At 41.1% G+C, this 121,896-nt stretch overlaps 1 protein-coding gene across 2 annotated transcripts; it reads right to left on the reverse strand.

The window, feature by feature from the left end:
* Positions 1 to 66,162: 66,162 nt before the first annotated feature.
* Positions 66,163 to 121,328, reverse strand: LOC140200222 (transmembrane protein 182-like). 2 transcript variants are annotated; one of them, XM_072263221.1, is made up of 7 exons: positions 120,964 to 121,324; positions 98,670 to 98,765; positions 97,954 to 98,091; positions 87,763 to 87,859; positions 78,402 to 78,497; positions 77,091 to 77,228; positions 66,163 to 68,765 (listed from the first exon to the last, which is right to left on the reverse strand). In XM_072263221.1, exons 1-7 carry the CDS (start codon positions 121,120 to 121,122, stop codon positions 68,533 to 68,535), a joined length of 957 nt encoding a protein of 318 aa, XP_072119322.1. In that variant the 5' UTR covers positions 121,123 to 121,324; the 3' UTR covers positions 66,163 to 68,532. The 2 variants fall into 2 exon arrangements, with proteins under 2 accessions (XP_072119322.1, XP_072119323.1); XM_072263222.1 differs by lacking the exon at positions 98,670 to 98,765 and having other exon boundaries at positions 120,964 to 121,328.
* Between the last annotated feature and the right edge of the window lie 568 nt (positions 121,329 to 121,896).

The raw sequence follows: 121,896 nt of genomic DNA on the forward strand, positions 1-121,896 counted from the left end.
AATTAACTTTGTGATGGTGAATTGGATGGTAGGTTATGGAAACTGCACACAGAGACCCTGGTGATGTGAAAGTTTCAGTGTCCCAGGTGGAGTGGGCATTTCTCAGTTAAAAATTTCAATTCAAATGAAAAATACTTCTCAAACATCACTGCACTCTTGATCAGAGAGTGCTTGTGAGTATTTTGACAAATCACTTGGGAAAACTTTCCTTTTCGATCCCTTTTTGGATGATGATTGGCATCTTACTCTGAGGCTGAAAAACCTGTACAATATGAATAAATCTGAAATTAGCAAAGGAGTTGGTGGCAGTTTTATATTAGATTGGACTTTATGAACATTTTAATGGAACATTTTATACTCCTAAAACAAGTTTAATCTTCTGACTCCATTAATTAACTCCACTAGAAGTCTTAAGCACTTGCCATTATTTTTTTTAAAATTAGACTCATCTTTGTTCAATACTGCCTGGAACTTACTTTTTCTTAATATTGTTATTTTTTCTATTCAATTGACAATTGGTCAGAATCTGTTGCTTGATTTAAAAGTAAGTTGTATCACTTTCATTGTGAAGTGCACTCAGTGGCCACTTTATTCGGTACCTCCAGTACCTAATAATGTGACCGGTGAGCATATGTCCATGGTCTTCGGCTGCTGTAGTCCAACCACTTCAAGGTTCAACGTGTTGTGCTTTCAGAGATGCCTTTCTACACACCATTGTTGTAACGTGCGGCTATTTGAGCTGCTATCATCCTCCTGTCAGCTTGAAGCAGTCTGGCCATTCTTCTCTGACCTCTCTCTCTGGCAAGGCATTTTCACTCATAGAACTGCTACTCCCTAGATTTTTTTTGTTTTGTGTACCATTCTCTGCAAACTCTGTAGACTGCTATGTGTGAAAATCCCAAGATATCAGCAGTTTCTGAAATACTCAAACCACCCCATCTGGCACCAATAATCATTCCAAATCAAAGGCACTTAGATCACATTTCTTCCCTACTCTGATGTTTGATCTGAGCAACAATTGAACCTTTTGACCATCTCTGAATGCTTTTATTCATTGAGTTGTTGCCACATGATTGGCTGTTTTGATTTTGCACAAATGAGCAGATGTAGAGGTGTGCCTAATAACGTGGCCACTGAGAGTGTATAACATTGTCAATATTTCAAAAAGCTATATTCAAAAACAAGGTTTAAAGTACGTTTTCACATGTTTGTAAATCATTGTTACAATGCAATTTAGTTGATCCCAATGGGACTAATTTTCTCATTGTAAATGGACATTGCACTTATTATCTGTTAGTGGCATTTACATAGTTGCATTAGAGTTAATCTAGGACACTTCAAAATGTACAATGTAAGCAGAGACGTATTATGAGTAAATTCATTATAAGAAAAGCTGTCCACATGAAGAGGCATTATATTTACATAATTGGACACAGCCTCATCTGCTTTTCATTGTGGGCTCACATATTTTTCCAAGAGTTTCAAGTTTTTTAATCAATTATCTGTGCAAAATAACTTGGATTTGCTTAGGAATGTGTTGCTTCATCTAAATGTGAGTTACATCAATTTGCTTGTAGGTTGTAGTATTACTAATATTTACAAATGCAGCTAATTATATTTAAAAAAAGATCTAAAATATTTTATAGTTATATCTTTGTTTACTGCAGTTCAATGGGCTAATTCTAGCATTCCAAAGGGACTAACTTCCTCATTATAGATGGCTGATATGTTTATTACCGTCTAATAGTGTTTATATCACTACATACATTAGAGTTAATCTAGAAATCTTTTAAGTATAAAAAAGTAAGTAGAGATTTTTAGGAATAAATTCATTATGGGCAAATTTGTATATATGAAGACAGAAATGTTTTTTCTTAACTTATTTGGTAAAGGCATTAAATATAAAGCTGAAGATTCTTGGATCAGTTCTGAATTTTGGTTGGGTAAGATAGGTATCTCAGTTAGAGTGACAGCATGGCAGTTATCATTGCCTTTAATCTGGTTAAGATTTTAGGGCTAATTCTCTGATCCCACACTCCCAACATGACCCTCACTTGAAAGGAGAGCTAATTGGGGTTACAATGTTTTAGCCCCATCTCTGACCTCCTGGGAGCACAGGCTGTTAGAATTAACCTTTGTAGCCTCTTGCATGCCAGCATTTGATTCTAAAACCTTGTAATTAATCGACATTTAACTTCAAAGAAATTCTAATCCCAAATTAAAATGTATTTGAATGTTCGTCCACCATTCAAACATAAATAGTCCCATCCAGTCCCTTCAGGGTAGTTGGGACTCCATTTCAAGAGCTTTCCTTATACTGCCATTTGCAGTAACCATTCAAACAAAGAATAATTTAGGAACATAATTGGCATGTGGTATATGAAATGTCCAGTCACCAAGAAGCACAAGACGTGTGAAGCAGTGTAACTGAAAGTGAAATACTATAGTTGTAGTTAGCTGATTGGACAACAACCTCACCAAGTTTTCATTCAGTTCTCTGCCCACATTCTTTACCACAGCCTCAAATTTCTTAATCAATTGTTACAGTCCTATTCATCATAATTTTGTTTTAGTGTAGTAAATTCAGCAGGTTTGTTTTCTAAAATGTATTTTTGGAACACTAGCGAGGCACTTTAGATGATAGTAATAATAGGTACAAAACATTGCAATTTGTAAATGAAAATTATATTTTGCAATTACGTGCTTCAGAAAAATACACAATAATAAACAGTGTACACAGGGAGAGCAGAATAAACTCAAACATAATGACTAAAGCTGCAAAAGCCTGAAAGAACCATTGCACAAATTATCTATGTTGAATGGCTCAAACCTTCACAAAAGAAAAATATTTCATTTGAAATCTGAAATATAATGGAAAAGAGTGGAAATGTTAAGGCTGAAAATCCTCGATGAAGAGACCAACAGTTAATATGCCAAATTGTGACAGATGTGACTCACACTTCTAGTTCATTGTCTTTGTGCACTGCCAACATCATACTAACCTTCTGTGGCCACACAGCCCCTTACAACCTCACTACCACAAAATAGAAGAGCAGCAAAAACTTCAATCTATACTCTGAGCGAGAAAATTAGATTTAAAAGGTTACGAAGAACTCATTGTTTTCAATCAAAATTCATTGGTTTAGGAAAATCCATTGCCATCAAATGACAAAATACAATAGGAGTCTGGAAGTTTTTTGACAGAGAAGGATTTTCATTGCTGATTAACACAAGGCAAGGAAGTGACCCAGTGATTCTTCATGGGCACAGAAAATTAAATGAAAGTTATTTTCTTCAAAAGAAGTTGATATCTGAAATTATATCATACTGCCTACATACACAAAGGTCAAATATTGTACAGCTATAGAGTAAATTATGGAGCTTAACATAATCAATTCAACTAGAGACTCGTGATATTGATTTAATGAATGGATACTTATCATACTCTGATGTTAATTAGTTTACTAAGTTAAACATTAACCTATTTATTTTAAATGGCTGAAACATTGTCATTAAAATAAAGAGAGCGATTTGAGAAAGGCATATTAAATGTTTGCCCACTAATGTCACCAGTAGCTAATTTCTAGCAATTTTCCCCCCTGTTACTTTATTGGGGTCAGGTTTCCTCTGCAATTTTAGTGCAACTGTGACAACTTTGGCAAGACAGATGAAGGTGGGCATCAGGACAATGCCTTATTGATTGGCAAACCCATCTATTTCTCTGCCTGCAAAAATTTCTATCCCCTTTGGGAATGGTTGGACAATGGAAGTCTACCCCACAACTACGATCAGTCTCTCCGGGGGAACACATCCACCAGAAGAACTGGATTGCACATAGTTCCATACCTGAAAAGGTGAACTAAAACAGAGCTGCTTAGGATCCTGACAATAATGGTATGCAACAAAAAACTCATTTCCACAGCAACCCAAGGCACTGTATGCCATTGGACAGTACTTGCACACATTGCTGTATAAAACCTATTGCTCCATCCATTTCTGCCATTGTATACCTAGAGGAAGATATCATTTGGGCTCGAGATGGGTAAGAAATAGAGATAGATCATAAAGTTTGTAGTAATATTGATATATTGGGGAAGTGAGAAAATGGTGATGGCGGGGGTAGAGGTGCAAGATAGAAGGGATTAGAGTGGAGGCCAAGCAAAATAGTGATCTGGGGTTTTGAGGTTATCAACAATTAGCTTTGGATAGGGAACAAGCACTTAAAGAAGAATTTACCTGAAAGTCTTTGAAAGGCTCCAACTTCCCTAAAGCAGAACAGATAAAGCTGAATCAGCTTTAAAATTGATAGAGCCCTTAAAACTATAGCTAAAACCTATTTACTTGAGTGAGGTCAGAGACATTTCAAGGCCACTTAGATCCATTACAATCTGTGTGCATTGTAAGCTGTTTGATATCACTATACATGCTAGTGCCTCTGCATGTCATATCTGGGAAGGACTTCCATCCAGTAATTCAGGAGGGAATTGGATTTTAATGAAGTTCAATCTGGTATCTCCAAAAACATTCAATTTTTCAACAAATAATTCAGTCCAGGCTTCATCAGAATAAAATTATTGCTTTGTACCAGGCTTCACTGCAAGTTTCCTGAGGCACTGTGACTGATGCAGGTGTCTTCACAACATATGGAAATGCCCTGACCTAAAATGGGACAGGGTCAGAGTGCAACTCACGGGTAAGCAGATGTTGGTCTGAAACAAAAATTCTAATCAACCCATCAAAGAGTTCATTTGTGCAAAATGCCTATGTTGTTAGGCTTAATATGCAATTGTTTGGTTTAGCAATTGTTTGCATGTTATTTAGATAAGAAATGTGTGATGACGACTTTGGCTGTGTTTTTGCTGTTCATAAATGATATTGTTAGGAAAATCTTTTTGACAAAATGTTTTTAAGAGAAGTAGGATACAATTACACAAAAACATTTGTGTAAATTATTAGTTTATAAAAATAACAACAACTCTGTTCATTATATATCAGCAAAGTCAATGAAATATTCCTTCAATGATACTTCAGCTAATTCCTGGTACCAAAACCTTTTCTTTAATCCTTATTAATCTCAGTTTCTATTGTAGCAACAATATCAACAACTACTATTCTTGGTCATTTTTAGCTGTAGGAAAACCACCTCAGTAAGACACAGTGGTAAAATGCTTGGCTCTTAGTTATTGGTATTGATTTTTTTTAATATTATATGTCTTGTATGCTGTTCGTATAGATCAAATTATTACTCAGTGCATTGAGCTAGAATAAAGTAAAATAATAACAATGCAGAATAAAGTGCAAAAGCTACTAAAAACGTGCAATACTCGTAAATGATAAAGTGCAAGATCATAATGAAGTAGATTGTGAGGCCAAGAGTCCATCTTATCATACAGAAGGTTCATTCAAGAGTCTGATAACAGTGAGATAGAAGCTTTGCTTGAGCCTGGTAGTACGTGCCTTTCAAACTTTTGTATCTTCTGCCCAATGTCTAGTATAGACTGTGGGTTCAAATCTTAATCCAAAGAATTAAGCACAACATCTAGGTTAAATCTGCTATATAGTTCTAAGGGTGTGCTATGTTGCTGAAAGTGGCATTCTTTGGATGATATATTAAACCAAGGTCTCAGCTGGGTATAGAATAATTGTTTTTTTAATTACCCTAGACAAATATCCCAAGTTGTAGCAGCCAATCATCATTATAATCACTGATTGTGGGATTTGGTTGCACATAATTGGCTCTTGAATGCTTTATATTTTTCATAATGTGGGTTCAGTCAGCAACTCCACCTCAATAGTACTTCACTGTTTTGAAAGCAGTTTGAGATAATGAGGTTGTGAGAGAACTGTGTTAATGTAAGTCTTTCTTTTACAGACAGGTACTGATTAGTACATGCACATCTGAGCCCAGGAACCCAGGTGAAAGTAGCTTCATCTGACCAGTGATATACACTGAGTGCCACTTTATTAGGTACAGAAGTGGAACCCATGCGGCTTTCTGCTGCTGTAGCCCAACTACATCAAGATTCAACATGTTGTGTACCCAGAGATGCTCTTCTATACACCGCTGTTGGAACATGTGATTATTTGAGTTACTGACACCTTCCTGTCAGCTTGAACCAGTCTGGCCATTCTTCTCTGACCTCTCTGATTAACAAGGCAATTTTGCCTACCGAACTGTGACTCACTGGATGTTTTTCTGTTTTTTGCACCATTATCTGTAAACTCTAGAAACTGTCATGCGTGAAAATCCCAGGAGATCAGCAGTTTCTGAGATATTCAAATGACCACGTCTGGCATCAGCAATCATTCAGAATCAGAATCAGAGAAAACAATAATAATAATAATAAATAAAATATAATAAATAAACAAGTAAATCAATTATGTATATTGAGTAGATTTTTTTAAAATGTGCAAAAACAGAAATACTGTATATTTTAAAAAGTGAGGTAGTGTCCAAAGCTTCAATGTCCATTTAGGAATCAGATGGCAGAGGGGAAGAAGCTGTTCCTGAATCACTGAGTGTGTGCCTTCAGGCTTCTGTATCTCCTACTTGATGGCAACAGTGAGAAAAGGGCATGCCCTGGGTGCTGGAGGTCCCTAATAATGGACACTGCCTTTCTGAGACACCGCTCCCTAAAGATGTTCTGGGTACTTTGTAGGCTAGTGCCCAAGATGGAGCTGACTAGATGTACAACCTTCTGCAGCTTCTTTCGGTCCTGTGCAGTACCCCCTCCATACCAGACAGTGATGCAGCCTGTCAGAATGCTCTCCACAGTACAACTATAGAAGTTTTTGAGTATATTTGTTGACATGCAAAGTCAAAGTCACTTATACAACATTTTTCCCCATTCTGATGTTCTGTCTGAACAGCAACTGAACCTCTTGACCATGTCTACATGCTTTTATGCATTGAGTTGCTGCCAACAGATTGACTGATTAGATACTTGCATTAACAAACAGGTGTGCAGGTGTACCTAATGAAATGGCCACTGAGTGTATGTTTTTTTTTCATTAAAATGGAGTATGTAATCATGTTATTACATTTTTTTTCCTTTTTTTGTAATTGGGAGAGGGTTTCGTGCCTGCATTCCTAATATTCTTGTGGTTGTGGGCCCTGAACAGAATAATACCATTTCATCTATTGATTGATTTGGATATGGCTCTATTGGAACTATGCCAGTCTTGTTAGTTTTGCTATTTGAATTACTAAGTATTAATTAATTTAATTGGAAGATAAATGGACATCTTATTTCAAATATATCCCTGTTACCAAGGAGCTAAAGAAATTCTAAAACTGATCAAAATCAAAAGACAGAAATGTGCTTAGAACTACTGGCGATCTTAAGGGTTAATAATTCAGAGGACTTAACAAAGCAGCAGCTAACATAAACAGAACCTGAACGGATAATATCTGACATTAAAGAAAAATAAAGATAGTTTTGAGAGATGTTATTGTACTAACATTGTCAAGAATTACTGAGTTTCTAACAAGAAGGGAAGAATGAGTGGCATTTCATTTTTTTTAGTGTTACCTTTCTGTCTTCAGCCACTTCCACATGTTTCTTGTTCACAGATAATTTGTAGAACATATTTTATCATTCAGTTCAAGACAGAGTTGAAAGCCTTTTGCCTAAGGCTCAGAACACTTTCAGAAATTATACACCATTCTCCCCGTGCGTTCGTCTGCTTCACTGTGCAATTAGGTGACTGTCTTTCAGAACACATTAAGGTTGGCATCACCACTATATTTAGGTAGCTAGGTGAGCTGGTAGAAAAAAAAGTGCTTGTGTATTGGCTAATGAAGAGCTGCAGACTAAGTACAATGTCAATTACATTGATTTGACAGGAGCTGCACTCGCACTGACATGAATAGCCTATTCATTCCACCAGAAGACAAGGTTAAGCATTGCAAACAAAAGAACTAAACAGCTCTGGATAAGCCATAGGAAAGTAAGGGGAGAGAGAAAAAGCAGTTAAACAACACTTGGAACTTCCTACAGAAGTACGTCCACTTTAGTTCAGATTATCTCTTGGGCTGCAGTCAGATAATTTTACTGGTAACTATCTAATTGTAAGGAAAATTGATCTGAAACAAATGAAGTACAATTCATCATTTCTGGATGAAAGGAATGAGATAAATGGACCAACTTCGCCACCTACTGTAAACTGAAGGAATTAACATAGCTTGAAAATTCCCAAAGAATCATCACTGGAAAATGGTAAACTTAGATATTGCATCACACAAGGACTTTCCAGACATGTTGTCCATTTAATTGTCCAATTAGAGTTGATTCTATTGAGTTTGTAATTTTGTTCTGTTTGCACAATGCTAATTTTACAAAGCAGGTGCTATAATGACATGCTACTTGCTGCAAAAGATTAAAAAGCAAAAATATAAATTAATGCTATCAAACAAGATTTACAGTAGGTTTTGTCAGATAAACTTATGCAGCATGCAGTAAGAATTTATTTATACCACTGGGTAGATATAATTTGGAGAGAGATAGGGAAAATCAATCTGACTCCTTTTGCTCAGTTTGCAGAAATTATTTGCAGCTTTTGTGAACTTGGCATTTGACTATTGTAAACAACAAAGAAAATTAATATCAGCTCCTGAATGAATCTACGATCAAATGTTAAAAGGAAAATCATTACGGAGTTGCACGCTTGCTTGTCTGGTTTCTTTCACTTTTATTTCTAACTCCTTTGAACATTAGACATCTGTGTAACAGAATCATGTTAGTCAGTGATGAATGTGCTTGAGGCACTACTGCGTTTAATGAAAATTACAACCTTAAGCGCTGTACATAAACATGATCTTAAAGCCTTACAAATGTCTATTAAAATGAGCCTGATTGTCATGACCAAAATACTTAGGACAGAAGCAAAAACAAAAAATGCCAGCAATACTGCCAGTACAGCCTATGGAGTACTGATAAGTAAGAGATTTAATTTTAATAAGAACATAATTTTTCTTGCAAAATCAGATTAAAGTTGGAACTGAAGTGAAGTCTGATCCATAAAAACACAGAACAATAGATACCACAATAGGAAGTAGGAATTAAATTGTTTCTGTCAACAAAATTGTTCAAATTGTTGAATGTGTCATCTCATTCGTCACACTGGTAAACACAATGAATTTGGTCTCAGCTTTACTGGAGTAAAATATCACTGGATGTTCACGCTCCTGCTCATTATCCCACAGATTCTGCTGGAAAATGCCTGCGCGCGACCATCAAAAGATGATATCATTGAGTTCTGCTATTGCCTCTTACCCCCTCACGCATACAGGGTCAAATAAATTCTTGATAATGACTGTTAAAGAATGGACAGGGATGAGGTTCAGAAACAGATCTGGCACTTACAGCGGTGATAAAGAAATATTTCAAACCAAACTCACATCTGGTCTATCATAAACAACTTAATTTTGCCCTGTAGAATCACACAGTTTTATCCCTACCTTATTTCTTATTATGAAGATAATCATCACAAATTCATAACTTATCTTTAAATTCCTTATTGGCCACCTAGTTTCAATCCTATCTAAATTAGAACTCATCTAAAGCTTCAGCAGCCATGTCACAAGAAAGTTTAGCAACCTTGCTCCACTTTCTTTTTCCCCTGTACATTAAGCTCAACATGCTTTTCATAAATTTACATTTTACCCAACAGATTCCCTCTATCCCACCACCATAGTACCCATATTATATCTTCTGCTTTGCCAAGACAGCTGTGTTTATGCCTTTCTTTTACCGTTGATGACATTGCGTGCTGAAATCTCACTTCAACCATTTCCACTTTTCTTCTCATTTTCAAAAGTCTATTGCTTTAGCTAACTTCCTAACTTGCCTTTCTCTTCCTTGCTTTGATTCTGGGGAGGCACCTTGGGACATATTACTACCACATTGATGCTCTCCAAGGGCTGTTATTGTTGTTAAAGAGAAAACAGTTGAAAGAAGGCAAAGTAATTGGTGCAATTTGTAGCGTAATGTGATCAATACATCTGAGACAGGAGGCAGAGTTTTTGGAAAGGTCAGAATTTGAACTTCAGATTTGAATTATGCAGTGCATAAAGTAATCTGTGCATAAAGCTCCTTGAGAAGTCTTGACATAGGAGACATTGTCTCAAAGTATATGTTATTACGCTTGTAAAAAAATGCTAAGAAGTGTCAAATAATTATTGCCCGGTCTTTAAAGACATAAATATGTCATGAAGAGTTAGTATTATTGTTAAAAGTATCTGGATATCTCCATTATCTACAAATAAAAATTGTCAGATTAATAGCTAAAACTTTCATTTGATTGCAAACTGTCATATAATATGGTTATTATTTTAGAACTCTCACACAAAAAACTTTAAAGATATCCCGTCAAAAGAAAGGGGTTTTCAAGATATTGATCCCTTCCTATGAGTCACTCAAAATATTATGAGCTCATTTACAATAGCTTTAATAATTACTTCTTCACCCTCAACTTTGTCTAAAATTCAACATCTTCAATATTAATATATGAAGCATTCTGTGGTTCAGCTCCCTCCATCCCCTCTGTCAATATGTCTTCAAGTACAGTTGATTCAGCCAACTTTCCTTTCTGGGGAACAGAGTTAAAAGCATTAAGAAATTAAACGCATTAAGTAATTCCAGCATTCAGAGAAATGCAAAAGAAAACTAAGGGTAATGTATTGAAATTTTAGAGCTCATTTCTCTTCACATGTAAAAAGCGTCTTACTTCCAGTAAGAAATCCCTTGTAAAATATGGACCTCACTGAGGAAGTAATAGTGATGTAAACCAAATCTTATTTTTTTAGGTAGAATTAAGTAACTTGAACAAGAGAAGATAGCATATTTGTACATTTGCTTTCTGGCACACCTCCAACAGGTCCCGTAACACTGCAACATTTTAATTTGAACCCCTAACAGTGCTAATTAACTTGCACATAGAGACGGGAATTTGCTTTTGCTGATTTTCTAGTTTAGATCTGTTAATCTTTAAATTTCATTTTTATCAAACATAGTGGAAATTACTGAAATCCATTCCTTCAGTAATTTGGAAATAAGTCCAGTGAATTTGTTCGGCACTGACATCAAATGCTTTAAGAAGGACACACAAAAATTCATGGAGAAATGATAGTATAGTTGGAGTAGAGCAGGGCTGAAATAGAATTTTTAATTTTGCACTAATTGGATGTGATTATTTATATGCAGTAGGCATTCTGTATGTATTTGTCTGGACATTGAGTGATGTAAGAGATTCCACACATAAGCAGCTTCAAGGGTGGCTTTTGCTGTTTGTGACAAGAAGATTTATTGTTACGATTAATTTATTGTCATATGCATCAGGGTGCAATGAAATTCTTTGCTTGCGAGAAGCTTGCGGTGTAAATGTTATACACTGTAATGCTAAATACAAAATAAATATAGCGATGAACCGAAAAGGGATACAAAAATAGTAGTGCTGTGTGAGGCAGTACAAAAATGCAGTGAATGCTACACTGACACTACCGGACTAACCGAGAGAAGTAGAATTAGGAGTCTGGCAACGTGGCAACACTACCAGGAAGGGGATGTAAAGGAGGCGATAGGTTCAGAAATCTGAGAGCAGTGGAGAATAAGTTTTTTTATGAATCTGGTCATCCAGGCTGTTGAAGAGAGACAAAGAGGAGGAGGAAGAAAGGAAGGAATGCGTGTGCTGCCTTTGCAAATGCTTGCTCAAAATTCTTAAACAAATTGTAACAAAACATGTTTGCCTTTACTGCCTTCTTAGGGCTTTCCCTGTCTTTGAAAGATCTAAATGAGTGCAAAGTTTGCCATTTCATTACAGCTTTGCCTGCCCCCACATGCTAAGTGAAAGAGGAAATTTGAATTTATATATATGCCACACTTAAATCATTCTTTGGCAGTGTAAAGTGTGTCAAATATTAAATTAATTTGAATCAAATTCATTAAGTCTATTTCAAAAGAAAGATGCAGGAGGTGGTGTTAAGGTAGCTGCAGTCTGTGGCATTCAGAAGATCTGAAAGTGGGGGAGGGAAACTTTTAATAGCCTCAAGATGTCTGTGCAGTGAAGGCAGGCTGGCAGAGCACTACATCAAATAAATGTGCTAAGAATGCAGGTTCTAACAATTTAATTTCATCTTCTTGACCGAGGCTGCATGATGAACTCTCAAACAGCAGTTCTTTGCATGCTTCACATGTAAAATGCATGTTTATAGATTTGTTTGCAGGCTGGGAAGGAATTGGTTCTCGTCTCACTTTACACTCTTCGGATTGTCAGGAGATCTGCATGTGTAGGTGGCTGAGTGGTATAGCGGTTAGTGCGGCTGTCCAAGGCTCTCGGGACCTGGCATCAGTCCCGGCCACACATGCCAGTGGTGTGGAGTTTACATCTTCTTGCTATGATTAAATAGGTATATCCCTGGGCACTCCATTTTCAAGATCCAGGATTAAGGATTGTGTATCGTTTAGTACATGAATGTAGAGGAGAGCAAGTTGATTGTTATTCCGGATGCAATGTAACATAATAAAGCACAATAAGCATAACCAACACAATAAAACACAAAAAGACAATAAACGTAAATATAAATGAAATCCTATGAAGCACAATGTACAAGTAACTGTTATGTACATAGACTGTGATGTATCACCATAAAGTGATGCTTGGTGATGTACACGTAGCGGTGATAGATTGGTGAGATGGATGATGGGTGGAGGTGTTTATCAGCTTGATGGCTTGGGAGAAGTAATTGTCCTTGAGTCTTGTGGTCCTGGTGTGGATGTTGTACAATCCCAAACAAATCCATAAGCAGGGTTGGATCCTTGATGATATTGCTGGCCTTTTTCTGGCACCTTTCTGTATATACGTCCTTGAAGGCAAGTAGGTTGGTGCTGGTGATGCGCTGCACAGTTTTGACTACCAGTTGTAGAGCTCTCCTGTCCAGCACAGTGCAGTTTCCATACCACACGGTGATGCAGCATCTTCACTGTAGAAGGACATGAGTATTGGTGTGCATAGTCCTGCTCTCTTCAGCCTCCTTAGAAAGTAGAGGGGTTGTTGATCTTCCTCGACTGTGGAGGATGTGCTCTGGGGCCATGGGAGGTTTGTGCAAGATGTGCCCTCCCAGGGGTTTAAGGCTACTCGCCGTTTCCACTGCTACACCACCGATGTGAAGAGGAGTGTGAATTTCTCCCACATCACAAACACATGCTGGCTTGTAGGTTTTCCCTCTGAAACCCATTCTCCTGCCTTCTCCCCTTAACCTAAACAAGAACCTGTCAGACTCCACTTGAAATGGAACCAATGACTTGGTCACAATGACAAAGGAGAATAAAAACACAGAAATGCTCTCTGTACTAAACACATCATGTAGCATCTATGGAGAGGGAAATAGAGCTGGTATTTCAGGTAAATGACCCCAGAAGCATTAACTCTGTTTCTCTCTCTACAGATGGACTATCCACAATATTATCAGATATTATTTCAGGTGCCAGCAGATGCATTTGTTTTTCAGGCATGACAGATGTGTGGCATTCAAAAGTAAAATACAGCGGATGCCAGATGTCTGATATAAGTCAGAAAGTGTTGGAAAGGCACAGCATATTGAGCAGTTTGCATGATGATAAATGAAATTACATTTGACTTGCTGAATGTTTCCAGATTTTCTTGTTTTATTTCAAATACTAAACTTTATTGCAAGAGAAACTTTACAGGATATTATATTGTATGTTATTTTGTTGTTTCTATTAGCATCTTTAAACATGGGAAAATGGCCATGTTCAATCGATAAATACAGCACTTCACTGCACTTGGCATCCCTCATCCTGCCTGCAATAAGTATTGGGATGGGTGATCCACTCTATGGGAGTTCAAGTGCACACACACACACACACACACACACACACACACACACACACACATAGACACAAACACACACAAATGCAAATACACAGATACATATACACACAAACACAAACGCACACATACAAACACGCAGACAATATACACACACACACACACACACACACACAATGCACATACACACACACACACACACACACACACACACACACACACACACAAAACACAGAAAATGCAACAAAGTAGGTGTCAGGCTGACAAAAATAAATGGACTGCACAAAGAAAAGAGAAACATAAAAAGTCAAGTTGCAGTTTCAAAAAGAGCACTAATCTGCATGCTGTTGAGGAAAAATCTGTTAATGACGAAAGTGACACAGGACTGAGTGGCCTTGGGATTTACAATGTGAAAACTAACAATGGACAAGCAATATGGCTTACACCCGAAGTGAATGGCAAATTAGTTAAAATAGAATTGGACACTGGCTCAGTAGATTCAGTTATTCCACAAAATGAGTTTGAATGACGTTTCACAGATACTGATTAGGTGTGTATGCGGTAAACATAGGAGGGCTAGGACTGGCTGAGAGACAATCCTAATTTGAGATCTAGCTGCAATTTGTATGCCGCATCCCCTGTGAACAAACTAAGATAGATAATGGATAATGCCACAGCAATGTTCGAGGATGGCATTGGAAAACTCAAATATATCAAGGACAAAATAGTGTTAAATGAAAATGCCACACTCGAGTTTTACAAAGCCCATCCGGTTCCTTATACCATCTGTGATAAAGTAGTCAGTGAGCTAAGTCGCATGGAGGCTGAAGGAATTCTTTCCAAGTTTGAATGGAGCCCAAGGGCAATGCCAGTGGTCTGTGTAGCCAAGGAGAATGGGTCTGTCAGGATCTGTGGTGATTTTAAGGTCACCATCAGCTCAGTTCTGAAAGTAGGTCAATACTCTCTGTCCAGGATAGAGGATATTTTTGCAAACCTTTCTGTAGGAAAATACTTCTGCAAAGTGGACTCAGCTAAGGCCTACCTTCAGATCAAAATGGAAGAAGAGTCCAAAATGATTCTCACCATAAACACTCTCAAAAAGGCTTTATCATTGTAATAGGCTTGTTTTTGGAGTAGCATCTGCATCTGAAAGCCATGGACCAAGTGCTGCAAGGCTGCCAGGTACTCAGCATTACCTGGATGATGTCATTGTTACCAGTGAGGATGACGAGAAACATCTCCAAAAGTTATAAGATTATGGGCCCAGAGCCCATGGCGCAACAGATGTGAATTCTTTAAACCAAGCATCATTTACTAAATTCACACCATAGATGCACCAGAATTACTAAAGTGTGCTGAGAAAATTCAAGCAGTGGTGGATGCCCCGAGTTCAAAGGACATTTCACGGTTGCAGTCCTTTTAGGATTTATCAATTACTATAACAGGTTCCTGCCAAACCTGAGCACTGTGCTCCACCATTTGAGCTCATTATTACAGATCAGGAAGAAATGGCAATGGACAATGCAGCGTGAGGTGTCTTTCAAAAAGGTAAAGGAAATGATGACATCAGATACTGTACTGACACATATTGATCCATATCGTCCAGTGAAGCTTTCTTGTGATGCCTTGTTTTACGGTATAGGTGTAGTTATGTCACGTTATGAGTGATGGAAGTGAATGTCCTATAGCCTTTGCATCACATTCCCTTACCGCTGCAGAGAAAAGAGTACACACACAGATTGACAGAGAGCTCTGGAGTCTGGTTTGGGGTGTAAAATGTTTCAACCAGTACTTGTATGGGAAAAAGCATACCTTCATTACTGATCATCAACCATTTTCAATCTGCAGACAGGTGTCCCATTAACAGCAGCAGCATAAATGCAGAGATGGGCTCTGTTTCTTGGAGGACACAATTACAAGATCAAATTCAAGAGGACAGCTCATCATGGAAATGCTGACGGATTGCCCCGTTTGCCCTTGGAAAAGAAAATTTCTGAAACATTTGCAAAAGAGGACACTCCTCTTGATGTATTCTCCTTAATACAAATTGAAAGTCTTCCTATTATGGCAGAGATTATACAAATAGAAACCAGGAAAGACGTCATTCTGCCTCAGGTCTACATGGAACCCAAAATGGCTGGAATGTGCAGCAGAAATTCCAGTTCTCCCATTTTTTCCAGTACCGGGATGAACTTGCCCTATGTAGGGATTGAAGAATTGTTGCATCATCCAAGCTGAGAGATAAAATTTCAGAGCAGCTATCTGCCGGTCATCTAGGCATGGTCAAGATGAAAGCATTGGCTCAAAGCTTTGTCTGGTAGCCTGGCATAGATCAGCAGATCAAACAGCTTGCCATGCACTGTTCAGGATGCCAATACGTTCAGAAGATGCCAAAAGCAGTACCTTTCCATTCCTGGGAATTCCCTGCGTTGCCCTGGCAGGAGATAAGTATGGATTTTGCCAGAACATTTATGGGCGCAAATTTTCTCCATAGTAGTGGATGCAGCTACAAAGTGGCCAGAATTGTTCTCAATAGCCTTCCCAAGGCTTTGCACGCTGCTGATGTGTTGAGAAGCCTCTTCTCAAGGACTAGTGTTCCAGAACACTTTGTCAGTAACAATGGACAGCAGTTTGTTGCAGAACAGTTTCAGTCATAGAAATATAGAAAATCTACAGCACAATACAGGCCCTTCGGCCCAAAATGCTGTGCAGAACATGTACTCACTTTAGAAATTACCTAGGGTTGCCCATAGCCCTCTATTTTTCTAAGCTCCATGTACCTATCCAGAAGCCTCTTAAAAGACCCTATCGTATCCACCTCTACCACCGCCGCTGGCAGCCCATTCCATGCACTCACCACTCTCTGCGTAAAAAAACTTACCCCTAATATTCCCTCTGTACCCACTTCCAAGCACCTTAAAGCTGTGCCCTCTCGTGTTAGCCATTTCAGGCCTGGGAAAAAAGCCTCTGACTATCCATCCAATCAATGTCTCAAAATGATTCCTGAAAATGAATGGAATAAGACATATTACATCTGCACTGTACCACAGAGCTACAAATGTCTTGGCGAAAAGGTTTGTCTAGAGTTTAAACAATGCACTGCAGGCAATGTCAACAGGACATGCTACACTGGCACTGAATCAGAAGGTCACCACATTCCTCCTTGCATATCGCAATGCAGCACAGTCCACAACCAACAACTCAGCAGCTATGCTGTTCCTGAGTCGACACTTGCACATACATTTGGACCACCTCAAGCCCAATCTCAGAAGGAGTATGCAGGATAAACAGTTCAGGCAAATTGAAGGACTCTCAAACAAGAAGGTTTGATATTTCACTCCTGGATAAGCAGTCCCGGTGAGGGATGACAGGTGAGGGACGAGAATTGGAAGTGCAAATCTGCAGAGAGATGGCAGGCAACTGCAGGAAACATAAAGTTGTGGTGGTAGGGCATTTTAATTTTCCGTATATTGACTGGGTCTCCCATACTGTTAGGGGTCTAGATGGTTTAGAGTTTGTAAAATGTGTTTAGGAAAGTTTTCTAAATCAATATATAGAGGGACCAACTAGAGGGGATGCAATATTGGATCTCCTGTTAGGAAACGAGTTAGGACAAGTGACAGAAGTCTATGTAGGGGAGCACTTTGGTTCCAGTGATCATAACACCATTAGTTTCAACTTGATCATGGACAAGGATAGATCTGGTCCTAGGGTTGAGGTTCTTAACTGGAAGAAGGCCAAATTTGAAGAAATGAGAAAGGATCTAAAAAGCATGGATTGGGACAGGTTGTTCTCTGGCATGGATGTGATCGGTAGGTGGGAAGCCTTCAAAGCAGAAATTTTGAGAGTGCAGAATTTGTATGTTCCTGTCAGGATTAAAGGCAAAGTGAATAGGAATAAGGAACCTTGGTTCTCAAGGGATATTGCAACTCTGATAAAGAAGAAGAGGGAGTTGTATGACGTGTATAGGAAGCAGGGAGTAAATAAGGTGCTTGAGGAGTATAAGAAGTGCAAGAAAATACTTAAGAAAGAAATCAGGAGGGCTAAAAGAAGACATGAGGTTGCCTTGGCAGTCAAAGTGAAGGATAATCCAAAGAGCTTTTACAGGTATATTAAGAGCAAAAGGATTGTAAGGGATAAAATTGGTCCTCTTGAAGATCAGAGTGGTCGGCTATGTGCGGAACCAAAGGAAATGGGGGAGATCTTAAATAGGTTTTTTGCGTCTGTGTTTACTAAGGAAACTGGCATGAAGTCTATGGAATTAAGAGAAACAAGTAGTGAGATCATGGAAACTGTACAGATCAAAAAGGAGGAGGTCCTTGCTGTCTTCAGGAAAATTAAAATGGATAAATCCCCGGGACCTGACAGGGTGTTCCCTCGGACCTTGAAGGAGATTAGTGTTGAAATTGCAGGGGCCCTGGCTGAAATATTTAAAATGTCGCTGTCTACAGGTGAGGTGCCGGAGGATTGGAGAGTGGCTCATGTTTTTCCATTGTTTAAAAAAGGATCAAAAAGTAATCCGGGAAATTATAGGCCAGTAAGTTTAATGTCGGTAGTAGGTAAGTTATTGGAGGGAGTACTAAGAGACAGAATCTACAAGCATTTGGATAGACTGGGACTTATTAGGGAGAGTCAACATGGCTTTGTGCGTGGTAGGTCATGTTTAACCAATCTATTGGAGTTTTTCGAGGCGGTTACCAGGAAAGTGGATGAAGGGAAGGCAGTGGATATTGTCTACAAAGACTTCAGTAAGGCCTTTGACAAGGTCCCGCATGGGAGGTTAGTTAAGAAAATTCAGTCGCTAGGTATACATGGAGAGGTGGTAAATTGGATTAGGCATTGGCTCGATGGAAGAAGCTAGAGAGTGGTGGTAGAGAATTGCTTCTCTGAGTGGAGGCCTGTGACTAGTGGTGTGCCACAGGGATCAGTGCTGGGTCCATTGTTATTTGTCATCTATATCAATGATCTGGATGATAATGTGGTAAATTGGATCAGCAAGTTTGCTGATGATACAAAGATTGGAGGTGTAGTAGACAGTGAGGAAGGTTTTCAGAGCCTGCAGAGGGACTTGGACCAGCTGAAAAAATGGGCTAAAAAATGGCAGATGGAGTTTAATACTGACAAGTGTGAGGTATTGCACGTTGGAAGGACAAACCAAAGTAGAACATACAGGGTTAATGGTAAGGCACTGAGGAGTGCAGTGGAACAGAGGGATCTGGGAATACAGATACAAAATTCCCTAAAAGTGGCGTCACAGGTAGATAGGGTCGTAAAGAGAGCTTTTGATACATTGGCCTTTATTAATCAAAGTATTGAGTATAAGAGCTGGAATGTTATGATGAGATTGTATAAGGCATTGGTGAGGCCAAATCTGGAGTATTGTGTTCAGTTTTGGTCACCAAATTACAGGAAGGATATAAATAAGGTTGAAAGAGTGCAGAGAAGTTTTACAAGGATGTTGCCAGGACTTGAGAAACTCAGTTACAGAGAAAGGTTGAATAAGTTGGGACTTTATTCCCTGGAGCGTAGAAGAATGAGGGGAGATTTGATAGAGGTATATAAAATTATGATGGGTATAGATAGAGTGAATGCAAGCAGGCTTTTTCCACTGAGGCAAGGGGAGAAAAAAAACAGAGGACATGGGTTTAGGGTGAGGGGGGAAAAATTAAAGGGAACATTAGGGGGGGCTTCTTCACACAGAGAGTGGTGGGAGTATGGGATGGGCTGCCAGACGAGGTGGTAAATGCGGATTCTTTTTTAACATTTAAGAATAAATTGGACAGATACATGGATGGGAGGTGTATGGAGGGATATGGTCCGTGTGCAGGTCAGTGGGACTAGGCAGAAAATGGTTCGGCACAGCCAAGAAGGGCCAAAAGGCCTGTTTCTGTGCTGTAGTTTCTATGGTTTCTATGATCAAGAGTAGATGTTTGAAAAGATTAAGGACAGAACTGGACTACTGTCCTGCACGGTGCAGATTGTGTCTGATATCATCTGGAGATGGCACATCAATCAGCTGAGGAGAACAGAATCAATTGTTCGAGAAGAAAGGCGTCCATGCTGTCAGAACCACGTCCTACAGTCCCAGAGTCAACTCCTACAACCACTACAGAGGAGGCTCCAGAACCTGAGATTGTTTCACAGCCACAAGCCTCACCTGCCAAGCAGAGTGACCCCCACCCCCTACCACACACACCAGCCAGGAAAGATGATATCCCACAACAGTAAGAAATCCTCCACAGTGATTAAATCTTTAGGCCTTAATGAGACAACTTAAAATTTACTATGCTGTAGATGTCTGTATAGTAGTTGTATAGTATACTGTGTATGTAAGTTGAGATGCATTCTATATAGAGTTGGAGTTTGTAGCTAAGCAGGAAGGAATGTTGTGTATTTAATATATCAGTAATATTTGAGTAATCTTGTAGATATATTGTTTTATTAAGCATTCTTTGTTATTTATATAATTCATCATGGGTTATATGTAAAAGTACATGAATGGCGTACAATATGTCCTTACGTCACCATGTCATAAGGTCACGCCTCACTAAAGTAAAAAGAAAATGAAGTAGACACACATTTTCTCGGCTCCCATCTTTTTCTTTCAATTGGTCTTGGAGTTACAAAACATAGCAGCTCCCATTCATACCTGGCTACTGGAGATGGAAAGTGAAACCCTAATGCAAATAAAATCTTTTCTTACCACCTACTGTGTCATCAAAGGCCAGCAATGTTTAAGAAATGCCAGTAGGACACATGATACAGCCTGAAATTTGGCCGCATTTTATTTCAACTATTTCAAACAAATTTGCTTGAAATTGTGCATAATAAGTTTAGAAGATATGAGGGGATCTAATCGATGATAGTTTATTCATCCAGTACATGAAGAAGTACATAGACAAAGCTCTGACAAATGAGATCCTGCATTTATGAAGATTGCTACATGACAGGTAAACCAAGTTGGAATATCTTCTCCCTCCTATTTCTAATCTTGTTTTGTCAGAGGCTGCACATTGGCTATTCTGTTTCATTGGTTGGCAATTTTTAAGTCATAATGCAGATTGCGATAAGCTGAGAACTCTTATTAAGTATAGAAGCCTCTGAAATACTACTTAACAAACCGTACTTATGTTTGATAATAGACCTGATTATGTTTACCATTGCTGTTTATGGTGTTTCCAATCAGCACTGAATAACAGAGCCTACGGCATTAATGATCCTAATATTGTACAGAGATTGTGGCACGCAGGTAATCCTTTGTAAAAGAAAATCTGCAGAAGCTGGAAATCAGAACAATGCACACGGAATGTTGGAGGAACTCAGCAGGCCAGGCAGCATCTATCCCTGCAGGTTTCAGTCCGAAGCATCAGCTGTATTTTTTTCCATAGATGCTGCCTGGCCTGCTGATTTCCTCCAGCATCTTGTGTGTGTTGCTCAGTAATCCCTTGTATAAGGTCTTGAGTTCAGCTCTGCAGCAAAATTTGAACACGGAAGTGCACACTGACTTTTGTGCACAGCTGAGTGAATATTACCATGGTTTGGAGAGCAGCTTGCTGATACACCATGGTACTGCTACTAATGGACAATTATGCATTCATGTTTGAGCAATGTTTGCAACTTAATCAACATCACAAAATGATTATTAGCCATAAGCATATTGTTATTGCAGTGTTTGCTGTGTTCAGATTTTTTTCCTCCATTATAATTGATCACAAACACCTTTGGATTTTCTAAATGGGATAGAAACAGCTTTATATAAATGCACTTATATCTTTCTTTCTATGATCTACTTTTGATCGAAACTGATGGAGTGCATTGATTCATAAGGACCAAGAAACAAAAGGACTGTAAGAAAACTTCCAGTGACTCCTTGGGCTCAAGGGAGTCTTACCATACAAAATCTTCTAATGCACTCTACATGGAATGCGAAGGCAAAGCTAATGAAGCTGATGAACTATTCAATCACTCACACGAAATGTTTACAAAATGCTGATTGATTGATATTGCTGATGTTCCTATCACAACTTGGAAACAAATATGAAGCATGGAAGATCAGGTCTGTGGTACTGTGGCAGTGCAGCTCCTTCAACGTGTTGAGCTTAACTTGGCAAAGAAAGTGCTGTGAACACTCAACAAGTCAGCCAGCATCTGTGGAAAGAGAAACAGAGTTAAGGCTGATTTACACTTATGCGTACCAGCTTACGCCATAGCCTACGCAAGTGGGCTACGGTGTTGTGAGTATTTATCCTTGTGCGTTGGTGTGTCTGTGTCGCTCTGCAATTTGTGCACATCACTCATGCGCAGACACCTGCCTGTGCAAGGCTTCCTGGTCATGGTAGTCTTTCTCGGGGTAAACAAGGTAAAGTGAACGTCTTTTTTCGTAAAAGCGAAATGTGTCCTCCATAATTTTGGAGGTCTGTAAAGCTTTATGGAAAGTATTGCAGCCAGAGTTCATTCCCTGCCCTTCAGTCACCCAATGGGAAGCTATTGCAGCGTAGGAGGAAATGTAATGCTACCATGCAGACCAATCGCAGTCATTGTGGTCTGCGTTGTGCGACGCGTAGTTACATTTTGGGAGGTGGACGCGTCAGCCTATGACGTAGGGATCCACGTCAACTCTGCATAGGGTTCATGGCTATGCAGTACCTACGGCATCGATTTGACGCAGAAATATAAATCAGCCTTTAATGCTTCAGGGCAGGACCTTTCATCAGAGTTGGAAATTAGAGAAAAACGTTAGTTTTTAGTAACAGACGGTAGCAGGGGTGAGAACAAATGAGTTGACATAGCAAAAGAAGCAGCAGTTAGGACACAGATTATGCCTTTTTTGTCATGTAATGTGTTGCTAATAGCAAATGTTCTGTATATGCTCAGCAGGCCAACTGCACAAGTAATTAAGAAAAATTAAGGCAACAATCAGGACAACAGAAAGACAGGCTGTGATACAGACAGAAAGAAAGAGTGAGGTTCGAGAATTCAATATTGAGTCTTGAATCCAGCAAAATGCCCAGACAGAAGATGAGGTGCTTTTCCTCAGATATGTGTTGTGCCTGATGTAAAGTGCAGGTAGGCATTAAACTACCAGAAAGTCTTGATGAAGGGTCTCGGCCGGAAACATCGACTGTATATTCCTTTCCATAGATGCTGCCTGACCTGCTGAGTTCCTCTAGCATTTTGTGTGTTCCTCTGGATTTCCAGCATCTGCAGAATCTCTTTAATCATCTATCTTAAATAAACTTACCAGAAGACTATTTGAAACAAGTCTGGAAAATATTCCACAAGTATTTTCTGTGTAGGAATGCTTGTGTGTGTCTGTGTCTGTGATTGCCTGTGTGTGTATGCGTGCGTAGCTGTGTGGGTGTATGTACAGTATGTGTGTGTGTGTATATATACATCTGTATGTATGTGTGCATATGCATTTGTGCGTGTGTGTGTGTGCGTGTGCAAATACGCGCGAAACAAAAGGACAAATACAGGATGCAGTCTGTCATTCATATTCTCTCTCCAGTGCAGCAGATCCTGAGGGAGCTGAGTTCTCTGACAGCTTAAGGTTCACAGACCCCTCCACCAGAATAGTGTTCACAAATATAGGTGGGTAAGAATAACCTGCCTTTAATCAATCCAGTTGCTGTTTTATTAAATATTTCATTTTGACAACATGAAATCTTTAGATGGGGGTATTGGCTGCTCTGAAGCACTTAATGTGTTATAGGAAATTAACTCAAAGAACATAAGGGAACACCATTTCATCTGTAGAGTCTGCTGCTTCCAAAGACTTGCTGTAATTTATTCTGCCCTCTACCTAACTCATTTGACCTCAGGAGGAAACATTCTACAAAATTCCTCTTGGCCCCAGAGGTCAATTTTCTGAAACTCTATGACATCCAGCCTGCATTATTCATCCATGAGTGACTGACTTCCTCAGCACATTTTCATAGCTCACATACCATGTTCCGAGAAGCATTCAATCATTGCTCATTGCAGTTATCCTTATCTCCCTTTAGGCACTGGGCTTCTTTTATTATTTTCATCTTGATGACAGACTTTTAACTTTGATGCATGATATGACTGACTGAACCTGCAGAATAGCTTTCAATTTATATGCATTTCTACAAGTTACTTAAACCATAAGTAGATTATTATCAAGTATTGCCCATTTTCAGCTCTATATAGTAGATGTAGTTACTGAGATATTGACAACAAATCAAATGAGGGAAGTTCACTTCTCAGTAAAGCAAGTGTATTCAAATCTAAAAGAAGATGCTTTAAATTAGGGTACTATATTTTCCTGAGTTAAATAGTAGAGCTAATAAGACGATGTTTCAATCCCTATGATAAGTCGGCACTCTCGATGTTGGCAGTGGGCTTGGAGTGGTGACAAGGGTAGGTGGGAGGGTAGGTACCTCATCGGGGTCATCAGGTGGGCACCCTCCTTCTTTGACGTTTCATTGATAAGCTCATGACGTCTCCAGAGGGCTCAACGGTGCTATCTGGCGTCCCAGATACACCCCCCTCAGTTCCATACCCTCCTGTCTTCATCTTGCAGCCTAATTGTTGTCTTTCCTTTTAATCCAAATCCAATTGCTGCTTTCTTCTGCTGCATTTGACAAGGACTTGATTGCTTGTTGGAGTGAATAACACCTCACCCCCATCTTCTTCAATAGACTGGTCGAGGATGTAGCCATGAATCCCCTGCATCCCACTTCTACAGGGAAAATCTTGGTCTTCCAGCCGTTCTGGGCAGCTTCAGTTGCCAGTTCAGAGTACTTGGTCTTTTTCCTCTCATAAGCTTCTTCAATACCAACTTCCCGAGGTACTGTCAATTCCTCAGCATATGCCAGCTTGGCTGTTGTGGACCACAGGACCATGTCTGGCCGGAGTGCTGTAGCGGCAATGTCTGGGGGAAACACAAGCTTTTTTTCCAAATCCACATCCATTTTCCAATCCCAAGCAACCTGCAGAATGCTTACATCTTTTGATGTTATATGGTGCTCTGGAGGTTGGCCTGCTGGTACAACTTGTGTGACGTGAACATTTCTTGCTGATATTTGTGGGAGAACATTTGTGGTGATTCACTTCTGTTCCAAGATTGTTGCCACCTGTCTGAGAACTTGGTCATGCCGCCAAGTATACCGCCCCTGGCTGAGGCTCATGGTACATCCTGTTAAAATGTGCCTTGGTGATCCAGGTGCTTGACAAAGAGAGCAAGCGGGATCTTCTTCCCACCACTGGTTCAGGTTCTGGGTTGTAGTTAGGAGGTCATAAATGGCTCTAATGACAAAACTTAACCGAGATCCCTCCATCTCCCAGATGTCACGCCAGCTGACTTTACTCTTTTCCAGGCTCTCCCAATTAGTCTATTGGCCCTGCTTGGTCATTGAGACGGCCCTGGCATGTCGCTCTGCCTCCTCCTGTCTTCTCACCTCCTCCACCATGAGCCATCTCTTCTGCACTGATGTTGCCTTGTGCCACTGAGGAGCTTTTGGGACGAGCTGAGACCGGCTCTCCCAAGTTGGACTTGGCCAACCACACCCCTGAAGTGAAGAGCAGACTTAGCACTCTGAATGGCTTCAGATGGGGCTCACTTCCTCCCCGTTACCACACAGGGGGTGGGAGCACTGTTCAAGTAACAGTATATTCAGATTCAGTGAGGGTCATGACCAACCTTGCTTTGGTGCATTTGAATTCTTCCACAAGACTTGCAATTGGTAATTCCAATTTGCCGTTCCTGTACAGTCCAACAGGACTTAAGCATCGTGGAAGTCCAAGCCACTGTTCCACATGTGTGCTGTTCACTCTTTTGAGCTTTTCCACTTTGTTAATGGGGATTTCATACACTGTTAAAGGCCACATGAGTCTTGGGAGTATGCCGAACTGGAAGCACCACAGCTTGAGTTTTCCTAGCCGCAAGGTCTTGTTAATGCAAGCTATGTACATGATGGTATCCTTTTCTAGTTGTTTAAACTGCTCAGTATCCTTGAGCTTAGCATCATACCATCAGCCCAGGATCTTCACTGGCATTTCTGACACAGTTGGGACAGGTGTACCGTCAATATGAAATCTTTGATCCGTAAACTGTCTAAAATTGTCTCTAATTGTCTATTGGCTAAATAAATTGCTGGATCATCAATTCAAGATTGAATTAGTGAAATTTCATATTTGTTAACAAATTAGAAAGGAGAACTTCCAGTTACACCAACAGTATCAACCTTCCAGTACTTTTGTGCCATGGAGTCAGGCACCAAATTGATCTTCACTGTGGAACACCCAGTGAGTTATCAAGCATCAATGACAAATTGGCACTGGGGACAAGGAGTGATAAAGAGCCAAATGGAATAGGGCAAGTACTTTATTTGTAGTATGGCCGTCATTTGAAGTACCGTCTCTAATAGATCATCTTTCACAGGCTGGTTCACATATTGTATAAAGACTTACCTGTTCAGGCAAGTGAACTGAAGTGGTCTGTATTGGTCTGTATTATGAGGGGAATCAGCATCTCAATGTGCACTGTCATTCAGAAACACTGCAGTCTACCATTGCACAGATTTGACACTGGTGGCATTTGCAGTGGCCTCCCTTGTGTACCTGCACTATCCATTGGATTTCCTTTCCATCACGCCTAGGGGATTGATTCTTGGTAATTGTTTTGGAGCTACAAACCCAGGGCTTGGGATGGTTGTTTACCTCCTACACCATCAGTATTGCAGGGCTGAATTGCCTTATCGTGAACTGTTTGATATGCTAATTAGTGGTTGCTGCTCTAACAAATGTATTGTATGCAATCCTGATTTCTGCTAAACTTTGTAAGAAGAAGAAGATATCAGCCATGGTTTATTTAAAATACGGTCCACAGAACAATGCACAAAAGTAAACTGACATAACATAAGCCAAATAAGTATGTAACAGGACTGAGGCTTCTTGAAAATTAATTGCTTAATATTGTCCATACAACTCATGCAGTGATATCACTTCTCTCATTTTGCACAACCCACAGTATTCTGGTATTCTGTCCATACAGTGTCTGTAAGACTCTTCCCTTATTTTCAGATGTTTTTGTTAGCATGGCTTTGGTTTGGAGCCCGTTTATTGTCCTAGCTGTGTACTGAGCCACAAAACAGAATAGTGCTTTTATTTTCAAGACCCACTTGAGACATAAGTTTAGGGAGCAACATTGTTCAGCCGCATGGTGGCTCACAATCCATCTAAGTGGATCAATCATCCAAATCCCTTCCCTATGACCTACGTCCAAACACCATTAAATTCATCCAGAAAATCAAACATAGATCTTCACAATTCAATCTGCTTCTCAGTTTTTAAACTTCAGTTTATCCTCTTCTCTCTGTGGAGCATTGACACTCCTGATGTAAGTGATATTTGCTGGCTATGCAATTGATAGTGTGATATGATAATGTCTCTTTTGCTGCCACTCATTGGAGATTAAACCTTTCAGTGTGGTCCGTGTGTGCTAAGTAACCTGTTTTACATAGTGGTAGCTATAAAACTTGCATCCAGTTCAAATCTCAAAGTAAATATATATTTGCTAGGAAATCATATGCCAGGTTTCATTTAAGCAATACTCTTTAAAGATTACCAAGTGACCCAGAGTCCAGCCTGGGTACTTTTTCACATTCGATAAGCACAGTAGCAGCACTTACCTTACAGATAGCTTTTCCTCTATATTTAATCATTGTTACTGAAAAGGCAGTACCTAATCTGATGTACTTCAACAGGGCAGTTTAGTCTGACTGAGTCCTCGGGCTTCATTAACTCCACATATTTCTAATAGCTGTAAGGTAGTCCCACATATAGCTCTTCACAATTTACAACACGCTCCATATTAAAGCGCAGTACAATCACCAGATCCAGTTAGTTTGATGCAGTTGGTGCAAATGAAAACAGTAAAGGATAATTAGGTATGTTACAAATCCAGCAGCTATTTTTACCCTCCTCTTGATGAGGAGCTTTGTGGAAGAGAAAGTTTATTCATTCTCAATAACTGCAATCTCAGTAATCATGAAATCCAATTAGCTTTCAGTGTACTCAGCTATCTAAACTATCTCCTTACTGCTCTACGTCTGTCCTTTTAGACGATCTCTAATTAGCCTTCATCTTAAGAGGCTAGTCAAAGGAGAGAAGGGGGGAGGGGAGGCTTAAGTGATTGTACCACCCCACTCAGCTTTCAGCAAAATAATCATAAGCAATTTCAATCAGATTAATTTTGTCACAGATATCACTGAAATTACCTTCTTCTTCTCTCTCCTAGGATTAGGACCAATCTTCGTTCCCAGAATACTGGCAGCAGAAGAATGCTAATATAATTACAAACTATTTAAACTAGAGCAGCCTAACAAAAATATTTTCAGTAGGTTTCCAGATGCACTAGGTACTGTTTAACAAATGTCAGACATAATTGGGTTTGTATAGCTATATTCAGGAGCAACTGAATACAATGGAGGAGTACAACCAGGTACAGCAGTGATGTATAAAAGCATCAAGTCTGTGATAGAGGACCATAATGACAGCACTTTGACTCCTTCAACATTGTGTTTGTTTAGGAAGGTCCCAGAAATTGTATTTCACAGACCACATTCACTATCAACACACAATTATCTGGCTTAATCATGTGGAACGGTGGAAAATTCACCTGGGGCTTAGGAACTAATGACATTCTCGTATGAGCTGCTTTAGTGAAATAGCCCAGTACCTGAAGCAGGAACAGCAAGATTGTTGAAGAAATTTGGTTTTCTTATTTTTATCTCATTTCACAGTATAGAAACTAGACTCAAATCAACAAGCACTGTTGATTTTACAGTGGAATAGTTATATTATTTTCACGTGCCGGTGTCAAACAGAATGCCTGTCAAAAATTTGTTCTTACAGAGTATCGTCTTTTCCTTTTTCATGAATAAAGCATCTGTCAATAAATGTGTGAAGAAAAATCACAATGCTTCTAGTATTTTTAAATGTATGGCAAAGTAGGTGAAAATATCATTGAAACAATGAAGTAGGGTGAGATTAGAGTTTTTTTAAAAATTGAGATGGCTTGAAAAATGAATTCATCAAAAGCCATTGATTTTGAATGCGAATGTGAAAGCATATTTTTTCTGATAAATAATCTAAAATCTCAAGATATCTTACACACACCTTACTGAAATATTTCTCAAGCCTCAGTGAATTTTTTTAGTTTATATCTAAAATCAGCACTACTTGTTGAACCAAACAATGTTCAATTGTATAAAACTGAATCATCTGTCTGAAATAGCCAAGTTATTATCCATGCAATGAAAGTCCACAGACAATTACACTTTTTAATTGTTTTCATTCCCACGCTTCTATTGAGAACAGATGTGGTCCGAATATTTGTACAAAGTATGGAACAATTTCAAGATTTGCTCACAATAAGTGCAAATTTTATTAATAGAATGTAAACCCCTCCAACAATTAATGTCAGGAATTAATAGTAGGAATCTTCTTAGCTTCTTGCTTGGATGCATATTGCCCTTCCAAATAATTTGTTAAGGAAGTGCAGCTTGTATCTGAGCTATAATACTAGAACAGGACCAGATTCAACTTTCCAACAGCCAGTTACAATCTCTCAGGGAGGCCACACTTGCGTATATGGCTTTCTGGGCAAAGGAGAAGAAAAATATTTGACTTGAAATTATTATTCTGTCACAATGGCGGGACATTGGGAGCAAGGGTGGACCCAAATGCAAAACACATCTCGTGAGGTTACTTAGGTTTAGTTTATTGTATGATACCAGGAGAGCAAGACAGAAGCAGGAATAGCAAACAGGATAAGGACTCAGGACTATGACTAGGCTGGGACCAAGGGTCTGGACTTGGACTTGGAATTGGCTCCCAGCACTAGCGGAGACATGAAGAGGCTAGGGTATGGACTCCGAGCCAGAGACTGGGCACCTGGGTCTTGCCTCGGGCTTGGACCCCTGAACCAGGCATGGACATGGCATGGACATGACATGGGCTAGGGAGAGGAGGAACATGGAAAACAGAGCCTCGGTCTCGGGAGAGCAGGTACATGGAACCATGGACACATACACAGAACAGAGACCCGGGACCCCTCCTTGGGTACAGGGCATATGGCCGGGACTCATGACCTTCCACGGGGCAATGGCAAGACGGCCTGACTTACCCCACGGAGGCAAGGACAAGACAAGACAAGACACGACTTCCCGCGGGGCAACGGCAAGATGGCCTGACTTACCCCATGGGGGCGAGGACAAGACAAGACAAGACCAACACGAATGGACACCAGACAGTACCTATCTAGCTCCGGTGATGGAACTAGACCGAAGTGCAGGCGGGGGCTGCAGACGAGGGCTAGAGGCGAGAGGGGCAGAGAAGGGATTCAGACAAGGGGGTAGGACAGGAATCAGACTGCCAGGGCCAGGACTTGACTAGAACTGGGAAGCTGCCAGGGACAGGACTTGACTAGAACTGGGAAGCTGCCAGGGACAGGACGTGGACGTGGTACTTGGATGCCGCCGGAGCCAGGACGTGGTGCTTGGAACCTCCGGGTAGTGCCGAGCTCTCGACTCGGCCCGGGAACAGTAGACAGTGGCTCTTGATTCTCTCCAGTGGGTTAACTGACGGACCCACCTTGATGAGGAAACTTTTCAGGCTCGCTTTGGCGAGGTAACTGGACAGGGTTGCTCCGGTGAGGAAAGGTGAATTACTGGCACTCGCTTTGGACAGAGACAAGGCTTGCTCCGGCTAAATGATATTGGCACGCCGTGACTTTGCAGACGCTCCCGCGCTGAACAGCTGAAAGCCGAAGACTATAAGCTGCCAGTTCAGCCGAGTGTTAATTGCGGGAAAACAGGGAATCAACGGTCCGGATCGTAACATAAACAAGCTAAATTTAAAGGGACCCCGATCCGGTCCATGACATATTCAGGGATTCGTGCTGCAAAATGAAAGGTGACACCACAAAAGTTGAATGACCCTTTGACACACACACTCTGTAGGTTCGCAGATAAAGAATGACTTCTTGGTGAGACACCTCCAGCACCTGTAAAAGCATCTAACCGTAGGACCTGATAACTTCAGGAAGAAAGAAAATGAGTAAAATAGAAGAAAAATATAACAATTTCAAGTTGAACTGGGAGTTTGCTGTAGTTCACCCACTTTCTAGTCCAGAAAGCATACCTGGCCACATACTGAAGGCCTGTGCTCATCATCTGGCTGAAGTGCTTAAGGACAAATTCAACCTCTTGCTTTAACAGTCTGAGATTCCCTGCTGCTTCAACCATACTGATCCCCAAGAAGAACGTGGCAACCAGCTTCATTGAGTATCATCCGGTCACATTTACATCCACTGTAATGAAGTGTTTTGAGCATGTGAGTGGCTGGAAGGTGAAATAGGCTAGAATGTTACAGCAAATGAAAATTTAAAAAAACAACTGCAGACACTGGAAACCTAACAGAGATACTTATGATATGCTTCATAGAACCATGATGCATATCAACTGATGCCTGAGGAGTGACCTGGATCCACTCCAATTTGCCTACTGTCACGACAGGCCAACAGGAAATACCATCTCATTAGCTCTTCAGTCAGCTCTGGAGTACCTGGATAACATAGGTGTACATGTCTTCATTGATTAGAGTTCAGCATATCATCCCCTCAAAACTCAACTCTTCCTGGGCCTCGATACATCCCGGTGCAACAGGATCCCCAATTTCCTCACTTGCATAATCCTGACTTGGGACCAGAATGCAAGTGCCATCACAAAGAAGACTTGACATCACCTCTACTTTCTTAGAAGTTTGCATAGATTCAGCATGTCACCAAAAACTTTGACAAACATCTATAGATGCGTAGTATCCTAACTGCTTGCATGACAGCCTGGTATGGAAACACCAGTGTCCAGGAACGGAAACATTGACACAAAGTGCAGATACGGCCCTGTCCAACAAGGGCAAAGCCCTCCCCACCATTGAGCATGCATACACAGAGCACTGTCACAAGAATGCAGCATTCGTCATCAAGGGCCACCACCATCCAGGCTATGCTCTCTCCTCCCTACTACCATCAGACAGGAGGAACAAAGTATTTAGGTCCCAACCTACCAGGATCAGGGACAGTAATTAACTCACAATGATCGGGCTCCCGAATAGGCATGGGTAACTTCACCCACCATAACTCTAACCCGATTCTACAATCTACAGACTCACTTTCAAGGACTCTTCACAACTGATGTTCTCAGTATGATTTTGTATTTGCACAATTTTCTTCTTTTGCACATTGCTTATTAGTCTTTGTGCATGTATTGAATTTTGTAAGTTTTATTGTATTTCATTTTCCTTTATTTTTCAAGGAAATGTATCTCAGTGTAGAATATGGTAACATATACGGTATATACTTTGATAATAAATTTTACTTTGAACTTTGAAAAACCTTGGTGTTCTTCTTACTTGATCACACTGTCAGTCAATAATACTCAATTAGTTAACTTTTGATACACAGCACATCAATGAAGGGAGTATTTTTATGGCAAGATAAAAGCATCTGAAGACCTTGGTATTCCAGAAGACAACACAAACCTCTGAGCAGGCTATCTATCTTTCTGTCAATATGTTGCTGTCACATTAAATAAAATGGAGATGTATTCATCAGCTCTTAGTGGAGCATGGTGATGTGAAATGTTTAATAATAAGGTTTAAAAGTCAAATTAAAAGTGGATTGCACTTGACAAGCCTACCAAAGAAGGCCTAATGCAATCATTTTATATACTCCTCAAAATACTTAAAATTATTATTAGTATACCACTGAGTACATACCTCTGACGTTTTGTTAATTCCCATTGATTGCAGGTGCAGTACTGATATAGTGATCACAATCCTTATATTCCAGTATAAATGTTACAGAGGCATTGTTTTGCAATGAAGTTCACTAATTTTTTGGAATACCGATGTCACCAGGAAGGTCTAGGTACATGGCTCATGCATAATTGCCTTTGAGAAGGGTGGAGAGAGATACCTTCTTGAACTACTCCAGCTCTTCTCCCGCAGGGATTTAAAGTCAATGATATTGAGGGAGTGATTACATATTTCCATGAATGCTGCATGACTTGAAGGGATCCCATAGAGTGTGTTCCCATGCTCCTGATAGAGGTCTCAGGTTTGGGAGATGCTGTGGAATAAGTATCCATGGTCCACAGTGGTGGGACAAATGAGTGAATGAATAGATGGCATAAAATATTGTATATCACAGTTTCACTTGTTGGAAAGGAAAATCAATCCTCTTTGCATCTTTAAAGTTGTGCTGTTTGGGTTGTTGGGAGCTTCATAACCTTGGCTACTATTGAATATGCAAAGGAGATTAAAGCGGCAGAACTAGGCCAAATATATGAGGGTGGGGAAAAGTGAAGACTGACTGGCCTGTTTAGGGCTTCAGAAGCGGTGGAAATGACTGGCGAGAGGTTAACACTTTGTAGTGGGTGTGACATTAATAGGTGATGGCATCTGAAGTGTCCAAAAGTTCAGATGGGAGGCAAATGGGCATATAAAGTGGAGTCTTAGCCAATATGGAATGATTGATCATGATTTTCCTTAAGATTTTTCTAAGAAGTAAAGCCTGGATGATTTGGGCTAAAAATATTGTACAGGAATTACACAAGTTATGCATCTGCAGCAGAAATTGTGTGAAGCATGAAGAAATTTCAAGAGTGGCAAGATTTCAAACAGAATTGGTCACAATCATGTCCAGTTTGGAAATATTTGAATTTTAGCTGGATAGCCCTGAAAGGCACTGTATTATGTGTATGAATTTCCAGACCATATACATCCTTTTATACATCAAGGTAAGCTAAAAATTGCATGATGCTGCAAATTCTTACAGATACCATTCAGGCTTCTAAATGTCAAACAAATTCTTTTGTTATTAGTTGCCAATACTAGGGCCAGATTTGCAACCTTCCCGCTCATCTTGTCTCACCTATCACCTGCCAATTTGTACTCCTTCCCCTCCCTCCACTTTCTTACTCTGACTTCTGCCGCCCTCCTTTCCAGTCTTTGAAGAAGAGTATCAGCCGAAAACATTGAATATTTCTTCTTCTTGATATATCTTGCCTAACTTCAAAGTAGTTATATTATTAAGCATATGTGCAACTGTCTACAACCCCAAAACTCATTTTGTTCTGGGCATACACAGTAAATCCAAGAAATACAATAGAATCAAAGAAGGGCCACACCCAACAGGACGGACACACAACCAACGTGTAAAAGACAACAAACTATGCAAATCCAAAAGGGGAAAAATAATAATAATAATAAAAAGCAATAAATATCGAGAATATGAGATGGAGAGTGCTTGCAAGTGAGTCCATATGTTGTGGAGTGAGTGAAGTTGAGAAAGGTTATACCTTTTGGTTCAATAGTCTAATGGTTGAGGGGTAAAACTGTTCCTGAACTGGTGGTGTGGGTCCTGAGGATCTTGTACCTTCTTTCTGATGACAGCAGTGAGAAGGGAGCAGGGCCTGGGTGGTGGGGGTCCTTGACAATATATGCTGCTTTCCTGCAACAGCACTGTGTAGATGTGCTCAGTGGTGGGGACGGCTTTACCTATGATGCACCGGACCATTTCTACTACTTTTTATAGGATTTTATGTTCAAGGGCATTAATGTTTCCATACCAGTCCATGATGCAACCTCTCCATATACTTTCCACCACACATCTATAGAAGTTTGCCAACGTTTGAGATAACATGCCAAATCTTTGCAAAAATCAGATGCTGCTGTGCTCTCTTTGTAATTGCACTTCTGTGCTGGACCCAGGACAGATATTAAAATGATTATACTGAGGAATTTAAAGTTGCTGACTCTCTCCATCTCTGATCCCCAATGAGAACTGGCTCGAGGGCCTCCAGTTTCCTTCTCCTGAAGTCAATCATCTGCTCTTTGGTCTTGAGGACATTGAGTGTTATGGCACCATTCAGCCAGATTTTCAATCTCCCTCCTATATGCTGATTCGTCTCCACCTTTGACTCACCCAATGATGGTAATATCAGCAGCAAATTTAAATGTGGCATTGGAGCTATGCTTAGACACACAGTCATAAGTGTGAAGTGAGTAGAGCAGAAGGCTAAGTACACTGCCTTGTGGTGCAGCTGTGCCAATGATATTGTGGAGGAGATGTTGTCAATCTGAATTGACTGGAGTCTGCAAGTGAGGAAATCGGCAATCCAATTGCACAGGAAGGTATTGCGGTCAAGGTCTTGAAGTTTATTGATTAGTTTTGAGGGGAATGATGGTATTGAAAGCCAAGCGGTAATCGATAAGGAGCATCCTGATGTATCCATCTTTGCTGTCCAGATGTTCCAGGCTTGAGTGAAGAGCCAATGAAATGGAATCTACTGTGGATTTGTGCTAGTACGCAAACTGGAGTGGATCCAAGTCGCTTCTTAGGCAGGAGTTGATGTTTCATCACCAACTTCTCAAAGCACTTCACCACAGTGGGTATAAGTGCTACTGGATGATAGTCATTGAGGCAGGTTACCAAGTTCTTCCTTAGTATCATTATAATTGAAGCTTGTTTGAAGCAGATGGGTTGCTGAGTTCCTCTGGCAGCTTGTGTACATTGCTCAATATTTCTAACGTCTGCAAAATCTCTTGCGTTTATGAACTCCTTAAAGCTGGGCTGTTTGAATTTTGCCTTTTATATTAGCAGATGACAGCCAAATAGTTTTCTCCTAAACACGGCATTTAAGTTTTCCCCTGTGATGTACCTGCTTGAGGAGAGCCTTGTGCAAATGTAAGCAGCTACTGTTATTGCAACCTTTGTGAGAAAAAAAAAATAGGCATTTTAGTGCCTCAGAGTATTTTCAAGGAGTCAACTAGATTTCACAAGTGCTGGTCACTAGAGATCTCAAAGAGAAATTTGCATGAAACTGAATTTACATTCAGTTGTGCATTCAGCTGTAATCCATTTATTTAGTTGATGAAGTACTACTTGCCTATCTATATTAGCCTTCATGAGATTTATACAAATTCTTCTCACAGAGAATGGTCAGCCTCTGAAATTCACTACTGCAGATGGCTGTGAAAGCAGGATCACAGGGATTTTATAAGCGGAAATAGACACATTTTGAAAGATCAGAGAATTGAGGGCTCTGGGGAACCGGTAGAAAAGGAGATGAGGCCATGACTGGCTGGATAGGCTGAAGGTCTGATTAGCCTACTGTTGCTCTATTATATTCCTAATGGATCACCATCCTTACATTTCCAAAGGCTGACCTCACTGAGTGTCAGCAACTTCCAGTATTGCAGCAAAAACAACTTCAAATGGCTTGAGAACAAAAAACAATGAAACCACTCTCTTCATTTGAAATGCTAGCACTTTTATACAGGGAATAGAATTATCCCATATAATACATACATTACAAAATTACTTACATACATACATTACAAAATGACATTACAAAATACTGCATAACTTTGCACATATGTTTTTTATGTCAACAGAACTACTTATTGTACTAGTGTCTTATAATAACTTCCTCCCAAGACTTATCATTTTATTCCTAATCCTTCCTATGCTGTGAGCTATTTTATTCTATCGGATTTATCCTGTTGTAATTTGACAGTTTTACTGAGATCTAATATATCATAATATGCTAGCTATAAGGTTGAGCAGAAGGTGACAGTGTTTATTTAAAAATACACAATGGATGAATGACGATGAGAGCTAAAAATGACAGGTTTGTTCCACGGCATATTTTGAAATCACAACATAAAAATTACAAGATTATTTTCCATTCTACTGCATGTCTCTCTGCTGCTCAGTGAGGGGCAGTGGCAAATCCCAATTCTTTCATTTATATTCCACAAGATGTAACTGGTTAAGTACTTCAAGTCATCCACATTTAATGCTGAACTCTGATGTGTTGAGATCATTTTTGCTATATAATTCATTTATATTTAGTAATAGCCTCATGCAAAGGAGAAAGACTTCACAAAACACAAAAGTTGAACTAGAGTGCTCAGGATAATGAGATTGATGAGAATGATCCCAGGAATGAAATGGTTAACATATGAAGAGCATTTGATGGCTTTGGGCCTGTACTCACTGGCATTTAGAAGCATGTAGCACCTCTACTTTCTCAGGAAACTGCGGAGATTCGGCATGTCATCTGAAACCTTGACAAACTTCTATAGATGTGTGGTGGAGAATGTGCTGACTGGCTGCATTGCGGCCTGGTATGGGAACACCAATGCCTTTGAGCAGAAAATCCTACAAAAGGTATTGGATTTGGCTTCATTGATAAAGCCCTCCCAACCGCTGAGCATACCTACATGAAATGCTGCCATAGAAAAGCAGCATCCACAACCAAATATCCTCACCATCCCTGCCATGCTCATTTCTCACTGCTGCCATCAGGTAGAAGGTACAAGTGCCTCAGGACTGGCACCACCAGGTTCAAGAACAGTTACTACCCCTCAACCATCAGGCTCTTGAACAAAAGGGGATAACTACACTCATTCTACTTCTGATGTTCCCACAACCATTGGTCTCACTTTAAGCACTCTTTATCTTGTCATTTCATACTCGTTATTTACTGCTATTTATTTATATTTGCATTTGCACAGTTTGTTGTTCATTGATCCTGTTCACAGTTACTGCCCTATAGATTTGCTAAGTATGCCTGCAAGAAAAAGAATCTCAGGGTTGTATGTCATGACATGTATGCACTCTGATAATAAATTTTGCCTTTACTTACTTTACCTTAAAATCCTGAAATGTGGCTATAGGCATCTGATCACTGATATGTAGCCATTGAATCATGCGATGTATAGAATCAGATTACATTGGTTTCAATATACTGAATACCAGATTTAATAGCTCAGAGGAAGATAGTGTTCAGGAATCAGGGAGACTGCAGAAGGTCTTGGACGGATGAGTGGAATGAAGTGGCAGCTGGAATACAATGCAGGGAAGTCAGTGGTCATGTACATTGGTAGAATGAATACATGTGTGCATTATTGTCTCTACAGGCAGCAAATTCAGATATCAGATGTGCAAAAAGACTTGAAAGTCATAATGCAGGGTTCCCTAAAGGTTTACTTGCAAGGTGAGTCGGTGATAAGTTCAGCAAATGCAATTTGTTTGAAGAGGGCTAGTATATAAAAGCAGAGGTGCATTGCTGAGATTTTATAAGGCTTAGTTAGTCTATATTTGGAGTATTGTGAGCAGTTTTGGGCCGCATATCTATGAAAGGATGTAATGGCATTGGAGAGGATCCTGAGGAGGTTTACAAGAAAGATCCCAGGCATTGTGTTTGATAGCTCTGGGCTTGTACTCATTGGAGTTTAGAAGAATGCAGAGGGACTGATGAAATATTGGAAGGCACAGATAGAGTAGACAAGGATAGGATGCTTCCAATAATCGGAGAGTCTAGGTCCAGAGCGCATGGACTCATAGTAGAAGGATGTCCCTTTAGAACAGAGATGAAGAGGATTTTTTTTTTTATCCAGAGGTGGTGAATCTGTGGAATTCATTGTCACAGACAGCTATGAAGGCCAAGTCATTGGGTATATTTAAAGCAGAGCTTGATAGGTTCTTGATTAGTAAAGGTGTCAAAGATTATGGGGAGAAAGCAGAAGAATGGGGCTGAGAGGGATAATAAATCAGCCATGATGAAATGTGAAGTAGACTCAATAAGTCAAATGGCTCAATTCTGATTTATATCTTATGGTCTTATGAAAATTACATTGAGTAACGTCTACTTCAAAATGCTTAACATGTTTTTGTCAATTTTTTATCCCCAGTGTCTTAATATAAAGCAACAACAATTGAAACAAAGTCAATGGCTCTTTAACAATTATGATATTTATGATATTTATAAGGTAGTGCAGGGTTAGCATTGTGTATAACTCTAGAGGAATAATTTGTATTTGCATCACTTTAAAGCTAAAGCAGGACAATAATGAAATAATTGCTCATGTTGATTTAGTTTTTGACAATTAACCTTTAACCTTAATTTCCAGGACAAAGTATTAATTAAACCGGAAAAATCTGAACTTTGCAGCAATAAGTTTCAAGGACACGTAAGAGGTTCAGAGCTATTGGTCGTCTATGTGTAGAGCCTCAGGAGATGGGGGATATCTTAAACAGCTCTCATTTCATCAGTATTTACTCAGGAAACTGGCAGAGTGTTATCTGGAAGGAAGGGAAACAAGCAGTAGTGTCATGGAACATAAAGAGATTAAAGAGGAGGAGGTGCTTGCTGCCCTACAGTGAATAAAGGTAGATAAATCCCCTGGGCCTGACAGGATATTTCCTCGGACATTGAGAGAGACTAGTGCAGAAACTTCAGGGGCCCTGGCAGAAATATTTAAAATGTCCTTAGCCACCGGTGCGGTGCTGGAGGACTGGAGGGTGGCTCATGTTTTTCCGTTGTTTAAAAAAGGCTCTTTTTTGAAAAGGCTCTGTGGATGTTGTCTACATGGACTTTAGTAAGGCCTTTGACAAGGTCCCACGTGGGAGGTTAGTTCAGAAGGTTCAGACACTAGGTATCCATGGAAAAGTTGTAAATTGGATTCGAAATTGGCTGTGTGGGAGAAGACAGAGAATGGTAGTGGATAATTACTTCTCAGACTGGAGGCCTGTGACTAGTAATGTGCCTCAGGGATCTGTGCTGGGACCATTGTTGTTTGTTGTCTATATCAATGATCTAGATGTTAATGTGGAAAATTGGATCAGCAAGTTTGCTGATGACACTAAGACTGGAGGCATTGTGGACAGCGAGGAAGGCTTTCAAAGCTTGCGGAGGGATCTGGACCAGATGGAAAATGAGCCAGAAAATGGCAGATGGAATTTAATGCAGACAAGTGTGAGGTGTTGTATTTTGGAAGGACAAATCAAGGTAGGACATACACAGTAAATGGTAGGACACTGAGGAGTGCAGAGGAACAAAGGGATCTGGGAGTTCAGATACATAATTCCCTGGAAGTGGCGTCACAGGTGGACAGGGTGGTAAAGAAGGCTTTTGGCATCCTGGCATTCATAAATCAAAGTATTGAGTATGGGAGTTGGAATGTTGTGGAGAGGTTGTATAAGACATTGGTGAGGCCAAATTTGGAGTATTGTGTGCAGTTCTGGTCACCTAACTATAGGAAGGATATCAGTAAGATTGAAAGTGTGCAGAGAAGATTTACTAGGATGTTGCTGGATCTTCAGGAGTTGAGTTACAGGGAAAGATTGAACAGGGTAGGACTTTATTCCTTGGAGCATAGAAGAATGAGGGGAGGTTTAATAGAGGTTTACAAAATAATGAGGGGTATAGACAGAGTAAATAGGAGTAGGCACTTTCCACTTAGATTAGGAGAGATAAATACGAGAGGACATGGCTTTAGGGTGAAAGGGAAAAGATTTAGGGGGAACTTCTTCACTCAGAGAGTGGTGGGAGTGTGGAACGAGCTGCCATCTGACGTGGTAAATGCGGGCTCACTCTTAAGTTTAAGAACAAATTGGATAGATGCATGGATGGGAGAGGTCTGGAGAGTTATGGACTGGGTGCAGGTCAATGGGACTAGCAGAATAAAGTTTCGGCACAGACTAGAAGGGTCGAATGGCCTGTTTTCTGTGTTGTAGTGCCCTATGGTTCTACGGTTCTATTCAGGATAAAAGAGCCCACTTGATGGTAGCACACTGAGCAGCATACACATTGTGATCCTCCACCAGCAATCATTGTAGCTATGTTATGTACCCCTAGAGAACTGATTGTAATTACTCATCATGGCTACTCTGATTTTACTTTCTAACCTGTGACCACTACACAGTGGAGGGTTAAGCACATGGAAAACACTACCAGCAGTGTCAAACAGTATTCTTCATCAGAAGTACAATACATCACTACTCCTTCATCATCACTGGATCTGAACCCTAGACTCCCTGCCCAACAGCAGTGTGGAGGTCTCTTCACAAGGAGGACAGCAGAAGTTCAAGAGGGCAGCTTACTGCCACCTTCTAAATGCTATCCTTAACAATAACACATTCACCTCCACCATTAGTCAAATAAAACAGAGACAGCAAAGACTGGTTATGTATTTAAACACTTGACAGATAAGAATTCGTAGAGATTTACAAGGGTCCTGGAAAAGAAAACAAAACAACAGAATGTTGGTGACATAAATAAACTGAACATTCAATGTATAGGTTTGCTGTATTGTTTTTGTTTGAATATTTGCCTTGGTTAACAGAGGGAGATGAATGAAAGCTGTAGATCAGAAAGAGTTATGACTGCAGGTATTGAAAGCACCTTTGGTAAATCTCAGATGGTTATGAGGTTCAGTGTGCTGAAACACACTCTAATGAAAGGTCTGTAAGCAGATATGATAACTTTACTTCCCTTTTCGCAGATGCTGCCTGAATTTTTGTTTTTCAAGCACTTTGTGACTTTATATTTTTGTATTAATGTTTTCACAGGTCTTTATCTTCACACTATATTTCACTCACTATAACTGAGTGAAGTTCTTGGAGCTTTGGTCAAGATGCATACAGGGATATTGGAGTTATGCTTCACAAAGTTACCCACAGTAATTTGATCAGGAGGTTATATAGCAGACAGGGTTTGTGGACCATAAAGCCATAAATTGAAGAGAAGTGGAAAACCCCCAGCATGTCATTAGAGAAGCAAAGTCTCCGCAAACATACAAGCTCAGACAACTGAGCCATAGATGGAGTTTAAACATGTCCATTCTTCTTGCAGTATTTAACCATCTGTAAATCTGTAATATTCACTGAGTAATCACAAACAGAAGGTTTACCGTATACAGTGGCATGCAAAAGTTGGGCACCCCGGTCAAAATTTCTGTTACTGTGAATAGTTAAGTCAGTAGAAGCTGAACTGATCTCCAAAAGTCTTAAAGTTAAAGATGAAACATTCTTTTCAACATTTTAAGCAAGATTAGTGTATTATTTTTGTTGCGTACAATTTTAGAGTGAAAAGAAAGGAACACCATGCAAAAGTTTGGGCACCCCAAGAGACTTGAGCTCTCAGATAACTTTTACCAAGGTCTTAAACCTTAATTAGCTTGTTAGGGCTATGGCTTGTGCACGGTCATCATTAGGAAAGGCCAGGTGATGCTAATTTCAAAGCTTTATAAATACCCTGACTCCTCAAACCTTGTCCCAGTGTTAGATATTATGTTAGTGTCTAATATCTTGGCTGGCATTAGTAACCGGGGAGTTTGGACTGCTTCAACAGTAGGCAGTGATCACTACCCAGTTTTGTGTTCAGTGGGTGAAAGAGTTGAAGTAAGACCAGGTGGTGGAACCCCAAAGTGGGTGTTTGAAAAAGCTGATTGGGGTAAGTTCCAGAAGTTGAGTGAAGAAGGGTTGACAAAGATTGATATTTCTGGAAATGTAGATGAATTAAACAGTCAAGTGACTTCAGCAATTATCATGGCAGCAGAAGGATCTATACCTAGGAGTAAACATAGGATGAATAGAAAACTGGTACCATGGTGGACAGAGGAATGTTGTCAGGCTGTAAAAAAAAGAAATAGAGCATTCAGGCTAGTTAAAAGAACCCATAATATGCAGCATTTGGTTTAATATAAGAAAGCACGGGCAGTGGTGAGAAGAATTATATGTCAAGCTAAAAGGGCAAGTTAGAGGAGTTTTTGTGACAAGGTAGGAAGAACAACACCTGTGGGAGAGATATGGGGAATGATTAAGAGGATGGGAGGAGATAGAAGGGAATGGGAATATCCAGTAATGATATCTGAGGAGGAAACTGCAGTCTCCAGTAGGGATAAGACTGAGGTCATAGCCAAGTCATTTGTACTGATACACAGTTCAGAAAATTTGTCTGAAGAAGGGAAAGAATAATGAGCCAACACCCAGGTGTGTTAAGCAGGAGGGAAGGAATAGATGATATAATTGATGATCCATTTATATTAGCAGAAATGGTGAGAGCAATAAACAGACTGAGACCAACCTCCCCAGGGAAAGATCTGATATGCTCTGTGATGCTAAAAAATCTAGGAGAAGGAGTGCTCTTGAAGTTGCTGCATTTTTATAACAGAGTGTGGGAGGAGGGAAGATTACCAAGTGCATGGAAAGAAGCAGTAGTAATTCCAATAAGGAAGCCTGGCAAGGATCTGTCAAAACCCACTAGCTACAGACCAATTGCATTAACATCAAGTATATGTAAGATAATGGAAAGGATGATAACAGAAAGGTTATCATATGAGCTTGAGAAAAGGGGAATGCTGGCAAGTTATCAGAGTGGTTTTAGAAAGAGAAGGAATTCCATGGACTCAGTGATTATGTTACAGACTGAAATAAGGAAGGCCCAGGAAAATAGAGAGTCAGTAGTGGCAGTGTTCTTTGACATTGAAAAAGCCTATGATATGATGTGGAAGGAAGGATTATTAATTAAACTGCACAAGATGGGGGTTGGTGGGAGAGTTTTTAATTGGATTAAAGATTTTTTGTTTGGTAGAAAAATTCAAGTTTGGATTGGATCAGAATTATCAAAAGAGTACATAGTGGAAAATGGCACACCTCAAGGTAGTGTGATTAACCTGTTCATCATTATGATCAATGATGTCTTCACAAAGGTACCAGTGGATATAGGTAGGTCACTGTTTGCAGATGATGGGGCTTTGTGGAAAAGAGGCAGGAACATGGACCATATAATCAGGAAACTACAAGAAGCAATTGATGAAGTGGTAGAGTGGGGTTATGATTGGGGATGTAGATTTTCAGTATATAAAACTCAAACTGTATTTTTTACCAGGAAAAGGGTTGAGGTAGGGAAGAAATTAAGAATGTATGGGGTTGAATTAGAAAGGGTTGCATCATTTAAATTTCTGGGAATTATATTTGATTCACGATTAACATGGGCAGACCATATCAGGAAAGTTGAGGAGAAATGTAAAAAAAGTAATAAATGTGATGAGATGTTTGACTGGTAGGGAATGGGGAGCAAGTTGTTCAGCTTTGAAGAGAATGTATGTGGCTTTAGTGAGATCTGTATTGGATTATGGAAATATAGTATATGGATCAGCAGCTAGGTCTCTTATAAGGAAACTGGATGTGATTCAGGCTCAGGCCTTGAGAGTGCAGTGGGGCTTTTAAAACGTCACCAGTGTCAGCCCTACAGGTAGAAATGGGAATAATGCCTTTGGAACTAAGAAGGATGCAACTGATGGCAAACTACTGGGCTAACTTGCAGGGGCACAATGATTCTCACCCTACTAAAGGAATGTTGCAGGAGTGCTGGGAAAATGGGAGGTTTCAGAGGGATACCTTTAGTCGGGTAGGGAATGATATTGCGAAAGAATGTGAAGTATTTGATCTGAGGATAAGTCCTTCAGTAGTTTATCCGGTTGTAGCTCCATGGAAGCTTGTATGGCTGGGCATAGACTGGCATTTGTTAGAGGTAAAAAGGAAAGAAAGATATAAAACAGGTTTGGTAAATGTGTTTAACTGTCATGTGATGGAAAAGTATAGTGATTATACTCACATTTATACGGATGGTGCGAAGGAACCTGCAACAGGAGTGACAGGGTTTGGGGTGGTAATACCAGCAAAAGAAATTGGAATCAGCAGAAGAACATCTAATAAGTTAGGGGTGTTTACAGTGGAGATGCTGGCAGTGTTGGTTGAGTTGCAATGGGTGCAGAAAGCCAGACAAGTCAAAGCATTGATATGTTCAGATTCATCCTCAGTTCTAGCAAGTTTAAGGTCTTTTCACACAAAGTCGGCAAGATGTACTTTATGAAGTCCTTCAGTTAGTTACAAGAATTGCAAATCAGGGAAGTCAGGTAAAATTTCTATGGGTTCCAGCACATGTAGGGGTGAAGGGGAATAAGAGGGTGGATGAGTTGGCAAAGAGGGCGTTAAAGAAAGAAAATGTGGAAATGCACATTAGTATCAGTAAAGCAGAGGTTAAGTGTGTAATCTGGGGAAAAAGTCAACTGAATGTGGCAAGAAAGATGGGACAGGGAGGGGAAAGGGAGGCATTTATATCAAATACAAAAGAGTGTTGCAGTTACTAGGGTAGGTAATGGAAACAGAAGAGAGGAAATTGTGTGGACTAGGTTAAGGCTGGGGCATTGTGCATTAAACAAAACATTGAAAACACCAGACAGGATTGTGTGAGGAATGTCAGGAAGAGGAGTCAGTAGAACATGTAGTTCTGAGTTGCAGGAAGTATGGGATACAGAGAGAGATGATGAGAAATAAATTAAGGGAGTTGGGGATGCAGGAATTCACATTAAAAAGGTTGTTGGGCATGGGTGAGAGAGTACAAGTCCGGGTATTTTTAGCGTTTTTAAGGGGTTCAGGGGTTTTTTTATAGAATATGACGAATAAACAGGAATAGGATACTAGGGTGGTCAAAGATGGGAGGGTGAAGTGTAGGTTTGAATGTAGAATGTCTAGTGCACATTCTGGAGCAGAGGGTGGTGGTAATGCACCATTAAGCTGGATGCCAACCGCTGTAAAATAAGATACAGATAGACCTTGTCCCAGCAATTAGCAGCCATGGTCTCTTTGAAGCAGTTGCCTAGCACTCTGAAAATTAAAATAAATGATGCTCACAAAGCAGGAGAAAGCTATAAGAAGATAGATAGCAAAGTGTTTTCAGGTAGCTGTTTCCTCAGTTCGTAATGTAATTAAGAAATGGCAGTTAACAAGAATGGTGAAGGTCAAGTTGAGATCTGGAAGACCAAGTAAGCTTTGAGAAAACTGCTCGTAGGATTGCTAGAACAGCAAATCAAAACTCCCATTTGACTGCAAAGGACCTTCAGGAAGATTTAGCAGACTCTGGAGTGGTGGTGCACTGTTCCACTGTGCAGCGTGTCGCACAGTAGAACAAATATGACATTCATAGAAGAGTCATCAGAAGAAAACCTTTTCCTGCATCCTCACCACAAAATTCAGCATCAGAAGTTTGCAGAGAAGCATCTAAACAAGCCTGATGCATTTTGGAAACAAGTCCTGTTGACTGATGAAGTTAAAATAGAACTTTTTGGCTGCAATGAGCAAAGGTAAGTTTGGAGGAAAAAAAGGGTGCAGAATTTCATGAAAAGGACCTCTCCAACTGTTAAACATAGGGGTGGATTGATCATGCTTTGGGCTTGTGTTGCAGCCAGTGGTACGGGGAACATTTCACTGGTAGAGGGAAGAATGAATTCAATTAAATACTAGCAAATTCTGGAAGCAAACATCACACTGTCTGTTTATTTTTAAAAAAAAGCTGAAGATGAAAAGAGGATGGCTTCTACAACAGTATAATAATCCTAAACACTCCTCAAAATCCACAATGGATTACTTCAAGAGGGGCAAGCTGAAGGTTTTGCCATGGCCCTCACAGTCCCCAAACTTAAACATCATTGAAAATCTGTAGATAGACCTCAAAAGAGCAGTGCATGCAACACAGGCCAAGAATCTCACAGAACTAGAAGCCTTTTGCAAGGAAGAATGGGTGAAAATCCCCCAAGCAAGAATTGAAAGACTGTTAGCTGGCTACAGAAAGCGTTTACAAGCTGTGATACTTGCCAAAGGGGGTGTTACTAAGTGCTGACCATGCAGGGTGCCCAAACTTTTGCTTTGGGCCCTTTTCCTTTTTTCTCATTTTGAAACTGTAAATGATGGAAATGAAAAAGTAATGTTGCTTAAAATATTGAAGAAATGTGTCATCTTTAACTTTATGCCTTTTGGAAATCAGGTCATCTTTTACTTGCTTAGCTATTCACAGTAACAGAAATTTTGACCTGGGGCGCCCAAACTTCTGCATGCCACTGTATATCTAAGTGCAGTACTTCAAACCATTGGAAAAGTTGATGGATGGAAACTACTAAGTTTTAAGAAAAAAGGAAGACTAATTCAGCAAGCAAAGCTGTAACCATACTGGAACCCACCTGTGTGTATGAAAGAGTTGTCCTTTGATACATGGCATTTTATGTCCAAGTGTGATTAGTTTGTTCAACAATTGAGAAGAAGGCAGAGGAGTTTTGAAATTTGATCTTTCACATCTAAATTTTAAGCATGTTCTGAATATGTAAGTCGTCAAATAGAGAACACAGATACCCAGCAAAAAAGAGGGTCAAAACCAGAAACATATCTTTGTTTAAAGCAGGATGTGAAAGGCAAGTACAACACATAGTGTTAGGTAAAAGAGAAAGATGTAGTTAGTTGTTTCTGGATAGCAAAATTACACCTTTAAAATAAGTCTTTTCTGCCACATGGATTTAGCAAGAGTGAGCCAGTTGCCTGAAGCTAAGACTTATCAGATCATCAGCAGGTTGACCTCTGAGATGATGGTGAGCACTTAACATCGGGGGCTTGAGAGAATGGGAGGGTTGTAACAATATCAGCTGGCACATTAAGATTTAGCTTGTCCTCTCAAACATTAGTCAAGAATCTTTACTGCAAAATGTGGAATTTTGGTCTTGTATTACTTATTTATTCCCTAATCAGGACTTCTATGTAAAATAGCAATAATTGAAATACTGACTCATTATAAATTTAGCCAGGCAAGTGTAACCCTCGGTTCGCCTAGAGGCTTAATCTAGAGGATGATAGCCCCCACCCCGGCCAAACTTAAGAAAGCTTGTTTGGGTGGATGCTGCGCGATGTGTCCCCTGTTACAAATCAGTACCACAAAATAACAAACAATACAGAATATACAATTAAATGACTGAGCTTTATAATTCTTAATGTCTCTATATGGTTAGTAGAGAAACAAAAAGGAAAAGGGCCCGTTCTCATGAAACAGTCTAATGTGCAAACATTGAAGCTCACGGTTTCGTCCCTTTGTTCCCGTTGACCTCCGAGCATAGTTGACCCTCAGACCCTTGCTCCTCAGTCCACTCTGTCCGGTGGTCTACTGACTCTCTCCATTCACGTCCTCTCTTTATTGATTCCCAAAAAAAGACTGTAAAATCCCTGCTCCCAGACACACAAGAAAGAACAACATCCTGCTCATTGGCTAACATACCCCATTATCTCTAGTCATAACCCAAACATTGTTGCTAGAGAGAAACCATTACCTTAGCAGTGGAACATTACTCACAGGCCATTATATTAGCAGTGAAACCTTACAGTGTGTTACATAAATACCAGTCTTATAGCACACTATGTCACTGTAGTGGAACTTTGACCTTTTAATTTAGATCCCTCACCTGCCACTAAGCCAAAACATACATGTTGCAAAGGTTGTGTGTAGTTTTGGACTCTGCATTATAGAAAGAACATTAAAATTATGGATTCCTTTACAATATAATTGATCTAGGAATGCAAAGCTGGAGATATTTTGAACATTTCCATTAGAACAAGGAAGGTTAAGAGAAAATTTAATAAATTATAAATTATGTTTCAAAGCAAAGACAATACAATGCGAGTTTGTACATTGAATGATAAAGGTGGTTTTCAATTTGGTGGAATCATTAAGAAAGTAAGTGAGAAATGGCAGGACATTGGATGCGTTGACAGTGTATCTTGGAAGTAGTGACCTCTGCAATCTTTAAAGGGAAGGTGGATGAATATTCAAAGCTGAGGTTGGAATAAGGATATAGACAAGATGAGAAAAAAGCAAGGCAATGGCATTAGATTTGGATTATACCGCTAAATTGTTGGCATCAGCATGCTGGGCTGAATAACATCCTTACCATAGTGCCACTGGAGGCACTGTTTATTTCTGTTTCACTAGTCACACAGATTGTGGTCACATTTTTTTCATTAGAATTTTCAGTTAGGGGCCTGCCACTCTCTGCTGCTTTCTGCAAGATTGGACACATTTGTGATCCCCTACTGTCCTTTCTATCAGAACCCTGCGAACCCAATCTGCCATGATAATGATGGACTGATTGCACAGTCCCTTCTCTCTCACTGCACCTTGCCACAGTCTAATGTAGAGTAAGGACACAAAGGAGTAGTTGTAAAATATGTCATTAACACTGTCCTGTAGGAAATGAAAAGCTGCCAATGAGATAATTTTATCTGTTTTATTTGCCTGATGGACTTTGTCATTCACTGCTGGCCCATTGTTTAAAGAATGAACCTCATATGAAGTAGAAAGCTAATAAGACTTTCTCATCTTACAGGAAGAATTTACTGGCTAGCTTCAAGGATACTGGAAATATATTCTCTCCAGCTATTAATGCAAACTCAGCTGGGTTTTATATCTACAAAGTGCAACTTATTCTACATTTTTGGTGGTAATTACATAAGAAATCATGTATACTGAGAATTGCCAACTGATAATTACTCTTGTGTTGTTTTTGTCCTGATGAAAATAAAGTGCCATTTTTTTTAAAGTATGTTTTGCCTTTTCAGGAAATAATCGACACACTGTTTGATGAGTGAGCAAGAGATTTTTGAAAGTCAGATCTTTGTTGTATTAATGCTTCTTTCATCTATTTGCTTATGAAGATAAATATTCAAACACAGGAGATTATGGCTTCAAATTCCAGCAGCAATTTATGTAAGGCATACCGATAAGAGAAAACATTTTTTTAAACTGGTGTTCAGATATCTTGCAGACCTCAGGTACTGCATGACTCATATGTTGGTGCATTTTTACCTTGTTTTAGCTGTGCTGAAGGTTGTAATGAGAAATTACTCCATATAAAAGCAAAAAAAAAATCTAAGGAGGTGGAGATTATTAACAATGTCTGTACTTTGTAGATTAAGTATTTTAATACACTTCCTATAACTCAGGAGTTTCCTTCTTATTAGTTCTAACTCTCATCTACCACCTATATATTTTTTCGTTGTGCAACTCAGGCAATAACAAATACAAATATTTAGAGATGTAAATAAATGCATTGCTTTTTCTTTTAATTTCAGCTATCAGTATATAAGTAATTTTGACTGGCTTGACTGATTTTGGATCTAGCGTCGGAGATGCAGAAGGCTAAGCTGAATGTTCAAACCGTAAGCAAATTTAGTTATCCACAAGAAAATAAACATTTATAAGTTATAATTTGGGCATGGCTGGGTACAATATTTCTGCAATGTGTGAATTTCTCCAGACATTAAAAATATCACCGACGCATAACGCTGAAACTCCTGGAGATTCACGTTCCCAGAATCATGATGGTGGAGATCAGCCCCTGCTTGCCAGCATAAAGGTTTTGTGACAGATCTGTCCATCAGAGTTATCTGTTTCATCCACAGCTCCAAGGGACACTAGCAGGACCAGCATTTCATTACAAGCAGAATGCAACATCATTGCAATTATGATAATAGGAGGCTTGCTAATAATTTGCCTTCTCTTTGGGTCCTTTCCTCCCAGTATAGCAGGCAGGTCCAGTTGGGAATTAAATTTACGGCACCTTGTACAGGTGACATGATTTGAGCTTTCTGAGAAAATGAAAGAAGATGGACATGGCCCACATTGACTCCTGAATTTCCACCAAGAAATGATAAAACATAAAATGAGGATGTAATAAATTTGCATCTTTCCTGGACCCACTGTAGACATATACAAGGAAATTACTCAAACCTACAAATTGAGTTTTAATATTGTTTTAATGGTGGTGTTTTCCATCCAAAGCCCTCATTAACAACAAGCAAAGAAACATAAAAATGCTGAAGTACAGGATGTGTAAGGGAAAATAATGTTTTGCTGATATTGAAGACCAGTAAATGTCCTAGAGTTAGGTAAATGAATCATAGTATAAAACTGTTATACAACATGGAGTACTGTCCCATACTGATGACTTATAATGCCCTCAATACTTTAAGTAATCCTTCACCCCAGAATATCATCTAGAATGTTATGGGCACTGCAAAATATTGTATGGTTGAGAAATGGATACTTGGGTTTAAAGTTTGACAGATTTTTGCTAACCACGCTTGCAGCTGGCATTCTGGGAAAAATTCATTTTCAAGTAAGTATCATTCAAAGTTCAAATTTTTAAATAAAATATATTATCAGAGTATATACAGGTCACCAGGTACAACCCTAAGATTATTTTCCTGTGGGCATACAATACTTCAATGACTAATCAATGGACACAAAAGATCATCCGTGTTATGGAGAGAGAGAGAGATTAAAAATGCACAGTTTGGACTGCCCAGTCCCTTTTTTTTTGTTTTATTATAGTGTATTGTTGATTTTTCATTTAAAACCCAATGTTTTTTCCTTTCTCTTCATAAACTGGTAAGAGGAGAATTGTTATTTTCATTTTTTTAATTACTATATATTTTATACTAGTTTAACAATATCTATGATTTTGAAGTTTGTCTTAATCTTGGTTTATATTGTTACTGATATATTTGAACTAATTCTCCTTTTGACTTTTGACTCTATTTATGCTTTTTTAATCAATAAAAAGATTAATAAAATAAAACTGCACAGTTGATAATTATTCAACAAAGTGAAGCTTCTTTTCAAATGCAGCAAGCAAACCTTTCAAATGATTGAGATGAAAGGAAATATACCCCAAAATGAATTAAGACTAAAGACAAACATTTCTCCACAACAAACGTGCTGCTAGTTTTGACATACCTGTCTGGCAATGATTATAGAGGAAATGTTTCTCAAGCTTTAGGACAACAGATAGATGGTGCAGAGTTTTAAGACCATTAGATATAGGAGCAGAATTAGGTCATTCAGCCTATTGAGTTTGTTCCCATCATGACTGACTATTATCCCACTCAACCCTGTTCTACTGTCTTCTCCTCATAAGCATTGATACGCTTACTAATCCAGAGCCTATCAACTTCTGCTTTATATACCCAATGACTTGGCCTCCACAGCCAACTGTAGCAATGAATTCTACAGATTCACCACCCTCAGGCTAAAGAAATTCCTCCTCATTTTTGTTCTAAAGGGACGACTTTGTACTCTGAGGCTGTGCCCTCTGATTGTAGACTCACCCACAACAAGAAATATCCTTTCCAAAGCCATTCTATCTTGGTCTTTCAGTATTCAATGAGTTTTAATGAGATTCCCCCTCCTTCTTCTAAACTCCACTGAGTATAGGCCTAGATCCATCAAACACTCCTCATATATACAGACACAGAAACAGAATCACTAATATCTGAAGCATTGCATTTCAAAGATGACTTCAATGCCAAGTGTGACCTGACCAGTCCTTAGAAGTCACAGCATTATACCCTTGCTCTTATATTCTAGTCTTCTTGAAATGAATGTTAACATTGTATTTACTTTCCTTACCACCAACTCAACCTGCATTAACCTTTGGGGAATCCTACACAAGGATTTATAAGCCCCTTTGAACCACCAAATTTTGAATTTGCTCCCTATTGGAAAATAGTCTATGCCTTTATTCCTTCTACCAAAGGGCGTGATCATTCGTGCCCCTACACTGTATTCCATTTATCATTTTTTTGTTGAAGTCCACGTCTACAACATTCATTGCCTTGCTTTCATCAATTTTCCTTGTAACTTCCTCAAAAGACTCTATAAGATTGGTTAGACACCACCTTCCATGCAGAAAGCCATACTAATCATCTCTAATCAGTCCATATCTATCCAAATACTCATATTTCCAGTCCCTTAGAATATCTTCCAATAAATCTCCCATTACTAATGTCAGGAACATTGGTCTATAATTTCATGGTTTATTTTTAAAGCTGTTCTTAAACAAAAGAAGTATATTAGCTATTCTCCAATCCTCCGGTACCTTTCCAGTCACTGTCACCTGTATCAGTGTTACAGCAGACTAAAGGGAATTACAGAGGCATGAGAGAGGAGTTGTCCAGAGTTGATTGGAAAAGGACACTGGCAGGGATGATGGCAGAGCAGCAATGGCTGGAATTTCTGGAAACAATTTGGAAGGCACAAGGTATATGCATCTCAAAGAGGAAGAAGTATTCTAAAGGAAAGATGACACAACCATGGCTAACAAGAGAAGTCAAAGCCAATATAAAAGCCAAAGAAAGGGCATGGAATAGAGCACAAATTAGTGGAAAGTTAGAGGGCTGGAAAGCTTTTAAAAACCATCAGGCAGCAGCTAAAAAAAAATTATTAAGAAGATAAAGCTGGAATACAAAAGTAAGCTAGCTAATTGTATTAAAGATGATACCAAAAGTTTCTTCAGATATAAAAATGTAAAAGAGAGGTGAAAATGGATGTTAGACTGCTGGAAAACAATGCTGGAGAGATAGAAATGGGGGACAACAAAATAGCAGGTAAACTGAATAATTATTTTGCATCAGTCTTCACTACGGAAGACACTAGCAGTATGGTGGAAGTTCCAGGTGTCAGGGCATGAAGTGTGTGAAGTTACCATAACTAGAGAGAAGGTTCTTGGAAAACTGAAAGTTCTGAAGGTAGATAAGTCACCTGCACCAGATGGTCTACATGCCAGCATTCAGAAAGAGGTGGCAGCAGAGAGTGTGGAGACATTAGTAATAATCTTTCAAGAATCACTAGATTCTGGAATGGTTCCAGAAGACTGGATGGAAAATTGCAAATGTCATTCCACTCTTCAAGAAGGGAAACAGGCAGAAGAAAGGAAACTATAGGCCAATTAGTCTGACCTCAGTAGTTGAAAGATGTTGGAGTCGATTATTAACAATGAGGTCTCAAGATACTTGGAGGCACATGATAAAACACGCTGTAGTCAGGAAGGTTTCCTCAAGGAAAATCTTGCCTGTCAAATCTGTTGGAATTCTTTGGAGAAGAAGTAACAAGCAGGGTAGACAAAGGAGAATCAGTTGATCTTGTGCACTTGGATTTGCAGAAGGCCTTTGACGAAATGCCACACGTGAGACTTACATAACAAGTTACGAGCCCATGGTATTACAGGAAAGATTCTAGCATGGATAATGCAGTGGCTGATTGACAGGAGGCAAAGAGTGGGAATAAAGGGAGTCTTTTCTGACTGACTGCCAGTGACTAGTGGTGTTCCGCAGGGGTCTGTGTTTGCGCCAATTCTTTTTACATTATATGTCAATGATTTGGATGACAGAATTGATGGCTTTGTTGCAAAGTTTACAAACAGTCTGAAGATGGCTGGAGGGGCAGGTAGCTTTGAGGAAGTAGAAAGGCTACATAAGACTTAGACAGATTAGGAGAATGGGCAAAGAAATGGCAAATGGAATACAGTGTCGGGAAGTGAATGGTCATCCACCTTGGTAGAGAAATTAAAGGGTTTCCTATTTTCCAAATGGAGAGAAAATACAAACAACTGAGATGCAAAGGGACTTGGAAGTCTTTGTGCAGGATGCTCTAAATGCTAATTTGTAGTTGAATCTCTGGTGAGGAATTCAAAAGCAATGTCAGCATTGATTTCAATAGGACTAGAATATAAAATCAAGGACATAATGTTGAAAATTTTTAAAACACTGGTGAAGCCTCACTTGGGGTATTGTCAGCAGGTTTGGGCCCCTTATATTATAAAGGATGTGCTGAAACTGGAGAGAGTCAAAGGAGATTCATGAAAATGTGTCCAGGATTGAATGGTTGTCACAGGAAGAGCACTTGATGGTTCTAGGCCTTTATTCACTAGAATTCAGAAGTATGAGGGGCGACATTGAATCCTATCGAATGATTAAAGGTCTTGATAGAGTGGATGTGGAGGGGATGGTGGGAGAGTTTAAGACCCATGGACACAGCCTCAGAATAGAGGGGTGTCCTTTTAGAACAGAGCTGAGGAGGAATTTCTTTCGCCAGTCAGTGGAGAATCTGTGGAATTCTTTGCTACAGGCAGCTGTAGAGGCCAAGTCTTTATATATATCTAAGACAGAGATTGATAGATTCTTGATCAGGAGATGAAGGACTATGGGGAGAAGGCAGGAAATTGGAGCTGAGAGGAAAATTGGATCAGCCATGATGAAATGGTGGAGCAGACTCATTGTGCCAAATGGCCTAATTCTGCTCCTATATCTTATCGTCTTATGGTTGCTAATAATGATTTAAATATCTCTTCTACAGCTTCTGCACTTGACTCCTCCAGGGTCTAAAGGAACTCCCTGTCAGGCCCTGGGGATATATCCACCTGATTTGTCTCACGAGAGCAAAAACCTCCTCCTCGGCTCACTGTGGGATCAGGACCGAGGGGTGAGCCACAGACACCCAAGGAACCAATATCCACAATGTCCAATACCCAGGGATATGGGCCAGCAGAGATCACTCAGGAACTAATATTCACAATGTCTGATACCCAGGGACATGGGCCAGCAGAGATCACTCAGGAACCAGTATTCACAATGTCCAGTACCCAGGGATATGGGCCAGCAGAGATCACTCAGGAACCAGTATTCATAATGTCTGATACCCAGGGATATGGGCCAGCAGAGACCACTCAGGAACCAGAATTCACAATGTCCAATACCCAGGGATATGGGCCAGCAGAAATCACTCAGCTACCCAGTTGGCTGAGACACAGTGGAGACCAGCAGTAGAGTTTATTTCCAACGTTATTTCTGAATGAAGTCATATCGATTTGTAGATGGGTCCAATCTATTATGCAAAGCTGTGTTCTAGGAACTTCCAGGTCCTTCTTAATTGCATGAATTTTGTTGATCCGAGCCTTCCTTCACATCCAGTCTTGTGGCTGTGGCAAGATATCAAAGAAACACAAGGGGTATTTTGAAAATTACTCAGTGTTTGACTAAATTATCATTTTTAGCATTAATACAGATCCAAATATGGTTTACACAACTAGTTACAACTTTTTCTGTTCCAGAGTATTCTGTAAAATTGATGGAGGGAATAAACAGTTGATGTTTCAGGCCAAGGTACATTATCAGGACGGGAAAGAAAGGAGGAAGAAGCCAAAATAAGAAGGTGGGGGGAGGGGAAGAAGTACAAGCTGTCAGGCATTAGGGCAAACCATTCGAAGGGCAAGATGGGTGGGCAATAGGGCAAACCGTATGAAGGGCAAGGTGGGTGGGCAATAGGGCAAACCGTATGAAGGGGAAGGTGGGTGGTAAGCGAGGGGAGATGAAGTAAGAAGGTAGGAAGTGATAGGTGAGGAAGTAAAGGGCAGAAGAAGAAGGAATCTAATCGGAGAGGATGGTAGACCATGCAATAATGGGAAGGAGGAGGGGAACCAGAGGAAGGTGATAGACGAGTGAGGAGAATGGAAGGAGTGAGGGGTTATCCAGAATGGGGATTGACAAAAGGAGGGGGGGGAGGCAGGGAGAATGGAGTAATTATTTGAAGTTAGAGAAATCAATGTTCATGCCATCAAGTTGGAGGCCACCCAGATGGATTATAAGGTGTTGCTCCTCCAGTCTGAGATTGGCCTCATTGGACAAGGAAGGAACATAGTGAGTGGTCCTATTGACAGCCATTGTGGCGGTGGGGAGTGGGGGGTGGGGGAGCGGAGAAGACGAGTTTGGAGGAAAAGATGTGCTTAGTAGTGGAGTCCCATTGGAGATGGGCAGAAGTTGTGGCGAATCATGCCCTGGCTGTGGAGGCTCGTTGAGGCTAGGTAAGAAGATAACCCTTATCCCTGTTATGGTGGCAAGAAGATGGGGTGAGGTCTGCTGTGCAAGAAATACAGGAGATACAGGTGATGGCAGCATTGATAATCGTGGAAGGGGAAACCTGCGTTTTTCAAAAAGAAGACATCTCAGATGTCCTAGAATAGAAAACCGCATCCTGAGAATAGACAGAGGAACTGAGTGAAGGGAATTGCATTTTTACAAGTGACAGCTTTGGCTGAGGTAGTGTCAAGGTAGCTATGAGAGTCAGCGGGTTGTAAAGGATGTCAGTAGATAGTCTCCCTCCAAAGATGAAGACAGAGGCATCGAGAAAGGAGAGAAAAATATCAGAGATAAACCAAGTAAATTTGAGGTCAGGGTGGAAGTTGGAGGCAAAGATGATACATGAGTGTAGAAAGCAACATCAATGTAGCATAGAAAGAGTTGGGGAGCATTATTGATGTAAACTTTGTCTGCCGCATATTTCAACTCATTCCCATTCCCATACAAACATGTCTGTCCTTGGCCTCCTCTACTATCACTCTGTCTGCAGTTCATCCCTCTCCTCCTCCAACCCGCCCACCTTACCCCTCACTTAGTCTCAGCTATCACCTTCAGATTGTACTTTCCTCTCCCACCCCCACCTTGTTATTCTGACTTCTGCCTTTTTCCTTTCCAGTCCTGATGAAGGGTCTCAGCTGGAAATAGTGACAGTTTATTCCCTTCTCTAGATGCTGCCTGACTTACTGAGCTCCTCCAGCACTTTGCGTGTGTTGCTCAAGATGTCCAGCATCTGGAGAATTTTGTGTGTTTATTCTACAAAATGTACTTTTGCACTTCCTTAAAGAAAGAAAATCTTGGAAATGCAGCAAGTCAGACAGCATCTGTGGAAAGAAAATGGAGCTAATGTTTCAGGTTGAAGATCTTTGGTTAGAACTGGGAAAGAGAGAAAATAAACTTGCTTCAAATTACAGAGAAGGAAGGAGAAATATAAAAAGGACAGGGAAAATCTCTGTTGGGTGAGGTCAGGGTTGATGTGAGAGGAGCCATATACGCAATATTCCATCTCCATTTGATGCTAGTTTAATTGCTTTATTCATTGCAGTTATTATGTTTCCCTTCTGTACAGTGCAGGAACAGGCCCTCACCCCACGATGTTGTGCTGATCTAATTATTCTAGTTAAACTAATCCCTTCTGCCTGCACATGACTCATACTCCTCCATCTTCTCCACATTCATGTACCTATCTACAAACGACGTTAAGAGCCTTTATCGTGTCTCCACTACGACCCCGACAGTGTATTCCATGCATCCATAACTCTCTGCGTAAAAAAAAATTGCCCCACACATCTCCTTGGAACTTCCCCACTCACTTTAAATGCATGCCCTCTAATATTAGACTTTTCAACCCTGGCAGTTCTGCTGGGAGTTTTCAGTGAATCGTTCATCCCAGATAACCCTGTCGCTGATTTCTGCATCCGTGCATTGTAGTGGGGAGGTTGAAGGTGAGCTGAATATCAGCTGTTGCCAAATCTCAGCTCCATTCCAATGCTGGATTCATCACTGAGGTCAGAGGCAGAGCACAGATATCCTAATCTGGGGGGTTGGATGCAAACTACATTTGGCCTTCTACCTATTGACTCAGAGAGAATGAGGGAATTGAGCCCAATACCCACTAATCAAGCTATTCCAGTTGTGTGTGTAAATTCATCCCTTAGACTGACAGGATGGCTTCAGTCAACATTTCTGTTCTCTCTTTGCTTAAGTAACATTTTATAGTTATAAAGTCATAGAGCATGGAAACTTGTTCTCTAATCTAACTAGTCCATGCTGACCAAGAATCTCATCTACAACTAGTCCAATTTGTCTATGTTTGGCCCAAATCCCTCTCACTCTCTTTTATCCATGTGCCTGTAGTCAGCCGTACTAGCCTGGCTTGGCACATCTAATTATGCTTTTGTTTGTTTGAATGGTGTTGTTGACTTCAATAATCAAGTCCTTGGTTTTAATATTTAATATTAATATCTTAAATATTTTCTAATGATTAAAGGTATTTTAAAGTATGTTTATTGTTAATTTATTTAAATATTTTTTTAATGATTTTAAGTGCTTATTATCACTAGAGACTTTCAAAATCAGTAATAAGCTGAGAAAAGGCCACTCATAGTTTGGAGATACCAAATCTCAAGATCTGCAGCTTGAGGAGTAGTTACCACATTGGTACCAAGTAGTTCCAAGTCACAGCCCCAGTAATGAAGCATGGAGCATGAGTGATCAGCAAGGTTTTATGAATAAAGTGGAATCCAACCCAACATATTCCAGAGTCATGACGAGATCCCCTCCCATTGCTGTGAAAGATATGCAACAGCTCCCTCTAGTGGGCATGCTTGGAATATATTGAGAAATGACTTTGCTATTTAACTTTATTTGAAATAGTACTGTATGTAACAAAAGGCCTGCAATATAAAATGCTTTAATGCACCATAGCTGCAGCATACATAAACACTGAACCAGCATCATGTCAATGTCACCTTGATGTTCTCATACTGATATGTATTTTTGAACAGTTAACATGTGAATGTTTTCCTCCTCTGCCCTAAGATTTGAAGATTCTGAGTTTTATACAATGATTTAATGTACTGCAAATATACAGTATTTTATTGGTGTGAGTATGTAATGAATGAATTATTTCTGCTAGTGAAAGGGGGTAGACTTAAAAATACTTTTGCTCCATCTTATGCTAGAATAGATATTGATAGGAGAAAATGGTTTCTCCAGATTTTGTTTAATGTGTTTCATAACTGTGCGTAAATTATTAGCAGCAAAACCTATCGACTCAGACAGAATGAGGAAGTTGAATACAATCCCCACTAATCTATCTATTCCAATTGTATGTGTTAATTCAGCAGAGAGAGAGAGAGATCTCTTCCTTATCATTTCTGAATATAGATTGTTCGCAAGGAAATATCTCCAATGAATGTCGCATTTGGTTTCTGCAAGATGATCATTTTCTATCAGAGCATATTAAGCCACTGAACTATTTGCTTAGAAGTTAAAGTGTGAACTGATAACCAGATAAATCTCTTAAATTATGAGATGGAAAGAGTAGAATAACAGCAAATTGAATAATGGCAGAAAGGACTGTAAGCGGAAGGCTGTTTACAGTTCCCCCTTATGTGGTAAGGAAAGGCCAGTATCCCGATCTGCTTCTTCAGCACTATTACTTTACTTGCATTCACTGCTCACAACATGGACAATTCGGGTCAAGACCCTACATCTGGTCTGAAACATAAAGGATATCCTCATATTTTAGTCCAGATAAAGGGTCTCAACTCAAAACATCAGCTGTCCATTTCCCTCCACAGATGCTGCCTAACCCATGGAGTTCCTCCTGTATCTTGTTTCTTTGCTCTACTTCTCAGCTTCTGCAGCCTTTTGTTTCCATTCTGCAATTTACTTTATCTAAATTGATAAGTGACATTTTCTAACCTGAAGATAAACTAGCAGTGTTTTGAGAAACTTTTTATTTCACCTCCGGATCAATCTGCATCCAGTGTCAAACTGCGCCCAAAATTAATGTTTAGTAAATCTCCCATGTCAAGTTATGCTTGAATATAATTACATTAAACAACTAAAACTGAAGTATTTTAGACTTCATGGCTATCACTGCAAGCAGCAAATGCAGTCTTTGTACTTATTACAATCTGAGCAAAACTGATCCTTATAATCATTCTTCATTAAAATTAAACTTCTCAGCAAATAGAAATATGTGATTGTTGGTATGTTTCATGAAAATGCGTAGTCACAGAGGGATGGCAGCTGAGCTCTGATAAAATACATATGAATTGTTAACACTCCATCACTCTCACTTAATTGCAGATCACACAGTTCTTTTGTTAAACATTTTCCAAAGAGAAAAATATTGCATTACTTTTCTCTGCTCCTGGAACTCCTCATCGACATTTATTTTTAGATCACAAAGTTTTATGACTGAAAGGTTAATTGACAGTGGGCTGCATTGTTCAATACTGAGTGACCTACATTAGTCTTTCATTTTAACTTGCTATGTAACAATTATTGCTGACAGGCCTAATGCAGTACAAATTAAGTGAGTTATGAAGATATTGCTAGTGTGCAATGGTGAGTGAAGAAGAGAGCAAATTATGACTGGGTCTCTTCTGGGTCAGTCACCATTTCATTGTGAAAGACATAAGTGGCTATGTCTACTGGCACTTGGCAACTGTGCATTTCATGGATTGTAATTTTACATTACACCAACATTTGCGGACATGAGGACATCCTGTTATCACTTGTTGCTGTCAGACCAACCATGTTAAGATTGCCATTAGCTGTCTGATTATCCAAAGTGGTTGAAGCTGGAAATAAGGCTGTTCCTAAACTGAACGACAGATGGCAGTGTTCACTAATATTTTGAGCACAGAAAGACAACATTTGATTGTCAACAATTGCAGTGAAACTCATTAAAATTTTTCATTGAATTGACTTTATTAGGGACTGTGAGTTCTCCGAAGGCAACCCTCACCTCCTCCAGAAGAGCCATAAGGTTTGGCTAACTTTAAAAGTGCTGATAAACTAAACGGAAGCAAAAATAGACGGTGATATGCCTATTTCGAGAAATACGTGTTATAATGTGTTTTTTATTTTCTCAATTTTTTAAAAAAATCATTTATTCATTCCTTTTTCCCCACCTAAATGAGAATATATACATGGGAGGGATACACAGGGAAATCATTTCTGTGTAATGGACATTTTTTTTTTACTTACTTTTATAGGTACTGCAACGGGGTCCCTCAACCCACAGGTAGGAGGGACTATCCCCCACGACTAGACTTTTCTTCTAGCCCAACCCAGGGTCATCTAGACACCCCAGCCTTGGAACCACACCTTCCTTACCTTTCTTTTTATTATTCACTTTTCTTGGTTCTTATTTGTTCAGGGAGTAGATCGATTAAGTTATATTCTGCAAATTTCATTGAGATACTAACTTAGAGAGTGAGACCATATATTTTGGGTATATACCTCAAGAATGGTTGAAAGGAGGGAAATATAAATATTTAATGAATGTACTGCTGGTGACTGGTAAAAAGACCCTTACCAGGAAATGATTATCACAGGAGAGCCCAACTTTAAATGTATGGATGGAAATTACAATGGACATTTACAAAATGGAGAAGATAATATCTGTTAATCATAAGTTGGAACAATTTTATTCATACTGGAAAAAAATAGTTTAACTACGTAACATCTTATAGGCCTGATTTTATTCTCACAAACAATGAATATGTTGTTTAAAAAAAATCACTCCCTACTCTGCATATAGTTTTCCTCCTTCAATTGTTCTTTCTTTCCTCTTCTTTCTATAAGAGTATACTTCAGATAAATATTATGTGGAGAATTGTGACAAATATGATTATATGATATATATGTACAGTATCTGAAATACATCTTATGGAAAAGTTTATTTGATGATGAAATTCAATAAAAAATAAATTACAAAAAATGAATTGACATTATTACTTACGTCCTTCACATACATGAGGAATAAAAATCTTTGTTACATCTCGGTCTAATGTGCAATGTGCAATTTATAGTAATTTGTAATAAATAGTATGCACAACAGGACAGTTAGTATCTCATAGGAATACAATTATATCAGCATGAATTAATCAGTCTGATGGTCTGGTGGAAGAAGCTGTCCCAGAGCCTGTTGGCTTTAATGCTGTGGTACCGTTTCCCGCATGGTAGTAGCTGGAACGGTTTGTGGTTGGGATGACTTAAACCCCCCATGATCCTTCGGGTCCTTTTTACACTCCTGTCTCTGTACATGTCTTGAATAGTGGCAAGAGTTTACTTTCACTGCAAATTTAATTTTTCAACTATAGTAACTTTCTTGGGGTCATCAATTAGTTGCCACTGGGACGGGAAAGGAAAAAAGATAAACAAAAGACCCTATCTTTTACTGCTTCAAATAAAATAGATACTCAGATAAAAAATAATTGATTTCTATGATAATCTCTACTTCTTCCTTAAAGCCTCATCAGGAATTCTAGAATTCCTTCCTCCAATCCAAATGACTCAGTTTCACACCATTAGTTTTGGTTCCGCTAAATTGCTTGAGCTTACAGATATCTGTCTGCCATTCCCCCAGAACTTACATTAATAATGCCTCCCTTTGTTCCTTTCACCAAAATATATAACTTTGAACTTCTTAACAGTAAAATTCACATCTTAACTCATCTACTCTGCTAGGGCAGGGCTTACATACTAAATCATGTACATTGCTAACACAGCACATCCCTTTCCAATGAATTTAACACATTCTATGTGCATTTGAACAGAAGGGTATGTCAACACTCACCCTCACAGTCTCCAGTGCACCTCAATTTACCCTCACTGTCATAGACATGGGTCTTCTGGAGGGTGAACCCACAGAAAGGATCAGGCCTGGATGGTGCCCCCTGCCAGGTTCTCAGATCCTGAGCAGATCAACTGACAAGGGAACTTGCAAACATTTTAACCTCTCCCTGTTTCAGGCTATGGTTCTCTCTTGCTTTAAGAAGACCACTATCATCCCGGTACTCATGAAAAACAAAGTAACATATCTTAACAACTATCATCCATTGGCTCTGACATCTACCATCATGAAGTGCTTCAAGAGGCTGGTCATGGTATGCATCAACTCCAGCTTTCCAGACAATTTCGACCCGCTGCAATTTTCCTACCACCAAACCAGATCCACAACAGATGCCATCTCCTTGGCCGTACCCTCATCTCTGAAGCATCTGGACAGTAAAGGCGCTTACATCAAACTACTGTTTATTGATGACACTTCTGCTTTTAATATTAGTATTGCAAGCAAACTCATCACCAAACTCTGGATGTGGGGAGTCAATGCCTCCCTCTGCAACTGGATCCTTGACTTCCTGACTAAACAGTAAGTATAGGCAGCAACACCTCCACCATGATTATTCTCAACATGGGCACCCCACAGGGACACGTCCTCATTTCTCTATTCTACTCTACTTCTTGTACACTCATGATTGTGTGACTAGATTCCATTCTAACTCCATCTACAAGTTTGCAGATGTTGCAACCCTAGAAACATTACAGCACAGAACAGACCTCTTGGCCCTTCTTGGCTGTGCTGAACCATTTTTCTGCCTAGTCCCACTGACCTGCACCTGGACAATATCCCTCCATACACCTCTCATCCATGTACCTGTCCAAGATTTCCTTAAATGTTAAAAGTGAGCCCGCATTTACCACTTTATCTGGCAGCTTATTCCACACTCCCACCACTCTGTGTGAAGAAGACCCCTCCACCCCAATGTTCCCTTTAAACTTTACCCCCTTCACCCTAAACCCATGTCCTCTGGGTTTTTTCTCCCTTTGCCTCAGTGGAAAAAGCCTGCTTGCATTCATTCTATCTATACCCATCATGATTTTATATACCTCTACCAAATCTCCCCTCATTCTTCTACACTCCAGGGAATAAAGTCCTAACCTATTCAACCTTTCTCTGTAACTCAGCTTCTCAAGTCCCGGCAACATCCTTATAAACCTTCTCTGCACTCTTTCAGCCTTATTAATATCCTTCCTGTAATTAGGTGACCAAACCATGATGGACCACATGAGTTGGAGTACAGGAAGGAGAGAGAGAGAGCCTGGTGATAAGGCATCATGTCAACAACCTTTCCTTCAATATCAATCATTGACATTAGAACGGGGGCAATGCATGTGATCCTATATACATTTGAAACCCCTTGGTTTCCTTGGCTGCGTAAGTCTAGGGAAGGCACACAGCAGTCCAGCCAAACACATGAGATTGGGATGGCTCTCCCACCCCAAATCCTAGTTTGTGTGGATGCTGTGTAATTTGCTACCCTGTTACAAATTAGTGTACGAAATAACAGACAGCACACTGAATGCAATCAAAGGAATTATATTTATGAAACTTAATTAACAGGAAAACAAAAAGGAAAAGAGCCCATTTTAATTAAACAGTTAAATGTGCACAAGTTGGAGCTCAACACTTCACTGATATTTCAGCGATCCTCAGTCGATCTTGGCACCTGGCTCCATCGAATTACTGTCCCGTGACTGGGTCCAATCCCACAACCGGTTCTCTCTAGTGTCTTCTCTCTTCATCTCCCACCAAACAAAAGCCCCGAGATCAACCTTAATGTCCGTCACCAAAAAACCTCCCCCCCCCCCCCCCAGTTCCACAATCCTAATTCGATGGCACACATTCCTCATCATCCCTTTTCAGCAACAGTAACCCAAACAGGCTGAAAGCTCTTACAGAACGGCTAAATGAAATACCTATAGCATAATAATAAAAATATGAACCAGGCATTACTCATTAATGGTGTCGAAGTCAAGAGCATTGAAAGTTTCAGGTTCCCAGAAGCGACTATCACCAGTAACCTGTCCTGGAGCAATCATATTGATGCAATGGCCAAGAAAGCTCACCAATGCCTCTACTTCTTCAAGAAACTAAAGCCATTTAGCATGTCTCCTTTGACCTCACCAATTTTCATCACATTATCCAATTGCTTCATGGCTAAGTAAGGGAACTGCTCTGCATGTGATCCCAAGAAACTGCAGAGAGTTGTGGACAAGCTCAGCAAACCATGGAAACTAGCCTCCCCTCTATGGATTCTGTCTATACTTCTCACTTCCTTTGTAAGGTAGCCAGCATAATCAAAGACCCCACCAACCCCGGACATCCTCTCTTCTCCACACCCCCCCCCCCCCACTTCCATCGAGCAGGACATACAAGTGCCCAAAAGCATGTATAACCAGGCTCACGGAAAGCTTTCATTCCACCATTATCAGATTCCTGAACAGACCTCTGATGTGCTAAGATGGACTCGTCCGCATTATCTACCTCATTTATTCATGTGCATTGCACTCTCTCAGTAGCTTGTACGCTTTATTCTGCATTGTTACCGTTTCACCTTATTCTAGAGGAATGCACCATGTAATAAGCTGATCTGTAAAAACAGTACGCAAGACAAGATTTTCACTGTATCTCAGTACTTGTGACAATAATAAACAAGTACCAATATCAATATAGTACTGATTCCAAATACAATGCCTACAAAATGTATTCATCCCCCCCCCCACCAGAAGTTTTCATGTTTTATTGTTTTGCTACATTGAATCATATTGGATTTAATTTGTTTTTTTACACACTGATCAACACTGAAAACTTCCAAGGGGGTGTGGGGGCAGATGAATACTTTTCATAGGCTCTATATATTGATTTAGCTTTGTCCAAGTTGCTCTACATGTACTTGCGCAAAGCTGGGTAACTAATTGTGATCTGCAGGAAAGAGAGGTTATCTTTATAATTGCATTTCAGTGATCTGATTTATTCTTACTTGTGCCATCTTCTTATTCGACTAATAAAGCAAGTTTACCATTGGTGAGGCCAACAATGTATCTTGTCTCACAGAGTATATGTTCGTAAGCTCACATAGAACTACAAACAAGAATTGTAAAAGACAAATAGACTTGAGAATACATGATAACAACTGTTTTATGGTGGTAATGTGGGTTCAGAAAACAATTAAAACACAGATGGGATTGTGGGTTTGTAGACGCATGGTGTAGAAAATTGGGGAATTACCTCAGTAAGGCACTGGCTTGGCTACAGCTGAAGCATTGTCTAGTTTTCAGGTGATTCATGAAAGATGTGAAGGTTTTAGAGGAGTTAAATAAAGCATCTACCAAAATGGGCCCTGGTATTGGAAAGAGTGGAGAAATTCAGGATGCTCTCCTTACAACAAAATAACTGAAGGTATGATGTGAAAGCAATGTTCAAGATCATGACTGCTCCAGAGGAATGTAACGCATATGAACAGCTTGCACTGTTGGAAAGATCAGGAACCAACAGACACCGGTTTAATGATTTAATGATATAAGCATATTTTAATTATAAAAATATTAAACTTTTAAAATACAAGTGTATACAAAGTCCAAATGTTCCTGTACTTATAGAAGCATTGAATTCTCTACTGAGTCTTAACTATTATTCCATTAACAGCTTACAGCCTTATTTTGTTGAACATGATTATAGTTACAGTCTAATACAAATAATATCAGTTAAATGGTTTCATTTTCATAAAGCTCAAAATATAGATAATACAAAATATCTGAACTATGAAATCATATTTAGAGTACTTCAAATTTCCTTTTCATGGATTGATATAGAACATATACAAAAATACATATCTCTTTCAGAAAAGCAGTGCCACCATTTCTATGATGAGATGTGGGGTGAAATTTTGTATCATGGAAATGCATATTCCAAAAGAAAAATGCTCCTGAAATAATTCAAGGTTGTTAAAATTCTGGAAAGAAAGTACAGAAACTCACAAAAATAAAACTTCAAACTCTAGTGGTTATATTCCAGAACACTGCTTCACACATAGATAACTATTCAATAATGAATTATATACGTTCAAGGGATAATAAAAACTGCCTATTTTACCAAAATCCACCAAGCACAATTAAAAGCACTAAAAAAAATTGATCTAAATTGAAGAGCTAAGCATGGATATAGGGGGTTAGGGGATGAGGGTGATACAGGAGTAGGGTCCTGATGCTGGGCTCAATTAGCAGCCCAAAAGCAATGGATGAATTCATGTTGGTCTCATGGTTTGCATTTAGTTTTGCTATTCATAGTAGGAATGCAGCAGTGCAATGAAATGTTAGAACTGGAAAATAAAATGTATAAATTTGGAAAATGTAGACTTCTTCAGCAGAGTTCTGATGTATATATTTGTGCCAGATACATTAAACTTCTATGCACACCAACCAATCACATTAAAAAAACAACTTTTCTTAAACTTAGATGTACATACTTTCATTTTGATTGTTACTTGCTTCTTTTCTGAACCTACTTTGAAGATAAATGTCAAATTAAATTTTAGGAAGGAAGGAAAATTTCTTTTAATGCAGAAAATTACATGTTTTGAAAATATGTAGGCAACAACACTGAGGGAATAGTTTCCTCTATTGTATGCAATAACTATGGTGAAAGAATATACCCCATCATATCTCATTTTGGATCTTTGACCAAGTCTGACTCAAGTTCTTAAGTGAGTCATATATTTCATAACAGGAAAAATACAAAGCTGTTCCTCAGTAAAGGCAGTTGGCAAATTGCGAAATTTGTCTCTGCTATATCCAAGGTCTATTAATATGTATCTATCCACCTCCTCTAGATATGCAGATAATGTTCCATTGCTTCCTGCTATTATCCTTTTCAGATCTACAGTGGTTCTCCATAAGATTATAGATCATTATCACTGAAAATGATCAGTTTAAGATCAACTTTTCTCACCCATGACCCGATGGTTCAGCAAGTAGCCCACATTGCTGTGTTATATCTGAAAAGTTACTCAGAATTCAGTTTTACTTTTTGCATATCCATGGTTTCCCTTTGTTTACTCTGTCTACCCTTGTAATTGTGTAGAGATATATCCTGCATGAACTGTGGGTCAATGGAATGGAACTATATCATACTACAGAGTTAACATATTTTCTGACCAAATGTATAACATGATTGGATTAGTTAAAGAGTGGGCAGATGGATTTCGACATTGGTAAAGCAAATAAAAATACTTTAAGTGTACTTGTAGAATTTGAAGTATAACAAAACGTGTGAAATATGTTAAAGATTCAAAGGTAGAGCCTTGGACCTGCCTGCCTCCTTGCACCAGCATTTTGTCCAGTGGTGTAAGTAGTAGCCAAAAACGCTCTAAGTCAGAGGGCTAGATCTTCAATCAACATCAATGCAAATCATAGGAAACCAAAGAGGATTTGTCACCTGAGACCAGCAACAGCTCAGTTTTAAACTAACTGATGATTGTAACAGAAAATTAGTTTGAAATTACCTTGCGGTTTTGATTATTTAAAAGCAACATTCTTTTGGAAACTTGTTACAAACACTTTGTAGAGTCCCTTATCAAAATTTATAAATCGAATTGTCACTATAAGAAATAGTGTGCCACTCTTTGCATGTAGGAAAGTGCAGCATCAAAACAGTATTTGCATATTGCCCAGTCTTTTATATTTATGAAATAACAGCAGTTTCTAAGAGTGCAAACCTTTCATAAAAGATGAAAGGTTATGGACGCAGTAGGAAATTCATAATGTGAGGATGCAGTTTAAAATTACCATTGGAAATTAAATTCATTAATATAAGGGGTCTTCAAATTATAATGTCTCAATGTTGTTATATTTTAATATATTTTAATGCGTAATGCTTAAATCAAATCACTTCTCTTGTGGTTCATACCTGCGATTTTAATGAAAAGTAAGCCAGAAATTAAAGAGAACAATACTGCAAAAGGAGCTGCCATAAAAGACCAGCCATAATTTACACCAAACTTCAAGTTGGTTGTAGTGGAAGTGCAATTAGCAATGTCTCCTGCAATCATCTGAGATACCGCTGAAATCCAAAGGGCGTACATGATAATTGACACGGTGAAAGACACACCTAAGTACAAAGGTGATAAAATGAACTCAGTTAAAACATTTTTAGTAAAACTTATACAAAACAAAATGTACATTGACTTGTTTTAATAAAATAAACTTATACAAAATAAAACAGGCTGCATCATTGTCTGTTATGAGGGGGCTACTGCACAGGATTGGAAGAAGCTGCAGAAGGTTGTAAATCTAGTCAGCTCCATCTTGGGTACTAGCCTACAAAGCACCCAGAACATCTTCAAGGAGCGGTGTCTCAGAAAAGCAGCGACCATTATTAAGGACCTCCAGCACCCAGGGCACGCCCTTTTCTCACTGTTACCATCAGGTAGAAGATACAGAAGCCTGAAGCGCACAATCAGTGATTCAGGAACAGCTTCTTCCCCTCTGCCATGGATATTGAACCCTTGAACACTACCTCACTTTTTTAATATATATTATTTCTGTTTTTGCATGATTTAAATCTATTCAATATACATATTCTATAATTGATTCACTTATCATTTATTATTATTTTTTTCTTCTATATTATGTATTGCATTGAACTGCTGCTGCTAAGTTAACAAATTTCACAACACATGCCGGTGATAATAAACCTGATTCTGATTCTGATGTTTCACTGTTTTTTTTAAGACGGCAATTTTCAGATAAATTTTAAGCAGCTAACTTTTACCTAGTTGACATCTCTAGTAAGTATCACTCTTTTCATTATTAAAATGTAAACTATTTATTTAATATCTGATATTTGCCACATTATACATTGGAAAGTTATTAATCACTTATAATCATATGGTTTTCCAGCAGTACATAAATATACAGTGAGGCAAAAATGAAGAATTTAGGATAAAGAATAATAAAGCTGTTCAGGAAAACTGAGGTAGAAACACGTGTGTTTTGTAATTTTTCAGGATCTAATTAAGCAGCCCAAACTTCACTCTGAACCATGAGTTTTTGAATCAGCCCAAGTACCCTACCAATACATGTAAGTAAAAATCTACTGCATAAGTTGGAACTCTAATATAAAGCATGCTATCTGAAATGCCAACACGAGGAAATCTGCAGATGCTGGAAATTCAAGCAACACACACAAAAAGTGCTGGTGAATGCAGCAGCATTTTTTGTGTGTGTTATGTGAAATGTCACTTGTTTTTCTTGCTACAGATATGATCTGACCTGACCTATTCAGTACTTCCAACATCTTCAACAGATTAGTCCAAGCAAAAAAGTTATCATCAATGTCTGAAAATAAATGGAAGCACCATAGAAGAAGGAGGTTGGCTATTTAGCTCAGTCTGCCTGTACCATCTTTCACTGCGGTCACCACTAATTAATGAATTAACACTACATCCATTGAACTTTTCTCAATACCTTTTCTCATTGACCTCTTCTCGTTACTGCCATCGAGGGGGAGGTACAGGAGCCTGAAGACATACACCCATAGTTTCTAGTAACAGCTTCTTCCCATCCACAATCAGATTTCTGAATGGCCAATGAACCCATGAACACTACCACAATATTTTCTCTTCTCTTTTGGCACTACTTATTTAATTTAATTTTTAATATATACATCTTACTTTAATTTATAGTTTTTTATTATGTATTGCAATGTACTGCTGCTGTAAAACAACGTATTTCATGACAGTGATATATATGCTGGTTCTGATTCCGATACCGCTTAAGACCTAACAGAGATTTTTGTTTACCAATCTCAGAGTTATGTTAAGCAACGTCATAAGATCAACTTCCAATTTACAGGCCACTTACTGTTGCTTCTAAATTTATCCAACAGATAAAAGTAGGAGCAGTGGGTGGCAGCTTTAAATAGTGGTAATTGGAAGACATTTATTGAGCTGGTTGGTTGCTCGTCCTTTTGTTAAAATGGAAGTGGGAATGATGGAGGCAGGAATACAATTTGCCAGCCCATCCTACTAAAATCTATTCAATTATGTGATGAAAATTCTTTTGCTGTTCCTGTCAGAAGTCCAGGCACAGATACAAGTTGTCATTCGAAGGCAAGGAATCTGATTGAACAAACCACTCACATCTCAAAACGATAGCTCTGCTGTCTGGATCCATGGGGAGGAGCCACGGAGTCACCAACTCCTTAGGAATCATTAGGTACAGACTAACACCAAATACACACTCATCCAATTTTCCACACATTCCCAAAAGGTGAAAGAGCAAAGTGGCTGAGGAAAGGAGAAACAGACTCACAATGGAAGTCAGATAGCGGAGCAACAAGTTAGCAGGAAGGGAATGTCCTAAACCATTCTTCCTTTCACAGAGCATTATCTCTTCTTCCTTTGATCTGAGTTCTCACCTCCAGCCTATCGGCTACTTCAAACAGCACAGCTGTTTGACTGTTCCCATGAGAGCATTTAAAATATTGCTGACCAACTGCAGATGTGCATTGCAGCAAATGAGAGAATACGAGAGCATTGTTTCCATCAAAATACATATAAAAGCTGGATCTTATGTAAAATGCCTAAGTGAGGAGTAACATGCTAGTGAAGATAGTGGCAGGATCGCTGATCGACCTTTGAAGGGTTTCCGGAAAGGTGTCATTGCTAGGGATACTTTGCCTCAGATTGGGAACTGAATCCAAATGTTAACAGAGGAAAAGATGCATTAGGCTGTTTAAAGCCCAGCATAAAGGTCAAGTAGAGATAATGAACTACCATCATTGCATTATAGAATACTATTCATCACCATGGTTATGGCATTTCCAGGATGGAAGATGGAGGAATCTTATTGGATAGGGATAATCAGAGTTAGAGAAAAGGAACCTAACAATTTTAAGGGCTTTGGAAAGGAAAGGGACATTGTACTGTAGTAGATGGGGTGGTGACTTGAACTCACTTGTGTAGTCTATCAAAAATAGTTAGGCTTTAGAGCCAATAGTTGATTAGCAACAACAAATGTATTGATTTGGGCAACGGCACTGCCACATATTGTTTAAAAATGAATCAAGGTTCATTCTCTTGGTGTGTTCAGCTAAATGCTGTTAATGAAATGCGCCATTAAACTGAAAACCTAATCTGGTGAGTTTTAAAGACTAGGCAAATGTAATGCATAGCACAACACAAAAGGCAATGAGCAGCAAGCTAGGACAATGGGTCAACAGATGACATGGTGAAGGACTAATTGAGGTAGGTCAAGCCAGAAAGTGAGAATACTTTCACTATTCATGCTTCAAAGTTTCATCATGATGCAACAATGGAAGGGAATGATATCTTTGAAGGCAGCTTAAAGCATACTTTTGCTCCCGATCCAAAGCTGGTTGACTGCAAGCCCAAATGTGTCCTGTGTGATCCGAAGTCAGCCTGAGAAGCGACTGAATAAGTTAGAATCAAATCAAGCACTTGTGAAAGCTGACCAGAGGGACAATCAGAATCGGGTTTAATATCACTGCCATATGGCAAGAAATTTGTGGTTTTGCAGCAGCAGTACAGTGCAGTACATAATAAAAACACTATAAACTGCAATAAGAGAAATACATATGAAAATTTGAATTAAATAAGTAATGCAAAAAGAAAACAAAAAAAAATAATGAGGTTGTGTATATGGGTCAGTGTCCATCCAGAAATCTGATGGCAGAGGGAAAGAACCTAATACTACTAATAATACTTTACTTTATTGTCGCCAAACAATTGATACTAGAGCATACAATCATCACAGCGATATTTGATTCTGCGCTTCGCATACCCTGGAGTACAACTTGATAGTAAATATTAACAATTTAAATTATAAATGATAAATAGAAAAAAAGAAAAGGGAAAGTAAGGTCGTGCAAAAAAACCGAGAGACAGGTCCAGATATTTGGAGGATACAGCCCAGATCCGGGTCAGGATCAATTCAGCAGTCTTATCACAGTTGGAAAGAAGCTGTTCCCAAATCTGGCCATATGAGTCTTCAAGCTCCTGAGCCTTCTCCCAGAGGGAAGAGAGACGAAAAGTGTGTTGGCTGGGTGGGTCGTGTCCTTGATTATCCTGGCAGCACCGCTCCGACAGTGTGCGGTGTAAAGTGAGTCCAAGGACAGAAGATTGGTTTGTGTGATGTGCTGGGCTGTGTTCACGATCTTCTGTAGCTTCTCCCGGTCTTGGACAGGACAACTTCCATACCAGGTTGTGATGCACCCTAGAAGAATGCTTTCTACGGGGCATCTATAAAAATTAGTGAGGGTTTTAGGGGACAGGCCAAATTTCTTTAGCTATTGCTGAAATGCTGAATGTGTGTCTTTACACTCCTATACCTCCTCCTTAATGGTAGCAATGAGAAGAGGGCACCCTGTGTGATGGAGGTCCTTAATGATGGATGCCGCCTTTTTGAGGCATTGCCTATTGAAGATGTCTTCCATGCTGGGGAGGCTGGTGCCCATTATAGGGCTGGATGAGTCTGCAACTTTCTGAAGCTTTTTCTATTCAATGCAGTGGCCCCGCCATACCAGACGGTGATAAGATTTCCACGATACATCTGTAGAAATTTGCAAGAGTCTTTGGTCACATACGTAGCAAATCTCCTCAAACTCCTAATGAAATATAGCCGCTGTCGTGACTTCTTTGCAGTTGAATCAATATGTTGGGACCAAGGTAGATTCTCAGAGACGTTGACTCCCAGGAACATGAAACTGTTCACCCTTTCTACTTCTGATCTCACTATGAGGACTGGTGTGTGTTCCCTCAACTTCCCCTTCCTGAGGTCCATCATCAATCCCTTGGTCTTACTGACACTGAGTGCAAGGTTTTTGTTGTGATCACCACTCAACCAGCTGGTCTATCTTGCTCCTGTATGCCTCCTCATCACCATTTTAAATCCTGACAATAGTGGTGTCATTAGCAAATTTATAGATGACACTTAAGCTGTACTTAGCCACACAGACATGGCTATAGCAGGAGTAGAGCAGTAGGCTAAACATGTATCTTTGAGGTGTGTCAGTGTTAATTGTCAGCAAGGAGGAGATGTTATTTCTGATCTGCACTGACTGTGGTCTCCTGATGCGGAAGTCAACGATCCAGTTGCAGAGGGCTCATGTCTTTGAGCTTGTTAAACCAAGAACATGAATGTGCGGCTACGTGCGGAGCCAAAAGAGATGGCAAGATTTTGAACAATTTCTTTACTTCGGTATTCACTAAGGAGAAGGATATCGAATTGTGTAAGGTAAAGGAAACAAGAAGAGTAATTATGGAAGGTATGACAATTAAAGAAGAGGAAGTACTGGCGCTTTTAAGGAATATAAAAGTGGATAAGTCTCCGGGTCCAGACAAGATATTCCCTAGGACCTTGAGGGAAGTTAGTGTGGAAATAGCAGGGGCTCTGACAGAAATATTTCAAATGTCATTAGAAACAGGGATGGTGTCGGAGGATTGGCGTATTGCTCATGTGGTTCCATTGTTTTAAAAGGGTTCTAAGAGCAAACCTAGCAATTATCGGCCCGTGAGTTTTTGACGTCAGTGGTGGGTAAATTATTGGAAAGTATTCTTAGAGATGGTATATATAATTATCTGGATACACAGGGTCTGATTAGGAACAGTCAACATGGATTTGTGCGTGGAAGGTCATGTTTGACAAATTTTATTGAATTTTTTGATGAGGATACTAGGAAAGTTGATGAGGGTAAAACGGTGGATGTTGTCTATATGGACTTCAGTAAGGCCTTTGACAAGGTTCCACATGGAAGGTTAGTTAGGAAGGTTCAATTGTTAGGCATTAATATCAAAGTAGTAAAATGGATTCAGCAGTGGCTGGATGGGAGACGCCAGAGAGTAGTGGTAGATAACTGTGTGTCAGATTGGAGGACGGTGTGTAGCGGTGTGCCTCAGGGATCTGTACTGGGTCCAATGTTGTTTGTCATATATATTAATGATCTGGATGATGGGGTGGTAAATTGGATGAGTAAGTATGCAGATGATACTAAGATAGGTGGTGTTGTGGATAATGAAGTAGGTTTTCAAAGCTTGCAGGGAGATTTAGGCCAGTTAGAAGAGTGGGCTGAAAGATGGCAGATGGAGTTTAATGCTGAAAAATGTGAGGTGCTACATTTTGGTAGGACTAATCAAAATAGGACATACATGGTAAATGGTAGGGTATACCATGATACAGAGGTATCTAGGAATAATGGTCCATAGTTCCCTGAAGGTGGAATCTCATGTGGATAGGGTGGTGAAGAAAGCTTTTGGTATCAGAGCATTAAGTATAGGAGTTGGGATGTAATGTTGAAATTGTATAAGGCATTGGTAAGGCCAAATTTGGAGTATTGTGTACAGTTTTGGTCACCGAGTTATAGGAAAGATGTCAATAAAATTGAGAGAGTACAGAGGAGATTTGCTAAAATTTTGCCTGGGTTTCATCTCTTAAGTTACAGAGAAAGGTTGGACAAGTTAGGTCTTTATTCTTTGGAGCATAGAGGGTTGAGGGGGGCTTGATAGAGGTGTTTAAAATTATGAGGGCGATTAATAGAGTTGATGTGGATAGGCTTTTTCCGTTGAAAGTTGGGGAGATTCAAACAAGAGGACATGAGTTGAGAGTTAAAGGACAAAAGTTTAGGGGTAACATGAGGGGGAACTTCTTTACTCAGAGAGTGGTAGCTGTGTGGAACGAGCTTCCAGCAGAAGTGGTTGAGGCAGGTTCGATGTTGTCGTTAAAAGTTAAATTGGATAGATATATGGACAGGAAAGGAATGGAGGGTTATGGGATGAGTGCAGGTCGTTGGACTAGGTGAGAGTAAGAGTTCGGCATGGACTAGAAGAGCTGAGATGGCCTGTTTCCATGCTATAATTGTTATATGGTTATATGGTTATATGGTTAAGTGAAATACAGAACGAATCCGAACACTACCAATGTTACTGCAGTACTAGAAAACTGTGTTCCTACTTCTGAATGACGAAGGAATTCACCCAGAGTACCGGATATCCAGGAAGGGGTAGCACCTTTGATGAAGGGGCTTATTGTGTAATGCCAGAGGAGTTCACTAACCGTTGATCCCCACTGGACACTTAGCTGTCACGTGTGGCTCCAAGTAGCTGTTTGCATGTGACAGTGACCATACCCTGGTGCACCGCTTCAACAGCAGCCTAACTCAGATGACGGTAGCCGGGGGACCTCATACCTCATTGAAATACAGATATGCCTGTCCTAACATGTGAAGTCAGCTCTAGCGGACTGGGTGGATGAGATACACAGTGCGATCCAATGGCCAGGAAGGCAGTTCTGTGGCACTTTGTACATGAAACATTTAGTAGTCTGACTTTCTCGGGAACTACTACTACTATATTGAATTTCTGCATTGAATTTTAAATGTTTGTAGACTGAAAAAAAACTTGGAAAGATTGTAGATCCATGAGAACCAGTTGTGGAATACTTAAGCTGGTGGAATGAGTAGCCTATGACAGAACTTCAATACAGTAGGTTCTAGTTACTTTGGCCATCGGCTAATCAGAGCAGCCATTTATTTCAAACAACTCTTAAGGAACAAAAACAAATCGAGAAAATGGCTGGGATTGTCTTCATTTATTTTCCACTATGCCATTTAATTGGGATGGAGACTGTCACTGAACAGTTTCTAACTAGCGTCAGTCGTGTGTACTTGTGTGGCTGCTAGACACTACACTGTGCTTAGAGTGAACAGCTTCTAAATAGTACTAGTTGCATGTGTTTGTGTTCAAAATGCAGTGATTTTTGTCACTGATATTGGTGAGAGATAAGCACCAAGACAATTCAGAACTGTTTTGCGCATTGCAGTTTCAAATATTCAGGCTTAGAGATGCCAGAAACGGACAAGAGTGAAAATGAAACAAGTTAAGAATTACAAAGAATTTGAAGGTATCAACAATCAACTTGAATGTTACAATGAAAATGAAAATTTGTTAGATGCAATCACTGAAGGTCTTGTATGAAAGCAGTCCATTATCTGCACTAGGTGTCTGTGCTGATTTTGTTCATTTACAGTCAACCAAAAGGACATGATAACATACACTGGAAGAATTCCTCCATTGATAACTATTCAGAACTAATACACAGTTTTATGCTACTGTAGTCATATAGGTAGTATTCTAATTTGTTCTGTATTTCATTTACATACATAATTTGTTACCCAGTTAAATGGTAGATTCTCTTTTTAAACCTTTTTAAACTATTTCCATGAAACTTTGGCTAATCAGGGCTGCCGCTGAGTTTGGCCAAAATGTACTAGTCTCGATGTGTCCCAATTCCACAGTACTCAAATATGAAGTGGTCATATTTTTGACAAAAGATTTAGAGGAAACAATATGAATCAATGTGAAAATATTTGAGAAGGTTTGAAGTGTAAGTAAATGAGATATACAAGGCTTTCAGTTACCAGCAATCAAGAATATTACTCCAGTTGTTTTATACATGTTGCCATTCTGACTGCATGCATAGTAGATGATGCAGAGAAATCCAATTGTTACAAGCATTACTCCGAAGAACATCAGTCCGCTCCACAGTTTACGGTAAGCTAGAAAAATAAGCACATGGTGTTAATAATCTAATAAAGTTCAGTGGAGCAACTCGCAAATGAACAAACTGACTCATTGTAAAAAGTAATGGTGAGCAAGATGCTACCTCATGATGGTACGGACTAATTATTTCCTTGGGGTACAGTCAAATACCATCAGCAAGAATACAAGAGTCATGGTGAATAAAAAGTTGACTGCACTTCTTATCCTGAGGTATTGTGGAGATTCAGCATCAGTACCAACAATTTAAACAAACTGCAAACCAAAAAGTAAATCCTGAAGGGTTTCTTTATGAAGCATCCCTCTATGTGACAATGCCACCAAGTCAATGAGTTATCAGTAAGGTAGCATTGACATCAAAGTTGGCAGCTTACAAGTGCATACAACAGAAGAAATAGCCAACAGTAAATAAAGAATGAGGTGGTAAGTTGTAAGGAGCTGTTAACAGAATATCTTGATTTTTGCAGGGAGAGAGGGGGAGAGGGAGAGAGATGGAGAGAGAGAGAGATGGGAGCGGAGGGTGAGAGAAACAGAGATGAAGAATGTGATATTTAAATGTAGCATTTAGGGGAGAGGTTGAGGAAGGGAAGCAAGGGAAAGAAAGGGAGGAGAGAGGGGGAGACGGGGGGGAGAGGAAGGGCAGGGGAGGAGGAGGGGGAGAGGGTGAGGGGGAGAGTGAAAGTGAGGATGGGGGAGAGGGAGATGGAGGGAGGGAGGGAGAGGGGGAGTGGGAGACGGAGAGGAAAGAGAGAGGGGACAGAAGCAGCAAGACATGTTATAGCTGATGTTTTATTTATATTACTTAATTTGTAGCATTTTTTCAGGTTTTAGCAAATGCTTTTTAAAAAAAAACTGATTTTTATGCTGCTCTGTGAGGCTAAACCTGATTTTTGCCATCCAGAGATTTCCACCCAAACTCAGAGAACAATGGTAGAAGAAATCTACCTCGAGCTGGGCAAATGACTAAACCCTTACCCTTAAGAGTGCTGTAAATAGTGATTGTGTATCGTCATCTTAACTCACATGTAAAGCTCTTTGATTTATGAATGTAGATACCTGAAATATTGCTCCATCTGACAAAGCTGAGCTAGCCACAAATACCAGTGGTTAAGTAAGAAAAAATACGCCTTATTGCACGTTATATAATAGTTTGCTTAATGAAAAGTACTTACTGATTGAGGATTCAAATCCTTCAGTAGTTTTCCCTTCACTCTTTGGAAATGGGGAATAAAAGGCATGTGTGCAGCATTTTACGGGTGGTTGGTAAACTAAACGGAGAAAGCAAGATATCAATTTCGGAATCACTTAAACAATAAGTCCACAATATCAATAGCATACCACATTAAAAGCAGGATTGGAAGTTGGCATAGCAGCTCATGGTTTCCTTACTACTTAATGGCTTCACAATTGGAAATATACTGTTTAATTGGAAATAAACTTTTTCCTGGGAATTCTGTCCAAGTTTTGTCACTGGTATGTATTTACTGCCAGAATGTGTGGGAACACTTGCAGGCTGCCCCAGGACACCCTTAGGCATGTTGGCTGTTAACACAAACAACATATTTCATTGTATGTCTTGATGTACACATGATAAGTAAACTTGGATCTGGAAATCTTGGGTCAATTATCATGTCAAACTCTTAAAAGCTCAATTAATAGTTTTGCTTGCACAGTCTGATGCCAATTCCAGTGAAAGCACATATATTTAAATAACTACTACCAGATATTAAAAGCTGTTAAAGAAAGCATGATATGGTAGTGTAGGAGTTAGCACACAGCATTACAGCATCAGCGATTAGGGTTTACTTCTCATTGTTGTCTGTAAAGAGTTTGTACGCTCTCCCCGTGCATTTCTTTCGGATGCTCTGGTTTCCTCCCACATTCCAAAATTATATAGTTAGTTGGTCACAGGGGGTCTAATTGGATGGTGCAGATTCATTGGGCCAGAAAGGCTTGTTACTGTGCTGTATCTCTAATTCAAATTAGGTTAAGTTGAAGCCACTGCAAGTTTAACAGCGACATAATCTAATTTTGAAAATGATGACGTAACTGCATATTTCTTTACTTCAATATTTCTTTGCATTGGTTTTTTTTTCATATGGGTGCAAACTGGCAGCATGAAATTGTCACATTGTTCAAGAAGAAGTTTTGATGCCAACACCTTTCCTACCTTTCCCCTGGTTTCTCACAGGTAATGTGATGCACACTAGTAGTGAACTGCGATGGATTTTGAAGGAGAGCTCCATTAATGTGTACTTGGATTGAATAGATGGATAAAAACTGACTGTTTTATTCATAAGCAGTGAAGATGTATTGAATAACACAGGAGAAATCTGCAAGAGATTTCTGGAAATCATGACTAAATAAACCATTGGATCTCTGTTCGTGTGATAGCCTCTTGCAGATGGGAATATATTCAACTCCTTTGGCTTCTAGATTATTACTCAAATATATGTTCACTACAGAGTCTGACTGATCAGGAGATTTAACGTGTGGGCTAGAAGCTGACAGACATCCCACCTCTCCCGGAAGTTCCAGGAGTCTCCTCCATATTGATAGCAGCACCCTGACACCCGCAAGTTATATACAATATCCCGGAAATCGATTTTTTTGAGAGCAAGCGAGTGAGGGGGGGAGAGGGGAGAGGGGAGAGGGGAGAGGGGAGAGGGGAGAGGGGAGAGGGGAGAGGGGAGAGGGGAGAGGGGAGAGGGGAGAGGGGAGAGGGGAGAGGGGAGAGGGGAGAGGGGAGAGGGGAGAGGGGAGGGGGGAGAGGGGAGAGAGAGAGAGAATATGAGTGAATCCTGATTGGTCTCTCTTTGTGCTAAGTAGTCCTATCAGTTTTCTCTGTGGGTGGGCTTTACAGTCGACCCCTTTCTCTCTTTCATTGTCCATCAGTTCAGTTTAGTGCCCTGCAGCGCCATGGCAGAGTGTTCCAAAAAAAGAAAATATAAAACGTACTTCACCCCAGACTACACCAAAGTGTATCCCTGCCTAAAAGGGGTCAAAAATAATGATAGTGTTGCTCACTGCATTGTTTGCAATAGTGACTTTCCTATTGCCCATGGTGGGTTAAGCGACAGTAAAAGACATGTTGAGGTGTATTTAGCAAGCGTCAGTCGTTCATTAGCATACCTAACGTTATTTAGACTAGCTGGCTAGCTGCCAAGGAGCTACTCTATTGATGTCCTATGTGATGAGGCCAAACTCCCTGTAGACTTGCTTAAAGTTGTAATAGAATAAAAAAACGACCCCATGACTCCATGATGTTGAGATTCAAAGAGCTCTGCCAGTTGATGAAGCTGCCTTTGGTGCTACCAAATTCTAATTGTGATGTAGAAAGGGCATTCAGCATGGTGCATCACATTAAGACAGAATTCAGAGTCAGCTGTCTCACAAAACACTTGTGAATCTGATGTCTTGCAAAATTAACAAATTCATTGACACAGACTGCTATGAGGTTGAGACTTCTGGCAAAATGCTCAAATCTGCCAAGCAAGCCACATCACAGTACAAGGAAATTTTGCGAAAGAAATAGAAAAGCTATTTGCATTAGCATTGAGACTGCCAACAAAATACTCAGCAAGGAATATATAAATGTGTGTGTGTGTATATAAACAGTTTCAATATGTGATCAAAAAAATTGTTGTGTTCTTTCGTAATCAAATGTCCTGTATACATACACCCTTGGAGGTCGACCGGGGTGATGGGGGGGAGATATGGGGTTGTGGGGGGCGGGGGTGGTGGTGCTGCCTCCCTGAAATGTGTTTTTGCGGGGTGGGATGTCTGAGATGGATACAGAAAAGAGACATTCCGACGTATGGGACACCAACACTTTTCAGGGACATTGTAGTACTGATAAGATGACCTACACCCGCACAAGAAAGGAATTAGTGTCCTTGGATAGAGGGTAAATGGAGCAATGGTGTTAAAGCTATTCCATTTGAGTGTATGTGTGGGTGACCCAGAACACCGCTTCCATAAGCATTGTTTTAATACTACTCATATGTGTGATATCAACTAGCTGATCAGGGAGTAAACATTGAGTAAACAAAGTCATTTTCAGCAAAAGACTAAATGTTAATGTTTTAATTGCAGACATTGGCATTTGAAAAACAGTAACCTTTAATCATCTACAGATAAAAATGTAACCTTGCTATTGTCCATATCTAAGCCAAAAGACCTTTTAAAAATGTTGCTTTACTTCCATTACGGAAAGAAGAAGCTTTCTCTTTTTACATCATACCTATACTGAAATGAATAACATCAATTACAATTTGTGAAAGGTCTCAGGGAAATGTTGACTGTTCATTTCCCTCCATAGATACTGCCTGACTGGCTGAGTTCGCCCGGCATTTTGTGAGTGTTCTTCAAGCATCAACAGAATCTCTTGGCTCAAATCTGAGCATTAGTAATTTGGGATTGACTCCTCTCAAGTGGAGCTTTTGTGAAGCAAGATGAAACCACAGATTTGATTAGTTAACAATGTTACTGATAGTATTATGATCATGTTTGGTTTTGCATAATGTTGATTCTGTGTGCAATTTCAAAGTCCAGTATAAAATAATAAATTGTTTGAAAGGCTGCCTGTGTGAACAAATGTAGAAATATTAACCCTTTCTGCTGACAGCTCTTTTATGCAGCACACCACAGAATGGAGTTTGCAATGGAGAAGGCAGAGATAAACATAGACAACATCTGCCAGTTCTAATGAGAGACAGTGGTCTTCAAAGAACCTGAAGGACTGGGGTGACTGGCCACAAAATAACTTGTTCCAGATTGGTTAAGAGACATTGACCAAAACTTTTTTCATTGGTGGATTATATTTTAAATCTAAAAATGTGTACAAAAATGCTACATTCTGTACAATCAGAAAAAGCGCGAGAACCACTCCTATAAGGCAATCAAATTCCTGCCCCCTCTGGAGAAGATCAATGAAATAACTACACTTCTGTTGCTGAGAAATGACTTGCTTAGGTGATCATTTCCTCTGTCTGCTCTAGTTTCCTCCCATATCCTAAAGACATATGGTTATGGTCAGTAAACTGTGGGCGTTCTATGTTAGTGCTGGAAACATGGAGACACTTGTTCAACGCAAGTGACACATTTGATGTTTTGATGTTCATGTGAGAAATAAAGACAGCTTCCATCTTTATAACAGTCGTTTCAGTTGTGGGCTTTGCTTTAGCAATGTGCAGGACCCCATTTCTAACTCTTCTAATGTTATTTTTAATCTAGAAATGCAGCAAAGTAACAGACACTTCTGGCCCAACAACTCCAGGCCACCCAATTACACCAGTACTGAGGTACAGTGAGAAGCTGGTTTTGAAAGCTGTTCATACAAATCAAATTATTGCTCAATATATTCAGAGTACAAGGTAAAACAAAATACAGAATAAACTGTAACAGCAACAGAGAAAATATAGTGCAGGAAGACAGTAACATGATCATTTCAAGGTAGATTGTGAGGTCAAGTGTCCATCTCATCGTACTTGTTATAAGGGGGGTGTTGGTGGCGGACCCAAATGCAAGGCACAGACACCGAAGTACTACAAACAGGACTAGGTGTGTCAAGAAACCAAGGGAACTGGGGAAGAAAGGACACTGGACATTGACGCAGGCCCTGGATGAGACTAGGATACAGGGCCTGGGCTAGGACTAAACTAGGAAAGCGGGACCTGAATGAGGAACTAGGAACTTGGAACCTGGACAAGGACTCCGACCCAGAGACTGGACAGGCACCCAGAACCTGGGTTTTGACTCGGGCTCGGACTCCGGATCTAGGCAAGGACAAGACGTGGCTACAGGACATGGTGTGGCTACAGGACTGGATGTGAGACTCCAGGACAGGACAAGAGAACTCCAGCCCAGGACGGGCTGGGCGAGGTACATGGACAGGACGAGAACATGAAGCCTTGACTTGGTCTTGGGAGAACAGGAAACATAGAAACATAGAAACATAGAAAATAGGTGCAGGAGTAGGCCATTTGGCCCTTCGAGCCTGCACCGCCATTTATTATGATCATGGCTGATCATCCAACTCAGAACACCGCCCCACCCTTCCCTCCATACCCCCTGACCCCCGTAGCCACAAGGGCCATATCTAACTCAGAGCCGTGGTCTTGGGAGAACAGGAAACACAGATCTTTGGTCTTGGGAGTACAGGAACATAGAACACAGAGCTGAGGCCTCTCCTAGGGAGCAGGACATAGGGCCGGGACTCGTACACAGCACACAGAACCAGGACCCCCTCCTTGGGAACAGGACCAAGGGCTGGGGTTCCTTCTATACACAGAACACTGAGCACTAAGAGACAGTTCTCTACTCAAGTGGAGGCGAGGACACAGAGATAGTTTCCAACTCAAGATAACAGCAAACGGCCGGACCTACCTAGCAGAGGCGAGGACACAAAAAGACAATTCCAAACAATGACAGACTGTTCCTTATCTTGACACAGCAAGGCCCCAGTCTTGCCCTGGAGATTGAATGTGACTGCATTACAGGCGAGGCTTCAGGCGAGGGTAGCAGGCGAGGCTTCAGGCGAGGGCAGCAGGCGAGGCTTCAGGCGAGGGCAGCAGGCGAGGGTAGCAGGCGAAGGAGAAGGGAAGGGAACAGTCCAGCCATTCAAGCAGCAGCATCTTCTTCTTCTTCGGCGGTTGGCACCCAGCTTAATGGTGCATTACTGCCACCCCCTGCTCCGGAGTGTGCGATAGACTTACATTCGAAATCCCTTCACCCAATCACACACACACACAGATATACCCTAACCTACACTTTATCCTCCCATCTTTGGCCATCCTAGTACCCTATCCCTGCCTATACGTCATATTCTATAAAAAACTCCTGTACCCCTTAAGAAAGCTAAAAATACCCTGACCTGTGCTCTCTCACCCATGCCCAGCAACCCTTTTAATTTGAATTCCTGCACCCCCAGTTCCCTTAGATTAATTCTCATCATCTCTCTCTGTATCCCATACTTCCTGCAACTCAGAACTACATGTTCTACTGACTCCTCTTCCTGACATTCCTCACACAATCCTGTCTGGTGTTTCCCTATCATTTTCAATGTTTTGTTTAACGTACAGTGACCCGGCCTTAACCTAGTCCACACAGTCTCCTCTCTTCTGTATCCACTACCTACCCTAGTAACTGCAACACTCTTTTGTATTTGATATAAATGCCTCCCTTTTCCCTCACTGTCCCATCTTTCTTGCCACATTTGGTTGATTTTTTTCCCAGATTACACACTTAACTTCTGCTTTACTGATACTAATATGCATTTCTATATTTTCTTTCTTTAACATCCTCTTTGCCAACTCATCTACCCTCTCATTCCCCTTCACCCCTACATGTGCTGGAATCCATAAGAATTTTACCTGACCTCCCTGATTTGCAATTCTTGTGACTGACTGAAGGACTTCATAAAGTATATCTTGCCGACTGTTTGAGTGAAAAGACCTTAAACTTGCTAGTACTGAGGATGAATCTGAGCATATCAGCACTTTGACTTGTCTAGCTTTCTCCACCCATCGCAATGCAACCAACACTGGCAGCATCTCCACTGTATACACCCCTAACTTATTAGATGTTCTTCTGCAGATTCCAATTTCTTTTGCTGGTATAGCCACCCCAAACCCTGTCACTCCTGTTTCAGGTCAGCCACTCAAGCTGAACCCAGGAGCTATTTATGTAGCAGCCCAAAATGAGAATCATGTGCTTCAATAGAGGCACCCCAACAGAACAAGAGAAAACCTGGAATGAGGATCGATGGACCGGACCATGAATTGGAAAGCAGACTTCATGGACCAGACCATGACAGTACTGGGAATCATTCAGTTGCCTTATAACAACAACAGGATAGATGTTGTCCTTGAGCTGGTGGTATATACTTTCAGGCTTTTGTATCATAGTACCAAGATTGAGGCCAAGGTAGAGTGAAAATAGGCAAAAGGACGATCCTATATTAGTCAAAATATGTTTCCATGTGAAAACCAACCACTTCATGGTGAATTTCATATTGGCTGCTAAGAGTTTGCCATGCAGCACTGAGAGCAGTATTTCAGACCTCAAGGGCACACTCCCCACAATAACCAGCCTGCAGCATCACAACCTGTGGACGCCATGAAGGAAGAGAGGATGCAAAATTAAAATGGAGTGAGCACCAAAGTTTTATATGAAATCCTGACTCTGTGAATTAATGCCAGGAGGGAGCGACTGTGTGCCAGGATAACTTATTATCAAACATCTTGTACTGTCTGTGGAATAGCTGAGTGAGAAAAGGTCGTCAAAATGATTACAGTTTTAATTCAAAAACTGATCCAAAGTTATACTTACGTTTAGATATAAAAAGTAATTTGGAAAACAAACAGAATTTTTATACACAGCAATTTTAAAACAGAAGTATGAAGGCTTTTGTTTAATTACACAGAATGCTCATTAGACCATATTTGAAGTGCTATGTATGCTAGAAGTGGATGTCACTTGGCTGAGGACAAGGTCCTGTAAACTGCTGGGGGGGCGGGGAGGGGAGACATTAGAAAGGACCTGACCATAAACATACAAATATCTTTAGAACAGGATAAACAAACCTTTTTTATGCCATGGACCAATACCATTAAGCAAGCGGTCTGTGAACCCAGGTTGGGAACCCCTGCATTAGATTCTGGGATGATGCCCAAGGACTGTATATCTCTTCAAGAACTAAGGTGCCATTGAGATTGAAGGCCATGGAATAAAATGCGCTGTGTTACCATCAATAGAAAATTAGTTACAAGGAAACAGAGCAGTAATGCAATTTTCTTCTCAGGATTGAAAGAAGTGTTTAACGTGCAGTTCCCCAGGGCCAACACTACTCTTAATATATATGTTTTATGATTTGTACATGGCTACACAGGGTACAATTTCCAAATCTGCAGATTACCTGCAGATTACATAATCCTAGGGGTCCTATTGAAGTAGGAGGTGGTTCACCATGGGGTCAGACCTTCACACCACTGAAAGCACCTGCAATGATCCCCACCATCTGAGTCATGTCCTCATCTTGCTGCTGCCACCAGGAATCACGGCAACCTGAAGCCCCACAGCAGCAGGTTCAGGAACTGCTACTTTACTACAACACGAGGTTCTTGATCCGACCTGCTCAACCCTAATCCTACCTCAGCAATGTAGCACTATGGACGACCTCTTGCACTAGCATGGACTTGTCTCTGATTACGTTTTGTTGTTGCACTAATGTCTTGCTTTGCACAATGGATTTTGCTTTGCTGTCCTGTGTAATTTATGTCTAACTTATGTTCTGCACATTGTTGTTGAAATCTGCATGCGTGCAATGCTGTTGTAAGGAAGTTTTTCTTTGAACTTATACCTCATGATATTTCTGTGACAATGACAGTAAACTCAAATTGAGTTGAAGGAGATATTGTCAGGTTGGTGAAATAGGGGTGGAGGAATGGGGATTAGAGACTACAAAAGAAGCTTAATGATGAGAAATGTGAACTGTAACATTTTGATGGTAAGAATATTGAAAGGGTAGGTTGAATGAAAAGTTTAAAAATCATGGGGGAGCCCAAAATTTATAAACAGAAACATAGCTTACAAGATCAAGGAAGATAAGACAAACTTTCCTAAAACACCGAGTTCAGCCACAAACTCTTCTCTTTTTCTCCCCCACAGACAAGACTGTACAGTACATTCATAATAAGTAATCTGACACATAGAAAATTATTCACATGAATAACATTAATTTACTCACTTAGAGATGAGAGACTTTAGTTATGTGGAGATAACAGATAAGCTGGGAATGAAGGCAGTTGGGAGTGTTCGAAAGTTAATGGATGGAGTAGATGCATGTAGCTGTTCCCATTTGTGGCAGGTTCAGGAAGGTCGGGTACATCAAATAAAAATTACTGGCGAAAGAGCCAAAAGTATGAAAAAAATAAGTTAAGATTAGTATCTGAGAGCAGATTTGGAGGCAGATTCTTTTGAAAGAGAGCTAGATGAACAAGTGCAGTAGAAAAAGATTTGCAGGGCTTGTTGAAACAGAGTAGTTGAATTGCTCTTCTACAGTCGAATATCCACCGTTTGGTCATTCTAAAATTGTGTATTGCCTGAATAATCAAAGTGTAATGGTGACAGTCCTGTGTGAATCCTGTTCCACGAATCACTGCAGAGGCAAGATTACCAGTTGACTGGCGTTGAAAGTAACAACTGATGAGACTACAATGGAAGAGTCCAGATGAGTCCAACAGGGAATTGATGCCATGATCAGGGTAGAATACTATGAGTAGACCAGCTTTGGACTATCCTCATGGATTTCCCAGTACGGCACTCACCACATATTGGAAAATGAAACAATGGAACAAGATGCTACAGTTAGCATCTAATCCTGGAAGGTTAGAGCAGTGTCATACCATCAGATCCCAATCAAATTAAAGAGATTCTACAAAATGTAAATGTTCATAGTCAGCACAATTACCATGGGCCAAAAGCCTGTTGCTGTGCTGTATTGCCCAATGTTCAATGTTTATATTCACTTACTGTAAATGAATATTGCATGTTGATTCTTTTCCTCCTTGTCACTAAATGAACATCTCCAGAAGAAACCCTCATGATGGTAATTTACCCAGCGATCCTTCTGTAACAGCACACAAAGTAAAGATAGCCATTTATTAGCAGAAAGATTTACAATTTTACTTAAGATTTTTACTTCAGTATTTTATTTCTATCGTTATACAAGTAGTTTTACACAGTTTGCTGATTCCCAGTTAAGAAAATATTAATCTATGTATGCAACACAATCAACTGTAAAGCGTAGCAACTGATTGCCAAGTATGCAGCTGGATAGTATGATTGAGATACTTAGAGGGAGAAAAGAGGAAAAACAATATAAACTCCAAATGCTAGAAATCAGAAATTAAAATAAACTTCTGGAAATACCTTATAGATCTGACATGATCTGTGGAGAGAGAAACAAGCTGAATGTCTGAAGCTAATCAACTCTCCTCTGAGGTCTGTTTCTTTCTCCACAGATGCTAGCTGACCCACAGAGCACTTCTAATAAGTTTTTCATATGTTGTTGCAGCAAGTGTTTATTGATTCAATGTTAATATGTATTAGAGGCAGCTAAGGTGAAAGCACATCTCCACAGCTAGACGTGCAGAAACACAGAAGTAGAAGTTACAAAATGGAGTCTAGTCACACATTAAATTACAAAATGGAGAAATGACTAGGTATTGTGTGATACAACCATAATTCTATTTCTATGGTCTCACAGACATAACTGGCCAGCTAAGCATACATTATTAGTACTGAGGCAATTTGAGCTGGATACACTAGAACACAGAATGCTACAGCAATTTCTGCCTCAAAGAGAGTGAACGTGGCATCTGGTTCAAATAATGGGACAACCCAAAGCCTATCATCCGTCCATCAGGTAGTTGAATCAAAGTGCTGCTTGACCTGCTGAGTTCCTTCAATATTTTGTGTGTGTTGCCTTGGATTTCCAGCACCTGCAGATTTTCTCGTGTTTGAAGATATATTCACATTGTTTTGTAGAGAGGGGGAGGGAACGCTGACTCAGACCATGAGAGGTCTGCGTCGGGCATTTTCATGCCTTACAAGGCGCAGATTGGAGGTCTGTGTGGGGCGCCACTCCTCGCACAGACACTAGAGCAATGTATGGTTAAGTGCCTTGCTCAAGGACACAAACACGCTGCCACAGCTGAGGCTCGAACTAGTGACCTTGAGATCACTAGACGCATGCCTTAACCACTTGGCCACATGCCCAAAAGATTGTAGAGAGGTTGTCTGAAATACATGCTACTTCTCTTCACTAGTTCCTTAAGATCATAATCGCCAGGGCTAGAAGTGGGGATAAGTTCCCACTACCTATTAAATGGCCCCAACAGAGTAGTCTCGAATAGCCTCTGACACCTAAGTCTAGCTCCTCGTGTTCACATGTGGCTTACCTACTAAGCTTGGCGAATTAATTTGTACTGATAAGAGAAGGGGCAAAGGCAGGTTACTAGCACCTTCAAACCAGTTGCTCCGGGCAGATAGAGCTCACCAGCTGTGGTTGGCAGCTCATGTAGCAGAAGGAAAACTCTGATCTCACAGCTCTGCTGTCAGTCATGAGGAAGGCTTCAGGAATAAACCCAGGGGTAACAACTAGACCTGGAATCCCTAAGGCAGTACTACGTTGAGTTCAACGCTGACTGGCAACTCCTGCAACACTGCAGGTGCCAGACTGTATTGGTCTCTGCTGTTCCTTTGGATTCATCAGCTGCATAGAGAAGGAAGCCTGTTACATGGGCAATAGCTTGCTCTCCATACTGTACTGCCTGACTTGTGTATCATGTAGGCAGCTGGGATATAACATCCATGACTGACCCTGACCAACGGAGGGCCTCTCTTCATTGGCGGTAAAAATAATAAATCTTAGGCACTTGAAACAAAGCTAAATAACCATGGTTCTTCAATCATTCATTTTCCCTAACAGTAATTTACAAAACAGATGCACTCCTGGCAAATGCATTATTAAATGAGATTGTGTAAATCAAACAGACTGGCTGAGGGAGTTAGGAACTGAACTTGAACTTGGAATACATTATGGGCATTTTGGTGCAGTGTATTCCTGTGAGTGCACAGAGGGTGGTAAACCTGCAGTATTCATTGTCTGAGGAGGCCAAGTCTTTCTGTATATTTAAAGTGGAGGTTGATATGTTCTTGATTGCTAAGGGTGTGAAAAGTTACGGGGAAAAGGCAGGAGAATGGGTTTGAGAAGGATAATAAAACGGCAATGATCAAATAGTGGAGCAGACTCAATGGGCCAAGTGGCCTAATTCTGCTCCTGTGTCTTATGGTCTTATGGAATGGAGAATAATATGTCATAGTTGCAGTATAACTTCAGACTCTACACCGTAGTCCTCCAGACGCAAGTCTAACAAGCTCTTCATCAATCTGATCATTTAATGTTCATGATATGTTAATAATATCAGAATGTGGACAACCAAATCTCTATTGATCTCATCAATGCTTCCAGTTTTTGTTTGTATTCTAAAGCCTAGGTAGCACTCCGAACTGCAAACGTGCTGCTTCCAAGGCCAAGTTTCTAGATCGTTAAACCTGACTTAGCAAAGCCAGAAAATAACTTGCATTCCTTTCCAATTATTGAAAGAGTCAGTAAAATTAAATACTAATCTTTGATTATATTGTACATGGGTGTAAATTCACAAGGATACTTTTTGGACCTCTACTTTTAATGGTATTTCACCAATTAAGTAATCTCATATGATATTCTTAAATTGTAATCCAAGATATTACCTGTGTACCACAGGTTGGCTCACTGAAGTAATAACACTTCGCAGTTTCACACTTGATGTTCACAACCTTATGATGTTCACAATGTAGTCAGATAGGAAACGTGATTGTGTGGTTCCTCATCCCATCACCAATAAGTCAACCATTGCATACACACATAAAAAACACGTTGATAGTTTCCCTCTCCTTTATGGAATGAGGTTGCTGTCCTGCAGAAGAATTGGAGACAATCTCTCCTGTTACATTTAGTTAGTCAGAGGAGCGTGTGCTAGAGATCATGGGCTCAAATGTCACAGAACCAGCAACCTTCAAAGGAATTCGCAAGAATCCAAGGGTACATTCCTATACAATCTCACATCCATCTTCCATTTCTCCCACAAACTGACCGAACTGGTAACATGAAAATGGTTGAAAGATTCACCGCTCATCTGCCCTTCCTCTAACCAGGAACATACCCTTTGGATCATTCCCAAGTCAGCAGCATAACACACATCTTTTGAGTGTGTTCCATCTCTTATCATATGAGTGATTAGGTATAGAAACATAGAAACATAGAAAATAGGTGCAGGAGTAGGCCATTTGGCCCTTCGAGCCTGCACCACCATTTATTATGATCATGGCTGATCATCCAACTCAGAACCCCGCCCCAGCCTTCCCTCCATACCCCCTGATCCCCGTAGCCACAAGGGCCATATCTAACTCCCTCTTAAATATAGCCAATGTACTGGCCTCAACTGCTTCCTGTGGCAGAGAATTCCACAGATTCACCACTCTCTGAGTGAAGAAGTTTTTCCTAATCTCGGTCCTAAAAGGCTTCCCCTTTATCCTCAAACTGTGACCCCTTGTTCTGGACTTCCCCAACATCGGGAACAATCTTCCTGCATCTAGCCTGTCCAATCCCTTTAGGATTTTATACGTTTCAATCAGATCCCCCCTCAATCTTCTAAATTCCAACGAGTACAAGCCCAGTTCATGAGGATATAAATTGTTATCTTTTGCCCAGGGAAAAGAAATCAACAAACAAAAGTGAATAGTTCAAAGACAAGAGGGAAAGCATTTGAGAGGGATTTGAAGGGCAATTTCACACAGAAGGTGGTGTGCTTATGAAGCAAGCTCCAAGAGGAAGTAGATGACACAGATACAATAACATTTAAAAGACACTTTTAAATATGGATCAAACACAGACAAATTGGACTAACTCAGATGGACATCTCGGTTGGTATGAATGAGTTGGACAGAAGTGTTTGTTTTGTGCTGTATTACTCTATAACCCCATGAGAACAGAGCACCAGTTCATCTGTTATCCAATCCATAAAGAGTTTCTGGATAATGGATTTAAAATGGGATCAGTACTTTGTGGATTCTCAGCCACAGATTGTGCTGGGCTAGGGGAAGGAGTAACCTGTGTGCCATCTCATTGATAGGGAAGAATGTTGTGAGCAATAGATATGTCCTCATGTAGGGGAAAACTTAGATTGGGGGTGGAGGTGAGGAATTGCGGATATAAAAAATAACATTTTGAACCTATGTAACCTCTAGCTAAAAGAATAATTGGGACTGAATAGGAATTTTTGAACTGAAGTAAACTCTGTCTTCAGCAGCCAGCTAAGACAGGCTCATTACCAGTTCTCCCTGGCTTGCAAAGAGACATTGAGAGTTTAATAACATTGTATATTGTACCCTCGTTTGAGTGGGGGAGGGGGGGGCTGACCGATAAGGACAGGACAGCACATCCATCTGTAATTAAGCCTTGATCTAACAGATTCTCTCATCTGTAACTAAGTTTTGTACCAACAGACTTGTTGGGCGTACCAGTTCAAATAACATCTTGCAACAGTAATGTATGGGGCTTACTATGCATTAATATATGGCTGTAACCTGAAGGAACAGGGCCACTTGTCGGATGGTGGCAGTTCTTGCGTGCCTTCCCTTTGACAACTGGGTCTCAAACTCCTGCAGGAAGCGGAATAAACTGTTGTAACTATAAGGAGTTGCACTCCTGAGTTTCATTCAGATTCAACTTTAACAGGGGAGGAACAAGTTATCAGGAACTGAAAGTACAGGAATAGTACAAAAACAAGTACAGAAAAAAATGAAGACTAAGGTTCTGCTGACAGTGTTTCTTGGAATACGTTTCTCAATAATATAAATCACATCCCAACAAATAATTTCTGGATTGTTGCTTGAATCATAAAGAAATTCTAATCTACAAAAAGATTAGCATCTTAAGGAGAATGTTATGGGAGACAGTGATTTTTATTTCTAGGACATAAGCAACAGCTTTAGGGAAAAAAAGGAATGGCTCCATTAGGACAAATTCCAGTTAAAACAGGCTAGGGGCAATGTTGTCAGAAATAATGTCACTCATGCAGTAGGTAGGGCATTAAATCAAGGAATGAGGTAGATAGATCAATCAAACAGGAAAAAAGATAGTACATCAACAACTAATAGCAATGGTGTTTTTCACCTTAGGTCTCTGTTCCATCAACTAACCAAACTATGGAGTACACCTCTCAAATTTGGCTGCTAACAGAAATCTGAATCCATTATTCCATTTTGTACATAATGGCACACAACCTAAGACACTAGCCAAATTTTCTCAATTGACCCAATGTTATTGCAAACTGGTGTTAGGTAAAGCAGTGCTATTCCTCTAACTTCTTTCTGAATCTTTTCCACTGAGGCACAACAACATTTCTCCAACATACTTCTGTTGGAGTGGAGTTATTCTTCAGGGCAAATGGCACTGCTCAGCCGACATTGCTTCTATTCCACAGCTAAACTCATCCGGTCCAATGTAGAAATGATGCTGGTGTTTCTGCATTTTTGTAGGCCAAGCTCTAAGTCATCAATGTGTTTGCTAAAACAGATGGCAAAATAGGTGCAATATTTAAATCAATGAAAAAAAACGTCTCTCCTATTCTGTCAGGCCTGCCCAGGTAGACACCACCCTGCTGACAGGAGTAACTTGTCACTTGTTTACAACTCCTCACCTGCAGGCTTTTTAAACCCAGCTCTCATCCACAGTCACCTGTTCACCTATCAAACTAGCCAGCTCAACAGCCAGCCTCAACCAGTTGCTTCTGGCTTTTAGTTACCTTGTCGGGTTAAATACCTGCTCCCTCTTGTTTTGTGGCCCCTTATGGCTTGTTATTGTGCAGTTTATTAGTAAAATAATACTGTTAAATCATCTCCACTGCTCTACTTTTGGGTCATGCCTCCCCTACAATTCCTGAGAGGATGGGTTGTCCAATGAGTGACCCAGCAGAGTACATTCACCTAAAGGAAGTCATCCATCAATTGGAGTACACGATCTCAAAGAAGCACAAAACCATTAACCATCTATTCCCCACTTTCAATAGACAATAGGTGCATTAGTAGACCATTCGGCCCTTCGAGCCTGCACCGCCATTCTGAGATCATGGCTGATCATCTACTATCAATACCTGGTTCCTGCCTTGTCCCCATAACCCTTGATTCCCCTATCCATAAGATACCTATCTGGCTCCTTCTTGAAAGCATCCAGAGAATTGGCCTCCACTGCCTTCTGAGGCAGCGCGTTCTACACCTCCACAACTCTCTGGGAGAAGAAGTTCCTCCTCAACTCTGTCCTAAATGACTTACCCCTTATTCTTAAACCATGCCCTCTGGTACTGGACTCTCCCAGCATCTGGAACATATTTCCTGCCTCTATCTTGTCCAATCCTTTAATAATCTTATATGTCTCATTCAGATCCCCCCTCAATCTCATTAATTCCAGTGTGTACAAGCCCAGTCTCTCTAACCTCTCTGCGTAAGACAGTCTGGACATCCCAGGAATTAACCTAGTGAACCTACGCTGCACCTCCTCCACAGCCAGGATGTCCTTTTTTTTTCTGAAACACAATAGCCAAAGCTATTTCAACCAACTCTCTGTCTCAATTCTGCAACCCCCTCACCAGTCAATCTCTTCTTGTGGGGCCCCGGATTATGGTGCCCGGATGCTTCAATGGATCCCCAACCCAATGCCCTAACTTGCTGTCCCAGTGCATCTTACAATTTGAGTTTCAGCCACCTCTGTATTCTCTGGACTGAGCCAAGATTGTCCTGACTGGGCCAGATCTGACTGACTGGGGCAATAAAACTACCATTTGCAATAAATATGAGGAATTCTCCACTGATGTGCGTCAGGTCTTCGACTATCCCGGAGGTGGAAGAGGGGCAGTAGATTGAACACTTCATCTTCATCAGGGCTCATGCTCATGGAATTCGGGATCCTCGCAATGCAAAAGCGCTGCAGGCTCACTGCTGTTGCGGCCCCTCACAGGGCTTGAAAGGCAAGCTGTCCGGCCAGGAAACACCCACCAACTTCAAAAGCATCATTACTTTGCCCCTCTGAATTGACAAGCATCTTATAGAACAACCCTCCAGATCATCAGCCAGTCACCCCATTCCTAGAACCCTTTCAGGCTGCAGGACCCTCATCATCAACACGACCACAATCCATATAGTTAGGGAGAGCTCCTTCAACACTGGCCCCCTCCCCAAGAGCACGAGCTCTTCTAATGTGGCCATGGTGACCATGACAGTGATGGAACAGTTCTCCCAGGCAGCCTGCTTCATTAACCTCCCCAAACTGTATCAGCCGCTGAGACAAGGGCCTGGTTCTCCAGCATGTAGTTCACTTCCACGGTTTCCCTCAGGATATTGTGTCGGACCCCGGCTCACAAATCATCGCCCATTTCTGGCAAGCCTTCTGCTCCCTACTCTGCAGCTCAGTGAGTTTGTCCTCTGGCTATCATCCACAGACCAACGGTAAATCAGAAAAAGCCAATCAACAAGTGGCGAGGTTTGGATGATGTTTCGCCAGCACTAACCCTTCCACATGAAAGAAAAATCTGCTCTGGCCCAAACTGTCCTACAATCTACACACCTCCCCTGCCACAGGTATGTCACTCTTTGAAGCGCTTCATAGCTACTAACTCCCATTGATCCCCATCGAGGAGACAATGGTGCAGGTTCCATCCATCAGGGCCCTGGTTAACCGATGCCAGAATGCTTGGAAGAGGACACGGGACAGCATCCCAGCTGCCAACAGTGCCTACTGCCACTAGGCCAACTGCCAGTGGTGTCCCAGCAGACTACTCTGGCCTGAGGACCTTGTCTGCTATCCACCCAAGATCTACCCCTGTACACCAATTGCCACAAGCTCTCGCCCCGGTTCACTGGTCCCTTTAAAATTACCCATTTCATCAATTGAGTCACTTGCCACCTGCACTAACACCATCCCTTAGGATTTCACCTACCTTCAATGTGTCCTGCCTCAGGCTCACTTTCCATTCACCATTCAATCCAGCTGAGCCTGCACCTCCAGAACCAATGATGCTGAAAGGTGGTCCCATGTACATGATTCACGTCACTAAGGATGGGGTGTGCAGTACCTGGTGAACTGAGAAGGATATGGCCTGAAAGAGAGATCTTGAGTGCTGTCCAGTTTAATCTTGGATCCATCGCTCTTTGAGATGTTCCACCAGACCATTTGGATCATCCTGGCCATCAGATGTGGCCTTAGGGGGAGGAGGGGTCCTGTCAGACCTACACAGGCATGCACCTCCCAGTCTCCATCCATCTAGTAGAAGTCACCTGCCACTTATTTTCAACATCACCTGCAGTCTATTTAAACCTGGCTCTCATCCAAGGTCCTTTGTTCACCCATCAAACCAGTCAGCCTCATCCAGTTGCTCCTAGCCTTCAGTTATCTTGTTGCTTTGATGCGTTAAGTATCTGTTCTCTCTCGTTTTGTGACCCCTTGTGGCTTGTTATTTTTTAGCTTATTAGTAAATTATCATTTACTGCTAAATCATCCCTACTGCTCTGCTTTTGGGTCAAGCCTCCTCTACGTTTCCGGAAGCACTCTGCCCCAACATGCAGCACAGTGTCCCAACAGGAAAGAAGCAATGAGACCATATAGTATTTTCAACAAAATAATGAAATTCAACATTGCCTTAAGTACAACATCACAGCCTGTGGCTATTTGAGGAAAAATGTGTTTGAAAATCAGGTCTTTGAACCAGACACAAAACCAAGACAGCAGTTATTGGTGCTGTCCCATGTACGGCCTATAATACACAGCCCAAAGAATTGAAGACGTATCACCAATGTTCACTCTGCAAGAACCTCCAAATCTACTGACAAGCTAAGCAAAGCAATCTGTGTCTTAATCGAAGAGTTCATAGAGTTAATTCCACTGAATGGACTTAAAGACAGGCAACACACACAAAATGCTGGAGGAACACAGCAGGCTAGGCAGCATCTGTGGCAAAGAGTACAGTCAACATCTTAGCCTGAACACATCGACTGTACTCTTTTCCATGGATGCTGCCTGGCCTACTGAGTTCTTCCAGCATTTTGCGTGTGTTGCTCGGATTTCCAGCATCTGCAAATTTTATTTTGTTTGTCTATAAACAGAAATGTCATTGACACATGCAAAACACCGGATTCACTAAAGTCTAAGTTTTGTTAAATCTAGCAATCAGCAGACTGACAGAGAAAATAATTTGAGGATGTTCTCGGGAAGATTGAACAAATACGGAGAAAATGTTTGTGATGGCTAAAGAGAACTGAAGGGTCCAGAATCAGTGCTTTATGAGGATTACTCAACACTTGCTTTTTCATTGCACAGGAATCAAAAATGGGAATTGGTACAGGTTATACATGTGTGTGGTGAGCTCTATTCTGACACTTAACCAATTTCCCCCGGGATCAATAAAGTATGACTATGACTATGGCTATGACTATGACTATGGTTTATAGATTATTGAGGATGGAGTAGTGCAAGGCTGTGTAGCCAATTGGAATGCACCTCCTGCAAAATACTGGGGTCCAGAATACTTCTAATGTTCCAAGTATGATAGTTCTGGAGACAGAATTATAATAAATTACTATCAAACAACAAACGTTGAAGAGCAAGCACATAGTGGTTTGAGTATGACATAAATCAGAAAATTACAGATGCTTGCAATGGGGTAAGACCTTGGCCTATGTATTAACTGTGCATATCAAGTTTCCTCTAACAGGCTGGAAGATAATTCACATAATGTACGGTATTTGAGGCTAATTTGTTTGCCTGTCACATAGAGCTTTGGTAACAACTTTGTGCCTCAAATCATTTTGTAAATGGCACACAGGAGCATTGACAAGGAAGTAAGATCTATTTCACCTCTGCCTATATTTTGATTTTAATTGTGTCAATGTAATCTAGCTATATTCTCACAAGCAGAAAGAAAACAAGTGAAGATCCAGTCTCACTATGACACTTTTAACAAACAAGGTTCATATACAAGGCTTTGAGATTGATATAGTCACTAAGTCTAAGGAGATGAATATGTAAATTTGTAAACAACGTTTCATTTATTTGGCTATTTTACTCACCAACGCAAGAACTGTGTAAATACTTCCGAATGGCAAACGGCCAACCTTAGATTTCTTAGTGAGCTTCTGATACTGAACAATTCCATTTCTAGGCAACACTGGTTCCATTTGACTTGATTTGGTGCTTCCACTGGAAGTCTGCTGAAACAGAACTATGTGCTTAATCGAGCATTGCAACACCATCAGTCCCATCCATATTCATTAAGTGCCCTTCCAATTCCCCTTTGAAAGCCCAAACTGATGTTGTAACAAAACTTAAAATATTGTTTATGGTTACTTTGGTTAAAAGATTACATTCCAAGAAGTATCCCAAAATAAGTTTTATTGTATTTGTGTCGACAAAATTACTCATGCTGTTAGTTTGTTCGAATGCATTGCCATCCCAACTTTATAGTAATTTAATCTTGTTAGGTCCACTAGCAAAATAACTATTAGCTTATGATTCTATGCTTTACTTTTTTGACAACTATATAGGATACAGATTTCTGTAAAGGTTGGATGGTGAATACTTGTTGAACTGTTTAGTAAAAGAAAGTTTTAAAAAGCAGGATTTTGGGCAGCAAATTAAACTAAATCATGGAGAATTACTTGCAGCGGTTTTGTTAACAGTTTTGTTTACTGAAGGGGCCAGTGTCAATTCATTTGTAACTTGTCTAAAAGCACAAAAAGAGGCAAAACACAAATGTTCAGAAAAAAACTAAAAATGCAAACCTTACCATGGGAAAGGTTGACACTATGCCAGATCTCAGGTCAGTTGTGTTGTCAACAGATTCGATCAGAGGCTTAGGTGAACCTTGCAACCTACCAACTTCCTGAATTTCATAAAAGGAATGTGTACAAGACAAGATCACACTCATTAAATGCATCAGAGACAAAGCAACATAATGAAATGTTAAATAGTGAGACCATGGAATTACGGTGAAGATTGGATTTCAAACTATGAACTGCCTTATGTAACAACCTCAACCAAAGGTGTAGCCATTGACATTCAAGTGGGCCTTTCTATGCCCGCCTTTTCATTTGCTACATGAAATAGCCCATGTTCCAAATATAACACAGCACTATTATGCAATTCTTTTCCATGACGTTGTAGACAGCTTTTGTGCTGCATCCTGCATGAGTCGTCGGAGCTCGCTAAATTTTGTTAACCTTTCTACCAACCACCACCCCATCCTCAAGTTCACTTGGCCCATGTCTGATATCTTTTTCCACTTTCTGGATCTCTCCGTCACTTAAGGGATGGACTATCTGCTGGCATTTACTACAAACCCACTGACTCCCACAGATACCTTGACTCCACCTCCTCTCTACGTGCTCCCATTCACTCCCAGATAACCTTGTTTACAGCTAATCCTCTTGGTTGCCCCACTTTTATCCTATTAGATACACACCCTGTTGCCACTTTCCTTGCATCTAAACAAGCTTATTTTGTCTCCTTCCCAGTTCTGACAAAGGGTCTTTCATCTGAAATATTAATTCTGTATCCCTTCCAACATACATGACCTGACCTACTGAATATTTTCAGTGTTTTCTGTTTTTATTATTATCTCCTCCTTTCCTACTCTATGCAGATGCTGAACATAAGACCATAAGATATAGGAGAATATCTAGGCCATTTGGTCCATCAGGTCTGCTCTATCATTTCATCACAGCTGATCTACTTCCCTCCCAGCCTCAATCTCCTCCTTTCTCCATGTAACTCTTCATGCCCTGTCCAATCAAGAATCTATAAACATCTGCCTTATACATACGCAATGACTTGGCCTCCACAGCTGCCTGTGGCAATGCATTCCACAGATACATCATCCTCTTGCTAAAGAAATTCCTCCTCATCTTCATTCTAAATGGATGTCCCTCTATTCTGAGGCTCTGTCCTCTAGTCCTAGATCCACACCATAGGAAAATTCCTTTCCACATCCACACAATAGAGCTCTTCCAAAATTTGACAGGTTTCAGTGAGATCCCACATCATTCTTCTGAATTCTAGGGAGTACAGGCCCAGAGTCATCAAACACTCCTCATGAGATAAGCCTTTCCATCCTGGAATCATTTTCATGAACCTCCTTTGACACCTCTCCAATGTTGGGATATCCTTTCTTAGATAAGGCACCCAAAACTGCTCACAATAATCCAAGTGAGACTTCACTAGTGTCATGTAAATCCTCACCATTACATCCTTTTTTATATTCTAGTCCTCTCAAAATGAATGCTAACATTGCATTTTTCTTCCTCACTACTAACTCAACCTGCAAATTAACCTTTAGGGAATCCTGCATGAGGACTCCCAGCTCCCTTTGCACCTCAGATTTTTGAATTTTCTCGCCATTTAAAGAATAGTCTACACTTTTATTCCTTCTTCCAAAGTGCATAACTAATTCCTTACACTGTATTCCATCTGCCATTTCTTTGTCCATTATCTTAATCTGCCTAAGTCCTTCTGCAACCTCTCCATTTCCTCAACACTACCTGCCCCTCCATCTATCTTTGTATCATCCACAAACTTAAGTCACAAAGCCATCAATTAGATCATCCAAATCATTGACATATAAAGTTAAAAAAAATGCAGTCCCAACACAGACCCCTGTGGAACACCACTAGTCATCTGCAGCCAACCAGAAAAGGTTCCCTTTATTCGCGCTCTTTGCCTCCTGCCAATCAGCCAATGCTGTATCCATGCTAGAATCTTGCCTGTAATACCAAGGGCTCTTAACTTGTTAAACAGACTCATATGTCGCAACTTGTCAAAGGCCTTCTGAAAATACAACGACAAAACATCCACTGATCCTGCCTATCCTGCTTGTTAGTTCTTCAAAGAATTCCAACAGATTTGTCAGGCAAGATTTTCCCTTAGGAAATCATGCTGACTATGGCTTATTTTATTATGTGCCTCCAAGTACCCAAAAATTATGTCCTTCACAATTGCCTCCAACATCTTCCCAACCATTGACATCAGACTAATTGGCCTATAATTTCCTTTCTAACGTCTCTCTCCTTTCTAGAAGAATGAAGTGGCATTTTCAATTTTCCAGTCCTCTTGAACCATGCCAGAATCTATTGATTCTTCAAATACCATTAATGCCTCCACGATTTCTTCAGCCACTTCTTTCAGAACCCTGGGATGCACACCATCTGGTCTAGGTGATTTCTCTACCTTCAGAACTTGCAGTTTCCCAAGCACCTTTCCCTAGTAATGGCAACTTCACTCACTTGTGTCCCCTGACACTCACAAACTTCTGGCATACTGCAAGTGTCTTCCTCAATGATGACAGGTGCAAAATACTTACTCAGTTCATCCGCCACTTCCTTGTTCCCCCTTTAATACCTCACCAGCATTGTTTTCCAGAAATCCAATATCTACTCTCGCCTCTCTTTTACTCTTTAAATATTATTAGCTGGCTTACCTTTGTATTCCATCTTTTCCCTCCTTATGACTTCTTTAGTTGCCTTCTGTTGGTTTCCAAAAAATTCCCAGTCCACTAACTTCCCACCAATTTTTGCTCTATTATATGCCCTCTCATTGGCTTTTACGTTGGCTTTTACTTCCCTTATAAGCCACATTGGCGTCATCCTGCCTTTAGAACACGTCTTCTTCTTTGGGATATATCTATCCTGTGCCTTCCAAGTTGCTCCCAGAAATTCCAGCTATTTCTGCTTGCCATTATCCCTGCTCATGTCCTCTTCCAGCCAACTTTCTCATGCCTCTGTAATTCCCTTTACTCCACTGTAATACTGATACAGGTGTCCCTCGTTTTTCGAAAGTTCGCTTTACGAAACCTTACTGTTATGAAAGACCTACATTAGTATCCTGTTTTCGCTTTCAGAAGGTGTTTTCACTGTTACGAAAAAGAAATTCAGCACGCGATAAAAGGCAGAGCACGCCCCAAGCAGCCGCTCTCCCCCGGATTCGGAACTGCTTTACTTTAACACGTGCCTGTGAGCAGCCGTTTGCAAGATGAGCTCTATGGTATCGGAAAGGCCTGAAAGAGCTCGTAAGGGTGTTACACTTAGGGTAAAACTAGACATAATTAAGTGTTTTGATAGTGGTGAACGAAGTAAGGACAACGTGAGTTTGGCTTGTGGAAGCTGACAAACATGATTTTGAAGAGGTTTTGGCATCCCGTGACCAAGAACCGACAGATGAAGAGCTGATGCAATTGGAAGAAAAAAGGATAACAATCGAAACCAAATGAGTAATGATAAAGTATGACTTTAATTTTGAAAGGGTACGTAGGTTTGGGGGATATTTGCAGGATGGTTTGAGTCCTTATTAAAGAACTGTGTGATAGAAAAATGCGCGAGGCTCAGCAGTCAAGCAAGCCTTCCACATCAGCCACAGCAGACGATGAACCTCGACCTTCGACATCCAGGTGGGCAGAGATAGAAGAAGGTGAGCTGCCTGCTCTAATGGAAACAGGCGATGAGATGACACCCCAGTGTCCCACCATCCCAACCCCCAGGCCACAAACAGATACCGATTCATGGAGAATGCAAAGGTAGCCGGGAGGGACACAGCACATCTTTAAGAAAAAAGCCGAAATAAACATGCCAATTAATTAGGTGCTGCCGACAATTACAGGCGGCACCTAATCAATTAGCATGTTCGTTTCGGCTTTTTTCTGAAAGATGTGCTGGGTGCGTCCCGGCTACCGCTGGACCCCTGCGTTCTTCACGGCAATGTATTGCTCAGCGGCCCAGAGGGGGGGGTCCACTGCACCACCCCAGCCTGCGACGACTCAGTCTAATACACCATCACCAGTGTGCTCGCTGTCTTCGCGATTCCCGTAAGTGATACTACACTGTACACACATTATTTCTACTTTATATAGGCTGTGCATTTTTACGTGTTACTTGGCATGATTTGGCAGCCTCATAGTTGAAAGATTACTGGAGAGCACTTGCGACGTGTTTTTGCCAACAGCGCTTACGTGAGATTTTCTGCCAACGGTGCTTGCGTGAGATTTTCGCCACAGAGATCTGTGCCGGCAATGATTGTGGAAAAGTATTTCTACTTTATATAGGCTGTGTATTTATCATATCATTCCTGCTTTTACTATATGTTACTGTTATTTTAGGTTTTATATGTTATTTGGCATGATTTGGCAGATTATTTTTGGGTCTGCGAACGCTCACAAAATTTTCCCATATAAATAAATGGTAATTGCTTCTTCGCTTTACAACATTTCGGCTTACAAACCGTTTCATAGGAACGCACTACTTTCGGATGGCGGGGGAGACCTGTACGTAAAACCATAAGACCATAATATATAGGAGCAGAATTAGGCCATCTGGCCCATCAAGTCTTCTCCACCATTTCATCACGGCTGGTCTATTTTCCTCTCAGTCCCAATCTCCTGCCTTCTCCTCATAACTGCCATGCACTGACCAATCAGGAGCCTATCAACCTCTGCCTTTAACATGCGAGCACCAACTTGATTTTCCCAGTTTACCTGAATATTGAAATCCCCCATGACTCTCATAACAGTGCCCTTTTTACATGCATTTTCTATCTCCCATTGTAATTTATACCCCACATCTATACTGTTCAGATGTCTGCATATAACTCCCATCGGGGTCTTTTTATCCTTGCAGTTCCTTAGCTCTTACCTACAATGATTCTACATCTTCCAATCCAATGTCTCCTCTCTCTAAAGATTTGAATTCATTTTTTACCAACAGAGCCACCCCACTCCCTTTGCCTACCTGCCCGTCCTCTATGTATCCTTGGATGTTAAGCTCCCAGCCACAATTCAGTGATGCCCACAACATCATTTATGCCAATCTCTACCTATCCTACAAATTCATCTGTCATAATCCACCTAAAGCATGCATTCAAATATAACTCTTTCAGTCCTGTAGTCATCACCCTTTTTGATTTTGTACCCCTTATACATTACAACTCATCCAGTCTTTGCCCTATCATTAGCCTGTCCTTGCTAGCAGTCTCACTGCACACTGCCTCACTTTGTAAACCTTAAGACCATAAGACTTGGGGGCAGGATTAGGCCATCTGGCCCATCGTGGCTGATCCTTATTTTTCAATCTCCTCCTCAACCCAGGTTCCCAACCTTCTCCCCATAATTTTTGATGCAATGTCCAGCCTATCAATCTCTGCCCTAAATACACCCAACGACCTGGCCTCCAGAGCTGCATGTAGCAACAAATTCCACAAATTTACCATCCTTTGGCTAAAGAAATGTCTCCACATCTCTGCTTTGAAAGGGCACCCCTCTATCCTAAGGCTGTGTCCTCTTGCCCTAGACTCTCCCACCACGGGAAACAGCTTTTTCACATCTACTCTGTCTAGGCCTTTCAACATTCAAAAGGTTTCAATGAGATCCCCCCATCATCCTTCTGAATCCATCGGGTACAAACCCAGAGCCATCAAACGTTCCTCGTATGATAACCCTTTCATTCCTGGAATCATCCTTGTGAACCCCCTCTGGACCCTATCCAATGCCAGCACATCTTTTTGAAGATGAGGGGCCCAAAATTCTTCATAATACTCAAGGTGAGGCCTCAACAGTGCCTTATAAAGCCTCAGCATCACATCCTTGTTCTTGTATTCTAGACCTCTTGAAATGAATGCTAATGTGAGTTCTGCCTTCCTCACCACCGACTCAGCCTGCAAGTTAACCTTTAGGGTGTTCTGCACAAGGACTCCCAAAGTCCTCTGCATCTCAGATTCCTGCTTTTTTTCCTCGTTTAGAAAATAATCAACACATTTATTTCTACTAATAAAGTGCATGCCCATGCATTTTCCAACATTGTATTTCATTTGCCACTTTCTTGTCCATTCTCCTAATCTGCCTAAGTCATTCCGCATCCTCCCTATTTCCTCAACACTACCTGCCCCTCCACCAATCTTCGTATCATCTGCAAACTTGGCAACAAAGCCATCTATTCCAAATATACAGCATAAAAAGAACTGGTCCCAACACCAACCCCTGCAGAACACCACTAGTCACTGGCAGCCAACCAGAAAAGGATCCTTTTATTCCCACTCGCTACCTCCTCCAAATCAGCCAATTCTCTAACCATGCTAGTAACTTTCCTGTAATATCATGGGCTCTTAACTTGGTACGCTGCCTTATGTGTGGCACCTTGTCAAAGGCCTTCTGAAAGTCCAGATATACAACATTCACTGCATCCCCTTCAGTTATCTACTTGTAATCTCCTCAAACAACTCCAACTGGTTCATCAGACAGGAATTTCCCTGAACGAAACCATGCTGACTTTGTACTATCTTATCCTGTGTCACCAAGTACTCCATCACCTCATCCTTAACAACTGACTCTAACATTTTCCCAACCACTGAGGTCGGGTTAACTGGTCTATAATTTCCTTTCTGCTTCCTTCCTCCCTTCTTAAACAGTAGAGTGACATCTGCAATTTTCCAGTACTCTGGTACCATGCCAAAGTCGAATGATTTTTGAAAGATCACTGCAAGTCAGGACTGGCCAAGGGATAAGTGGGCTGTTTTACTCCAGAGTATGCTTAAGGGGAAGGCTCAGGAAGCTTACTCACCGTTGTCAGCAGAAGATGCCCAGAGGTATGATGTGGTAAAACAGGCTATATTCAGGATTTATGAGTTGGTCCCGGAGGCATACCGGCAAAGGTTCCAGAATGTGAGGAAGCAGTAGGGCTGCACGTATTTAGAGTTTGCCCGTGAGATGCAGATGTATTGTGAGCGTTGGTGCGCCTCGAAAGGGGTCACTGGGGATTATGACAAACTGCTACAGCTAATACTGATTGAGCAATTTAAAGGTTGTGTCCCTGAAGGTATGAGGCCCTATCTAGATGAGAAAAAGGCAGAAAACTTAGCCGCAACTCCTAAGTTAGCGGATGAGTACGCGTTAACACACAAAGCAAAATTTACCCCGAGTGAGAGCTACCAGAAGGGTAGTCGAGAGGGCAGAGAAAGTCCGCCGGCAAAGCCAGAAAGTAAGCCGGGGACTGCTGAGAAGGATAAGGAAGACGGGAAGCAGTTTGGTAGGAAGTCTACTGGTTTTGTATGTTATAATTGTGGGAAAGCCTGTCACGTTGCGTCCAGGTGCTTTGCCCCAAAGGAGGAGACGGGGAAAGGAAAAACGACGACTCCGACTGGCTGTATTGAGCTGGCAAACAAACCGCTAGGGGAGAAGAGGTCTGACAGAGTTCAGGAAGGGCGCAAGAAGTTTACTTCAGCCGGATTGGTGTCAGAGAAGGAGGGGTCAAACCCAGTTCCAGTACAGATCTGGAGAGACACTGGGGCTTGTCAATCATTGATCTTAAGGAGGGTGTTAAAATTTAGTGCAGAGACCGAGACTGTGGAGGTCAGTGTGATAAAAGGCATTGGGAAAGGGACTGAAGCAGTACCTTTGCATCAGATATACCTGAAAAGTGACTTGGTCTCCGGACCAGTCACGATAGGTGTGAGGTCTGAATTACCGATGGAAGACGCGGTAAGGACCTTGCAGGTGGAAATGTGTACCCAGCAGTAAAGCTGACGAGCAAGCCTGCCAGGACTGAGGACCCGCCCATGGATTTACAGATTTATCCCGCTTGCGCAGTAACTCGACGCATGTCGAGAAAGGCTGCCGAAGCGAATGTGGATTTAGCTGAGATGTTTTTACCAGCCTTATACCAGGAGGGGTTAGAAAGTGAGAAGAAGGAGCATAGTTTAGCAGAAGGAAGTAAGGGAGTTGAGGTAGATTTATCATTAGCGAGGGAGGAATTTATACAGACACAGGAATGAGACGAGGAGCTGATGGGTTTGACGGAGACAGCTCTCTCTGAAGCAGAAATAGAAAGGGAACCAGTGGGCTATCATGTGAAGGAGGGAGTACTGATGAGGAAGTGGAGACCAAGTACCGTGCCCGCAGATGAGGAATCGGGGGTGGTACACCAGGTCGTTGTGCCGAAAATCTATAGGGACAAGATTTTTAACCTGGCCCACAAGATACCACTCGGTGGACATTTTGGGGTGAGGAAAATAGTCGATAGAATTATAAAAGAGTTTTACTGGCCGAACATGAGGAAGGATATTATTGAGTATTGTAGACGGTGTCACACCTGTCTGGTGGTAGGAAAGCCGAACCAGGTCCTGCCTAAACCACCCCTTCGACCGATACCCGCTTTCGGGGAACCTTTCTCCCGAATAATTGTGGATTTTGTCGGTCCCCTGCCCAGAACTGCGAGTGGGCGAGAGTATGTGATGACTATGATGTGTGCCGCCACCAGGTTTCCGGAGGCGGTGCCCCTGGCAAGCGTCAAGGCTCCCGCAGTGGTAAAGGCACTTGTGAAATTTTTCACTACGGTGGGGCTGCCCGGGGAAATCCAGTCAGATCAGGGGAGTGTCTTCACATCTCACACATTCCGTTGGATGTTGGATGAGATAGGAGCAAAGCAGATTTTGGCCTCCGCGTACCACCCGGAGTCTCAAGGGGCATTGGAAAGATTCCACGCAACGTTAAAGGCCATGATTAAAACTTATTGTCAAGGGAATGCTAGAGACTGAGATGATGCCTTGCCTCGCTTGTTATTTGCCGTAAGGGACACGGTTCAGCAGTCATTGGGGTTCAGCCCATTCGAGTTTGTCTTCGGTCATAGGCCCAGAGGACCTCTGACCTTACTGAAAGAGCAATGGTCCAGCCCGACAGTACAAGTCAATGTGATTGATTATGTTTTAAAATTTCATGAGAGGCTTAAAAGGATCTGTGACCTTGCCAAAGAAAATCTACGAAACTCCCAAACAAAAATGAAACAGTGGTATGATACACGAGCCCGCGAACAAGTGTTTCAAGTGGGCGATAGGGTCTTAGTTCTGTTTCCAGTGGTAACCAAGCCCCTCCAGGCAAGATTCCACGGTCCATACAAAGTGATTAAAAAGATAGACTCTTTGAATTATGTTACTGAAACGCCGGACAGGCGTAAGCCGGCACAATTAGTGCATATTAATATGTTAAAAGCTTACCACGATGAGAAAGCAGATCTAGTCAGTGTTATCACAAAAATAAATGAGGCTGGGGTGCCAAATCATAAGGGGAAAACCCATCTTGAAACGATAAATATGGTTCCGACCAGATTGGAGAACTCTATTGTTTTCGCCAACTTTGCTGATAAGGTCTCTCACTTAACCCCCGAACAGAGCGAGCCGCTGATAAAGCTAATTAACCGGCATGCAGATGTATGTCTGGATGTCCCCAGGCGATGCAAGGGGACGGTACGTGATGTTGTTGTCACATCAGATCAGCCTATTAAGCAACACCCCTATAGGATGAACTTGGAGAAGGGCAAGCTAGTGGAGAAAGAAATTGAACACATGCTAGCCACAGGTATTATTAGGCCTTCCAAATCAGAATGGGCCTCTCCCTGTGTGGTTGTCCCGAAACCCGACAGGAGCATATGATTCTGTACAGATTACAGAAAGGTGAACGCCATTACAAAAACTGATGCTTACCCCATCCCAGGGTAGACGATTTCATCGATAAAGTGGGGAGGGCTAAGTACATCACAAAGATCGATTTGCTGAAAGGGTACTGGTGTGTTCCTTTAACCGACCGGGCTAGAGAAATCTCAATATTTGTCACTCCATCCGGGTTATACAAGTATAATGTTTTACCTTTTGGCATGAAGAATGCCCCAGGGACCTTCCAAAGGTTGATTAATTCAGTGATAAAAGGATTAAAGAATGCAGAAGCGTATATTAACGATTTAGTGGTTTGGAGTGACACGTGGGAGGAGCACATTGTGGCAGTAGAGGAACTGTTTAAACGGCTGTCTGAAGCCAAGCTGACAGTGAACCTCGCGAAAAGTGAGTTCGGCCACGCTAAGGTCACATATCTGGGCTATGTGTTAGGACAGGGGCAGCTGGCACCGATGCAGGCTAAGGTGCAGGCTATCTCTGAACTTCCCATCCCGACGGACAAGAGGGCCCTGAGAAGGTTTTTGGGGATGGTGGGGTACTATCGGAAGTTTTGCAAAAACTTTGCGGATATTACCCTCCCTCTTACTAAGCTCTTGCCGAAGAATGAGAAGTTTGTGTGGAACGACCTTTGTCAACAAGCCTTCGAGAGTCTGAAGGCGATTCTGTGTCACCACTCTGTATTGAATGCGCCTGACTTTTCAAAACCCTTCTCCCTAGCAACAGATGCTAGCGACGAAGTGGCAGGGGCGGTGCTGTTGCAGACAGACAAGGAGGGAATTGAACACCCAGTGGCATATTTTTCTAAGAAGTTTAATGTCCATCGGAGAAATTATTCCATTGTGGAAAAGGAATTACTCGCAATCATTCTGGCATTACAACATTTTGAGGTTTATATTTGTCCGGCACGGAAACCACTCATAGTTTACACTGATCACAATCCATTAGTGTTTTTGACCACAATGAAGGATAAAAACAAACGCTTGTTAAGTTGGAGCCTGGTATTACAGGAATTTGATATAAAGATAAAACATGTAAAAGGAACCGACAATGTGATTGCTGATTGTCTGTCCAGGTGTTAAAATTTAAATTTCTCTGTATTACCCGAATAGCTGATGACTACCTGTATATTAGTGTGTATTTTATAATGTGTATTTATGCCCGTAATTTTTACCCCCGGTAAAAACTCTTTTATGGGTGGGGGTGTCATGTGTGAAGCCAAGCAGAGCTGCGGAACGGATGATGCTAATGAGAGAGATAACAAGAGACAACGGAGAACCATTCAAAATGCTAATAAGAGAGAAGAGAGAGATTAACGAGAGACAGACACATAATTCAGTATGTGGCGTCTGCCACAGACAGTTTGCTTTGAACTTGAACTGGTCAGTAACAAATCCGGCTGAGACAATAGAAAGTGTGAAGTTTGATGGACAGGTGATACCCCATCAGGGGGATAAAAATAGAGGGTTTGCTAAGGCACGGGACACACGCCACGAGACCCTGGAAAGAGCATCGTGCCCCACAAGTTGGTGGGAGTTTGGAGGACCGATTCGCGGGAATCGGTCAGAGGCTCACAGGGTGTAAAGGTACGATCGGTAGGAACCTGGTATGTGTCCGCCCTTGCCTGGGTGCCGGGTTCACCACGGAAGAACAATCGCATCTGGAACGGAGGGGTCACAGTCGGTGACCACAGCGGGATCAGAGGGCATCGAAAGGTTTGCCTAAAACCAACTGTATCTCTCACTCTCTCACTCTCTCTCTCTCTCTCTCTCTCTCTCTCTCTCTCTCTCTCTCCCCCCAACAGTACAACAACAGCAATTACTTCGAACTACACTAGACTGAACTGAACTCTGCTTCACCTTAAGACTGGTTATTTTACCCCTAGACTGCAATAGAGCTTGGTTGATTCCTATTGCCCTATTTCTGTGTATATGTCTATACTATCATTGCTAACCTGTTACATTTATATCCTTACGGTTAGTGTACTGTATTACTTATTTTTGTTAATAAAACTTTATTAGTTCCTAGTAATCACAGACTCCAACGAGTGGTCCATTTCTGCTAGTCTGACAACCCAGTTGCAGGGTACGTAAAAAAGCAAGCATGCAAGTACAGCAGGCAGTGAAGAAAGCTAATAGCATGCTGGCCTTCATAACAAAGGGAATTGAGTATAAGAGCAAAGAGGTCCATCTGCAGCTGTACAGGGCCCTGGTGAGACCACACCTGGAGTACTGTGTGCAGTTTTGGTCTCCAAATTTGAGGAAGGACATTCTTGCTACTGAGGGAGTGCAGCGTAGGTTCACAAGGTTAATTCCCGGGATGGCAGGACTGTCATATGTCGAAAGATTGGAGCGACTAGGCTTATATATTCTGGAACTTAGAAGGCTTAGAGGGGATCTTATTGAAACATATAAGATTATTAAGGGATTGGACACGCTGGAGGCAGAAAGCATGTTCCCGCTGAGTCCAGAACCAGAGGCCACAGTTTAAGAATAAGGGGTAGGCCATTTAGAATGGAATTGAGGAAAAACCTTTTAACCCAGAGAGTGGTGGATATATGGAATGCTCTGCCCCAGAAGGCTGTGGAGGCCAAGTCTCTGGATGCTTTCGAGAAAGAGACTGATAGAGCTCTTAAAGGTAGTGGAATCAAAGGTTATCGGGATAAGGCAGGAACTGGATACTGATTGTGGATGATCAGCCATGATCATAGTGAATGGCAGTGCTGGCTCGAAGGGCCGAATGGCCTACTCCTGCATCTATTGTCTATTGTCTATAATGCCATCAACATCCTCTTACCCTTGCAGTTTCTTAACTCAACCCACAAGGATTCAACATCTTCTGATCCTATGTCACATCTTTCTACTGATTTTATGCCAGTTTTTACCAGTAGAGCCCACACTATCCCCTCTGCCTACCTTCCTATCCCTCTGATATAAGGTGTAACCTTGGACATTCAGCTCCCAGCTACAGCCATCCTTCGGCCACGATTCAGTGATGGCCACAACATCATACCTGGCAATCTGTAATATTACAAGATCATCCATCTTTTTTCTTGTACTTCGCTCATTTAGATACGACACCTGGAGCACCATATCTGCTATCCTTTCTGATTTTGCATCCCTAATGATTTGATACTCAGCCTGTTGGCTGCAACTAAGTCCCAGCACCTGCCTTTCCTTCCTGACAATCTGACTGCATGCTATCTTTACCTTTTTACCATCCATCCTATTCTGAATCCCTTCACTCCGGTTCCCAACCCCTGCTAATTTAGTTTAAACCTTCCCCAACAGCTCTAACAAACCTGCCCATGAGAATATTGGTCCCCCTCGGGTTCAGGTGCAACCAACTGCCCCATCCTCAGTACTATCACTCTGGTTCCCATCCCCATGCCAAATTAGTTTAAACCCTCCTGATCTGCTCTGGCAAACTTGCCCACAAGGATAATGGTCTCCCCATGTTCAGTTGTAATCCATCTCTTTTGTATAGTTCATACTTTGCCCAGAAGAAATCCCAGTGCTCCAGAATCTGAAAACCTACCCCCTGCACTAGTTCCTCAGCCACACATTTGTCTGCCAAATGCTCCTATTCTTACCCTTGCTGGCACATAGCACAGGCAGAAATCCAGAGATTACTAACCTGGAGGTTCTACTTTTCAGCTTTCTACTTAGCTCCCTAAAATCTCTCTTCAGGACCTCCACACCTTTCCAAACTATATATTTGGTGCCAATATGTACCAAGACATCTGGCTGCTCACTCTCCCCTTTCAGACTGCTTTGGACATGATCCTAGACATCCCTGACACAGACACCTGGGAGGCAACATACCATCTGGGTGTCTCTATCGTGCCCACAGAATTTCATCTCTATTCCTCTAACTATGGAACCTCCTATAACTACTGCAGTCCCCTTCACCTCTCTTCTTTTCTGAGCCACAGCATCAGACTCAATGCTGGAAACCCAGTCATTGCAGCACCCCCCCCTCCCCACCCCCGGACGGTCATTCCCCTCATTAGTATCCAAAATGGTATACTTATTATTGATGGGAATGGTCACAGGTGTACTCTGTGCTGGCTGCCCACTTCCCTTTCTTCTCTTGCGAGTCACCCAGTTATCTGCCTCTTGCAACCTAGGAATGACTATCTCCCTGTAGTTTCTCAGTCTCCGGTATGAGCTGAAGGTCGTCGAACTGCAGCTCCAATTCCTTAACGTATTGTCTGAGGAGCTGCAGCTCGGTGCAGCTGGTGCAGATCTGGTCATCCGGGAGTCTAGGGGTCTCCCAGAATTCCTACATATCACACAAAGAACACAACACAGCCCCAGAGCCATTTTCACTACATAGCTATGCCTTAACAGATGAGGAATGAGGAATAAAGAAGAAAAAGAAGAAACTTACCAGATAATTACCTCGCCCATGCCACATCTCCCCTAGGCCTGATGAGTCAAAGCCAATATTTCCCTTCTCTAACAATGGCCCACTCACACAATGGCCACTCTGCTTGCCCCTGCCTTATTTTTATTCACCCTTGATGATGACCCCTGTTCACTGATTAGGCGCAATTCATCTCTGAAAACTGCCATGAAGTGCTGCTTTTTTAATCTTTAATTGCGGACATGTGTGAAGTCACCTCTTCACTGATTGGGTGCAATTCAAACTTCAAAAACTGCTGCAAAGCCCTGCTCATTTAATCTTCAATCAAGACCTGTGTGAAGTCGCCTCTAGTTGCGCTGTCATTCACTGACTGGGCACAGTTCAAACTCCAGCACAGTTATCAACTGGTCATCTCCAGTCCAAAGCCACTGATCCCACGTTGTCCCACTGCTCATGAGCCCTTAACAACTCATCCACTTCTGCAGCCAAAGGCTTCCCTAGTGAAAGTATGCAAGGCTTTTTCTAAAGTGCATGATTAGTTAGCACCTGTGCTGTATTGTGCCAACATCTGAACATTCACTGGACCATCTACAGTAAGTACTAAATGAAGGACTAGCAATATCTCTCCATGCCAGATGTTACGTACCCCGTAACTGGGTTGCCAAACCAGCAGAAATGGATCACTCAGTTGGAGTCTGGATTACTAGAACTAAGAAAGTTTTATTAAAGAAACAAGCAACACAGTAATCGAAAGGATAATAAATACAACAGTTCAGCAATGATAAACACACATGTGCACAGAATTAAGATAACAGGATCAATCAAGCTCTATTGTTGTCTAGAGATAAATGACCAATTTCAAAGTGACACAAAGTCCAGTTCAATTTAGTTCAGTTCGCAGTAATCGTTGCCATGGCGATGGACAATGTGGGAGGAAGGAGACAGAACAAGAACGAATGATCAGTCAAAACGGCTTCCACACACAGACCTGCGATATTGCTCACAAGCAGCTTTCGGGCGGGTCCTTTGTGATGTCACCTGAAGTCACCGACTGTGACCCCTCCTCCAGATGCGGTCGATCCTCTGCAGTGAACCTGGCACCCCAGGCAAGGGCGGACAGACACCGGGTTCCTGCTGATCGTACCTTTCCACCCTGTGCGTCTAGGGCTGATCCCGCGATCAGCCGTCCAAGAGCTTCCCACCGACTTGTGGGAGGCGCACCGCTTCCAGGGTCTCGTTACCTCGGGGTGTCGCGTCCTGCCTTAGCGAACCTGTCCCTTTTTATCCCCCTGCTGGGGTATCGCCTGTCCATCACTTCAAACAGTTCAGGGTTCAAAGGGGGAGCCGCTCTAGACAGCTCTCTCTCCCGTCCCTTCATTACACATCTCCAGATCGCCTGTCCATCACTTCAAACAGTTCAGGGTTCAAAGGGGGAGCCAATCTTGACAATACCCAGACTGATGGCTCCTTCATTAACATCTCCAAATGCTGCTTCATTGTGTTCCTTATCTCTCCCTCCCCTGAGGACAGGTGGCAGACCAACTGCTGATGCCACTGGTGCTAGCCCAGGCCAGCAAACATCTTAATTTATGTGTATTCTCGTCACACAGAATAGTACAAATGTTGTGCGGATGATATTTCTATACTCTGATTCTACATGGCTATGGAGAGCATGAGTTTTGAACCTACTATGATAAATATTGAAATCGTAGTGCCTTCAAATCCCCATTTCCCCCTAGGATTTACATCAAATAATTGACATTTTAAGTGTTTATTAATATGATATCATGGAGAGTCTGCAGCAGTCTCCACCACCATCAGCGTTCTGATTTTTAGATTAAACAGAGTTCATATTTATACAGCAAGACGAATAACTTCACATATCTTTGCTTAGTATCCCACAGCCAGTACATGATTCGGAGCAAGAAGGCTGCGGGTGAATGGCTAAGGATTTCTGGAGCAAAGGTACTTTTACTACTCGGGGTAAAAGAGAGGCAAGACTGCGCAGGTGCGTGACGTCAGCTAGTAGAGCAGGAAAAGTTTAAAAAGAAGACCACCATATCCAGCGGGCAGTGGAGTGAGAGGTAGCACAGTGATAGGGCTTTGGCTCAACGGGCTTAGGTGGTAACAAGGCGAGGTAGGTCTACCTGTGTTAATTGCAGAAAGGAGGAAGTACGTGTGTGGGGTCAGTTTTCTGTGCTCGGTGTCAGATGTGGGAGGTCCTGAAGTCTCCCAGCCTCCTGGACAGCCATATCTGCACCTGTTGTGTCGAGCTGCAGCAACTAAGGGACCGCATTAGGGAACTGGAGGTGCAGCTCGATGACCTTCGTGTGGTTAGGGAGAGCGAGGAGGTGATAGAAAGGAATTATAGGCAGGTGGTCACACCGGGGCCACAGGAGACAGACAAGTGGGTCACAGTCAGGAGAGGGGAAGGGAAGAGTCGGGTACTAAAGAGCACCGCTATGGCTGTACCCTTTGACAATAACTACTCCTGTTTGAATACTGTTGGGGGGAGACAGCCTACCTGGGGTCAGCAACAGTGGCGTGCCTCTGGCACAGAGACCAGCCCTGTGCTCAGAAAGGTAGAGAAAGGAAGAGGAAGGCAGAAATGATAGGGGATTCTATAGTTAGGGGGTCAGACAGGCGATTCTGTGGACGCAAGAAAGAAACTCAGATGGTAGTTTGCCTCCCAGGTGCCAGGGTCTGGGATGTTTCAGATCGCATCCACGATATCCTGCAGTGGGAGGGAGAACAGCCAGAGGTCATGGTACATATTGGTACCAATGACATAGGTAGAAAAAGGGAAGAGGTCCTGAAAAAAGACTACAGGGAGTTAGGAAGGAATTTGAGAAGCAGGACCGCAAAGGTAGTCATCTCAGGATTACTGCCTGTGCCACATGACAGTGAGTATAGGAATAGAATGAGGTGGAGGATAAACGCGTGGCTGAGGGATTGGAGCAGGGGAGCAGGGATTCAGATTTCTGCATCATTGGGACCTCTTTTGTGGCAGGTGTGACCTATAAAAAAAGGACGGGTTGCACCTGAATCCCAGGAGGATCAATATCCTGGCAGGGAGGTTTGCTAAGGCTACTGGGGAGAATTTAAACTAGAATTGTTGGGGGAGTGGGAACCAAGCTGAAGAGACTGGGGAAGAGGCGGTTGGCTCACAAATAGAGAAAGCTTGGAGACAGTGTGTGAGGGAGGATAGGCAGGTGATAGAGAAGGGATGCGCTCAGACCAACGGTTTCAGATGTGTCTATGTTAACACAAGGAGTATTGTGAACAAAGCAGATGAGCTTAGAGTGTGGTTCAGTACTTGGAGATAGGATGTGGTAGCCGTAACAGAGACTTGGATAGCTCAGGGACAGGGAGCATTACTTCAAGTGCTGAGTTTTAGATGTTTCAGAAAGGGCAGGGAGGGAGGCAAAAGAGGTGGGAGTGTGGCACTGTTGATCAGAGATAGTGTCACGGCTGCCGAAAAGGTGGACGTCATGGAGAGATTGTCTACGGAGTCTCTGTGGGTGGAGGTTAGGAACAGGAAGGGGCCAATAACTTTACTGGGTGTTCTTATAGGCCGCTCAATAGTAACAGGGATATCGAGGAGCAGATAGGGAAACAGATCTTGGAAAGGTTTAATAATAACAGAGTTGTCGTTATGGGAGATTTTAATTTCCCAAATATCGATTGTCATCTCCCTAGAGCAAGGAGTTCAGATGGGGTGGAGTTTGTTAGGTGTGTTCAGGAAGGTTTCTTGACACAATATGTAGATAAGCCTACAAGAGGAGAGACTGTACTTGATTTGGTATTGAGAAATGAATCTGGTCAGGTGTCAGATCTCACAGTGGGAGAGCATTTTGGAGATAGAGATCATAATTCTATCTCCCTTACAATTGCATTGGAGAGAGATAGGAACAGGCAGGCTGTAATAAATCTAGCCAAGAAGAAAAGAAAAGCTTACAAAAAGTTCAGAGAGTTAGGTAATGTTAGGGATCTAAAAGATTATAAGGCTAACAGTAAGGAGCTTAAAAAGGAAACTAGGAGAGCCAGAAGGGGCCATGAGAAGGTCTTGGCAGGCAGGATTAAGGAAAACCCTAAGGCATTCTACAAGTATGTGAAGAGCAAGAGGATAAGATATGAAAAAATAGGACCTATCAAGTGTGACAGTGGGAAAGTGTGTATGGAACCGGAGGAAATAGCAGGGGTACTTAATGAATACTTTACTTCAGTATTCACTATGGAAAAGGTTATTGGTGATTGTAGTGCTCACTTGCAGCAGACTGAAAAGCTTGAGCATGTAGATATTAAGAAAGAGGATGTGCTGGAGGTTTTGGAAAGCATCAAGTTGGATAACTCGCTGGGACCAGTTGAGATGTACCCCAAGCTATTGTGGGAGGTGAGGGAGGAGATTGCTGAGCCTCTGACGATGATCTTTGAATCATCAATGGGGACAGGAGAGGTTCTGGAGGATTAGAGGGTTGCGGATGTTGTTACTTCATTCGAGAAAGGGAGTAGAGATAACCCAGAAAATTATAGACTAGTGAGTCTTACTTCAGTGGTTGGTAAGTTGATGGAGAAGATCCTGAGAGGCGGGATTTATGAACATTTGATTAATATGATTAGAAATAGTCAGCATGGCGTTGTCAAGGGCAGCTCGTGCCTTACGAGTCTGATTGAATTTTTGAGGATGTGACTAAACACATTGATGAAGGAAGAGTAGTAGATGCAGTGTATATGGATTTCAGCAAGGCATTTGATAAAGTACCCCAGGCAAGGCTTATTGAGAAAGTAAGCAGGCATGGGATCCAAGGGGACATTGCTTTGTAGATCCAGAACTGGCTTGCCCACAAAAGGCAATGGGTGGTTGTAGACAGGTCATATTTTGCATGGAGGTCGGTCACCAGTGGTGTGCCTCAGGGATCTTTTCTTGGACCCTTACTCTTCGTGATTTTTATAAATGACCTGGATGAGGAAGTGAAGGGAGGGGTTAGTAAGTTTGCTGATGACACAAAGGTGTTGTGGATAGTGTGGAGGGCTGTCAAAGGTTACAGCGGGACATTGATAGGATGCAAAAGTGGGCTGAGAAGTGGCAGATGGAGTTCAACCCAGATAAGTGTGAAGTGGTTCATTTTGGTTGGTCAAATATGAAGGCAGGATATAGTATTAATGGTAAGACTCTTGGCAGTGTGGAGGATCAGAGGGATCTTGGGGTCCGAGTCCATAGGACACTCAAAGCAGCTGCTCAGGTTGACTGTGGTTAAGAAGGCATATGGTGTATTGGCCTTCATTAATGGTGGAATTGAATTTCAGAGCGGAGAGGTAATGTTGCAGCTATATAGGTCACACCCCACTTGGAGTACTGTGCTGAGTTCTAGTCAGCTCACTACAGGAAGGATGTGGAAGCCATAGAAAGGGTGCAAAGGAGATTTACAAAGATGTGCCTGGATTGGGGAGCATGCCCTATGAAAACAGATGAAGTGAACTCGGCCTTTTCTCCTTGGATTGACGGAGGATGAGAGGTGACCTGATAGAGGTGTATAAGATGAGAGGTATTGATCGTGTGGAGAGTCAGAGGCTTTTTTCCCAGGGCTGAAATGCCTGCCACATGAGGGCACAGGTTTAAGGTGCTGGGGAGTAGGTACAGAGGAGATGTCGGGGTAAGTTTTTTACTCAGAGATTGGTGAGTGTGTGGAATGGGCTGCCGGCAACGGTGGTGGAGGTGGATACTATAGGGTCTTTTAAGAGACTTTTAGATTGGTACATGAAGCTTAGAAAAATAGAGGGCTATGGGGAAGTCTAGTAATTTTTAAGGTAGGGACATGTTCAGCACAACTTTGTGGACTGAGGGGCCTGTATTATGCTGTAGGTTTTCTGTGTTTCTATATTTCTATGATCAATCGTTTAAGACAAGTCAATTATCTCTCTATGCGGGTCTAAGAGTTCTCTTTGTTCCCTTGTTATCAGGACTCATAATTTATCTCTGAGCACAAGTCTAACAGTCCTCTCTCTTTCCAGATTCCAACATTTTCAGTTTCTCTTGTTTCAATTGTCACTTATTGACTTTCAGCTCCCCCTAGCAACTGTAGGGAAACGAATCGCATTTAAACAACATTTTTTTTAACAATCTCTAATGCTCTCAAAGTACATTCCATTGAAAGCAGCAGATGCACAGAAAAATTTCACCTACTCTTTTTATATAGTACGCAATGACTTGCCGCGCCCCCCCCCCCCCCCCCCCCACAGATGCACAGATTGCATCTGTGGCAACGAAACCACGGATTCACTGTCTTCTGACTAAAGAAATACTTAAATCTCTGTTCAGGCCGAAATGTCACCTGTACTTTTTTCCATAGATGCTACCTCGCCTGCTGTGTTCTTCCAGCATTTTGTGTGTTTTGCTCCTTCTTCTCTGCCCATCTTTTTCCTCTAGCATCTTATCCCTTCCTTCCCAACCTTGATCATGGTAGAACTGGTTAAAACTCGTGTATGATGGGATACTTGACCACTCTGGAGCAGCTGGACTTAAGACTGCTGATGCGAGTCAAGAATAACCTTGTATGATAAGTGCAGTGACAAGAATTCAAATAAACAAGATGCTAAGCTCCTGGAACCAGGAGGGTGGATGCATCCGAGAAGACTGTTAGAGTCATGCTCAGAGATAAATCATGAATCCTGGTAACAGGGAACACTGTTAGATTTCACACTGAGAGATAATTGACATGTCTTTTAAACAATTGATCATGTACTGATGTGGGATGCTAAACCAAGTTATGTGAAGTTGTTTGTCTTGCTCTATAAATAGGAGCTCTGCATTACCAAAAAATCAGAGTTCTGGTGGTGGTGGAAACTGCTGCAGACTCTCCATGATATCATGTTAATAAATTCTTAAAATGAAACTCGAAGTTGCTCTGGTGTTCTTAGTATTTCCACGACATGAAGGGTCTTGGCACAAAATATCGACGGCTTATTATTTCCATAGATGCTGCCTGGCTTGCTGAGTTCCTTCAATATTTTGTGTGTGTTGCTCTGGATTCCAGCATCTGAAGAATCTGTGTGTATAAATCCCGTCCCTTAGAATAATCTCCAAAATCTTCCCGATGCTGATCTAAGACTCATAGCAGTAGTTTCCAAATTTATCCTTACTGCCGCTTTTGTTCATGGGCATAACATTAGCTATCCTCAATTTGCCTGGAACCACACCCTGGCTAACAAAGACATAAAAACTTTGTCAGAGCCACAGCAATTTCCACCCCCCACCCCTCATTTCCCTTTACCTTTTAGCATCTTGGGCTAGATCCCACCAGGCTCTGGGGATTATCCACCATTACGCCCTCTAATCACATTTCACCCTTCCTGATAAAGAGCATCTCCAGAATATCACTGTACCTAACCCCCTAACCCTCCAATCTCGGCCCCTTTCTTCTTGGTGAACACTGATGAGAAGAATTCATTGACTACCTCCATGCACAGGTTACTTATTTGCTCCTCAAGGGAACCTATTACTTCCCGAATTTCCCTTTACTTCTTATACACTTATAAAAGTTTGCTAAAAGGGGATTAAGAAATTTCTCCTTAATCATACTTGACACAATCATTTCATGTCTCTGCCCACTCAATTTATTAATTACGTTCTTCTTTACATTCCTTTTAATCTTCATGTGACTGATTCAAAACCAATTTCCAATAGTTGACATAGGCTTGCCTTTCTCTTTTTGCCTCACTATCTTCAATATCCTTCGTTCACCGCGGTTCTCAATGCCTCTTACTCCTACAGGGGCAAGGAGACTCCGAATTCTTTCCCTGTGCCTTTCAAATGCCTCTTACTGATCAGATGTTGTCTTCCCTCCGCCGATTGTAACGCCGCAACCCCCACCTCCCCCATTTAGTGAACAAACTCAAAGTGAAACATTTATGTTTGTCCTTGAAACTTGACGGAATAGAGTTTAATGGACGTGGTTAAGCGAAACTCAGCAATCAAACCCCAAATTTTTAAACCCCTTGTGAAATTCATACAGCAGCGATACAAGACACACACACACACACACACACACGCACACACGCACACCTACCTGGCTCGGAGATTTAAATCTTTTAAACATTTTAAAGCAGCAAGATTAAATAACTTATTGAAAGATTCAGCACAAACTTCACATCATACTCGACGGACCGCGGGGATATTCGCCCAGTGATAAAGTGGCAGAACCACCCCTTGTCCCACACCGCCCCACATCCCCTGATTTTACCTCACCAACCGGGAGGTTTTCATCTTCCAGCGTGTCGTTCACGGTCTGACATGTTACAGCGTGAAGCCAGTAATTGGTGCACGAAGTTGCGAAGTAGAAGATCAACGCGGCTGCTGCGAAGAATCTAGCACAATACAAAAGCAGTATATACCGCTGCATGCTGCTGGGTCCTGAGATTTGTGTGTGCGTGTGTAGAGAGAGAAACCAGACTCCCCAAACCCCTCAAGTCTGATGCCTTAAAAATTCTCGGAAACTTCTACCAAGAAGGCTCTCATTAGAATAGCGACACTGAAGCGTCAGTCGCAGGAAGGTATAACTACAATTGCTACATTAAAGACTCGATTGGATATGTTATGCTTACACTCCCCTTTCCATAGTGCTTCCGAACCTATCCAGCAGCTGCAATTTGCTTTCGTCCAACCTACACGTTATTGGCCATCCAAAAGCAGACGCCTCGCACAAAATGCTGGATGAACTAACTCAAAGTGAAACTTTTATAGTTATCCTTGATACAGAACGGAATAGAGTTTAGTGTAAGTGGTTAAGCGAAACTCAGCAACCAAACCCCAATCCAACTTTTAAACCCCTTGTGAAATTCATCCAGCGGCCAATTCTGGATGAAAACATAGATGGGTGGATTGGCAAATACTGTATTGTACTTGTCAACATGGAGCGGATAGTGAGTTTATTAATCTGGTGATAAATATCATTCACATGTCACGAAATTCGTCTTCTCTCACAGCAGTGTAGTGCAATACATCAAATTAATGTAGTACTGTGCAAAAGTCTGAGGCACACTAATTACATAAACACAAAATAATCTGCAGATGCTGGGGTCAAAGCAACACTCACAACACGCTGGAGGAACTCAGCAGGTCGGGCAGCATCCGTGGAAATGATCAGTCGACGTTTTGGACCGGAACCCTTCGTCAG

This window comes from Mobula birostris, chromosome 7 (assembly GCF_030028105.1).
Source record: "Mobula birostris isolate sMobBir1 chromosome 7, sMobBir1.hap1, whole genome shotgun sequence".
In the NCBI taxonomy this organism is placed as follows: Eukaryota; Metazoa; Chordata; class Chondrichthyes; order Myliobatiformes; family Myliobatidae; genus Mobula; species Mobula birostris.

Bases quoted from the DNA above. Each gene is read 5' to 3' on its own strand.
- LOC140200222 (XM_072263221.1), bottom strand. From the start codon at position 121,122: ATGCAGCGGTATATACTGCTTTTGTATTGTGCTAGATTCTTCGCAGCA. The intron at 87,860-97,953 runs GTGAGTAAAATA...GTGCTGTTACAG, and splicing joins TTTACACAGTTCTTGCGTTG to AAGGATCGCTGGGTAAATTA. The intron at 78,498-87,762 runs GTAAGTGAATAT...TTCTCCGTTTAG, and splicing joins ACATGCAATATTCATTTACA to TTTACCAACCACCCGTAAAA.